Here is a 128,241-nt window from a genome sequence, read left to right on the forward strand (position 1 = left end):
AAGGAGCCAAAATCCTCGACGCTTTTACCTGCCCACTTCGTCAAGCTGGGCAAACACCCACCGGGAGGCAGAGGCGGCGCGGAGCACCGCACCGCACCGCACCGCACCGCACCGCACCGCACCGCACCGCCCGCCTGCCTCCTCAGGGCGCGGACAGCCGGGGCGGCGCGGGGGCGGGGCGGGCGGCGCGGGGGCGGGGCCGGCGGCGGGCTGGCGGGGCGGTGCAACTAGCGCGCGGCCGAGCGCGTCACCCTCCCCACGCGCAATCCCCGCGAGCCGGCTGCGCCGCCGCTCGCCCCTCCCCCCCCGAGGCACCGCCCCCGAGGCACCGCCCCCGAGGCACCTGCCACGCGCACGCGCAGCCCCTCGTGACACCTGCCCGGCGGGCGGCTCCCGGCGCCGGTGGGGGGGGCGGGGTGCGGGGGGGAAACGGCTGCGCTCCGGGCCCCGCCCCTAGCGCTGCCCGGCCGGGCCGCGCCCCTGCCCCGCCTCCCGCCAGCCCAGATCGGCCCGGCCCGGCCCGGCTCAGCTCCGCCCGGCCTAGCGGCAGCCCGGCGGCTGCTACCGAACCATGGCGAGCGCGGCGCCCGCGCAGCCCCGCCAGCCGGAGGCGGGCGGGGAGCGTGGCAGCGGGCGGGAGCGGCCGGAGGCCCGCGAGGAGAAGGGCGCGGCGGCGGCCGGGGACACGGAGCCGGCGGAGGTGTCAGGCGGGGACGGGGCGGCCGCGGCGCTGCTGGGGGAGACGGGGCTGGCGGTGGGCTGCTGCATCGCGGCGGCGCTGAGCTGGGAGCGGCCTCTGCACAGCCTGGGCGGCTTCGTCTGCGCCAACCTGCTCTTCTGGTGAGCGAGCCTGGCCGGGGTGGGGGCCGGGGTCGGGACCGCCCCCCGGGAGAGGAAAGCCCCTGCCCGGGCCGCCGCCGCCCCGCCTGGCGACGGGCGCGTTCTGCCCCCGCCCTGCGGTTCGCTCATGCCCCGGGAGGCGCGTTTGCCCTGCACCCCCCGGCCCGGCCCGGTCCCTGGCCGCCCTGTGGGGGGAGCCGCCCCTGCCCTCCCGCGGGGAAGGCTGTGCTGTTCCCTCCACCTGCGCCATCGCTTCCCCTGCCGCGATAGCCGCTGCGGGGCAGGGTACGGCCCTTGCGTTGTGTGCGGCAGCTCCCTCGGCTTCTGTCACCCTCTGTGTCAGCTCGCAGCCCCCCCCCCCCATTTCCCCTGTTTCATACAGCGAGGAGGCGCCTCAGACCACAGCTGCGGCGCGCCCCGCCGGGAAGTTGCGCGCCCTGCGGCTGAGGTGAGCGGGGTGGCCGCCTTCCCGGGAGCTCGGGGGCTGCCTTCCCTGCGGAGTTGGGAAACCTCGTGGAACGCGGCCGGGAGCCCGCCGTTGGCGCGGTGGCTGCCCCGGCCCGTTCCCTCAGAGTTCATTCCGGGTGTGCGTGCTTTTCCGAATTGGTGGCCTAGTTAGTGGCGGCTTTGTGGCGTGGGGACGGCGGGGATGTTACTGCAGTGCACCAGTTCTCGCTTTTGACTAAGCTTTTTCTAGTCCGTTACAGTTTTGTTGTATAAACCCCAGAAATTAACGCAGGGATTTGTTCATTGTAACGACCCTTCCGTTTATTTCTGTAGAAGAAAACTTGACTTGCTACGTGAAACTTTTCCAGGACTTTCCCCTGATCTTAGGTTTTGGCGATGCCTACGTTTTTGGTTTTCTAAAATGTTGCTGTATGCCTGCTTGCTCATGTAGAGAGATGTATGAATTAGGGCTCTGTCTAATAATACCGTTGAGACTCTTAAGACTGAACTGTGTTTCTTTTCATGTGGCTGGAACGGCCTCCTTTCATCTTAAGTGAATGAGAGGTAAACAAGCAAAGAGGTGGATTAATTGGAAACTCCACTTAGTTCTCTGTAACCCTAACAGTATGATGTTTAAACATGGGGTCGAAGTCATGGAAAGAGAACTTTCTGAAGCTTTGCATTGCACAAGAGAGCCTCTCTGCAGATATTTTCAAAATCATTTTATCCTCTTTAATCTCAGGAGCAGCGTGTGTGATGCCTAATTGAGGTTGACTTTTATTAGCGGTCTTGCTCTTAGGTACCCATGGTAAATCCTTTCACTGAAAAAGTTACATGGTTTTGCTCTCATTTTCTGCATGCTTCAGGGAACAACTGTTCCTTCAGTGATTTGGAAGAGTCATAATGCTTTACGTTTCTTTGTGGCATGGCTCTGATAAAATTTTCAGGGACAGTGTCTAACAGAATACTTTTCTGTGTCTCAAGGAATTGTACCTGCTGGGCAACTCATTTGCTATTCTTTTGTCCCACTTTGATCATAAGCAAGGTATATAGCGCGTGCATTATGTAATGCATGTAGCAAATCTCCATTGGTAGTCTTACTGGCAACTTATGTGACCAGTATTTTATCAAAATACTATTTTATTAAAGTTTATAGTTCACTCTGCTTTCTTACTGTCAAGATGAGCCAGAATGGCAAAAGTCAGGGCAAGGACTGCTTTTGCTTTGGTGGTATTGTACTTCAGCAGGAAGCTTGCTGTCCTAGTGCCAGGGAGGTCTGAGAGGTGGAGACAAACTAGGAAATACCTAGGAGCAGGTGTGATGGCCAGTAAACTTCTGTGGTTTGAGACTGAAGACATCAGGAAAGACCTTGTTAGCAAACCTGTGAAATCTGGCACTTTGAAAATTAAACAATCATTTAAATCTGGTTTCACATTTACCTGCTTTGGCCTTGGCATCGTGTTTGCAGCACAGTGCATTTGCTGCTTCGCCTTCTTGTTTGAAATCCATTTGCTGGTCAGCCTGGTTTGTGATGACTCAGCCAGTTGCTACTGCTTCAGAACTGGGAATGAGAGTGCACCCTTCTGCCTGTGAAGTCTCTCCTAACGGGGCTTTGTGCTGGCTGGAGCCTAGGTTGACAAAACGTTTCCCAGTTACTGTTTCATGTGCCTCATCTTTATTCCTTGTGCCTACAAGTATCTCCCCGTGCAGAGGTAGCTTAACTCCCAGTGTGTAGGGCCTTAATCTCAGTATTTCTCAAACTTGAGAAGTCTGTATTGCTGGATGGGAGACTTCGCTAACTATAATAGCATTGGTGGAAGGAGGAGGAAGGGGAGGTGAAGTTTAATTTTAGTTTTCTAAATGTTGGGAGAATAGTGATGTTCCTTCCTCCCATCCCGTTAATTTGGTGGGACTGTGTTTTCGTCACAGTTTAGTTCGTGTATGTATGCCATTTACAACACTTGATGTGTAAACTGTTGCAGTAGGAGCTGCTGAGGAGCAACTGTTGCTCTGATGTCACGGTAGCTGTTGGGTTTTGATTTTGGTGTTTTTTATATTCTATTTTAACCTCTTCCCCATTAAAAATCTTTTAACCGCAGTACTGTATGTAAATGCATTTTTAATGTTTGCTACTGAAATAATGTTCTTACAGGTACAGGAAATTTACTAATTTGATTTCGTTCTGTTTTCCTTTGGTTTTTTGAATATTCTGAACAAGTCATTGTGAACTCTTTAACAAGACTTACAGCAACTAGTTCTTGATCGTGACTTCAGAACCTTCCTAAACTACACAGTACTGTACCATTTTTCAGTTTCCATGGATTTCTCACATGAAGGCAGTACTAAAGTTCAGACTCTGCAAAAGCTGATGTGATATGCTTTATTTTAATATTTTTAATAAATGTATCGAATATTAATTATAATATAAATTAGATTTTTATATGTACTGGTACATTTAGTGAACTAATTTTTTTAAAAAAAATATCTCAAAAATGGGTGAAATGAGACTGGCAGTTAAAGTAAAAAGAAATCTGGTTATTGAAAAAGCATTTGTCACTTATCACTTCCATTATTTATTCACAGTGAACAGCTTTAAGCCTCCTGCCCCAAATGACCTCAGCTGAAACTCTTTGAAATTAACAAGGGGTAAATATATATAATTTAGCACCTAATCATCTGAAATACTATACAGATTCTACTTTTCTGCTGCAGATAGTTTACAAATGGAAGTCAAAGTAACACCTGAGGAAAATAAGACTTCTTCCCCCACCCGTCTTTTACTTGCATAGTACTGAAAGAGTGAGTGATTTGCCCAAAAGCAGAGAAACTCTGCTGGTTTCAGAAGTTTAGTCCAGGTATTCTAAGTGTTAGGCTGCTGACTGGTAACTTTCAGTTGTTTTGGCTTTCAGTTGTCTTGGGTTTAATCTTAGACAGCTATTAACGGTCAAGCCTAGATTTTATCTAGTATTCTAGCCTAGTTATTATTTGGGAGGAGGGGTAGAGGGGATAGTGGTAGCTTTTAATTTTTGTTCTCCCAATCTGTTATTTTAATTATTTCTATGAAGTCAGGGGGACATGTTAAATTGTAGTGATTCTGCATGTGCTGTTGTATGTCTTTTGTAGTTTGCAGGTATTTGTTTTAAATATGTATTTTATATTTGCAGATACATATTTCAAACACAATACGTTAATGTCTGCAGGATCATCCTTAGATGCACCAGCTGCATCCAGTTGCCCAAGTGACTTGATTTCTATAGGGTTTCTTGTGAAGAGAGGCAGTAAAAAGACTAAGATGTAGTGGATCTTTTCTCTGTTTCTGTCTCCTTGTGGAACAAATTTATTGTGTTAACCTGTTGGCTGTTCTTATTGCTAGCCCAAATTCAGATTTTTCTTTGAGGATTTTTATATGCTTTCTCATATACAAATTTGTATGTTACTGCAGGTCTGCTGTTAACAGTGTTATGTGATGTCACTACTGGATGAACAAATTAACTGACCAACTGGGTAAAATACAAGTATGATTCCTTGATTCAGACAAGTACACTGGCAAGTTTTACCATTAAAAATAGTGTCTTTTGTCACCTTCCATATGCAGACTTTTTTGTTTGGTCTCAAACCTCATTAATATTTTTGTTATATGAGAGAATTAATTGAGCAGGAGAGGAAACAAGATTTCTTATATCTGAACTGGTCATGTGCATTGCATCAGATGAAGACTGTGGTAAGATGTTTATTCCAGATATAAAATCTAATTTCTATTTTAATATTGGTAACAAAAACACATTCAGAGTTTAGAGGTTTACTGCGCTTTAACTATCCAGTTTGCTTTAAGATTTGTTATTGAAGTGTTTCTTAATTGAAATCTTTGCTTGGCAATGATACTGCAATCTCTCCGCGGCCAGCATTACTTTTCATTAGTTTAGTCTTTTGATGTCAGAAAATAATACCGGTTTAAGCGTTTCTCTCAGGTATTTGCACACAAACTGTAAAGGATGCCACGACTACATCTTGATGGATTGCTTGCCTATAAAGCGATGTTCATGCACATTTAGGCATGCAGTGGCCACGCGTTGTATAGCTGTTGTAATTCTATGTATGTGTTGGTACAGCGATGTCATTATGTTCCATTTCAAGTATTTACAAAAGGGGAATATAAATTCCTGTCTGCTGTCCACATTGACTGTGGGTACCACCAGAAATGTAGTCCTTGGAGAACTGCTTGGTCAAACAGGACATCTTGGTGAACTTAGCATTCTGAACCTTAGGCAGTCCACTGCTTACAAAAATACTTTTTTCTTGGTCTTGTCTGTATTAGGTAGTCGTCTTATGCTAGTGATGTTAGTTCTAGAAGGCTAGTGTGGTGATCAGTGTCTTTAAGTACTGCCGGCGGGTTGTGGGGTTGGTGGTTGTTTTCCTCCAGCATTGTGTGTGGTCCCTTCTTTAAGGATGACTCAGTCCTTGTACAAAGATCATGTGGCTTTTATCCATCCAAACCACTTATTACCAGCATGCCACCAGATGTCATTCATAAGAAATTCAGAGACTCTGTATAGATTGTATTGGCTACCTAAATTCAGTTTTTAATTTCACTTGGACAACTTTGGATGTTTGATGAGTCCAGTTACTGGAATTGCAAGTTGCAATATATGAATGGTTTGCTCCCTATTGCTGTAATTCAGGTACACGGTACTCAGTACACAGGGATTCCGCACACACACCACCACCCCACCACCACCACCACCACCCATCGCCCCAGACATTTTCTTTCTGAAAACCCCATTCAAATCTGAGAGCATACCAAGCAGAATTAATGCAAAAAGAACTGGTTCTGCCCAAATTTAAATCCTTAGGAAGAAAATACTTGCTTCAAAATATTTTCTTTCATTTAGATTATAACGTGGGAAATTCATCAGTGGTGGTGGACAGTAGGGAGACTGGCAAAATAGTTCAAGTGAGAAATGGAATAAAAGAAATCTGTGAAATCAAAACATAAAGAAAAATGCATGAAAATTAAGTGAGTTGGAGTAAGAAGGGGTATTGACGTTTTGAGGCCAGTTTGTAGTATGTTGGCCTTCAGATCACCATCTTAAATTTGTAGTATCTCCCAAGTCACGAGATCACATCTATATGTTTCTGTGTTTCTATGACAGAATGTTTTTCTTCTACATCCACAGATGCTAAATGTGGTCTTGAATTGGGGGAATTTCAGTCTTCATCTATGTTTGTTATAGGAAATCTTAGAGCTACCTTTTTAGTTGCTTTGGGATTACTTTCCCAAAATCCAAGGTATCGGGATAACACACAAGTGAATAGTTTAATACAGATTGTAATCCTGCCTCAAACCCTAGTAAGAGTTTGTATCTTTTATCTCTTAAATAAGCGTAGTAGAATGGGTTATGTTTTGATGTATTTCTTTAGTAATTATAATACAGTATTAAAAAAGAGAAGAAAATATTCTGGCATAGGCAGTTTTGAAATTCATTGCACATCCACATGAACGGGTTTCTTACATGCTTACTGGTTTATGTTTCTTCTAGTCTGATGGTCTTAATTTACTTAATTTGCTGCCTTTTATCAATGTTTTGTAACATTGGTATTGTGATTATTTTATTATACCCAGCTACAGTACCGTAGGTTGCTGTTTGTTCTGCAAGCTTAAAAAAATGTTTGCGGTTTGGTGGGGTTTTTTCCTTAGAAGTTGATATTCCAAAATATGCTTTCTCAAGTGAAGCTAAAATTCCGATGGCAACACAAGGTGTGATATAATTTTAGGGTCTGCCTGTTTTTACTCAGGCAGTTTTAAGCTTATATTCACTTTTTCAATAGAAATTATTAAAACTTCTGAAGGCTTTGGAGGTAGAAAAGGGGAACAGAAAGTTAAATTAATTTAATTTAGTTAGGAAAAAAAATTAAAGCCATTATCTCAGCAGCTTTTAGTGACAGTTTGTGTGGTTTTGTCTGAGAGATCGCTTTACAGGAATAAAAATTGACATTGTTTAAGAGCCAGAGAGTGTTACATAAAAACCTGGACAGTTTACAGCATTTTTCAACCAGTAAGATGAAAACAGGATCAATCAGAAAAGAAATCAAATGGGATAATTGAGGAACTGAGGGGAAGTGAGCATTACTGAACAATTAAGGGCCAAATCCAGGATGAGGACTTTGGGAAAGATGGAAATCCTGAACAAAGGAGAATAGCTGAATTGCAGAGTGGCTTGGGTTTATTCTGCCTTGCTAAAACTTAAAAAATCTGTGTCTAAAGCAGTTGTCTTGAGAGAAATGATGATTTCTTCGTGTATTAACTCAAAATAATGAGACCTTTCAAGTAGTAAGTAGAATTTTGAGAACAATGGAAGTTCTAGAGGGATATGCTATGCTCCAATGGTAGATGTTACAGGACTAATGAGAGCATTAAAGAAAAGGAGATTTAGGGCAGCATGGTAGAGGTGAATTGTTTAACATCAAACTGCTGCTACTGTATGAGAAAATGGGATTAAGCGTTCCTCTGTACTTTGCCAAAGTACAGGTTAATTAAGGTCATCTGGGCATGTTTCTGCAAAAATAATGAAAGCCAGGTTGTTTGATTACGTGTTTAATTCAAAATAATTTTAGCTTCCATGGGACTATCATCCCCCATTTTCACTGACATAACAGTAGCATTTGATGTTGTGGTGCACTCAGAAGGTATGTAGTTGAGGTCGTTTAAACTTCCTCCTTCTCAATTTTTTATTTTATATGCCTATCTGAATGCAGTAGGTTGCAGTAAATCTGATCCACAAGCCACTAATGTTGAAACATGATTCAGATTGCTGCATTCCTCAAGAATTTTCCTTGCAAACGGTAAGATAATTTTGTAATGAGACATTTTATTACTGACTTGATACTATTTCCCCGACCACCAATATACTCCCAAATATTCTATTTTATAAGCAAATTTGTCTTTGGTGATTAAATGCGAAGCATTTTAAAGATTTTTCTGGTATTGTTGCTTAGAGAATTGTACAATTTTCATTTTTATTTAGATTTTTAAATAAGTTTATGTTGTCGTTTCTTGTAGTTGGGGTAGAGAGAATGTGAAATTTAAATTCCTATCTTATGTGTTACTAATTTTAGTTAGAGTTGTCCAGTAGTGTTTGACCTGCAACCTGTGCACAGACCTCTGAGAGAACTACCACTTCTACAGATAGCTGTCAGTAATAGTAGTTTAAATTTATGGGAGTCTGTTTCTTATGACAAGAGATTTATTTATTATTCCAAAATCCTTGTAAGTCCTAGAAGGTTTTCTAAAGAATAGCTGTCCAGGTTTGATTTGATCTGTGCTTTCTGGCTGAACAAATACGATCCTAATCTTTTGAATAAAACCGGACAAATAAGCTTCTTAAATAAAAGGTTGTTGATTTGTCTCAACAAAGAAAGAATTAAAGAAAATGCTGTGAGTTTTAGAATAATAATCACACCTCTTCTGTTTGGTTTTTTTTTTTTATGTTCTTAATGGTAGGGGTTTTAGTCTTCTGGGCACTATCTAAGGGAAAAATCATTGCTAGTTGGCATATAAAGTAATGAATCAACTACTTTCCAGTTCTTTATTCTGTTCTGGTTGAAATATTTTATTAAAAATCTTGGCTATCTAACTTCTTGGGTGGCATTGTTACTTAGAAAAAAAATTAAGTGAAAAGGATGTTTCTTCCTAATCTCTACACAAGCTTACACTTTTCTCCACTAAATGATTTAAAATGTTTTTTAATGCATGTATTTTAAGAAGCATTCTATTACAGTATTTCACATGTTTTCAGCTAAATAGATATACAGCTATTTGAGTTCAAGCTGCTGGGCACCCAAAGTGGTGGTGTGCACATTTTAAATCTGGGTTAACAGGTGTGGAGTATATGTTTTTGAAATTACTTTATTCAACAAATTATGGTTTTTGTAGGGGTGAGGAGTTTTTTTATACAGAATTTATAAAGTCTTTGTTCGTTCTAAAATTTTTGACAGCACATATGCAAACGGTTTTTGTTATGTGTAATATGCTTCCCTCTGCAACAGGCATCTGCTGTACCACAGGTTTTGTGTATCTTTCAGACATACAGATTGCCAGTTAAATACCATATAAACATAATAAGATTCTACCAAATTCTGTTCTGTAAATAGATTCTCCCAAAAAAGCACGTGTAACTTGTTTTGCATTAAGTCAGTATATACACTTTTTGTGCAGGGATGGGGAAAGGATTTTTACATCGTAAATCTTGAACAGGTATCTAAATGTCTTGGCTCAGACCAAGATGTACTAAAGGAACAGGAAAAAGACTAGATTATTGAGTTTTGGATTTCAAATGTGTTGAATACTTGGGCATCTAGATTTTAATCTTTATAGATACTGCATTTTGATATTTACAGAAGCTTAATATGAAAATCCTTTACATCTAAGCAATTCCCACAAAAGTTGTAACTTCACACATTCAGTAGATGTGAAGAGCAGGTTTTGCAAACCTGCTTTGGGATTTTTTTTTTAATTAGAAGAGCCAAAGTGTTAAATTACGTTTAAATAAATGTAGTTGAATTTAATATATATTACAGCCTCTTGATTCACAAAAGGGCAAATAAAATGATTGAGCCAGCGACCAGTAAAAGCACAAGCTTTCTGGTACTGCCTTTGCAGTGTATTTCAGCATTCTTCAGGAAGTGCATTTCATGCTGTATTTAGAAGAAAACTAACCCTCCTCCCCTTCCCCAGACCTCTTGCTTGAGGTAGGCATCAGGATTTGTTGCAACCAGACTGGTGCTGATGATCATTCCAGCAGTAAGCATGGAAAAATGCTGTACATTCAGCTCCAAGCAGGAAACAGTTATGACCACATCTTTTCCCTGCCTGCGTGCCATAGCTGGGGACATCTGGCTGAAACAGTGTTGGGCAGTCCTCTGTAAGAGCAGGAGCTTTAAAATTAGCAGATAAAACCCCAAGAATATCCATTGTCAGCAGTTGAGCATTCTCAAAATGCACTGGAAATGCTTGATCTGTACAGGTGAGAGCCATTCTCTATCTGATTTATGTCATAGCCCATGCTTGCTTACCTGTGTCTTATGGAAGAAGACTGGTTCTATGGAAAACTATGTCTGGAAAGTGTTAGTGCATTTTCACCTTAACATTTAATGAGGAAATGAGTATATACCAAGCTGTGCTATTTAGAGCTCCACAAAAATGCTTTGCAGGGTTTGGGCTCTGGTTTTAATATGTAAATACATGTTTGTTGAGCACTGAACTGAAGTTTGCAAGACAGTCATGCAGCCAATGAATGTGTCAATAGCTGACAGTGAAGCAAAGCTGCATGTACACATATGTGTTATTCACAGCTTTCATGTATTTGTGTGCTTATCTCTGGAATTAATCTAAGGATGTATGGTTGTTAAAAGTGTACCTACTAAAGCTTTCCAGAAATAGCTAGCTCTGGTTGCGATAATCTAAATTGTTGTAATTCTTGATGAAATAGTTTCTAAATGTTTGTGTTTACAAAATACAAGTCATTCATAATTTTAAAATTTGTTGTAAAAAATACCTTCACCCCTGAAATGAAGCTTGTATTGTCAAATTTATTTAACTTTTAAAGCAATTTAGTAGGTCCATGCCTTCCCTGTATCTCACAAGTACAATTAAAAATAGCTTTTGTCACACCCTATGAGTTCAGTACATTTACAGACTGCAGTATTGTATGACAATGTTTACTTCTGAAATTTTTGGCTTGTGCCATTGGAATGAATCTGTACGATCAGGTTTGTGCCATTAATTGTCCCAGGAGCTGTGTGCTGGTAGGTGGCTAGTTCTTGATTTAATAGCTCCAATGGATGATTTGTTGTTAGTTAACATATCTTGCCAGTATTGACATACAACCAACTGTCCCAGTTTTAACTGGGATAGAGTTAATTTTCTCCCTAGTAGCTGGTACAGTGCTGTGTTTTGGATTTAGTGTGAGAATAATGTTGATAGCAACGATTAAACATCAGTGTGTTAAGTAGTGTTTGCCCCAAATCAAGGACTTGTGTGTTTTCCATGCTCTGCCAGTGAGGAGGGGCACAAGAAGCTGGGAGGGAGCAGAGCCAGGACAGCTGAGCCAAACACGCCAAAGGGATATTCCATACCATAGAATGTCACACTCTCAGTACATAAACTGGGGGGAGTTGGCGGGGAGGGGCCAATCACTGCTGGGGGACTGGCTGGGCATCGGTGAGCGGGTGGTGAGCAACTATATTGTGCATCATTTATTTGTCTTGGATTTTACTCCTCTCTTTTTTGTTACATCCCTTTTCATTATAATTATTATTATTATTATTATATTTTACTTTATTTCAATTATGAAACTGTTCCTAGCTCACAGGTTTTACCTCTTCCCATCCCACTGGGGGGCGGGAGGGGAGGGCAGAGTGAGCAAGCAGCTTTGTGGTACTTAACTGCTGGCTGGCGTTAAACCATGACACCATCCCATACTATAAAAAGCTGGAGAAAAGTCAAGAACAAGGTACCTTAGGGTACTTTTCTATCTTTAGGTGATGCAATATTAGATAATATTACCTCCAGGAGCAAGTAAAGGAGCTCTCTTAACCAGACTAAGCCTAATCATTAGTCTTAATGTGTTGCTGTTTTATGTACAGTCTTGCTTTTGCCATTGGGATTTCTGTTGCATTTATTCTCCTATCTCTTTTTTTCTATCTGATCTTCACAAAGCTTGTGAAAAGGATATTCTTTTTTTTATTTCTAGTCAGAGCAGAATTCTTGAACTTAAACATTACATTTTAGCAAAATATGGAACTTGCCAAAATACTGAAAAGTTTACATTTGAATTTAGCAAATTCTGTATAGACAGTAGAGGTTAATGACAACGCATATTTATTTATGTGATACTAAAAATAAAGAAGCATGACTTGCTAAGAAAAGTTGTATTATGGGATTTAAGAAAATGATTTTGTTTCTGTAATTGTTGGTAGGTAGGAGAAAATGAAGGTGACTGAAATGCTAAAGAGCAGGTAGGGTAGCTCTCAGTGGAGTTTCAGAATGGTGTACCTTCCCCCCTACCAAATCTCACATTCGTATGTAGTATTGTATATGTGAATTATTTTTAAATTGCAACAGAAAGAGTTTACCGTTACATCGTTGAAGAATTTTGACCTGTTTGGAAGTTGGCAAGTTTTGACTCTTAATTGTGCAGTTTAAAATAATTGCAGTTCAGCTGCAGTACAAGTACGCCAAGAAATACAGACTGTTATGCCTTAAAATTCTAAGCTCAGCATCTTACCAAAAAGGATTTGCCAGCCACTTTTAATAAACTAAAACAGTCACAGAATGAAAATATCATTCGGATTGGTAGGGGCCTCAGGAGGTCTCTAGTCCAACCTCTAGCTCAAAAAGGATCAGTAATTCAGAACAGATTGCTCAGGGTTGTGTTTTGATAGCCTTCAAGAATGGAAATTCCACGAACTCTGTGGCCAACACCTGCTTAATTATCCTAACAGTCAATACTTGATCTCTCTCCTATTTCGTTTTATAATCGTGGTTTCTCAGTTCTCCCCGGTGGAGTTCAGTAGCAGGCTTGGCTCCATCAAGCTTACGTTCTTGCTACACAGAAGAAGGTAGAAGGACAACAGGAGGTCAGATAGTTTGAACTGTTCCAGTTAGGCCCAGTTAGACCAAATTGCTCAGCTTGTTGGACCATCAGTGTTTTTGAGATTATTCTCCACAGTGGTCTGCCATCTGCTTACTGCCTCCAGTAGCACTTTCACTTGACTGCTCTATGTGTTAACCAGAGGACATCTTTCACAGGTGAGGCCACTGTTGCCATCAGCCCAGGGGAGAGGCACTTCTTGTAGCCCCAAAGCCAGATGGATGTATCCTGCCTCTGGAGCTTGTCTTGAGTGAAGGCCTCTTGCATGCTGGGGATACCTATTTCAGCCAATGCCTGGGACCAAGACCTGTGGGCACCTCATGACCCATTTTTGTGCAGTCCCACGCTGTCTACAGGAGAGTTTCTTAACCCTTGTCATGCAAGCTGCCCTATTAACTGCTGAACTAATTATGTAAAATGCATAATTCTATACATTGTTTTAACCTTTGCTTTCTGAAAAAAAAAGAAATATCTTGAATTGCCACAGAATTTTATGGAGGGAAAGATCTTGTTTATGTTACTGGTAATTGTTTTTAGAAGAAATTAAACAATTTGAACTTCAGTCTGTTTTGTTTATTGCTTAAAAAGAGAGCATAGAAGTTTGTTGAGTAAGTAGAGCTATGGATTCTTCTACTAAACAGGAATATTTTTGTGAAGTATATGGTGATGTTGTAGAGGCTTTCAGTTTTGTCAGATATATGTGTGTGTGTTAGAAATACTTAAGTAAACTGTTCTTAAGAAAGAAGGGGGGGGGAACCCTTAACTTCTAATAATAAGAAAAAGTACCACTGAAACTTTTTGTTAGGCTGGTTGGTACACATCATGTTGATAATTCTTGTTAAAGTTTTGAATCCTGACAGTGCTAGCATAGTAAGTTGATTTTCAGATCCCTGCAATGTTGGGCTAACCTTTTGATAAGCTTATGGTAGACATGTGCCAAAAAAACTGCAAGGGGACCTTATCAGCTTTTGACCAGTAAGGGCTTCAAGGACATAAGTATCTCTGACATATGGCTCACAATCAGTTTTTCTAATCTGTATTATTGGAGCACCTGAGGGCTGACACACGCTGGCTGTAAATGAATTCATAGGAGACCATCTTTCTTGCAAACAGTACAGTGTGAATAAACAGTACTGAAGCAGGTGAGGAAGAAGTGTGACAACTAAAAATGTTAAAGCATGGCAAGTCCAGTCAGAACAATTCAAAGTTTTCCCAGTAAGTGAAGAGCCCGTGTTTGGTGTCTACATTAGCTGCTTCAGGTAGATTACAGGTTTTTTTTCCCCAAAAGTTATGAAGCAGAAAGACTGCAGTATCAAGAAGGTAGAATGACATGACTTGGAAGCATCTTTCAGAGAGGATGCTACCTTGTTAATCCTTGTGTGTTAATCCTCATCTGCATTAGTACAATTGTTTTTAACAGCAGGTGACAGCTGTGATTGCAGTGAAACTGGGTGTATGGTTTAGTTGTGAGCATAAAGTAGGTCAAACGTGTTCTGTATAATCTCTGAAAGACAGACTAAACCTGCTTAGTAAACATCTGGTCTCACCTTCAAGAACTAATAAAATGTGTGAATTTATGTGAATGCACACATACATAAAATTCAGTATTGATGCATTTCTTTGAAACCATTGAGGACTGGCCAATGGTAATCGCTAAATTGGGGCTTACCGTTTGGTTCTATAAAATATTAATGCACAAGCACCCCAAAGAACATACAGAATAGGCATGGTGTTAAGCCCAGATAACTTAAAAGGTCTGTATTTGTTAGAAACTTTTGATGCCTAGAAGTTTTATGAAGAATCCTTTGATTTTTCTGTAGGGTCACATCTCTGCCCCCACCCCCCATTATCAGTAAGTTAAAATAAGTAGGCTAAAGAAAGTCTTCAGTGCAGTTGAGCTTAATCCTTGAACAGAATCAAGAATTTTTTTATGCTGAAGAATATTACCAAGAAAAACAGTGGGGCAGCATGATGGATTAAAGCTGTTAACAGTTTTGATTTAATGAGCTGTGCTTGGGTAGCTTTGAAAGAACTTAGCTTGTAATCATTTTTCTCTACACATTATTATGATTTTTCCTGAGCTGACTTAAGTAATAGTCAGCTGTATTTGATTTCATGCTTTTTTAATAAAATAGTCTTAAAATTTAAACTCTGCACAGATGTAGAAAACCTTCATATTCAGAAAAAACTTTCGGAGTGACCTTATCTGTTCGTATTGGAAATAATATCCTGGTCTGCCTAGGGTAATTAGGTGTTATGAGTTTGTTAAATGTGAAAATCAGCGGCACAGACACTTTCTTTGATGCAGTATTGTTTTTTGAGGATTGCAAGGAATACCGGAGCAGTTTTCTAAAACTGTGGTTTATCCTGAGCTTGTTAGAAACACCTGGAAGTCAGTTTTCTTAAAAAACAAACAAACTATGTGTGCTCAAAGGATGCCTCTTGGCTTCTTCCAGTGGCTGTGATTGCTACTGCTTTTCACTTCCCTTCCCCCTCTTTCTTGCAGAAAAACTCTGCAGCAGCAACTAGTTGGGTGGCCAGTTACCATTTTCAAATCCAGGAGGTTTCCTGGAAACCTCCCAGCTTTGTAGGATTTTCTTTCTGTTGGTATTCTCATTTGATCCACTACCTAGGACACTGGTTTCTTACTGGTTTTTCCTATCCTCAGCTTCTTTTTTTAAGTTAATTTTGCTTTTGCCTTGAAAAAAATGCTAATTTGCTCATTATCTGTATTGAGATATCTGGTTTAAAGTGCTTGAAACAAGCTGTTAAAATACCTAAGCTTTTTCTAAATTTAATTTGAATTATAATTCTTTTATCCTTCACATCCTTTTTTGTGAGTTGACACTTGTCAATGAAACAGAAGAGCTAATCTCCAAACGCACCTGGATAGCGAAGTCAGCAGTGCATGAGATTATAAATCATACATTCTGATTCTAGATCTGTTTAACTTGACTAGACATGTTCTAAAAATGTATGTAATGAAAAAAATTTGCAAAAGCACATTACAAAGGCAAGTTTGAGTATTACGCCATGAATGACGCAGTTTTACCTAGTCTTTGCATTTGAAAGAATGGTCTGTATAAAAGTCTTTTGTGAACATAGACCTTATAGGAAACAGAAGCAAATGTTTAACCTTTATTTTAATGTGCTGTGCCAAGACAATTTATGTTAATAAAACCATAATTAATTTTAAAAGTAATATTTCCTATACAATAATTAAAATATTTTTTCTAGATATTTTTTCTGTACTTCCTTTCAAAAGCATGGACAAAAATCTACTACAAACTCAATGTATGTTTAACAGTTGCATCTTTAAATTATACTGTCACGCTTGGAGCTCTCAGTGATTTATCCCTGTAGAGGGGTTGTGGGGAGAAACTAAATTCATTTAACATAATATCAGTCTATTTTTTCCTCTTTATTTTCAGTACTAGTAGCAGCTGTCAATTTACATATGCTTCCAATAAGTTTAAAAGCACTCAATGCTTATTTATTCTTGACATTGTAGGTTTGTTGCACTGACCCCTTGGAGAGTGTATCATCTGACTTCTGTCATAATACTTGGAGTGCTAATTCTTCAGATAATAAAGGATTTGGTATTCTCAAGGATAAAAGGTAAGGCAGTATATTGATAGAGTTCCTTGCTTAAATACCTGCAGTTCAGAGCATGTTAGTTCATTACTAAATCTGCTTTGATATTACAATTATTGTAAAAGTATTAGCTAATTTCAGAGAGAAATAATATATCTGTGATGATCTATTATAATTTTCAATTAAGTTTTTCTGTATTTTGTAGGCAGGGCATTGGGAGACTTGTTTTAGCATGAGTGGAATTGTTATTAGTGAACAATCATTCTTGTTTCTTAACTGCTAGGTCTGAAAACACATCATTTTCTAAAATACCAAGTTTTACTAAACATTCATATTTCTTCTAACATTACTCTAATCACATCATTGTTGGAAAGTTTGGGAGACCCAATATAAATTGACCAACTTTCTAAACAGATTGAGAAATGACCTATCTTGGCACAGTTGAAGTAAGAAGTGAGTGCTATGTTTTTCTACTTTATGTAGTGTTTAGTTTCCAGTGTGTATAAAGTCTTACGTGAATACAACAAAATTTGAAAGGGATTTTGAGTCTGTTGGCTGTGCTGGTGTTGTTTTTTTTTAAAATTCCTGTCCTGTACTTAATTACCATCTTGAAAATTCTTTGACAAAATGCTCATCATCAGTCTAATTTTCCTTGTCAAGATTTCTTTTAAAGTGTTTATTTTGTCTTTTTTTTGATGTTGAGTCCCCATGCAAAGTGTTTCAAAAATCACCTGGAATGTGCTAAGCAGGAAATAGGTGTCAGAGAAGCATGGCATCCCTCTGTGACGTGCTACCACATCATTTCTGACTGCCAAAGCCTATTCTCTGCTGAGTTACGGCAGTTATTTGTAACCTTTTCTGAAGCATGGTTTATCATCATTGCCTTCTCTGGAGTCTTCGTTACCATTCTGTTTCCTGCCTGAGCATTACAAGCTCAGAGGCCAATTTACAAAGCCTAGCAGAATTTAATTTTTAAGCTCTGTTATATACATCACCACAAATGTTGAATGCTTCACTAGTTGGAAGGTGGTAAATTCTCTCTTGGCTGCAATTACTAATATATTTGTATTTGACTGAATCCAAGATGTACCAATATTGATGAAGCTAAGAGAGTAAGAATACCATCTTGCCTTCACTTGTGTTTCACTCCCATTTCTGTGTTACTATTTAACCCTACATTGTAGAGATGAAACTAGAAGACCCGTGTTTCCCAGTATACAAAATTATTATTTTACTACATTTAACTTTTTTTTGTTTTACTGTTCCCTTTGATGGCATTGTATGCAGAGTTCAAGAACAATCAGGTTCTTCAAGTAATACTGTAAAAATCTTGTGATAGTGACTTGAAATCAATGAAATGCCCTTGAAAAAGGAGAAGAAAATTCTTCCCAGTTTAAGACTTCTGTGTAGCTACTAGACACTTCCAACCAGCCACTAGATGGCAAGACTATTACATATTCCTAAGGAATGTAGAAAGTGGTTGTCAGTTACTAGACGTAAAGCATAAATTATGTTGGTTGTCTTCTCCTTCCATGTGAAAATATAGATAATATATAAATAAGATACTGATTTTTTTCCATTTACATTTTTAATTGATATGTTAAGTTTACAGAAAACAATTAAAGAACTGTTACTCTAAATTAATGTATCCTTCCTATTTTAACTGAGAATTCCTTAGTCATTTTGCCCAAATCTGAACATTCCTTATGAATTAAAAAAAAAATAAAATTGTTTGTTTTAGTGCATTGTGTTTCATCTTGCATTCCAACAATTGCAGGTGCGCAGCTTTGGAGGACCATTACTGACAAGTAGGTACATTATTTTTAATATATTTGTTATTTCTATCTTCTTTTTTATAGTTTGTCTTGTATTTAACAATAGTCTATTTTCCCTCTAATTAAAATAGAACTGAATTATTTTGATCTTGGCATCCTTTCGAAGTTTATTACTGCTTGTTCATCGGTTTTAATTTTTAATAATTTTGTAAGAAGTGTATTTTTTTCTGATTTGAAACGTATCAAAATGCCACTGTAAGAAAAAGCATTTCTGAAAGTATTATTGCGCTTTGTATTTTCTGGGAAGTAGTTTTTTCTTTGAAGTTGGTTATTAGGGAAAAATATTGTGTTGGTTGAGGTCACTTTCTTTTAAAACATCATTATACCAGTGCTTTGTAGAAGTAGATAAGCTTGCTGGGGTTTCCCTTTATTTCTGTAGTAGTCAATACAAGTCACTGATCATTATAGTTTCAAAGAAATATTAGTTGATATCCATAGAAATAGAAATCAATCAATAATTGTGAAGTCTGTTGACCTGCCATTGAGCTGCCTTAGTCCACAGGTAAATGTTTATGTTATGTCATTAGTATAGAGTATATAATTGATTTAATTGTTTTTAGTATAAACAGTGTCTCTGAATGGTTTACAGACAATCCATTTTCAGAATAAATTTGTATATTTAAGGTAAAAGTTTGTATATTTCAGGTATTATTCTTCTAAACAGACCACCAGGAATTGTTGTGTGTCTGATGTCATTTGAAAGCATATCCATTAGTACACAATTGTATTGCACCCTGGTACTGAAGCAACAGTAATATAAAGGTTGAGAAGGGAAGATGCAGGGTTTTGTTTTCTGCCTAGAGATAGATACCAGTATCGTGGCAGTTACAGACAGTAGATGTGCAGTCATTCCTAAACTTTAGAGGTATGAAATATCTTCAGGCTTTCTTAAAAACCTGAAGTGGAATTATGTGCAACTGATGACATGTTAGCTCATAAACTGAGCAGCATAAAATGGTTCTTCTACCAGAGCTAGTGCTACTTAGTGTGTCTGTGTAGTCTGGCAGCGCTTCAGAGATTTTAACGGAGATGCCATTGCTGTGGCACAATAGGTCAGTGTAATTTGTGTCTCATTCTTTCCTCCTGTTCTTTATGAGAGGAATTTACATAAAACTTACTACCTTTGGGGGGTTTGACATCTGAATTTACCTGTCTGTTTACATTTGAGAAGAGAAAGACAAAAAATATTAAATCAAATTGCTTGTGGAATGGAAGGAAACGGGTTTTTAACTGCTTTTTGTTTCCATGAAAAATAATTCTGCAGTCTGAGACAATTTTTTTTGTCTTGCTCTCCAGTTCATCAGGTCCCCAAAACAGAACAGTTGATTTTCGGGAAAAGACTTAAATCAGTACTCTAAATATCTGGGGTTCAGGTTTTCAGATGTCCCAGGGTCTTGGACCTGACTCTGTTCTGTGGGAAGGCAGTACAGAGAGTAGAAAAGAAAATCTGATAAGCTTAACCATAGCCTATGCCATTGGGTATTATAATACAAGCACAGTTTGTCTCTGTGTGAAATGATTTGCAATGGTAAGAACACAAGGTCAATCTGCAGGTCCATCTAGCCTGGTATCTGCTCTCTGAAAGTGCCTATAGCCAAGAGAAATACGGCCTCAGGAAGTGTGTAAAAGCAAGACAAGCTTGCAAGATCCTTCTCCTGGTGTATTTTCCCAGCCCCCAGCGACTTCCAGTTGAAGGATTTGGAAGTACCAGAAGTGGTGTCTCCCCTCCCTGCCCCAAGCTGTTCTAGGTGGACCTTACATGAATGTGTCTCATTGCTTTTGTTCTCAAAGACACTTGCTATTTGTAACATCCCGTAGCACAGATATCCACAGCTGAACTATGTGTTTTGCGAACACAGCCTTGTGTTTGTTTACTGCTGTATAATAGTTTCTTTATCCCTTTCTACCTTTTTTTCTGTGTTGGAGAAACAGTGAGCAATCACTCTCCGTTCTCCAGGAAGCTGTGACTTTATAAACCTCTACCCTGTCCTGTTCAGTTCATGATGAACTTTGTGCCTAAAAACAGAAGTTCTCTGTAGCTTTGATCTCTTCATTGTGCTTTGCTGCACTTTCCTTCCATTTTTCTTGTCCCTTTTGTTGGCAGGGGCAGGAGGCGGGCAGAAACAGAAATAGCGTTAAGCATTCACGGAGACCGTTGGACTGTACATTGGCATGGGACTGCACGTTGTCATAAGAATGCCCTCTCATCAAGATAAATCCTAATGCTTGATGGCTTTTTTAACCTCTGCTGAGCTCTGGATTGTTGTTTTCATGGATATATGAACATCTCAAGATTATGTTCCTGAGGAGTAAAAGTCAGCTTTAAGCCTATGTGACTTTAAGATTATTTTTTTTTGTCTTTGAATCTCTCCACATTTCATCAGCCTTTTTGCAAGCAAATCACTTGATACTTGGTTAAAGTTCTGCAGTTCCTTGCAGTTGGTCTCCATCTTTACCAGAATAATTCCTCTCATATCCCATGACTTTGCAGTCTCTGTAAGACCATTTGAGGAGAGATTATTTTGAAAGCCACATCTGAAATTCAGGTGAAATTTTCTGGATATCGATGTTCACCTACAAGTTGGTTGATTTTCTGAAAGCACAGAAGGTTTGTGATGTGCTGTCCTTTATAGGATACCATAGGATAGACATGCAGGTCCTTTATGAGATTTCCTGGCAGTTTGCACAGACCAGAGATGAGTCTTTACGGGTTTGCAGTTCTCTGGCTCTTGCATACCTTGTCTAAAAATAGGTGTTGCTTTAGACATTTCACAGTTCTCTGGTATTAAGGCAGCTTTGACAGGTTATTTAAGATAAATGGAATTTCAACTGTTGAAGCCTAGCTTTCATTTAGAACTTTTATAATTTCACATAAAGACTTTGCATTTGTTTGCACTGTGGCTATGTTTGGGTTTTTTCTTTTTTTCTGAATGCTAACATTAAGGTGCCTGTTGATTGTGGTGCTTTTCATTTTACTTGAGATTGGATATGAAGAACTGTTTGCATGTTATTTTATATAAGCAAGCTGTGTCAAACATCTCCATACTGTCTGTCTACAAAAACCAATACCCAGGAGAGAATCACACACTCTTAAATAACATAGGGAGAAAAAGTTTAGTAGGTCTGTGGTACTTTGAATGAGAGGCAATGCCTTTTCCCAAATATTAGATGTGTTTGTAGTCTTTACAGCCTTACATTTAACTGCCTTACAGTCCGCCCAGAATGGCCCTGTGCAGGCTGGAAAGGTTTCCTGGTCTGTGCCAACTTTGAAATTACTTGGGTTATTTGGAAAAGTGCAAGTTTGCATGTGCCAGAACTATTGCCGATAGCTATTTTAGTGGTTTAACTGCATAAATAACCAATTCTAGAGCCTTACAGCATTGCCACACCCAGTTTAGTGTATCAAAATATAGTCAGAAAGTAACAAATTACCTGAACAGACTAATTTCCAGCCTTACCTTTGTGTTACTTAATTCTGGTTTTGAAAATCAACACCAGTTAGTATCACACTATGATCTTTCATAAATGGTAGCACAGCTTTATGATTTTTAATAGTGAAATGGTATGAATTGTACTGTTATTTTTGCAAGAAAAGCTGGTGGTAGCTGAAGGGTGGATGACTGATTATTGCTGTTCTGACACCTGCATTTTTTCCAACGTTCACTTCTATTTTACATCCATTCTGCTGCACGTGTGCTCCAAGCATCAGAGATCAAGTCCTTCAATAAAGACACTGTTAAGTTGTTGCACTTGCTTTTAGTCCTCCTTTATCTTTGTTGAGTGCTGCTGACTAGCTAAAGCAAGCATAGCCTCACTTCTTTTTCATTGCCCTAACTCGAATGCAGAATGCTAGTTGTCTCCCATGTAAAATGTGCCCATGTTAGAAGACCCGTGCTTTTATTTCTAATGGAGTCATTTAGTACTATTTTAAGTTAAAAATTTTTGAACTGAAACAAGGTCTCAGCCTAAGCCTTTCTCAGTGAAGCTGACTCTTGTAACACGCTTTTCTGAACCTGCTTCTTTTTCTGAGGAGCTCTTCTACTGATATCTTACCTTTTTTAAAAATGGATAACAACTGTTAAAGCAGCAGTCAAGATGGTAACTTGTCAAATTACTCTTTTTCTTTATAAAGATTTTTTTTTTCTTCCTGTCCTAGCAAGATTGAAACCTGATGCTTCTCTGGTCACTACTAGTAGTATTAGAATATGGACAGTATTGTGGCACACCTTCATTTCTTGAGTGGTCAAACTTAAGGAGGTCAAATTAATATTAATTCAAAATTATGCTTTTTATAACAAACCTTAAAAAAAAACCCAAATCAGCTTCAGCCTGCAAGGAGGCTAAGCAACAGTCCTTTAAAATGGCCATCAGAGAGACACTAAAGAGAATAAGCCAGAAAGAAAGGAGTTAATGGCTGTGAAAACTGGCAGCTGTGCATAGCTAGTTTTCAGGCCCCACAGTGCTTTATCATTGTCTTAAATTAAAGCTACTGACTTCTAGAAGAGGCTTGCCTGACCAAAGGTTGTGTTAAGCGCCGTACTGCACTAGTAGCCGCGCCAGCCACACAGACTGCAGTAGATGTGTAGTGCTGACTACGTTATTATACATTGAATGTCTTGGTTATAATTCTTTAGGCCATGAAAGTAAGTCCTGAAAGAGTTCTCCTGGCCCTGTATTTTGAAAGAATGACTCTTCCTTCTAGAGGGGATTTTCCTCCCCAGTAGACTTCCACGTCTTCTTCTGGTCCCAAGAGAAGGGAAAAATAATGTAGCACCACACCCTGAACAGCGTGTCTTACCACTGCTGCCTGTACAATCAGACCAATCAAAACTTGGACTTCTGTAAGAATAAACAAAGAAAGGACCATCACAAGAAAAAGGACACTTCTTGGCTGCAGCTTTTAACTGGCAGCTGTCTTTGCTGAAGAAATTCAGGACTTGATGCTGAAAACCATGGGTTAATATTGAAGCTCTCTTGAAGCTCAGTAGTTAGCTAACTGGGATATTTCTAAGGTAACAGCCTTCACTGACAGGTTACAAAGAGGTGTACAGAGGTTATTGTTCAAGCCCAGGATGTTCCTGTTTCTCACGCGCACACACACACACACACACACTTCCTCCAGTCCCTCCTGAAGGGACTTCTTTTATGAGAGTTAACTGTGGTGCTACTTCTGGACTCCCAGAGCCATCAAAGTTGCTGCCCACTTTCAGGGGAGTGTTACTGCTTGGGTGCTAAAGCCCTGTTGTGACAGATCTGCTTCAGATTCGGGTCATAACTTCCCAAGACCTGAATTCATCTTTCAACCTACACAAATTCCCTTGCATCAGCCCAGCTCATAGACATTTGCATGCATTGCAACGGTCAGTGCAGTATGAAGAAGGGTAGTATTCTGTACTAGCCCCATTCAGAGCTTGACAGACTTCACACAATGTGTGGTTATTGTTTTTTATCCAAGAAGAAGAAAAAAATCTTAATCTAATCGTGACTGCATAATACACTTGTGCAAAATTATTCCGAATATGTCACTGACAGCAATGAAAAAAACCTTTTCATGTTATCACTAAAGATAAATGAGACAATTCCTCCTTTCATCTAATTATCATGCTTCATTTATTAGGTCTGAGGCTTTACATGCCTTTGATTTGCATATACTTTGCCTGCTGGGTTTGCTTAAGGCAATCTGCAAGTGATTTGCCTGAAGATTTCTGATGGAGTCTGCCTAGTCTTATGTCATAGTCAGTGGAGAAAGAGTTGAAATACTTTGTGATACACACAGCATGATTCATCTCGTCCTAAATGCATGTCTGTGGGCTGGTCAGGTATGTTGTACCTTAATGGTGACGACTTGTTTCCCTTGAATATATACCAAAAGCCTAGGGTGGTGAGATGAGTAAGAGCATTTAAAATCCTGTGTCATTATTCCCTGTTGGTCTGAAGTCCTGTCTGTCTTAAAGATGCCATTGACTAGTGCTCACAGTTACAATAAGAAGCTGACTCTTGCAGCAATATGCTGGGATACCATTCCACAGCGGTAACAACTGCAGGGCTCAACAAACAAACATGGGGACTAGATTTACCTCTGTCTCTTTGCTATGCAAGCAGTTTCTCTGAAATACGTTTCTGGCACAGTGTGATTGTGTATTCAGATCACTCATCAGACCTTAAGGATATGCCGCTTAATCGTACGTCAAAAAAAAAATAATTCTTTCTGTCCTTCAAGGTGTTGCAAGGAGATCTCATTGCAGATGAGTGGATTAGGAAATAAGAGGTCTTTTTCCATTAGGAAACCTAAACAGAATCAGGGTTGCAATGGAAGTATTCCTGTTTTGTTTCCTTGATTGTTGCATCAATCTTTCCTTGATGATCCATTTCCTTGATGTTGCAAATAGGAACAAAGGTAATGTAAGACAAGGCCAGTTGTGTTGGCCAGTCAGAACTGAAACATGGGACTGCTGGTGTCAGTTCCCATTGTGCAGTCTCTTGGTCATCCAGACGAGATCCATTTTTCACATGGCTGTACACAACTGCATGCAATTTGGTAACAGACTGAAGAAAAACTTTTCCTGTGGACCTACAGGAAGGCAGAGGGCAGAATATAGTATAATGGATAAATAGATAAAAATAGGTTTCACAGTGCAAATATTTCCTCCTTCAGTTGTTTAGATATAATCTGAAGGCACGTATTGTACTCAAAGGCTTCCACTCATATTTTGTAGTGTTTGCTGTTCAGTTCATTTCAGCTCATATATTCATAGGAGCTTGTGCTGGAATGTATATGTGGCTGAGTAACATACCTCAAATAATTCTGCTTAAAAATACGATTCTCCCAAATATTCTTAATAGAAAAAAGTGATTGCAGTCCTGCAGAAAGTGAATGCATACTCGTGGAACTGTAATCTTATCAAATAGAAAGAGAATTTTATTTGCGGTTTAAACCTATATTTTGTGTATTCCATAGCCACTGTACTGTTCAAATATCAATTACTGTAATTATCATTCGTTTAATATAATGCATTGTCACAACTCAGCTAGCAATATGCGTGGTGGTTTTTTTATCTTCAGATCACAAAGGCACATTATAGAGAAGTGTGCAAATCTGTTGTGGGTTGCAGAAAGAATTGTCTACATTGCAAAAACTTCTTGACGCTTGCATATTTATTTTTGAGTTTTTTATATCACGTGACTTTATTCCTGCTTTCTAAGTAGTTATTTCCAAATTACTACCTCACTTTTCAGTTAACGTGTTCTTCAGGGTTTATTTTTATATTCGATAAATGATAAAATCAGCATTCTGGTAAAATGTTGTGTGTTCATTTTCTTACAGGAACAAAAAATAATATTTCAGTAGAAAGGATGTAACTTTGGCAAAGGTGTCACACAAAGTCTGAAGACCATTTGATATGTTTTCTTACACACTTATCCTTTGGTTTTGGTTGGGTTTTTTCCCATTTTGTGTTCATGCATTTGGCTTGTCAAATACAGCATGTTCTCGATGAGTTTGGCTGGTGGATTGTTCCATGCCATTTAACAGTTTGAGCTCCAATTTGAACCCTGATTCTGTCCTCTACAGTGTCCTCCACCCCTCCCAGGGTATTGCCACTCACTCATCTGAAGGATTAGTGCGGATACTGAATGAAAATGCTGAAGGCGTATCAATCTCATGTAACAAAACACTTCTAATACCTGCCCTTTGGTATGGCTTTTCAGTTAAAGGTGAAGTTATTTTATGGGGATTGCATATAAGCCATACTTCTGCACTTTGCTTTTAAGTGTCATATAGGAAATCTGAAGCATTGCAACAGTTGAGATGTATGCTTCCATCTTTTCTTTAGGATGGGCTCTGTACTTTATTTAAAAGAAATATGCCACCTTTTTTACTTTTTTAGATACTGAATCATCCTTGTTGACTGCTTTAATGGCTTCTCAGCTATGTTACTAACCTGGTCACTATCTCTCCCAGGTATCCAAGTGAGAGTAGTTGATCTGAAATTACTTAGATAACCCTGTTTTTTCTAGTTTCAACTTCATAAATCATTGAGAAATGTATTAATCTTTTCATTTGTCCCACAGTTCTTTCCTGTCCTCTAATCCGCTGGCTAGTTGTTGTTCAAAGTTATCAAGAATTATTTAAACTTTTTATTCTATTTAGAGAGCTCTGAAAGATTTAAATGTTTTTGTGCTTTGGTTTTGCAACACTGAGATTCTATGGAGTCATTCAGAAGACTACCATTTTTTTACCTCTAGGAAATCCTTTTTCTTCTGTTCTTCTGGTAACAAAAGGGTGTTATTGATACAACTATTTAATTAAAATTTCAAGGTATGGAAGAACTCCTCACGTAGTCTGAATTGACAGTTGTTTTTTGGTCTTACTAATCTCTCACAGGCAGGAGATTTCAGTAGTCATTTCTAAGCATGTTGTTTGAAAGCGGGTATTTTTTGTTTGTTTCTTTTGGGGTTTTTTTTAGTGTTCTGTTTTTATCTTCTCAGGGATAAAAAGATACTATTCCTTGAATAAGTCAGAAGGAATAATTTCACGGAACAACTTCAGGAGGTTTCATGTGGAGACTTCTAAGAATGCTTATACCTAGCATTATTGTTGGACTCAATGATATTAAAGGCCGTTCCAACCTAAGTGATTCTATGATTTTGCCAGTTTACCGCTATGTTGGAAAAAAGGTCATCTGGGCACCTGCACAGTGAGATGTGTTAAATAAACTAGGTTTGAAATACTTTTATTTGAATGAAGTCACTGCATGCATCCATGATTAAATGTGTGAAATAAATACCTGACATAAATGCAGTCTTTGCAAACTGCAGGTTGTGCTGCATCCTGTGCAAAAGTGACTGAGTAATTAATTTCCTTTGTTGCTCATTGGTAAAAATTAACTGTTACACTCAGTTGAAAAATGCTAGCTCCATAATAATGGGAAGATGGACAATACAGCCTTTGTTTGTCATAGTTTTAATGAAAATATAAGTCAGTCTTTCTTCAGCAATTTTCAACATATATTAAAGCCAGCTCTATTCTGTGTTTCATTTCTTGAAGTACAGAGCTGCAGTCACCATACACTTATTCATGAGAGTTTTGCTTCTGGATCCCCTGTATCAAAAATGCCATTCTGTTAAAGGTGTCTGTGAGCGCAGCCAGGTGGATTTGTACGTTGTGAACAGCCTAAGAACTGCTAATTCGGAGCTGACCCAGTTCTGATAGCTCTTGTGTCATGCTTGCTGGCATGTCACGTAATACCTATATTACCATTGCTGGGGAAAAAAATGCAACCCTCCCCACTACTGCCTACCATAATCTAGGCTGTCTCACATCTTTTTTTATTGCTATGTTTATTGTAATGATAAAATGTTTCTTTCATCACAGTATTAACTAAACATTAAGTAGAAGACACTTAGAATAGCAGGCGTTCGGTTCTTTGGTTTTTTTTAGTTCAACATGTTTCCAGCACTAAGAAAACAAAACAACAAGTGGACATTCATGGGAGTTGAAAGGAAAGTAATAAAGAGAATACACACAATTCGGTCCAGGAGGTGACGAGAGAAACAAACCAGAGATTTAGAAAGAGAATATTGCCAAAATGGTTAGCGTTACTGTGGAGCTCTCCCTTTCTCAACTTTGCACTATCTCAATAACAAGCGCTTAGATCTCTTCCGTCTTGGACAAGAGCAAGTATGGCAGGTGCTGCATTTCAGGTCGCTGATTTGTGCAGTGTAGTTGCGTGCTGTTTGCTAAGTTTTTCCAGCTTTCAACAAGGGAGTTTGGAGGTGTCATTAACTATTTAATATTTTCATGTTATCGATACAGCAGTATTGGCACCAGTATTTTTCAGCAGCAGAGAGAAACCTTTAAACATGTAATTACAGGGAAAACAAAATACACTCTTTTGTGTTGAGCGGTGGGGCGCATTTCGGACGCGGTGCTAGTTAACGGTTGGATTTAAAGATCTTAAAAGTCTTTTCCAGCCTAAAGGGTTCTGTGATTTTATGACGTACAATGAAATGTGCAAGCTTCTCTTAAAGTATTCATTTATCCCGTATTTGTGGGTTGCTTTCTTAAGCCTGTGAATATCTCTGTAGAAAAACTGTATCTGAAAAACTGCAGAGGAGCTGTGCTGGTACCATCTATCTCGGATCACTTTTTCTGTCTGCCTTTAGGGACCCCTGTTGAGGCAAGCAATTAATCTTTGCTTGCTGTGGGGTGCAAGGACCCCAACAGAGAGTATCAAATGAGTTAAAACGGACGATATTTGGGTACCTCCCGAACCTTAAGAAAATGTTGTTCTCTGACCATTTTTGAGCAGATCAGCTTTCTCATGCTAACCATAGCATCTGTTACTCTTTCCCTATTTATTTTTCAAAGCTGCTTGGAAATTGTCAGCTACTGGCAGGCACACTTACATATTACTGTCAGTTCTGAGTATTACTGCACTTCTCAGTATAAAGACCTTGATTTTTTTTCTTCCTTTGACTTGCTTATATTTACAAAGTCTTTGTTATAAATAGCATGCTTCAGAGTCAGGTTATAGAAGGTACACTCTGGCTGCTGGCCTAAATAGTGTAAGAAAACCTGTCCAAGGATGTGATTGACAGGTATTTCCTCAATAAGAAAGTGAAACTTGAAATAAAGTATATGTGGAGGAAAGTGATCAGACCCCTCATATCCTAGATGAAGATTCTTCCAGTTGAAGGATCAAAAGGTTTGGACATGCTCTTATAAAATGTCAGCCAAAAAGTAACGTTCGTTCTTAGACAGGTGTACTTCAACTCACATGTTGAACTTTAAGCTCAGATTGTGAACTGCCTTTTGAAGGGTAGCAAAAGCCTTCCTACCCAGCTCAGCCAGGGAAAGGGGAAGATTTGGATGCAGTTGCATCATTTTGAACAGATGAGCTCTCACTCCCTGCCACTGTCAGCCTGCACCCTAAATTTTTATTCTTAAGCCGTCAAGACTTTTGAACAAGTACTTAGTATTCTGGGATTTTCTAATTTGTGCTGGGAATCATGTCAGATGTCTCACAGTTTGTAGTTGTGCCTTTGCAGAAGTAGCTGCATATCAGTACACTAGAAGTAACACTACATTACTGGTTAGAGTGTGATCTTTAATTACTTATTTTCAAGTGGAGGTACTGTATTCCAAGGCTTTGCAGACAGCACAGAGTGGAAAAAGTCAGATTCTTCTAAAGAATATGCTTTTCTTAGGGCAACTTGGAGTTAGGAAGACTATCTTTTAGCTAAAAGATTTCACAGAGTTTAGTCAGGCAGTGTTTACTAATGTCTGGACAGGTAGACCTTAGCTGCACACTGTTCTATCCCAGAATTGGTTAACAAGCAGTAGTACCTTTTTTAGAGTATCAAGGTACCATGCCCTGTTAAAGAGAACAGAAAAATTACATACAGTCGAAACATCCATTTTGTAACATTTTGTAGTGTTAGACCATACAACAATTTTAACTACTGCCTAGTCCAAAACAGCCTGATAGTCAGAGAGCTGTTGGGTATGTGCCTGCGTCAGAGGTTTGTTCTGCTTGCAAATGTAATGTTCATATTTTCCACCTTTTGTAAATACTTTAAAATGTTCATTATATAATTAGGTGGGTTGCATCGAATTATTAGTAATACTTAAACCAGCAGAATATTGTTGCAACGAATACCAGACAGATCATGAGTAGAGGAAGAGTGCATTTGTGATGTGTGGAGCTTTGAACGGAATGACAGACCTTAAATTGCTCATCAGAAGATAAGTTTGAAAAACTGACCTTTTTAAAAGGTAGAGAGTAAATAGAAAGATTAATGTTAAAATGGTCATGTGTCTTATTCCCTATGTTTATTCCATTGCACATGTAACATTTTTACCATCAGTATATTTATTCTATTCTTACCGCTTTCCATTTTAACAGTTGAACAACTGTGAGAGATAGCTTACAATCCTGAAGTCATTTGACTTGTCATCTTAAAGTGTATTTATAAACTATAGCATTCAGGGAGCCCCCAGTGTTACTTTAAATAGAGAGACTGCTTTTAGGATTAAGAAAAAAAAATGGACTGTTTAATCTTGGCATTGGTTTTCTTAAACACAAGTGAAATCATATTTGATAAAAAAACTTCATAAAAACAGGTAACAGACTTCACCATGTTCTGTTTTTTCATATTATCACTCAAGACTGCACGAAATCTTACGGCTTATGCCAAACTCAAAAATGTGAAAAAGATGTGTTTCTCCTGCAAGTACAAACAGCTTTTTTCCCCCTTTTAATATTCGTATATATTAACTGTTTCTCTAGGCAGAAATGCTGCTTTTGTTATTTTAGTATTTTGAGAAGAACAGGGTTTGTTCCACACAAAATGTTACTAAATCAAATACCCAAACGTACCATAGGTATATTTATTAGAGGAGTTTATTACTCAGTTGCTGTGATGACTTGTCACAGTTGTTGCCAGTCGTGGATTTTTATGTTTTTTCTTGCCACGTAATTTAACATCAATCTGGTTATGAGAATATTTATACATGATATACAGAAATGGTTCTGGGCCGAGCTGTCCCTAAGCATTGATTTCAGCATCATGAGAGCAGCTTTCAGATAATTCTATAGATAATGCAAAGGTTTTAGAACCTGAAACCCAAGTCACTGAATCAGTGACTGTTTTCTGTGCTTAGAAGGCTTGCTTTTCTGTACATTATATGTGGTTTGAGAAACTGAATTATTTAAATAATACTTTTTACTATTTTGTATCTCAACAACCAGAACAAAGATTGAAAATTCTATAGCACTACACAGTTTTCTATAAATATGCCCTTGATATGAAGCAAGAACATAGAAATTACATTTTCAGTTTTGTAAAAATGCTGGTTTTGACAAGAAGAAAATACATACAGGTCTCCTAACAGCCTGCTGATTTAATTCCTGTCAAGTTAACAATTTATAAAACATATTGGAAATTTGAAGGTAATAAGAAGGAAAAAGAAGCAATTTCAGTTAATTTGAGAACTTTATAAAAGAAGCAAGAAACATTTATGATTAATGAAACAAGGTATTAAGAAACATACACTAGTTATTGCCATGGTAAGAAAAGGATGTCATTGCTTGGAATCTTTAGAATGGTGATAGTCAGGAAAAAGATCAGTGTAAGTAGAGTTGAGTTTGTGTAGTAGTCAGGTTTTGATCTTTAGTTGCATCTGGTTTGCCAAATGCAAGCATTAGATTACAAAACGCATGACGGAAGTTATTTACAGCAGGGGGGCATAAGAACCTATAGTCGTCCTTTTTTTTTTTTTTTTTTTTTTTTTTTAAATGTTGCAGATGCCTAGGTTGTTGTAACACGTGAGGGTGTGTTTCCAAGCACAACATCTGATTAGTCACTAATTTAGTAAGGAATGTCCTGGCACACAGTTTTGTTGAAGCATGTGAGACTACCAGCAGAATAACATACTATGTTCTTTTAGGTGTTTCGACATACAGTTGGGTAAAACAGCTTAGCTGTTTTGAAACAAACATTATGATATTCCTTCCCTGAGTCTCCTTTTTTTCATCTTCTTTTTTCCAAGAAGAGATGTTGCATGTTTATGCAATGTATATATTGAAATATGTTTCGTGCATTATTTTTTTTGTTTTGTTACTATTCCAAGATGGTTTAGAGTCTAAATGACACTCAAAATCAGCTCTATAAAACTACATGTCTTTTATTTTTTACACTGTGGAAAATAGAAAGTAGCATATGCTCATTTTTTTTCATGTTCTGCAAGTTTCCCCACTCCTTGAATACAGATGATCAGACATATTCAGGAGACCAGTTCAATAAAAATTTTCGGAGACAAATGTTTACTGTAGCACAAAACCACAGAAGTTCTTTCAAGTCCACCTGAATGTTACGGTCACAGCACCATATGGCACATACTTCCTTTTCCTAGCTTGGATTTGATATAAGGAGAATGATACTCTCAGAAGTTCAGCCTTTTTTTACCAAGTGCTTGGGTTGGTAGTACAACTAACAATCATTGACATGGCTGTGGCTATTGACATTACTGTAGGTCTGTTCATAGTGAGGTAACGCTTAAGGGAATTGCACGATGAATATAAAAATATCCAATATGAAAGTAGTAGAAATACTCTTTTTAATACTTTGAAAAGTAAAATATTAACATTCTTTAAAAATTAAAAATTTTAGACAAGAAGACTGACAAAATGCTGAGCTGAGATTGATGTAGTCCACTTGAATTTCCAAAAGGCATTAGCTAAAAGCAAACAAGTAACTCTGGAAAATGATAGAAGATCGCCCCATGATTAAAAAAAATAATCAGATGCATTATAGGGGACAGCAGTGAGAGTACATGGCTAGCCTTCATGTTAAAGTTTGGAGAATAGAGTCCTGCAGCTGTGTGTTCTGGAACAATTCTGATAAATGTACTCAATAAGTGAATTAGAAAAGGCAGTGAATGGTAGGATGGCCAAGCCTGCTGGAGGTACCAAATTATTCAAGGAAATTAAAACAAGGACAGACGTGAAGAATTTTAGAAGATACAGGATTTTTTCCACAGTAAAATAGTGTATTAAATTTGGTGTAGGTAACCGTAGAGTTATGCAGGAATACCAGTCCTAAATTCACATATAAAATGAGTGTCCGAAGGTGACTGTAACCACTCATGGATAAGATTTAGTCTCACAAAACCAGCGCTGATTAACAGACTAAATGTACCGTTAAGTTTCAGTAAAAAGACATACAGGGCAAAAGTAACCACAGCCACATGCCGGTCTGATTTTATGTCTACATCCTTGAATACTGTGTTTGGTTCTGATCAGCTACCTCCCAGAATGAGATACAGGAGAAAAAAAGTCCAGAGTAGTGCAATAAGGTAGACCAAATACACAGAAGTATTTCTGTATAAAGAGCAAGTAAATGAGACAGGACTTTTCAAAAGAGAAAAGGATTAATTAAAGGGAAATTTAATAGAGGTCTTTAAGATACCATAAGGAACGTGCCTTCTCTCATGCTGTTGGAATGAGAAGGCATCAAAAATAGCAGATAGCAGGCTGGAGAAAAGTTAAAAATATGCAATTAAGCTTTAGAAATCCTTGACACAGGACTGTTGTGAAAGTTAGAACTATATGTGGGTTGAAAATATAAATTGCAGGACAATTATTTGAAAAAAATTAATTGAAGGCTTTTAAATAAAAAATCGCCACCTCTGGCTTGGAAAGTCCCCGAGTTGCAGATAGTTGGAGGCTGTATTGTATTTTATGGAGGTATCATTACATGTTTTCCTGTGTTCTTAATCTGTTGCTCAGGTATCCCTAAGTATTCAATTTTGGCAACTGTTGAAGACCAGGCTAGATGGACTTTTGCTGACCTAGCATAGCTGTTCTTGTTAAAAGTCTTAAAAGCATTAACTGTTTATTCAGTTAAGTTACATAGTAAGACTGAAATAAATGCATCTATTTATTTCTGCGTTTGTATATGCTGTTAATAATTTGTATATAAATTATACAGGCAGCTAGACCCAGAAAGGCATGTCAGATAGCTGTTGCCCAATTTTAGGCTGAGTGTCTGCTGCTACCACCACATTCCATGGGATTTGCAACGTCAGTGTGTACCTTAAGAACTTGCTTTTATGCATTTAGGCATGCATGAGATAAGAGTAACAAAATCAAATCAGATCAGTAATATCTAAGGTTTGCACATCTGATCTTTAGAAAAATACTGTTCCTAACTTTTTTAAGAACTCTTAGCCAAATGCATGTATATATGTTTTCTTGGAACACAAACTGAAACAAACACATGTGAGATTGGTGTCTTGTGTGTTGATAGCAAAGACTCCAAAAGTGTCTGAACAATTACTGTATGAAGTTCTCATGTCAGGGCTGTACAGGAACAAAACTTTCCATTGTCAGTTCACCGTAAGCAGGCAGTTTTCCTAGGATGCGTAGCTTGGCAACTTCCATCTTAACTTGTTAGCTGAATAAGATATTTGGTATTATAATCAGAGTCTCAAATGTGGGAATTCAGCTGAAAACTCCTTAATCTGATGATAAATAGAAATATAAAAAGTTTCTGAAAAGGATGTATAAACAGATTTTTTTTTAAGGTTTTAAAATAACTTTGCTCAAAACCCTTGTAGATGTACCTTGAAGAATACTTATTTCATCAACCAGTAATCAAACAACAGGCATACTGAAGAGGCTTTTTTTTGTTAAAGAATAACATTAGCATACAGAAATCAGTTTTCTGGGGCTTTCTTTGTTAATCACTGAAATGAGGTGGACAGAAATACAAGATACCTGAAAAGTAGTTGAAAGAGGATGTAAATTGCTTTGAATATTTTCTAAATAAAGTTGAGGGGGGGGGGTGTTGGGTTGGTTTTTTTTATATTTTGTTTGTTTTGTTTTTTTAAGAAGAAAGACTCACCTCACTGAACTGAAGTGAGCCCGAGTAGAGTGTTATTTTTTTTCACCGTTCTGCTTCCCTCCTCTATTAGGAACATCCAGGGAGTTGGACTCGATGATCCTTACGGGTCATTTCTGACTTGAGATATTCTACGATCTGTGTATCAGCAAAGAAGGTTTTTCAAAGCAAAGAACGCTTTCTGATAGGTATCTCAGCTATCAAGATTCTGAAGGAAGCAGTAAAAGCTGTGATAAGATATGCAATTCACAGATTTACATAGATAAAATTAATGTATGAATAAGTAACTTCTAACTTGAAAACTTAATTTTTCAGTCTTCTGGCAGCAAAAGGTACTATTGAAATGTGCTTCCTACAGCTTAAACAGAAAGTTTCTTCAGAAATCTAGATGTCTGTAAAAATGAGGGAGAAGGAAGTTTTAATGGTGATAGGAGCTGCTGCTGTGCATGTGTTCTAAACCACCTTATGAAATGGATTGAATTTAAATCAAAATTAATAATAAAGGAAAACTTACATCTTTTATACTGTGAGACAAAAGTCTAGATAACTGAAGTTAATTTGGCTTCCCACTAGTACTGTCAGCCTCTCAGCAAAATGTCATGCGTATTATCATCTTCTCGAGGCAGGGCAAAGGTTATCGGGTGCTCAGCACTTCTGGCTGAGTGTTCTGGCAGCACTCACATATCTGCATGTGCCCTTGATGACAAATGGGTTAAGCTGCAGGTCTTCATTGGTCAGCATTCCTGGTCTGAACCTTTCCTGACTTGTATTAGCTCGAGAGCCATTTAACTCTTGAATTTTTTTGGGGGTAGGTGTGATCATGGGAGCGGGTTGAGTTCTCTTTTGCAGTTTTGACTGCCCCCTTGCCTTCTCTGTGGAGCTGTGTGGTGTTTCATTGGCCTCCATAGCTTGAAATTTGCAGTTATTTCACAGAGGGCTGGATGTTAAAAGAGCAGAATGGTTCTGGTTTGGCAGGTGTTTACTTTGGAGAAACTCCAGTAAGAAATTAAGCACACCAGTCACTCCAGGATAGTGGGGTTTGTTTTCATCAGTGTGTCTCAGAATTAACCATCCTATCTAGTCTGTCGTTATGTATGAGTTGTCATCGTGTAAAGAACACCATTGCTTTGTATAATGTTATTCTTGGTTTTATTTGTCATTATTACCTATCTTACCCTTCTACATTGTTGCTTGTAATATTATGTAGGACTGTTTTCTTTAAGTTTTAATATTAGCATTTAACAAGGTTATATGTCTGCTTTCTTTTCAGCTGGTAGAACTATAATGTGAGATCAAATGATATATGAACTCTGGTGAGAGGTCCCTAAATTTTCTTTAATTTTTTTTTTTAAACAAGCTGGTTTAGCAGCATACACAAATGTGTGCCTCTAAATTGCATGCACGCTGACATTTCTTCCCTGATTTGTTTTAATTTCTAAATACTTTAAACTTTGCTTGTATAAATTTACATTTCAGTGTTTTCATTATAATGTGTCAGAGTTGCTAATGTGCTGTTACATATGTTGGAGTTGGAAAGTACTGACAGGTAGCATACAAATTTCCAGTTGCTCTATCAGGTAAAAATACAGCCTTTAAGCTGAATCGTGTTAGTGATGATTCAATATTTTTTAATGTCACAGTTACACAGTTTTATAAACTACTACAGTGAGTCTGAATAAAGACAATTCTTACGAAAAAGCTCTTTTTAAAAGGAGAGAATAGGATTGTAATGTTATCATCAGGCATACGAAACACTAGAGAATTTGTCTCTTGTCATACAGTAAACCAACAAATAGATAATAAGTTGATGTTAGTAAGCTGATAAGTTGACAGTATAATTTAGTAATCCATCTCACTTTCATTATATTGGCATTGAAAAAGGCTGTGGCCCTGAAGGAATCATGACTAATCATATTTAATGTGAATATGTTTGGCTAGCAGTTCTGAATATTAATCAAAAACTTTGGCTTTTTGAGTTGGAACATAAGAATAGGGTTCATGTCAAAGAAAATTGTTAATAATACGTAACTGTGTGCGTGCTTCCAGTATAATGTATTTGAAGTCCTGCAGTTACTCATCCTTTAGCTTTTAAGGTCTAATTCCGGACTAGGACCTGGACTTTGATCTAGTTACAGCTTGCAGTTGCACTAGCCATTGTCTGGTGAGACTTTCTTACGTTGCACTGAAAAATAAATTAAATAATTAGGCAGAAAACTGGATGATACCCTCTTCTTCATAGGTTGATAGCAGCCTCAAAATATAATGGTGAGTTGTCTTAGCAAACTGTGAGCATACCAGCAAAATCTTTTAGACATAGGCATTGTCAGTATGTGGCTCTGAGTGTCCTAATTACCTTAGAGATTCTATATAGCCGAGTGACTTCTTATGTTCCTAATTTAATTGCATATAGAATTGTCTTCTAAATATTCTCATTTTCTTGGTAGCTTGCTGGCAGTCTGTTTTTCTTGCATTGTTTTGTGCCGTGTCTAATACTTACATTAGAAAACAAACTTCTCAGGTTTGTCCTTTAACTCTTTATATCAGCACTTTTGAAAAATATTTTCAAGTCTTCATGCATTCTTAACTATTTTTAATCTTTTGACCAGTTTGTTCAATGCAGGCTAATTTCAGTGTATAGATATCTTGCTATTTGGTCTGCCTTCCGCATAGTTCATCTCTTTTCAGTGGGGGAAGAAACAGATTCTGATTTCTACAAACTGAAAGAGACAGGTGGAGTGGCATTTCTAAGTCTTGAGTAGGATGTGTGCCTGGTAAAATAAAATTGCATTTTAATGTGACTTTACTGAATTACAGGTTATTATTATTATAGATGAACTAGTACATAAGCACCTTTGTAGGTCTTATGGTAATGAGGAAACGTGGTACAGCAAACAAAATAATTTCATGAAACAGTATGTAAAGAGTTTCTTGAAAAATCTGGGAAAACACAGTTATCTTTATAAATTGATCAGATCATTGCTAGGTGATGTATTATGTGGGGGTGGAGGGGTGTCCCCGGTCTGTTTCTTTTATAGCTGTTTAACGAGATCCCATGGCCAAAAAGATCCAGAGCAGTTTTAATTTTCACCTTAGTGGTAAGATTCTACAGCCATGTCTCCAGCTCTTCTCTGTTTGTTACACAAATCCAGCACGATCTATCATATTTGTGCCAGAGGAAGATTCGCTGTCTTCATGTGACTAAAATGTAGTCATTTGCTTTTTAAACTGCAGTTGAAGTGGCTCTTACTTCCTTTATCTCTTCTTTCTGCTTTTGTTCAAAAACATGGCAATACTGTCATGCACTGTAGCATATTATTATGTGTGCTTTACGATGTAACACTAAAACCCACAGTGACAATATATTGTTGCTGATAGAAATCAGATTCTTGTGTCTGTTAATAGTCAGTTTGCTTTCATACTTAATTTTTTATGATTCTTTAAAAATATGTGTTTGTGCTATGTTCTGCCTAGTAAATATTTCTTCATGCGATATCTTGTTTGACTTTTTGAATGTTGCATTACTTTTTTAATGTCAAAACTGAATGATGAGTGGTTTGGTTTTTTCTGAATATGCAGCTCATGATTTAAAAAATGTTTTAACAATTAGTTATTTCATGCAGGTACAAAGAACAATGCAGGATTCCTTGAAGACAGCTTTTTTTCTGAGTGCTTATTTTGTTTGTTTTAATTGGCCTTCAACTGTTGAAAGTTTTTTGGTTTTGTTTTTTTTTCCCATTCCTAGTCCTAGGTACAGATAAATACAAAACTATGTTTTGTGTGTAATAGTTGTCTTAAGTCGTCTTTAGCACACTACTTACCAGGTTGAGGTTATACCTGCTATAATACTCCAGCAAAAACTGAGCATGTTCAGCAGCTGTATCTTGATTTTTTCCATTTACGCTGGTATGAAAGGTTTACTGTCTTCTAAAACAAGCCTCCTGTATATATCTTCCATTGTATGAAGAGTTCACAAAGTTAAGTAAATATAATAAGCATTTCCAATTTTAAATCAGTTTACATAGGATTGGGACAGGTGTCATTCAGCACATTTGGATGTTGAAAATACAGGGAAATTGAGTCTGCACTTCAAATTGATGAATTAGATAAAACATACACTTCCATCTATATGTTCCGGTAAACACATGAAGGTACACAGGCCTGCACACACAGAAATGTGACCAGTATATTCAGTTTTTTATGTTGAAAAAGAGGGAAAAATATTCCATTTTGGGGGATTTCATGAAGTTACTAACATGATTTTTATTCACAGCAGAAACATGCATTGCAAATTAGTTTTAATCCTAAACATGATTTTAAAAATTATAATATTTTTTTTTTTGCTATGAGTCAGTTTTGCTATGAGGGTTTTTAGGATGTCTTTAAATGTACATACAGTGTTCATTATTATTAGAAGTGAGACTCATTCATAGCTGAATAATTAGAACAGGGTAGTATGTTGAAAGCACTGTCTTACTCTCCTTTTAAAGATGAGAGACATACAAGGTGGCAGTGATTGTGACTGGCTCTGGAGCTCGCTGACCAGCCAAAGCGTGCTGCGGGCTGAGTAATTAAAATCTTTGAAAGCTTGCAGACTGGGTGGGGTACACCATCTACCAGGTAACACCAGATAATTTCCCTTGCCCTCCACATGGACAGCACTCTGCCTTTCACCTACCTGCTAAAGCTTCTTAGATATCTGCGTGTATAAAACAGTGCATCTGACGCTATTTCCAGTCCTCGCAGTTACTCAGTAAAGCTGCTTCCTTGTCTCTGGCAAGAACATAGCTTTTATTTTCCTTCTTTTGTTGATGACCGCCTCTGAAGTCTTTGGTGCCTGTCTGTAAAAGGAAAATTTCACATAGATGTCTATACTGTTTGAAGGGAAGGCCATTTACTTAATAATTATGATACATGCCGAGTACAGATTTAGACTGAACAAGAGCAAAACAGGTAAGATTCCATGATCAGGCAGTGTGTCAGGCTGGCATCTGATCTGTGTGCCAGCACATCATCTGGGGTATTTTAATACCTGACGGTAAAGAGAGCCATTACTTCCAGTTATCCAGGAAGTTTTGAGAAAGGTCTAGAACAGGTCTGTTTAGTTGAAGAACCAGGGTAATGGAGATGAACAGAAGAAGGATTGATTCTGAAAGTTATCCAAATAAAATAGAGGACCATGTACTTTGGAAAGCTGTGTGTAAAAAATGTGGTAATCGGGGCCAACAGAGCATGAGGAACAATTGACAAAAAGGGTCAAAATCTGTAAGTCAGTAGCATGTCCTCGCCAGGAGTAATGGTGCACATTGCTGGTCTCTCCCATCTTAAATCAGTTATAATAAATGTAGGAAAAGTTTGGAAAAGAACGGGGAAGATCTTTGAGGGCATGCAACAATTTACATGCATGAAAAAAGTAAGCTGAATGAGCTGACCAAGAGCAGAACATGATCAATTTTATATTTTCCTTTTGATTACAAAATCAAGTGCTTTCATATTCCTTCCAGAAGTAATGGGGCTGGGGGAAGAACCCAGTGTAAGGTGGAAGGGGTTGTCTTTTCTGTTGAGGAACCCACGGAGGGAAAATCTCAGAAAATGCTGGGTGTGAGAAGTGAGAGAGACATAGCAAGGCTGGAAGGTAGCAACTCAAGCAAAGAGGTTGCTGAGAGGAACAGGGATTAGTCGTGTGAGTTGGGGCCTCAGAGGTGGCAAGAAGGAGCTTCAAAGGGACCAAGAGCACCGGCCAAAGTCCCCTGCAATTCAGAAAGTTGTAGCGTTAGCTGCAACTAAGCAAGGAAGTAAGAACCTCCCTGAAAAATAACATGGGCGGGGAAAGAGCTTTTCTTTCCTCAGTTCTGTCATTTCTAGTCACTCAGAGTTTACCATGTCGAAAAAAGTTTTAAACTGTTTTTTAGTAATTCTAGTTTCCAGCTAAACTCTTTTCTAGGTTGCTCCACCTTTAGGTTCTGCAGTCACATCAAAAATAATGTGATAATGGTCTGCAAAAATTATAAATAGCTGTGAAAAGCTAATGAGAGTTAATTGTCATCTACCTGTCCCAGCATAAGACTACTTGGGAATCAGTTGAAGAGACTAGATCAGAGCAAAAAAAATGGGGTGGGCTTCGGTTGGGTCTTTTGGTTTTAAACAGTATGTAGTTAAGCTGCAGAAGTCCTGGCCAGAAGGTGTTACAGATGCTATCACAGGATGTGGAAGTCCACTCAGAGCTAAAAATATAGACATCACTGCTGATTCAGGAAACTCCTGAGGCACAAGTTGGAGTCTGGAAGGCTATTTGGAGGAGGCAGCAATGCATTTTTCCCTAGGCGCTGTGCCTTTGGACACAGTAGGAGATGCCAGAAGCCCTTTGGCCTGCTTCAGTACAGTAGTTCTGCTCACCTGCTGGTCTTCCACCCAAGTGTACTTGGAGAGGTCATTCCATCTCATGTGGCTGTGAAATAGTCTGGAGCCCAGTCTGCTGGAAACCTCCAGATGAGCCATTGCAAGCTCCAAGTCCCTTGGGTGGGGAAGGATTCAGAATGATCAGAAAATTGAGTTTAATTTTCTATATAGTGTTCTTCCTGACACTTGGCAAAATACTTCAGTGTGATTGTGGTTCAGCTAATTACACGCTGGTGTTCTGAAGTTGGTTTGCAAAAATCACGAGCAGTGGAATCAGTAGAAAACTAGCCTTTGAGTACTGAAGTGTTTTATAAATGCTTTACTTCGCAGTTACCAGGTCCTTGACATTTCACTTAGGTACTCATTTAGTAGACACTTATGAACCTAATCTTTCCAGGACTTACTTATCAACAAGTAAACAAGGTGATATCATCCTCCTTATCTCAGTGAGGGCTAGGGAGGAGTTCTAAGGAATTGTAGAAGTAAACAGTGAACAATTTTTCATGTTGTAGTGGTGAGCACTGTGTACAGTGTGCAAGAGAAATGAACAGCCCAAAGTCATACTTGAAGATTTTTTTGTTGTAAACAAACAAAAGCAACTGAAGTTGCACAAGGGCTTTAGTTTTGCTTCTTAATTTTTGATGCTACATTTAAACTTTCAATGCTTTTCTGTATTTTGAGATTTCAGTTCTTTTGATTCTTTTCCTAATTAGAGGAATTCAGAGTTTTAATCTGGAAATGAAGTTGTCACACAAAATGATTTCATTAATTAAGATTTTTTTATTTTAGCAGCTCTGTTGTTTCAGGGTAAGGAAACTCAGCTCTATTTATAACAGCAGTAGAAAAAGAAAGAAAAAAGAATGATATTGGAATATGCAGGTATGGGTAACCATGGAACATCTTTGTTGAGTAGAGCAGGACATTTATTAATACATACTTACATATTGCCTTGCATAATTTAGACATAGGACCTTACTCCCATTTTTCTTCTTCCTCCTTTCTTTTAAAATGCCAGTACGATTGAACTGCTTCAGGAAGCACATGGCTTGTGAAAGATTTAGGAATGATATGAATGCAGAAGATTGGATGAGATTAAGAAAAGAAAAAAGGAATTAACTAAAATGTTGGGATAAGAGTTAAGGAAGTTGTCATTCACAGATAGGCAGTATTCCTGTTTTGTTTTGTTTTTCATCATTTCCTGAGGTCATTTTATTAATTCAGAGACATAGTAAATATAAACCATGCAATTTGAAGTAATAGTTCTATGATTCCATGGTTTGGGGAAATTTTGCAATCTCTGTCTAGATTTTAATAGTTTTGAAATATTTTATATTAAAATAAGAAGAAAGGATAGAATCCTTTGTACTTTTGAAAGTTAAGCAGCTTTGCAACGAATGATGCATTACCCGCAATACACCAAATACAGCTTACCAAATCAAAGGTATGGTGTGCTTGTTTTTTAGTCTGGCATACCTTTTCTTCCAGCTTTGCTTATTTTTTTATTTATTTGTTTGTAAGATGTGGCATCCACAGGAGAATTCCTACTGTCTCATGCAGGAGAGGCAGGTCTAAATCTTGCTGAGTTCCTTCCTAGAAGAAAAGTTTTGTGTGTGAAGATCTCTGCATATAATAGTTACTTGAAAATACATTGAGAACAATAGGTCAAGCTGTTTAATGCAAGAAGCAAGGCATGTGAAAGAGCAGTGCTGAGCAATGTGCTGAACAATGTACTTGTGTGATCCTTGGAGTGTTCAACTGCGCAACAAAGCTTCCTCAGCACAGATAAGGTTGCAGGGGTGTTGAAAATTAAGAGACATAGTTGGTGTAACTGGGGTGACAGAATCCCTGTCGTGCGCACAGCAAAAAGCCATAGGAGGTAAGTAAAATTGTCAGTTCACCTTCGGTTGTTCACCGAGGCATTTGAAGTATTTCGGCAGCAAATTTCCTCCTGTTGACACACTTTCATTTTGAGGACTGTTCCAGTGCGATTTACTGCTATCCCTGTGATAGCTAAGACTGCTTGTGGCAGACGAGGTTGGAATCAGAACTTAAACACAATGCAATTAATCTTTATTGAAAACTCATCTTCTTATTCCCTATTTTAAAATGATCACTGAGCTAGTGGGATTTTTTTTCATTTGTGAATCTAGTCAACGGAGAATAACTTTGCTGCTTCTGATAGCTTGTTACTGATACTTTGTGGGGAGTAAAAAAAAGAAGGATATTTTTACAGTTGGAGTAAGATTTTTGCTATTATATTTTTAAGCATGTTACTTTAAAGTTTGTCATTTAGCTTCCTATCATTTTGGTTGCTGCTCACTTACACCTGGGAAAAATGGAAGACGTTGAGGAAGCTTTCCAGTGAAAGCAGAAAAATAAAATGTACTAACTGGGAGGTGATTCTCCCTCACATGATGAGAAGAAAAAAAAAAAAAAACAAAACTGTTTTGCTCTTGGCTGTGCTTGCTACTAAACACCCTGTCATAGTGTGTGAGGTGAGTCACGACTTGTTTATTTATAGCCTTGGCCAATCAAAGCTGAATGCTCTGAACTTCATTCAAGACCAGCAGGCACTTAGGATGTCTTGTAAACATTTGCTCTCTGAGCAAGGAGCACTCTTCTCAGCAGCAAACAGGACAGGTGCCTGGGTTGTCACCTCTAAAACACAAAACAGACTAGAAGATCATTGCCTGGATTATCTAGATTGGTGTAGAGAGAGCGAGCTAATTCCTTTTTACATCTGCAATGCCAGACAGTGAGGATCTGGGACAAGATGAAAGGTACTGTACGTTGATTCTGACGGCCTTCTTGTGCAGCGCAGTATGGACCCAGGCTATGTGTAATTAATCTGTGTCCACTCCTGAGTTCTCAGCCTATCAGTTTTATCTGCGTTGTAACAGATCATCTAATTCTTGAGGGGTTTGCCTCTAACGCTAACCGAAGACTACTTCGGAGAGTAGTATTAGATCTTAATGTCTGCATGGAGGTTAAGTTTGTTCAGCTCTTATGTATTTCTTAAACTAAAGGTGAAGGGAAGAAAATACCGGGTGGTTTCTACCTAGTCACTTTTCCCAACCATGGGACTACTTACAAGCCTCAAATGTCAGACACAAATAGTTTTGTTGGAGCCACATTACTGACAGAACCATAACTCATTACTATGAAATAGGGCACTGTGTCCCTTTGAGGTATGCCGTCTTTCTGAAGTTTTAACTTTTATCTTAATTATCTTGTAAAACCAATAGTCAGGACAAGAAGGAAGTAGTTGGATCTAAAAAAACAATTTAACAAAGACTATTTTCTCAAATATGATCTAGCACCTGCCTATGAAACAAATGCATTAATTAAATTAAGCTAAACAGATTTTAAAATAGATACTGAAAAGGTGGATGTTGCTAATATTTGGCTATGACAGTTTATAATCTAGGTTTCTTAAAGTCCACATAGTCTTCCATAGTTGCTGCTTGATGCTAATCAAAATGTTGGCTCTAAAATCGTGTTAATGAAATATTTTATATTGCAAAAAAAAAACCCCACCTGCCATGTATTTGGAAATAGAATTTTTCTTTTTAGAAGTTAATTAACAAAATGCCAAATTATAGAGGCAAGTTTAAGAACTTACAAGAATCGGAAGTGAGCATTTCATTATGGCTTCAGATCCACTTTCTTCTAGTTAGATTAAATTTGAACATTTATGTGGATGTTTTTCCAATATGTATGTCAATGTGTTGCTGTAAGATAGATGACACACACAAGACGTTTCTGGTTCTCTGTTGTAGGTCAGCATGTTCAGGCATGGTCACCTAACTGGGTGAGTGTGGGTGAATGGATCCATCCCCAGTGGCATAATTGGGTCTCTGCAGGGGTGGGTCACCTATACATTTCTGTTTGCAGAGATCTAAGTTGTGCCCTATATATAACATAGATTACAAGTAAGTATAGTAGGCAGCATTTTTTTTCTTTACTTTTAAGGAAACGTTAACTCATTACTGATAGCCACCAAAGTGTTAATTGCCATTCATTAAAAAATGTGTAGCTGAATCTCCAGTTTGTTAAACTATATAATTTTTAATACAGGAAAACATTAATACACATGACACATTAAAAAAAGAGGTCTCAGATCAGAGTTACCTTTTTTTTTTCTTTTGAATCAATTTTATAAAGGATATGCATCATGTCCTTCCTTGAAAATGTGTTGGGGGGGCTTTTTGGCATTTTGTTTTGTTTCGGTTTTTGAGGGGTTGGTTTTTGGGGTTTTTTTTTTTCAAACTAAGATGTCAAGATGAGAGAAAATCTTACCAGCTGAGAAGAAAAATAATTTTGACTTTTTCCCCCCCCCCCCCCCCCCCAAAAATTTCAATGGCGGGGAGGGAAGCTGCAGCGTTTACCAGTATGTAAAAGGATGCAACTGGTATGCAAAACATAAAAGCTTTGTAATACCTAATTTACTTTGTTCACTATTCTTTCTCTATGAAGGCTTGTACTAAGTTTTGGCAGTTAAATAGAAGCAATAGTAGGCCTAACCCTCTTAAGACTTTGGTTTTTTATGAATTAAAGTTGGTTTTTTTGTTGTGTTGTTTTAGTTGGTTTTAGGCAAAAAGGATGAACATTTCTAAAGCAGTAACCTGAAAATGCATAACAGGGCCTACTCTTCCCATTTGTAATTTCTGAAACTACCATTAAATTAATTGACCCTGATCGTAATTGCTCATCCTTTAGTGTCTTTGCTGTTGAGCAAAAAGTTTTGAGAAAATAGAAAGGTTCTGATTTTTTCTGAAATTAATTTTCTTCTTTGTCACGGTCATAACAAGTAGGATATAACTGGAGAACGTTCCAGCAGAAGTGCTAATGCGATTCGGTGGAGGTCGTGGTCCAAGTTAAACAAGAGGGAAATAGAAGGAGGAGCTGTGGGAGCTATACTGGAGCAATACGGGAACTGGACTGGAGCAATTCATTTTGGAGTCATAAAAGAAGAGATATTTATGTAAATGCACAGATAATGTGGTAATTTTGAGGGCATGCTGAATCCAAGCTATTGCTTTATATATTTGAAAAAGGAGGGTGGTGGTATTTTTGTAGAAGCTGTAGAATGAACTTTGTTCACTGCTCAGTTTCGGCACACTGCACTCCTCCTAGCTCCTTCTCAGATGCAAACGAATACTTCTTACATCCTCTCCTCTCTCAAGTTCATGTCCTACTTCATAAAATATGTAACATTGCATCACAAGTGGATTTCATGAATAATATGACGTCATAGTTAAAGATGTGGCATTGGCCAATCGTCTGTTAGTCACACTGTGAATTTAAATGTATAATAAGCAAAGGAGCATATGCACAAATACTTCTTAGGCTATCAAAAAAGCTAGGAGTCAGATAGATCAGGTACACGCTCACATCTTCTGTTTTATGATACTGGGTGGTGGCAGATCAAGAACAGTGAGGAAAGATGTGGTCAAAGGTAAAGGATTGAAAACAATTTAGCATAAGGACAGTACTTCCCCCAGTAATTCTTTATCATCTAGTCTCCTATGGTTTTGGTGTAAGATGGTATAATTTACTTTTTTTAAAAAAAAATTTAAAGATTGGCAACTCAAGAAGAATGGAATGGTGGTCAAGAATGTGTAGAAGGCACTGTGAATAATTGGTCCTGAAGTGGTGGAAGGACATGGCTGTAGTTGCTTCAAAGAGATACTGATGTATAACTTCCTCTATGAGAATAATGTCTGTGTTGTTCTAATCGCTGTCACATGCCTATCATTGAAAAGGGTGGCACACTAAACTGTTAGCCAGGAACCTTTTATGACTTGACTAAAAATGGGAGAGAAAGCTGTGTGATTCTGAACTGGTTGATTTTTAACTACCATCTCACAGTGCAATAGCTTTCTCAGTGTGTGCTTAGCTTAGAAAAATGGAGATCCAGTTTAAAGTCAAATCTGCGTGTTACTTATTCAAAGCATGTTGATTTGTAATTATATAAGAATATTTGTTTCTTCTGCTGGTATTAGTTAATAAAGCAGAAAGTATTTGATTTCCTTTTATGATTGAATCCAGTGCACAAATGTAGGCCTCAAGTGGTTAGCTCGTGCCAGGAATTCTCACTAGTGCACGAATGCATTGAGGTTAAATGGTCACCTGCTTATACAAAATACATAAAAACACATTGAAGAGAGTGAGAACAAAGTTCTGCACAGCAAAGAGTTAAAGCTGCCTTGGTATACTACACAAAAAGTCGTGTTTATGTTTTTGCAGGTTAAAAGTATTTTTTGTTTGGCACTATAAAATCCAGTTTTCCTTTTTTGTGCAGCTGCTCTGCAACTCGAGGAATGCTCAGCTCATCTTACCTAGCTGTTTGACTTTGAGAGGCCTTGAACTAGGAGTATCCCAGCTGAAGAATGTGGAGGCTGAAGGAGAAAGATGAATTGATTTTGTAAAAAAGGGTTAAAAGAGTTGTCTTTGCAGGAGGAAAATAAAAGAATCACTTCCAACAGCTGGGCAGAGCTGCTTAAAGTTCTGCAAACAGAACTTTATGGTGCTGTTGACAGAAACAAGACTTCCTCACTTTTCTGAACAAAAATAGTGCAATAAAAATGTCTTTCTTACATCACCAGTTTCTATCACAAATAGGAAGCTGACCTGGAAAATCGCAGCCCTTGTACTGTCTTGGTTAAAAGGTTAACAGCACATAGTAGTAGCATTATCATCTTTGCTAAACAGAAAGCAAGTCTGTAATAGTATTTATGTGACACTGAAGCACTCAGTTCTCATGCAAAGGGACGTTTAAAAAAAACTGTGCTTATTGGCTAAGTCATGACTTTGAATTAATAGTACTTGATTATTGGAGCACACTTTGTGTTTTGAATGACCTCGAACTGGAATAGCTGGTGTTTCTCTCAGGAGAGCTGGGCAAGAGTAGTAGAGGTCAAAGGAGGGGTTTGCTGTGAAAGCTGACCTGTCAGTTTGCTTAGAAGAATCTGTCTAGAGGAGCTGGACAATTAAATGCCCCATATTAAGTTGGAGTATATTTTGTTTATTTTAGCAGGACATGCATCAAAAGGTGACAACATCTAGTACAGTCTGCTACATTGAGGGGCATCTGTACTGGGATCACATTCAAAAAAGTTGGAGTTAACCAGTTTGTATCTGATCAGCTAAAGAAAGACAGACAATACAGCTTTTTATTAAGACTTTAAAAGACAACTGGTGTTACACTTGAATAGAAGAAATGAACACATCCCCTCCAAAATAAAATCCTGGTGGTAATGGCTCCTTTTTTTCTTCTTTTTTTTTTCCCCCCATCCCTAAAGCAACCTGTAGGACAAGATGAGTTCCCCTATCTCGTTGCAGAACACTTGGGTATATTTTAAAAATAATAGAATTGCTTTCACTGTCTGAAAAGTTTGTTCTCGACTAGTAATATAAGGAAAAAACCCCTTTGTTTAAGGGATTGATATTGTTGAGTAGCACGCCAGTGGTAAAATGTTCTCATGTCAGCTGAAGAGAAGAAAATACCGCTATGATTTTGGTTTAACACGCTATGCAAGAAGCATATGGAGTCAGGGATGAAGCGTTGCTTATATTATGTTTTGTTGAAAGTCACATATCCTGGCCAGTCTGCTGTGCAGTGCATTCAGAAAAAACACATCCAGCCTCATCAAATGCTGATGATTTAAACATATTTCTTGTGCAGTAATACTTACTGAAAAATATTTTTGGTCAAGAAATAAAAAGGGCATGCATGTTACTGAAAGCTGTGAAATAAGATTTTTTTTCAGCTTGTTATTGCACATTTTTCCCTGGAAAAAAAACCCCAGTAAATTGGACTGATTCACTGTTAATAAAAAGAACAAAATTCAAGTGTCAGATGAAGACAGATGAGGTCAGAAAGAAAACATTTTGAAAGCTTGAGAAGCGGTGTTGCATGGTATTAACAAAATTAATTTAGTTCTCAGAAATCATGTATTTGAATTACAGGAGAGATGAGAATTAAAGGGGAATGTTGTTAGTTACTCTTTAAGGTTGATACCGACGTTCTCCAGCTTCTCTTTTAAAACCAAGATCTAACTTTGTGTATCTTGGAGATTCCAAGTGTGCCCAAGCCTTATTGTTGAAGAGATGTCAAATGTGGTCAGTTGAAGGATGTTTGCCACAGTGTTAAGATGTTGGTGAAAGTGTAAACCTGTGTAGGTCTGTAGATGAGCAATGGGAAACAAAATGCATATGGATATCTACAAGCTGGAGAGATTTCTATTACAAAAGGTGTGTAGAGTTTGTGGCAAAAAGGATGTAGATGAAGATGCTCCCTGAAGTTTGACAGTGGAGTGTATCAGTGGATGCTTCCTGTGTTCCTCGTTCTTTCAGTGGTACAGCATCCTTTCATGGAACTCTTGGAAGGAAGCAGGATTTTACCTGGTGCCCCAGTGATGCATTTAAATTGCAAGTCTTACTGACTTGCTCATAGCCACATGAGTCAAATGTAATTATTTTAGTATAGCTGATGATTGCATAGGATCCCAAACTGGCACAGTATAAAGCACAGTTCTACATAATAACCTTTTAAATTAGCTACGTAGGTCATAAAGATGCTATGCTATGAGTGCAGTGGTGCTTGCTATTATGTCCCTTCCACATAGCGCACTTAACAGTCACAGATTTGTTACTTGTAATTCAATAAGGCTAATCAATATTGCATTGTTTTCTACCACACAGTTCAATAGTAGATTTCAGAGGGTTTGGCATTGATACTTTTAATACACTTAACTGTAAAATGTGCTTTCTACAGTACTTCATATTTTGGGGAGAGAGAGGGGGATGGTTATTTTCATTTGGACACCTGAAATATAAATGTAAAAAAAACATTTAAAATGTTTTCCACAAACTTTTATCTAAATGCGAATTTATTTTCTTTGTACCTGAATAATTTAGAAGAGAAATTTAAAAATATATTTTGGCATAGGTCTTTAGATATAAAATTTTTGTTTCAAAGAAGGGTAACTGCATCATTATAATCACTCCCTTCTGCACTGTGGTGTTTGCTTTCCTCATAGCAGAGACCTGTGAAAGCTCTGAAAAGGTAGACCTGCTTGACTGCGTTTTGCTAATAGTTTACACATTTCATTTGGTCACGTTTCATACTTACCTCCTGGTTGCCTATGGGGTTTGTCCTTAGATCTCCACATCCCTTACAGCCGCATCATTCTATAAGCTCTAGATTGTACTTAAAAAGACTATAAAATAGCCAAATTACTTGTATTTTGGTTTACATATCTTTGGGAATATAACTTTCAGCTCTTCCACCTTGACTAATACATTGTAAGTTACCCTTAAAATTACAGTCTGCACAGGTTTCAAGTATGTGTGGTTACAGTTGGGAAATCAAGACAGTTTAGAAGCTCTGTAATTACTGACTCCTTGTTGATGTTTATGTAGGTGCAATCCTTCAGATCCACCACATCATGGTGTACTTTGTCACTGCTAGTTCTGAGTAGCATATCTATGTGAAGATACATATGAAACTGTGTACACATAATGAAAAAAAAATCCAGCACATCACGAAGAGATCTTTAAACTAGTAACATGAGAGCTACTGACCTTTCTGAGAGAAATGTGACGGGGCTTTGCTTGAACAGATGTCTAGATACGAAATGAGAGCATGATACCATCAGTCATTTTTAGAGAATGTAATGCCACTGACTCTCCTGGCCAGAGTTGGTGACTGTGATGAGTTGAAGCATCTGGGGCAGGAGGGTGTTTTGTTTGGTTTTTTTCTGCAGCTACTAGGTAACAGTTTATGTATTTGCCCAGTTTTAGAAATGATGCAGTAGGCAGTCAGAAGGATATGAGTAATTAATTTTCTCTCTGAACACCTTCAATCTTATTGACAGTCATTTTAGAATAGAAGTGTCGTACTTAATATCAAACTCACGATAAGTGATGGGAGCATAAAACTGGATTCTTTCTAAATCATGCACAAAAGCCTTTGAAGCTGTTCAGAGGCAGTTGGCTGCTTATTATCCCCAAAGGACACCTGGACAGGAGCCCCAAAAGCTGTTTCTGCAGGAAGTATAGGGTTCACATTTAGGTCATTTATTAAGGTATTGTAACTCCACTAATACTGTGCTGAAGTAGGTTTTTTATGTTCTTAGTTGACTGATGTCATAGTCATGCACTCCACATTCATCATCTACCTCACATATATTCTTTTTTCCCCGTTTTTTCTTTAAATGTGATTATTGAAGAATGAATTTGTATGGAGTATGCATTTTTATGTGTCTGTCAGCTTTTGATCTCATGCAGGTCTAATGTTTATTTCTTTTTCTACAAGGGCATGACATAACCTTCCCATCTTTGTGTACATACAACCACATGTTATATCTCCTTTCTTTCTCGACCCCCCTTCATCAGGTTCCAACCATCTGGCCTCTGGGTAGTGCTGCTGTTCAGGTGGGCTCTGGGGACAAGGGACAGGAGGGACAGGCGTTACCAGGGCTGGTAGTTCTTGGTAGGTGTGAACAAGAAGAGGCAGCATGTGCATCTGATTTTCGTGCTGAAGATCCGCAAGCTGACTTTCTTGCACCTCTAGTTGCCCAAGTTCAGAACAAGGATTTGAAATAGTCCCTGGTATTCCTTGTAAAATAGAAAAGTGTGGCTATAGCAGAACTGACAAAGGTGTTACGATTTTCTGGTGGCCTACAAGAAACTGCCAAGCGTTCTTTTGTGGACCAAGCTTAATAGCGGGTTTGTAATGTTCTGGAACAAACTTCACCTGAGCCATCCACTCGCCTTGCTTGGCTGCTTCTCTGTCAGCACACCACATGTGGACCACGGGACCAATGCATGTAGCAACACATTTTATCTGCACTGCAGCTCATACCTTCAACATCTTTTCAGCTTGGCAAAAGAAAGCATTATTAACAGCGAAGAGAAGCAGCTCCAGAGAACTTTCCCTGCAAATGTGCCATTTTTCTGCGTAATTTGCCTGCGTCTTTTGAATTGCTGTTACTTACCCCAGCGCGCCTTGCTGCATCTCCTCTTTAGATTGTCTTTGTATTGGTTAGTGTGTATGGAAGTAGTTTGCATTATTGTAGTTTATGCTTTCACACACACCCATCCTTTTTTTGCTGTTAACTTAAAGTTAGTAAGCCAACTATCTACAATTGTCCTATGTATTTCAAAAGCTCTGTTTCGATAGTAGGTATCAGGCCTATCCATTTTCTCTCTTTGTGCTTCCACAAAGTTCTGCTTTGTCAACAATTTTAAGTAAAGGATAGGAGCAAAGTCTCTAAAAGGGTTTTGTAATGCGGAATGCTGTCATAATAGTTTTCAGCACTAGAATAAACAGGCAACTCAATTGTTACTAATGCTGCAGAATGGTTTACAAAAGCTGGAAGTGATGTTTCTGTAAGGAGAGTAGCCTATCCATAAAATTGCATTTCTCATAAGGCAAAACCCTTGTATACTACTTTTCTGAAGCTGCTAATTATCAGAAAGGATGCAAATTGGAATTACTAGTGTGGATGGGAGGCGGACAAAAATTCTGTGTAACGTTGCTAATCCCTCCCAGCGGGTTCCTGCTGGGTTCTCCATGAGTTATTTAATGGTTTTATTTACATTCTCTGCTGGAGGCAAATACCAGCACGCAGTGCCATGCGTGCCTGGAAAATACGTCACATTTTCTCTGTCTTAGGAAAGTCACCTAGTTCAAGACAGGAGACTCTCATTCTATAAATTTCAGGTACACTATTTTAAATTACGGTTTTTATTCTCAGAGGCAGGGGGGGGAACACCTCACCCCGAATATTTTGTAATGTAAGAGGAAATCACACTACTGCAACACTATAAATAGTATAATAAAGTCAGGTATAGGGCGACAGCTTGGGTTTTGAACTTGAATCAGTTGTCACTGCTGCTGAAATACGAGTTTTTCCTTCAGTCATGTTCAGCGCTTCGCTGTGCAGGTGACAGACTGACTATGGATGCCCCACGAGCGCCATTGATGTCCCGTATGAAATGGCGCCAAGCCGTGCTCCGGTACCGGTGTTGCTGTGGCGCCATCTCGTGGTGAGGTTGCTGTACCGTCGTTAAAAACAGGCATAAAGATGACGTTTCTCTGTTTGTGTTTAACTAGACATTTTTCACCAAAATTATTCCTGACCTGCTATTAAAAATGAAGCTGTGGAGGCTGTCTCTGAAAATGGGGAGAAGGTTATTTAACCTCCATTACATTAGGAAAGCTCAGGTTTAATGGAAAAGAAGTTATGTACCATTCCCAGGTAGAATAAAAATGGGTGTCATGTATGCGGGAGAAGACTTACTCCTGGCTTAGATAAAAGTATGTAAAAATTCGCAAAGTTAAATGTGGGAATCAGTCGGACCAAAGTGTATAAAATTCAACATAAGCCCAAAATCTTCTTATCCTGTGTGTTCAGGAGAAATGAGAACAAGATTATATAATTGTAAGAAAAAGTGGCTTTAGACCTTGCTGAATTGAATGTCAGACATGTTGTCTGGGGTTTCACTGAAACGTTAATTAAAGATTTTAAGGCAAACTTAAGTTTGGTGTTCTTCTTGCTGAGACATTGGATTTTAAATTCAAAGTCGCTTTCTCCTTTTATCATAGTTTGTAAAATACAAGTAATCTTTGGGGTTATACAACTGAAAATATAGAGGGGTTTTTTTCAGTTGGAAGATAAAGTGGAATAGACATTTATATATATATTTACCATTTGCCTAGTTTTGTTATTAATCTCTGACCAGAAATCTGAGCTAATACTGTAATCCCAAACTTTTCATTGGATGTTATAATGCAGTAGACAGTGTGGACTACATTATTTTACTTCCTATCCTGATTCATTGATCAAAGCTTCTGCCTAATTTAGGCCACTTGAACCTTTTAATAGCCATCCCTTTAGTGCTATATTAGTATATTTTGCATACTGCCATGTGAGAGACCACTTTCCTTCCAGTGCAGTATGAGCATATAGTTCCAGCCCTGCAAAAGGAAGCAAGTCAGAAGTTTATCTTTTTAGGAAAAATCAATATATCTCTTGTAGTGCAGTGCAATTATACGTGTAACTTTTAAGTACATAATTTCCAGAATTCAAATCCATTTTTCCTTCAGCCGTTTTCTCCCTTGGGCTGTGTAAGTAAACCAGTTGCTTTTACTAGAAAGAACTGCGTTGCAGTTCTTGGTGCAAGTGGGGTGTGAACTCATGCCCATATAAAAACATTACTGTAAACTTTTGCTTTGTAGGCTGAAGAAGTAAAAATAACATGAGGGAGCAAAATTTTTTTTAAGCACTTTGGAAAAACAGAACGGCCACTTTTAATCTATGGGTTCCTGCAAGTTTATAACTAATTCTAAAGAAGCTGCAAAATATTTATGAGGAAAAATAAGCCTATTTTGGTAGGTTAAACTTGCTGTATAGGGATCTACATCTGTTTTGAAAAATGTTAGGTGTAAAGCAAATTAGAAAGCAGTACTGTAATTTTAAGTATGCACCATTACATCTGTCACGGAACAGAACTCCAAAGTAACACCTGAGCTGGCAGTCTCAGTAGCCTCAGGGCGTCAAGGCTGTTGTACATGTGCATCAGTATTGCCAGTGGCTCACAAAAATACAAACATGTTCAAAAAATTTACAACCTACATGGCTTTCCATATATCAAGAAATGAGAGGCATTAACAAGTTCGTATCCTAAGACATAATGGTGCCTTACAGTAAGAACGACTCAAAGTGAATACAGTACAGTGCAGCAAAGGTAGGTTATGTGTTGTGTCCTCGGTAGAGAAGGTAGACAAGAGCTACCTACTAACCAGCTTTCAACTGAGGAAAGTCCAAATGCTCATCACGGCGTGTAATTTTTACAGTATGTGCCAACAGAAATGACTAAGCAATCTGTTGAGCATCTATCAATGTTGAAGCTTTTAATCACTGCAGGTATCATTACAAGTGGTGATAGGAAGTATTTTTTTAAAGTCATATATTCACTACAAAAAAATTTTTATCTCTCATTATTCCTAATAGTAAAGCAAAATTTTAAATGTTACTTTTGAAAACCCAAGTTCATACAGGGTAAGGTTTGAATAGCAAATATCTCATCAGTCACTTTCTGACACTTGCTAAAATGTAAGTTGTCCCAGGGAGCTATCGGAGGGCATTTGCATTCTGAATAACAAGAACAACTGTGAACAGGGCCTTGTGCTGTTTTAGTAGCTAAACAGTAGAGTAATTACTTGGAAGAAGAAGCTGGCAGTTTGATCTGACAGTCTATGTTATGGCCTTATTGCTGCACACAAACTTTTTTCATAACGTGGTTTTTTATTTATCCTGTAATGTGATCCACCTGTGAAAAAATGTTTACTGTTAATGCAGTGATGCATTAAAAATCTAATGGATTATGTATCCAGGTAAAGTGGCTGTGGGCTTATTTATGGTTTACTTGCATTCACTGTGATCAAAGCTGTGTGTGTACTGAGCAGTGAATTATGCAAAAGATAACTTTGTAAAATTGGTGCAGATTTCCTTTGGATTCTCAGGGTTTGCATGGTGGTACATCCATACTTGGTACCCACTTCACTTGACATCGACTGGCCTGTGTATGTTTTTCCTTTCATTTGTTGTTTCCTAAAGCATCTTTGTTGTAGATGTTTTTGTCTGCTCCAAAAAGGTATATATACCATGTCATCATTTCAGCTGGATATTGCCTATAAACTGATCAGCCTGAAATTAGATAGATAAGCTTTCTCCTGTTTTGCAGCAAATTGTTCTAAAGTTTCTAATTTGTGTTAGAAGGACTGAACACTAATAAGCCAAAAAAGCTAAGCTTTAGAAACAGTCCTTTCAGTATAATAGAGAAATAAAAAAATCAGTAAGGAAATGAATGTAAGCATCAAAACCTTAAGAGCTATTTTTTTTTCTAAGTTGGATATCAGTCTCTTACGGACCATGGCAGTCTGGCAAACAAGACAAAAAATAGATAAGAAAAAGCACAAAGATTGTATGCTTGAAATTAAACGTATTAATATGCAGGCCAACCTGTGGCAATGAAAATTACTGTGCTGTGTTGTTTTTAAGAAAAAAGAATTATTAAAAAACAAGTTTGGGGTTCAGTTGCTTAATTTAGATGACAGCTGTGCCTTGAACTCAGTGTTTTCATATGGCTGGAATGAACAAGCAGTAATTTATTTCGTAATTGCTTGTATGGACTGAGAATTGCTACTGCCAAGATAATATTTATTTTTTAAAAAATATTTTGTAAGTATAAAATATGTGGAAACAAGCACAGGTTTCTTTAGCATAGCAGCAGACATTGGATCACTGAAGACTATAGCTTTACAACATGTTTTTTCAACCAGTTTCAACTTTTGTATGAGCTATAACCAAAGTTGTTGTGTATTTGTGTTTGTTTTACTCAGCTGGAAAGTCATCAGTTCCAGGCAAGACTACAGACCCAGAATAAATCAGTGCATTTCAGAAACACTGATGAATTTATTTGTATTTCTTCAAGAAATGTCCCACTTCAAGGAACAAAACCCTGGCAAGGTAAGCACTCCCAAGTAAGATTTACAGTTCAATACTGTTTTATAAAAAGGCAAGGTAAGTTAAAAAAAAACAACACAACACCCAAAGCAAGCAAAACCATGAAAAATAAAATACACGTGATAATACATTCAGTCGTGAGTTTCTGCCACTGTTTGCTGTGGAGAACACAGGTAGCTTGTCAGTGAGCAAAGCTCATGGTACAGTTTATAGCAATACAGTCCCTCCCATTACAGCTGCTGGAACCTCACCAGTCACTCCATGGAAAGGAAATTCAAAACATCACAATTTAATAAAAGCTTGAAAAAGCAGAAAAAGTATACAGTTCCTGAACGTATATATGGAGGGTTTTTTTCAAATAATTGTAGTATTCAAATAATTGTAGTATTCAAATAATTGTAGTAGGAATAGTTGCACAAGTATTGCATGATAGAAGATAATTTCTTACGTTACTGTGATAATTTTTCTTCTATACAGACATAGTTGGTGGGTTTGGGTTTCTTTACTGGGAAGACTGAGCTGGAGAACCCAGTTCGTGAAGAGGCAGGCAAGAGTAAGGTTTCTTCCTTCCAAATAGGAGGAATATCATTACGTAGTTTCTAGTGAAAAGCAAAGCAGCTTTCTTTTCCAAAGAAAAATATAAATAATTTAGAAGTATCTCATGACAACAGAAGATTTCATTTTTATATTTGTATTGTTAAATACAATTTAGAAGGAGATTAGGAAGCTTTTTCTCCTCTTTTAATTTTCAGTTAACTTTGCCGCAAGATCTTTCCTGAAAACAGGCTTTTCAGAATTAGCAAATAGGATATAGTACCACACTCAAATATTAGTTTAGACTGAAAATATGGACAAGTAACAGGATGAAATACATTTCAAAGATTAATAAAGTATACAAAAAGAAGTTATATGGTCAGGATAATAAACTGATATTTTTTAAAAGTAGGTATATATTGAGGTAAGGAAATGTGGTTTTAGTATACACAGTCCCATAATTTTGTCATGTGGTAACATGACTTAGTAACTGCATGTTAAGATACATATAACACTGACTTTAAAAAGATAATTTTGACCGTGTGCTTTCCTTCTTTTTTCTGACCTCATTTTGGAAGCCATGCCATTATTTTATTGCTATAATTGCAAGCAAATTGGGCACTGATGCTGTGTGCAAAATTTCTTTGAATTAACCATTTTATTGCAATTTAACAAAACCCAAATGGTTTCCTTCTGTAAACTTTCTCAACAGATCAGTTCTGTACTCAGCATTGTACAGTTGTGAAAGATGCGCTCTGTCTCAGTCACAGCAGAGGCCAAATCTCTTTTGATACTGAAAATTCAGCTCAGTCTTGTCATTAACAGGAATGCTAGAGTACCAACAAGCATCAAGAGAATGCTTGCAGCGTATAAGAGAAAATGGTTTCACAAAGCAACACAACAGAGGAGAGAACTGTACTTACAGGAAGGATTTTTTGCTTTGTAAGCATGCAGCAAGTATGCATTGTAATATTTCAATGAGTGATTTGATTTTTTTTCCCTGAATATCAGCTGTTTAGCCTTCTTTGTGTAGTGAAGTAATTACTAGAAATTTTAGCAATAATTGTGAGCTTATTAAAACTTCACAGCAAATCAATAAAAATAGCATATTTCTGTAGAAGAAGGGGTACGTTTTAATTAGCCAGAGGACTGTGTGATGCTTATTTGCACCAGAAGTGTTAAAGTTACTTCCTAATTAAAAAAAAAACACAACAAAAAGCAAAAGCACCTTAAATTTTCCACTGCATTCTAGGTTTCAATTAGCGTGCAGCATTTTTCTTTTGCAAAATGATCTAAACATTTAAACAGTGGAAGTGTTAATGGACAATTTTAATGTTTTTGCCAGTTCTGCCTACTAGTCTGCAGCGTATGTACATTTTTCACTGTCTTGGGAAGTTACATTCCTGGAGTTGTCCTCTCCTATGTCCTGCGTAAGTACAGTCTCTGTTTCAGCCACAATTTATGTATGTGGTTTGTTCATTATTTGGTCTCTGTATAGGGAGCATTTCCTTACTTATTCGTATATATTTACACACCCTCAACAAGTTTGCAGATGACACCAAGCTGAGTGGTGCAGTTGGCAGGCCTGAGAGATGGGGTGCCATCCAGAGGTGCCTGTGAGCCCATGGGAACCTCATGAAGTTCAACAAGGCCACGTGCAAGGTCCTGCACCTGCGTCGGGGCAGCCCCCGGTATCATACAGGCTGGGGGTGAAGGGATTAAGAGCAGCCCTGCTGAGAAGGATGTGGGGGTGCTGGTGGATGAAAAGCTCAACGTGGCCCGACAATGTGGGCTCACAGCCCAGAAAGCCAACCATATCCTGGGCTGCATCTAAAGAAGCGTGGCCAGCAGGTCGAGGGAGGTGATTGTCCTCTTCTGCTCCACTCTTGTGAGAGCCCAACTGCAGTACTGCATCCAGCTGTGGAGAAACACGGACCTATTGGAGAGGGTCCAGAGGAGGGCTGCAGAAATATCAGAGGGATGGAACATCTCCCTTCTGATGAGAGGCTGAGAGAGCTGGGGTGGTTCAAACTTTGGAGAAGAGAAGGCTCTGGGGAGACCTTATTGTGGCCTTTCATTACTCAATGGAGGCTTATAAGAAAGATGAGGACAAACTTTTTTAGCAGAGTCTGTTTTGGTGGGACAAGAGGTTATGGTTTTAAATTAAAAAAGGGTAGATTCAGAGTAGATATAAGGAAGAAATTTTTTACAGTAAGGGTCGTGGAACAGGTAGCCCAGAGAAGTGGTAGATACCTGCACCCCCACCACCAGTCACCCCACAAACATTCAAGGTCAGGTGGGACATATATACATGTGTGTATATATATATATATATATACCCATATATATGTTCTGACAAGTGCCTTTTCTCATATGGAAGTCAGCTTACAAGCGTTTAAGTGTGGTGATTCTGACACACTGCGGCCATTGTCAAGCTAATGATAACTGTTAAGCTGATCATAAATTGTGCCTTACTGGAAGTAAAAAAGGTGTCAGTTGGTAAGAATACAATGGTATTTTCTGTAACAAGTAGGAATGGCTCCTAGAAACTGGATTTGACATTAACAGTTTGTGTGACATGGGTATTTCACAGTGCATTTTTAATGTAAAACTAATTGTATTTCGTAAAATTAGTAGGTACCTTATGTAAATGCATTGTTTAAACTTTACTGAGTAACTTCTTATAAAGCAGTATTTCAATACAATTTTTCTCTCTTGTCTTCATTTTTATCACAGTATTGTGTGCCTTTTTATGTCCCTTCCTTAAGTGCAATGAGTTTGGACAGAAATTGTGCAACAAAATTAAGACTGTTCTGATGAAACTAGATTTTGGAATAGTGGAATATATCAACCAGAAGAAGAGAGAGAGGTCTGGTGAGTAGTGAACTATAGTCCCAAATAATATATTTCTGTGTGCAGAGAAAATTGCAGACCAGTTGGTTTGTCCTGTGAAGCCAACTGTAAAGGTATTTCATGCTTTGAACCTGGCTACCATTCTTAGTTTTATAAGGAGTGATAATGTATGTCAGATGTCTGGGTATGGTTTCCGTCATGGAAGGCAACAAGGCAAGGCTGATGGTTCTCTTCATACTTGATTAGATGTACTGCTTGTAGGTTTTCAGAAAAAAACCTGCTCGCTTTCAGTATGCAATGCTTATCTCTGTTTAGATGTGGCAGACTTACCCAGGAGAGACACTTGCCCAATAATACAAAATAAGGACATAACAGAATTTTCAGTAGGACACTGAACTCTGTTCAGGTATCTGAATCTGCCTTGTTTTCATTCCCAACAGCAGCAAGAATTTTTCTTCCCCAAATACTCAGTAAGCATTTAAGAATTGCGGTAGGATCGTTGCTACAAATTAAAGTTTTTAGTTAGAAAGCGGAAAAATCGGTTTAAAACAAAATTTCACCTATCTCACCTGAAATCTTTATAACATTGAAAACTTTTAGATTTTAAGTAATAAAGCTATTTCAAGAAAAATATTAATAAGAACAATGTTATTTTTAGTTTGCTTTTTGTGTGTGCTACAGTTTTGTTAATTAAACCTTGGTAGTATAGTCACATTACTTGCAGGTAGCCTACCCTTTTTAGTTAGTGTTACAGCAGTAGATTTTGTATCTGCTTTAAAACATGCATTTCTTGTAGCTGTTCATCAAACAATGTGCTGTTCCTAGACACAATCAGAGGAACCATCTGCCTTTTCCCCTGCTCTTACATACAATGCAGCAGTTGTTGGAAATACGGAATCATGCACTGAAAATTGTCTTTCATGTATTATTCTACCTTGTTCTACTTTTAAGTGAAACTGGCAGAGAGAGACATCAGACTATTGTTTCGTAAATGTCATAAGCCAGCACTGGGGAAATGGTTGAAGTTAGATTTGTTTTGTCCTGCCCCTCACCCTCCAGTTTAATTTAACCCAGACAAGTTCCCTACCTTGCTTCACCACTTGTGTTCACCACATGGGTTCACAAACCTTTGTACTGACACAAGAGAGGAAATAGCAGTTTGGATAAATAGGTCACCAAGAATAATATGACTGTGTTTTTCAGCTTAGATTGGTTGAAAACATTAACGAAGCTATTCTGAGATGGAGAGGGGAGACAAAATTTGTGTGTCTCTTTGTAAGGAGCAACCTTCTACTAGACTTCACAGGATGCTTTGTATGCATATTTGCATATAAATATGAATGCAGCGTGGCTGGGTGCAAAGAAGAAGGGTTTTGTGAATGAAGATTACATGAATTATCCAGAAAATTGCATGTTCTCATGGCAAAGTAATGTGCTGGGATAACTACACTGCTCTAACGTTATGTTACAACTGTGCGTTGTACCAACAGTGCAGTTTAAAAGATAGATAGATATTGCCAGGGTAGAAACATTATGGTGATCGACAGAGACTTCTAAGGAAGTACAATACAGGTAAACAAATCTGTTGGAATGTATTTCAGAGCAACGTTATCTGTCCCGCTTTGGCTGCTGCACAATATATTTTGCTAAATAGCCTCTCAATCAGCCTTGTTTCCCTCACCTTAGTAGCACATTACGTAAATGATGCACTGCGCCAACAGGTGAAAGTTTACTGTACTCCGCAAACTGTGACAGAGAACACACATTGAACCTGGAAGTCCATTGTCATGAGTAGGATAAAAAATATGTTTTTTTTCTTTCAGAAACAGCAAAAACAAAACCCACAGAAGATGACAGTGAATTAGACATATCAGCTCTGTGTCCTAAGGTGACTTTTTTTCAGTCAGCCCTGTCTTGCTTTTAAAATCTATATGGATAATGGAGAATATCTAGACTACTGTCTCTGTTCTTCTGTGGAAGACTTTAACCTGCTCAGGAGGCATTGTTCCTGAACTAAGCAGTATGCTTTAAAAGTGATTCATAGTCTCCATCTTTAGGCTTATACTGATTATCTTACTGCATTTGTGACTTCTGGCCTTAAGGTAATGGTTTCTTTGGCCTATTGAACTAAGAACGTGTTTATTTTGTATTGGCTGTAGAATGATTAAGCTAGAATTCAGCAGCAAAGGTGGCTGGTTTTATTTGCAACAGTGAAATTGCAGTTCATTTTTATCAATTTAAAACATAAAAGGGAAACGTTCATAGAAAACCTACATAATCTGTCAGATACTTCTGTAACCGCTTCTCTGATCATTTTCAGTAATAGTGTAAGTCAGCACATTATCTAGAAATATCTTTCTAGATATGTATGAGAACACTAATATCTCCTTTCTCTCTTAATAATCCAAATAACTGTATGGTAAAGGATTTTCCATTATAATCAGAACACTGGTAGATACAAAAAAAAGTTCAGATTTACAGGAATTCTTATGCAGTATTTGATCAATAGTGTATAGAGTCTGACTTATAGTGGTTGCTTTGAAGGTGTTTTGTATTCTGAAAAAAATATATATATCTCATGGGATAAAAATTAGCTGTCATAATTGAATGTTGTTGGATAAATTTGGAAAGGATAATGATTTTTGTTTAGCTAATTGTTGACTGTCGTATAGATAATGGACTGTTTTTTTAATTCAAGTTTATGCATTTCTTTACATTTAAATGTATATTGTATTTGCAGGCTCATTCTGCTTTCATTACAGTAGGATGTTACTTCCAGAATGAATAACTGGAATTCTCTGTGTTCCTTAGTGTAATACAGCTTTAAGTTATTACAGAGAGGGATGCTTCACTCCTAAGTATTGTATACTCCTATTCTCTTCATGTTTCTACAATTAAAGCTTAAATAGGAGGTGATTTATATTGCTATGACGTGCGAGAGGCTTCTTTTTCAGTATCTAAGCACTGGCTTCCTGTAGCATGACTATTTTGAGTATAAGAATGCCATGTATGGGACTTTTTTTTTTATGTGTAGGTTAGTGCTGCAGTTGTTGCCAAAGAGCTGTCAGTGTCTGACACAGATGTATCAGAAGTATCTTGGACCGATAATGGGACCTTTAACTTATCCGAGGGGTATTCTCCACAGACAGACACATCTGATGGTATGTAATGGCTTCATCTGTTTCACCGATGAATTGCAGTCATGTAAGTTACCTGAAAATCATCGGAGAATTTGAGGACAGAAGTTTTCTGGGTTGGTTGGTTTGGGTTTTTTTTCACCTACAATGAATATAAATTAATTCCAGAGTTTTATATAATTTTGGATACGTCTTGTGTAAGAACTGTCCTCACCTTAAAAGCCATGAAGTGGATCAGCAAGTGTCTAAATAAGTAAGTAGTGGTGGGTAAAACCAACACGTTCAGTAAGTGCTAGATTTAGTGCTCTCTTCTGCCAAACCTTTTAAGCAAATAAATCATTTAAGTTAGTATCAATGCTTTTGTGGGTAAGCTATACAAATAAAAGCTGAGGAAGAAAAAGTGAATACTTTGAATTGCCGAAGGGCCAGTTAAAGAAAGTATTATTAGGTTTTATTACCAGAACGCTAATGAAGACAGCCAGCAATAAGCCTAAATTAGATGTGAAGACTAAGATAGGAAAAGATTCTCAAGCATTCGTCTTGGTATTGACCAGATCTTCAAGTTCTTACTTTTTACGCACCAAGCTTTCAGTTAGCGCTTCGCCTGAATAAAGATTAAGGGCAAGAGTAGTTTGGTGTAATTTTACCTGTGGATTCGTGGCTCTGCTCATCCTGCATTTCTCCTCTTCTAGGAAAAGTTCACTATAAATTACAAGCAGGGTGATACTACGTAATGACATTATACAGGCTAAATTAATAATTTAAATTATTTTGTTACTATTTCAAGTTGTAAATAGATGGCATTGTATGATCACAGAATCGTAAATTGGAATAAATCAATGTCCATCTCATCTAACCTCCTATTCAAAGCAGGTTCAAGTTTATCAAGTTGCTTAGGGCTCTGACCATTTGAATTTTGAGCATCTCCAGTGGCAGAGATTCAGGAACCTCCCTGGACAGCCTTTTACAGTATTTGCTCACCTTCATGCTGAAACAGTTTTTTTCTTACAGTGAGTCAAAATTTCCCATGTTCCAGCTTCTGTCAATTTACTCTTACCGTTCCACTGTGCACCTTTAAGAGTCAGGCCCCATCTTCTCTATACCGTCCCGTTAGGTAGTTAGACAGCTATGTGATTCCCCGCCCCCCCCCCCCCCCTTTGCCACCTTCTCTTAAGGCCCAACAAAGCCCGTTCTCTCAGCATCTCCTCTAATGTCCTGTTCTCCAGCCCTCTAATAATTGTGCTGGCCCTCCAGGAGACTCACTCCAGTCTTTCATTTTCTGTCGTGCACTGGAGAGGTCAAAACTGGAGAAAGTACTCCAAATGTAGGTGTAGGATGGAGGGTGGAAAATCCCTTCCATTGACTTTGCTACTTTGATTTCACTATTATAGCTCAGTATCTGGCTGTCCTTTCTTGCTGCAAGGGCATACCACTGACGTGCTGTCCATGGGTCTTTTCTTGAAAGCTGCTGTCTCATTGCCCCCAGCCTGTACTGCTGCACAGATTATTCCATCCCAGATGCAGGACTTCACACTTGCTTTTGTTGAATTTCATGATTTTCCTTTTCAGCCTTTTCATTTTTCCAGCCTGTTGAGGTCCTTCTGAGGGCACCCAGCCCTCCAGAATATGAAATACACCTGGCCCACAGCAGTTCCTTTCTGCCTGTGAACTTGCTGAGAGCGCACTCCATCCTGTCATCCAAGTCATTAATAAAAAACATTGAACAGTGTTGGTTTCGGTACCTTTGAGAGGTCACTAATAAATGGCCTTCAGTTGGACCTTGTATCGCTGATCACAGCCCTGTGACCCTGTCAGTCCAGCCAATATCCCACCCATCTTACAGTTCACTTACCCACTTCACTCACCAGTTTGGCTGTAAGGATAATGTGGGAAACTGCGTTAAAGGCCTTGCTAAGTGAAAAATAAACAACATCCACTCTTCTGTCCTATGGAGCATTTCAGCAAATGGGACAGACACACAAGTGCAAGACCAGATGGGATGCATCCAGTGATTGGCTCATCTCCTGTCAAAGCTCTGTGCATTTGAGACACCACTCTGCATACAGCACAACCCTTCCTCCTCACCTTCCCAGCCTGTTTATCCTAAAGAAAATGGAGAAAATGATGTTTGAGACATTTTTAGGATTCATTTCCTTAGCCCTTATGAATACTTCTATTGCTTGTTTTCATAGAAAGTAAGTTCAAACCGATTATTTTTTACCTTCTCATTCCACTATTAGATCATAGTATTCCCTTATGCTCATTAGGCCTCTTCCACAGGCCATGTACTGTACAGTATGTTTTACACATTTCTAGTAACAAATATCATGCCATTAATGCAGCCGTTATAATATTTTATTAGTTTACATTCTGCTTTTTGGCCTCTTAAAAACATGAAACAATTCCAGATCATCTGTAGAGTTTTCATTTTCTGTTTCCTATTTAATACAAGCATTGGCCAAGAAAGGAAAAATTCAGAAATAAAGTCTTTACAGAGGTTTTGTATTTTTGATTAAACAGGTAAATATTCTTTTTGTTATTCTAAAAGTATATTAAAAGCTTGCAATACTTTTGTACATGCTTACATATTTCTAAATTATATGTATTGTGAAAAAAAAAGAGTTTAGAGACCTCGTGTCCCATTATAAATTCTAGGACTTTCTGTGGTTGCTGTATTTAGAACTAGCTGTGCTAAAGGTTTGCGTGGGTTGTTTCATATACAGCTAGATACTATTTTTAAAAGGTATTTTCCTCAAATAGTGAGTTAGGTGAATACCGGCTGATTTATGGTATTTGATTTACGACCTCAAAACCATTTTATTTTAGATGTCACACAAACTGCTCTGCATTGAGATTTCAGAAAACTGCCAGTCTATAGATTAGTAAATGTATTTAAACACTTACTGACTGCATTTTTATATTTGTCTGCTTTTTGGGGGGAAGCCTTTCATGTTTGCTAACATTGTTACCTTCTGTTAATCCTGTAATAGATTTTGACCGACCTAGTGATCATGAAGAAGCTTTCGCTAGAGATCTTTCAGAATTTCCTTCTTTAGAAAATGGTGCCGGAACAAATGATGATGATGACTCAAGCATCGGTATGCCCATCCAGCAAAAACGAAGAAAAGAACAAACGTACTTCAAGGTGGATCATGCTTCCAGACAGAGTAAAGAGAGACCATCCACTGCAGGGCTCTCCCTGCCTTTGACCAGTGACCAAACCTTTAATTTAATGAGTGGAATTGCTGGGGATGTCATCGCAGCTGCAGTATCTGCTGCCATCAAAGACCAGTTGCAGTCGGCACAGCAAGCTCCCTCACATGCAGTGCCCAGTTTGAGCGAGGAGACAGACACAGAAGAAGCTGATGATTTTGAACTGCTTGACCAGTCTGAGCTTGAGCAGATTGAGAAAGAATTGGGACTTTCACAAGGCCAAGAAGCAGAATCCCAGGAAAAGAAAAAGTCTTCAGGCTTCCTTTCAAATCTGCTTGGAAGTCATTAACCTGGAAATTGCAGATGGTAACATAGAAGAAATTAAACACATACACAAAAAAAAATCAAATGCAAAAAAAAAAAAAAAAAAAAAAAAAAAAAGGAAAATTCTGAGCTGTAAGCTTTAACTATTCCTTTAGATGTATTGTAATAATTTCCCTTATGCAGAGTGAATTAACTGGATAAATATCAGCTGATACTGATAGTTCAGTGTTTCTGGTAGTTATACCTCAGTGTAATAGCATGGAAATGAATTATCTATTCACTGTTTGGTTGCAGGTGAGTGTTGGAGATGAGTTGTTCCAAGAGTTGAGGGAGAGGGGTTTTTTTATCTTTTTGCCAACCATGCATTTTGGGGTCCTGAGCCAAATTTTTAACATTGGCAGTTTATTTATTCTTGGTTGCCAACCGTGTGATAAAATTAATGATTCACACGGCGAGGGTAAATTGCCACAGGATTGCAATGAGATTAACTAAATCTCACCTCCTTCAGTCATGCTGAAAAGCGTGAATCCATGAGTTAGCATTACGTATAGCACATCTACTAAATATGAAACACATTAACCAACACAACTCTAGTTTAAGTATGTGTGCAACACTATCAAAGAATTTGATTTCATACTTAAAACCTTTGAATTATTTTGGATATGGCGATGCATTTCCAAGGTTTGTGCTGTTTTAGGCTTGTAGAGTTGTAAAGTGGCATGCTATTTGACTGACCACCTGCTGTGTTCCTTGATAGAGTCTGGTCCTTGGCAGTATTGCCCATGTGAAGTCAGCCAACACCTTTTTATTTTTACAAGTTGATATATCATCTAACCCAAGCAACCTTTTTGGGAGCAGGTGTGGATAGTAATTGTTTGGAATAGAGGTTAGAGAGTTAAAAAAAACCCAAACCCCACTTTTTTTAGATACCACTTCATTAATTCAAGATTCTGTGGGGTTTGGGTTTTTTTTCCCCAGGACAGCTGCCATCACTTGCAACAAAAGTTGTGTTGCAAGCTGAATATTTTAAGATACTTAAAAGTATTTGGTGAGGTCATTTGCTGTAGAAGACACTCACAGTCTTCTTCTTGGCATGTAATTTAGAACAAACAAACAAGAACTTGTTTAAATTGTTTGCCAGTTTAAACTCCAGACATGCTGAGTGAGTGGCATGGGATCTTAAGCAGGTAACTGATTTAACTTTTTCTAGGGCTTTTTTGTTCACCTGTGACAAAATTGAATTATAATATCAAGAGGTAGTAATCAAAGACATAGGAAGAAGTAAAGCTAGTTTTTTTAATGTGATGTAAACCATTAGCAAAGTTGAGGGACCATGTCAGCTGCTACTACTACTAAAGTCATTTTCCATTTACTGGCATTTGAAGAGGTGAATACTGTCATCTAGGACCCTCAGAAAGTACAGCAACAGAGTATAAAAATCTTCCACTAACATATATGTGTAGGTAAGCCTGTGTTCAAAATTAATTCCATTTTTTTTTTCCTTTTGAGGTGAAAAAATAGGCAGATGGCCAAAAAGAGTATAGTAAAAAAGAAAGATGCTGAGAATTTTTGACACTACCTTTATCGTTGCTTGTGCTTTTGTGTCAGTAATGCATATTGACCGTGTTTGCTGTCCTTTTCCTGTAAAAAACGTGAGCCTGTGCCTTCATTATCAAATCCATTATGAAGTAAGCGGGTGCTGGATATAGCACCCACAAGATGCAGTTTTTGAAATACATTTTAACATTAAAAGCAAGTTTCTGGAAATGATTAAAAAACGTGGCCACATCACTTCCACAGCATTGGTCACTAAGTTCCCATTTTAGCTTCCCACAGCCTGTCCTTCTCATTTGGGAAAAAAACCAAACCAAGACAGAACAAAAACACAAAACCAAACCAAAAATAAAAGAAGCTTTTGCTGGAAAATCAGTAAGTTTAAAGGCCATTTAAATTTCTCAGATGAGTTAAAAGCCTCATTTCCTTGCTGCATGTTTAGGACAATCTATACACTTAGAAGAGTACAACTTCCAATTTGTTGATGAAACTGTAAGGCACACAAACAACTGTGTGCTTCCTTGTTCCTTGTACAGGAGTACTGGTGCCGGGAAGGGAAGCAGGCTGCGGGACAGGGAGAGGTGGGAGGGAGGGAGGGAGGGAGCAGTCCTTCACAGGCTTTTCTGGAGCGGATTGACAGGACAGACTAGCTGGCTGTCAATCGTGGCTTATAACAGCATGCACTTTATTGTTGTTTTATGAAGTACGTAATGCAGGGGCACTCGTCTAGAATAATAGATTAGATCAAGAAGGAAAAGCAGTTGGAGGAGTTTCTTGGACTTTTTGTAAATGATCCATTTTCTGGTTTCAAAATAGAAAACTAGATCCAGTTTTTCTCCAGTAAGAGTTTCTTTGGTTTTTTGTTTGTTTGTTTTTTCCCCAGAAAGAAAAACAAAGCAAAACTTGAACATGCAATTTGTTCAAGTTTAGGGGCATAATTGCTTATTTGAGTGTCGTTAGAATTTTTTTTTTCTGTTCTTGTGGTAGTTGATTCTATTCAAGCCCCTAAGTACTGTTTAATGGAAAGAGGTAATTCTGTAATATTCAATATTCTTCCGCAGGTAGTGGAAAGATGCTTAATTTTCTGCAGGATATTACCTCTTCCTCCCAAACAACTGCATGAAAGAATCACTTTGCTTGGACATGATACATTCCACTGCCAGCATTTTGACAGCAAAACACAAAGAAAACGTTTCTCTCCTTTGTGCAACCCTTCCATGTTGCCTTCAGTTGGAAATCCCTCAGGAAAACCTTCATTTTGTTGTATTCTAGCAGCAGCCACAAAATAGCAGTTACTTAAAAATTCCTGTCACAGTGGCCCACAGCATCTTTCCTATCGAGCACTGTCGTCACCTTCCCATCTTCCAAAACTGAATACACGGGTAGGAGGAAAGGCAAGCTATGTATGAGGTAGGATGTAGCTTGGAAATGTGCATTTGTTCCGTGGAAAGCCTGCTTGCCTTCAATTTCCAGTCAAAGGGCAGTACGGGCAGTGCAGAGGGCATAGATCAGCGTGGGGACGTGTGAGCAAGTGCCGTGGGGTAACACAGCGTGATCTTGCCGTGGGATCAGTACTGCCTGCACTACCTGGCATGCTCTTGCCTGCCAGTACATTGAGGATGCTGTGTATTTTCGCAGTAGCGTGGTTGAAGCGCTCACCCTCCCTCGCTTTGCAGTGGCCGCGTCATATATCCGTGCTGGAAGAAAACGATGTGTCAGGACAGGGTCTGTGGGATGCTGTTCAGTCCTTTGTGCTCGGCAAATTTCCCCTGGCGTTAGTGCAGGCGGAGCGATTGCCGCTGGATCCGTGGCCTTTAGGTGTGTCACATCCAGCGGAAAAGCAGCAACATGGGGCTTTTGCGCGTGGGTCCCACACACCTGCTTGCCACTCCTCAGCTTGTTTGGGGGGGGGGGGGGGAGAAAGTCTATGCAGAGGAGGGGAAGTCTTTTAATCCAAAGTAATAGGATCTGAAGAAATACTAGTTTTACTTGGTTTTTGTTCGTTTTGCACTTTTCCCGGACCGTTTAAGCCTTCTGAACAAATTTCCCGTAGTCTCTGTGTCTGTTCACTGCACGAGCAGCGTAACGGTCTGTGAGCAACACCAACCTGGGTAACCAGAAACTGGAAAATTACAAAATGTCTTTATTTAAAAGTATTTTGCAGCACTTTACCTAGCGTGATTACTATTTTGTAAACATGGAATTATTATATTGATTGTTTGTAAAACCATTTAATAAATGCGTGTTAGTTTTTATCTTTCATCATAGCTAATGCTTCGTTTGTTCCCAAAATAGGGGAAAATACCCATCCACCCCCCAAAAATAAAGCAGAAACCACAAACAAACAAACAAACAAACAAAAAAGCCCTCGAAGGGAGCTCCACTGCTCTCCTCCTGCAGGGGCCGGGCTCCGCTCCTGCCCGCAGCCCCCCACGCTGCGTTACCCCTGCACAGACACGGGGCGGTGGTGACCCCTAAGGCTTAACCTTAAGACTTAAATTTTAAGACTCAACCCAAGGACTTATCCCTAAGACTTAACACTGAGACTTAAACCTAAGACTTAACCTTAAGATTTAACCCTAAGACTTATCCCCAAGACTTATCTCTAAGAATTAACCCTCTTATTTATTAAGAGTTAACCCTTAATTATAAGGGGGTAAGTACTGCATCTTTCATGTTGAGATACCTAAAGGTATTACTGAGCTTTGGAAATTACTGACAGTCACTGAGTTTCATTTAAAGCTCACTTTTAGTAATCCAGTCAGCACCTGTTTGAAGTGTTATTCTATTTTACCTTACTGGGAGTGGGATCAATGGTTCTCATTTTCTTTTGAAGAGTGTTCAGAAAATAGGACTGACAGCACTTAAAAAATTTGGAATACATTTGGCACCTGATTATTTTTGAACATATCCTCTAAAGAATTTTTTTCCTGAAATTCAGTAAATACTTGTTTGGAAATAAAAGCCAAATTTAATTAAGAAGGAATTAATAATACTGTTGGACACTATTGAATGATGACACCGGACAACAGTATCATGGGACTAGTCTGGGAATAGTATAATGTATTTGCCCCGCTTACATAACTGGATTCACATGAGATCCCCCCAATAACGTGGTATGGGATTACAGCGCTGGGGGCCGGGGCGCTGCCCCCGCGGGCCCGCCGGCGGAGCGAGCAGGCGGCGCTGCGCAGCCTCCGCGTCGCTAGGGGGCGGGCGCGGCGGCGGCGGGGCAGCCCCGCCCTTCCTGCCTGGCGCCCTTCCCGCCTGGCGCCGTGCGGGACTTCCTGCTGGCGGCGGCGGCGCGGGAGGCCTGGCCCCGCGGGCGGCAGGTGGGCGGCACGGCGGCGGCGGCGGTCCTGCGGAGGGCGGTGGGCGGCACGGCACGGCCCGGCTCCGCGGGGGTGGCGGGGAGGGCGCGGCCCGGCCGGTCGGTCGCGGTCCCTCATGGCGGAGCCTCTCTGTCAGGCCTGGCTGGCCACGTCTCAGCGGCCCGAAGGTTCGCGGCTTCCGCCCGCGCCCCTTCTGGGATTTAATCTATTATTATTGCTTTCTCCCCTCGGGTTTAAGTTGTGCGGTGGCTTCTGGTGTCGGCAGGGTAAGCGCCTGCCTGTCAGCCAGGCCCCTCCGTCTTGTGTCAGCATTGCGGACACCGCCTCGGCCCGAGTTCAGGTGGAAGCAGCCGAGGCCGTGACGGGCCCTGGGCGGGGGGGCGGCTCTGCGCGGGCGCGGCTGTGCCCGGGCTGGGGGCTTGCGAGCGCCTCGGGTTTGGTTTTCCAGAGCCCCACGCAGGGGAAGGGTCAGTGCTTTGGTTTGGTCGGTTAAAACTGGGAGTGAAAATGCACGTGGGCAGTGGGAAGGGCTGGTTGCAGCTGCTTTTTGCACTTTTTCTGCTTTTTGTACTTTATGCAGCTTGAATTGTGAATGTTGCTTCTTCACTTCGTGGTCATATATGAAGGGTGATGGTTTTGGATGCTCTCATTGGCGTACCTCTTCTTCTGATCTGTTTTTTTGGTTGTTGTTTTGTTGTTGGTTTTTGTTTTGGTTTTTTTTTAATCAACCTGAGGGTAGTCTAGCGCGTAGCTGCTGTCTACCTGTAATAGACCAGATCAAACTGTTCAGTCTTCGAGGTTTCTGCAAGGGGGTTGTGATTAATAGCAAACGTGATTCTGCGTCATTTGGTTTGTGGCAGTAAAATACTTGCTTGGGGGCTAGGAAAGGGATAGGCAGCTCTGCAGGTGGGAGGGAAATGCTTCAGAGCGCAATCGAGATCCATCAGTGAGCAGAGAATACATTGTCCTCTCAGACAAAAAGCATCTGTTATACTGAATGGATGCTTATGGTGTTTCAAATAAAATAGTGTGGTTTTTATTTTCTGTTAACATATCTTCTGTCCCTGTAGGATTACAGATAGCGCAAACAGAGAATGAGGAGTCCAGTTCTTCCAGGGAACAAGCATTTCATAAAATACCTTTCAGTTCTCTGTGTATTTGTGTCTTTCACAACTGCTCCTCCTTGTTGGTAGGTTCTGGGAGGAGCTGTTGTTCCTCCACCTGCTTTCAGACCCCCTCCTCCTGATGTCTTATTTCTCTTTTTTTTTTTTTTTCCAGATTAAACTATAGGTTTTCTAAATTGGTTAAAACATGGGGGTGGCTTTAGTGCTCTCCAGTTAGAACATGCTTTTTTTGCTCTTAGCTTTTGAAGCGTTCAAGAGATTCCATCAGCTTTGCTTAGAAAGGTTAACTTTCATTAAGCACTGAAAAGAAAGGAAATGAGTGGCTTTGGAAAGGGCGACATCAGTTACAGGTCACTGCCATCTAGTAGTCCTGTGACAGCCCCGATAACGCAGCTCAACTACACGGTGGAGCATAGAGGAAGACCAGTAGTAGCAGTGGCTTCAAGCACGAGATCTAGGCATGACTGACTGTGTCTCCAGATTCACAGTACTTTGGGGTAAAGTGTTGTTGACAGTACTTGTGCTGCTCCAGATAGCTGAGGGGGTTTTATTTTTTAAATGCGGTAACCTTTTTTTTTTTCTATTTGATAAGGCTGTGGAAAGTGGAAAACAGGCATGAAAGCAGGATTTCCCTTCCTGCCCTTTTTTTGTAGCAATCACTAATCTCCTCAGAAGCCTATAGTTGGCAGAACACGCATTTGACAAGAACCTTTAGTGTCTGATCTTCAGTAAAAATTGCAGAGCTTTTGAAGTACTGCTGCTAGGGCTGGGAATACTCATTCTGTCTGAACCCTGGCAAGCACAGTGGGTGCTGGGTCCAGAGCTGGGATGCTCAGATCTCCTGTGGTACGAGTTATCTCTGATAACCCTATCAAAGTCTTTTATATTTTCTTTTACTCCTTCTAGTACATAATACCAGCATTGGCAAACAGCAGTTTACTAAATTTAATTCTGTGCAAGAGCTGTCTTGTCTCAGTGCTGCTTTACATGGGTGCTGTCAGGATGTTGTGTCTGGGGATTTTTTTTTGTGGCTGTTACTTACCTTTGTTAGCATAACGGTTATTTTTTTGCTCACTTTCCAGTAATGGCAACCTACACTTGTATTACTTGCCGTGTGGCTTTCAAGGATGCTGACATTCAGCGTGCCCATTACAAAACTGACTGGCATAGATACAACCTGAAGCGTAAGGTTGCTGACATGCCTCCTGTCACTGCTGAGAATTTTGAAGAGAGAGTCCTAGCACAGAGAGCAGTAGCAGAGGAGCAGAACAAAATCACTGCCACTTACTGCACAGTTTGCAGCAAGAGATTCTCTAACTTCAATGCCTATGAGAATCACTTAAAGTCCAAGAAGCACCTGGAGCTGGAGAAGAAAGCTGTTGAAGCTGTCAGCAAGAAAGTAAAAATATTAAATGAAAAGAACCTGGAAAAGGGGCTGGCCCCAGAGGGTGTAAACAAAGATGAAATGAACACAGCTATTCAGCAAGCCATCAGAGCTCAGCCGTCTTCGTCTCCAAAGAAGACACCTTTACCTCCTAGTAATACAAGTAGCTCTCTGGTTTCTACAGAAAGCGCCAGCTTATCGCAGAGTAGAGAACGATCGGAAAAACCTCCACGGCTACAGTGGTTTGAGCAGCAAGCAAAGAAGCTGGCCAAACAACAAGCAGAGGAAGAAGAGGATGTGGAAGAAGGTAAGGCGGTAACCATACTGACAAGAGATGGCTTGGGGTAAGCTACGTCGTTGCTGGTTTTGTGTTAAAGTCTCCTCCTATTTCTGTAGTAGTACAGCATTTTCTATCACAAAAGGTCTTCCTGTTGGTTAAATTTTCAGCTTAACAAAGGAGTTAAGGTTGGCGGTTGGCCCATGCTTGCAGCCAAGGACTCTGTTAGTGTCTGAACTGCCAGCTGGAGAAGATACTAATGTGTGTGAAGGTTCAGTGTTACTAATACGAACACTATTTCCAACGTAAAATTCCAGAAGTTTCCTTTAACAAAGTCTAACATAAAAGGTTACCCTAAAACTACTTCTGCAAAATAGATGAACTGAAATCCACTCATGATCTTTTGCTGTTGTCCCATCAGTCACTTATCTGTTGAAGTGTTGATTTTTCTTTAATCTGTCCTTCAAGACCAGAGGAGAAAGTTTGCTCCTTAGCCTGACACTGTGTGACATAGCTTCTCAGGCTGTCAGCATCTGTATCAGGGGTCCTCAAACTACAGTCTGTGGACCAGATACAGCCCCCCAGGGTCCTCAGTCCGGCCTCTGGTATTTACAGACCCCCCCCGCCAGGGGTTGGGGGGGGAACCAAGCAGCTGCAGATGACTGCCTGCCACTTCATCCACGTGCCGGCCCCCTGGTTAAAAAGTTTGAGGACGCCTGATCTATATCAAAATTGGTTTAAGAGTTGCCACTTGTACTACCTGTTTGTGCTGCTTCATCCTCACCACTTGTGTGGATACAGCTCCTTGTTGGAGGTGAGCCTGCAAAATGGACAACTGAAAAGATCAGAGCTTCAGAATTCCTGTAAAAAGGTTATTTTTAACATGGATGCTTTCAGTGCTGTAGTTTACAGTGCAGCCCCAAATGCATCTATGGGAGCAGTTGAATGGGGTGATTAAACTGCAGCAAGGGGACAGGTGTGAATGAAGTGGGACGATACCATGCCAGCTTCATTACTGAAACCGTTGTGTCACATTGCTACATCTGTTACAGCAGTTTTGTGCTGGTGAAATTTCATTTGCAATTCAGGGACTCTGTTCTACAGGAGAAGAAACTTATATCTCTCAACGTGCATCTCTGCATCTAAAGAAGGAGCTAGCATGCACTGTTTTGTATTCATGTGTTAGTCATAAATTGTAATGCTGAAATCTCAGTAGGTTTCTGAGTGTTGATTTTCCTTTTAAGTGTTTGTTCAGGAATGTTGCCTGTTAATTCAGTGTCAGGCTTTTGAAATTGTTAAACTACATCCTATAGCAGAGATCTCTAATTAGCCACCTACAACACTGGAGAGCATTGTGTTCCCTGTTCTCAAACACTGTGCGTGCGCATGGCAGTTGGAAGGGGACCAGTACGAACAGAGTACTGGGAAATGCTCACTGCACTGGATCTGAACTCCTTAAAGATTTCTAGACCCCTCTAGCAGTATAATCAGATTGCTGGTTCATCTATCCATTAATGAGCTCTGCAGTAATCTTGCAAATGTGTAAAATAATTAGTATATCTTGGTATTACTAACATATAATGTAACATAGTGTATCTGTGACGGCTGGTTTTGTTTTTCTCTGTTGTTGACAATGTATGTGTAAACAGGAGTGTTTTCCCTCACTGCTGAGTCTCTGCTGGAAATCAGTATTTTCATGATTCTGACAGAGTTGTATTGTTTTTAATGAGCCATACTTGTGTTCTTGTGCTGTGGTGAATTAAATTTAAGGCTTCAAAACAGCAATAAAGTTTCAATAGCTGAGAAAATGGAGAGAGGGTGGGAAATAGTGGAACTGTGCACTTTTTATGAGCAGACAAGCTTTGCTGTGCAAATGTCTTTTACTGGAAATGGTGTATTCTTACACCTGGAAGTGACCGTGTGGCACTTCGCTGTAAGAATAGAAAATGCAATATTGTCTATAGCTTTTTCTAACTTAATCGGGACTTATTTTGCTTGGGAGAAGTAATCATACAAATAAATATTTTTTTAAACTTCCTTTAAAAGACTGGGAAGACATGGATTCTGATGAAGACATCGGCTCTGAAGAGATGGAAAGTGTAGGAGAAGAGGAGGAGCAGGCAGAAGCTGAAAGCACTCCTGCTGTTGGGGCCATCCCAGTCACGGACTGCTTGTTCTGTCCCCACCACTCAAGATCTCTCACGAAAAATGTGGCCCATATGACGAAAGCTCACAGTTTCTTCATTCCAGACATAGAGTACCTTGTGGATCTGAGAGGACTAATCCAGTACCTGGGTATGCCTGTGAATGTTCTCTGATTTTTGGTCAGGATAATTATATACTGTTATTGCTTATTTTCACTTGGATATGACTTTAAATGTTTTGGGTTTGGGTTTTTTTTGTGTAAAATCTGAGTGCTGTCTAGTTCCTTATTTTGATCATGAACAGGACCACAGGCTTTCAGGGGAGAGTGGGAGAAAACCCCATTGATCAAACATGTGGTCATGTACCCTGTAGGTCTCATGTAATTTTCTAACATTGAGAAGGTCGTTCAGCTAATATGAAATTTAGGACAACACTGTTGCTGATGTGTGCATATGGACTGTGTACCCTACTAACGAGTCACAAGTATTTGCCTTACTGGTTTATAATACTTATAAGAGAGCTAAAAGCTGAAAAAAAAATACCTTCTTGGATGTCTACAAATAATGATGCAAACAAAATAACTTTGGAGTAATAGATAAAAACCTGTATTGTTCATATGAAATGTGTTATTGAGAGTACATAATGATCCATATCTTGTCATAAGAAATCTTTGAATGCACAGACTTGTCCCTGGTGGAGCCGTATGGTCAAGGCATAGGAACAGCAGGGCTTTTCTGGAAATGCAAGGCTCGAGGCTCTTCCTCTGTCTCTCTGCGAGCTAGGAGGCCCACATTAGAGGAATGTTCATTATTGACTAGAGAGGCTCTGTTCAGACCAGTAAAAGTGTCAATGTTTTCCGCAGGAGAGAAAGTTGGTGTTGGGAAAATCTGCATCTGGTGCAACGAGAAAGGGAAATCCTTCTACTCTACAGAAGCAGTGCAGGCTCACATGAATGATAAAAGCCACTGCAAACTCTTCACAGATGGAGATGCTGCCTTGGAATTTGCAGACTTCTATGATTTTAGGTGAGAATGCTTTTCTTTGAGTGGAGCACAGATGGGGACAGACAAAAGGACAGTTGAATATTGCATCAGAAACTATTACTCATTCTTAAAAGTTAGCCCGTTTCTGGTTCTGATGCTTATTTTGCATAGCTGGTTGACCACTTTTCTAGGTAAAAATAAACACGATTGGTTCTCCTCTCCTGTGACCACTAATACCAGTGCTACATAAAAATATGTTTTGAATTGTTTTGTATGTTTGCTGTTACTGAGTGTAGATTCCAGTGCACCAGAAGAGACCATGAAAGGGTATTTCTGTCTTTTCCATTACCTTTTAGATGGATTGTGGGCTTAATACCTACTGTGGATTTTTAATTTTTTTAAGTAGCTGGAGTTAAACAGGACTGCTGTGATTCAGAGGCCTCTGGTTGAGCTTCCTGTAACTTATCCTAAGATGAGTTCAGTTTGGTCAGAAATACCTCCTATTATGGTGACAGGTGGATTTAGCGGAGCTTCTCTGAGCGCTCATTCAGCAGCTGTGCAGAGCTGCTGGGCTGCACAGTGGTGGCTTTTCACCAGAAGTCGCTGTTACATGTGCAGCAGGAGAGCCGTGCTGAGTTATAGGACAGGGGGAGGAAGAGTGGCCCTTGTCTTGGGTATCTGTTCAGGGCAGGGTGCTACTGGGAAGAACTCCCAAACTAAAGTAGATGACACGTGACAATGTTTGTGGCTTGCTGTAGCTGTGCATAGCAGTTTTTCTGTGTAATGGGTCTGGATAGCTGTAGCTGCTCGCCATGTATAAACCATGTACTGCTACTCTTCCACAGGAGCAGTTACCCTGATCACAAGGATGGGGAAGATATGGAGGTGTCTGGAGAGCGCCCAGCAGAGAGAGAGTTGGATTATGATGATGACACTATGGAGCTGATCCTTCCATCAGGTAGGCGTAGGATTTGTGTTATGATGTCTCTGTTTCTCACAGCTGCAGCCATTACCTGCAGCGTAGGTCATCACTGTAAGGGGTTTCCTATGGCAAGGGAGAAGGTCATTTTGCATCTAAGGGTCTTTGGGGTCTTGGCCTCGCCTTCCATTATTCTCACTCACAGGTAGTTCCACTTCTTCAGCATGAATGTATTTGTGGACTGAGGCAGGGGGTGCCTTTGCCCACTTCACCTCTTCATTAACGTGACTCTCATGGTATACTCCAAGAGTTTCCATGCTTCATAGTGCAACTTGGAGAGGCTATAACTTAGGTGATCTAGTGTAGGTTTTTTTGCAGAGAGGCAGCCGGAAACTAATTTAGTAAACTAGTTCAGTAAAACTAAATTATTTAAACAATGTACTCTTGCAGTGTGTAGCATTTGACACTCTTGCTTGGATTTTTATTTCCGTGTTGTTTTGGGGTTTTTTTGTATATTTGTTTCTTTTAGTGGTTTTTGTGTGAGTGGACCTCAGCCCTTTCATTCTGAAAAGTGCTGCCAACTATACAGTTACAGAAGATTTCCTGAATGTCAGCAAGTTACTTCCCTGGTCACTTGAAACAGCACTGCCTCTACTCATTCTCCTAATGAAAACTTTCTGTTCTGATAACTGCCTGTTTGTTATCTAAGCTAAGGCCCTCTTGAACAACAGCACTCTTTGGGTTTTTTTCCTTCAAGGTAGAGTGCAGTACAGCAGCTCTTAAAGTATTTAAATCAAGGTCCTAGTAGTCCTAAAAGTTTTTAGCTTCTGAGCCTTCTAAAAGCATTTCTTAGCATAGGGATTTTCCACAGTTTTCACGGTGTGCTTGAATACTACATTTCAGAAGTTGCTTCATTATGCATAGTAAGATGTCCCCTCCTCTCAACAGGTGCAAGGGTGGGTCATCGTTCTTTGATGAGATACTACAAGCAACGGTTTGGTCTGTCAAGAACGGTGGCTGTTGCGAAAAATAAGAAAGCAGTGGGTCGGGTGTTGCAGCAGTACAGAGCTTTGGGCTGGACAAGTCAGACAGGTGAGTGACTGTGGCTTTTTTGCAGAGGAGGTTCTAGGATGTCGTTACTGTACAATTAAAATAGGTCAATTTTGTTTCACATTTGTGGGGTTTTATGCAGTTGTTCGTCTTCCACTCGGTCCCCTTTCATTCCTGACATCCAAGCAAAATAAGTGACAGGAAGTTGTGTCTAAAATCCATCGCAGCTTTGTGCAAGCCTTTCAGTTCATCAGCATGTGCGTTTGTGATATTTGGTGACTTCCTAAGATTTGTTGGTTTCTGCCTGTCAAAACCGCTACTCTTGCTATTTATTAAGGCAACATAAACCATTCTTTGACAGTTAGAATACTTTTCAAGTTGGAAAGCAGTGACGTGATCTATATCCACTTTTGAAATAAAAGAATCATACATTGGAATGCAAAATAACCGTTTCCCTTAATCAGAGTCATGGGTATTCGTAGGGGGAACTGGCATTTCCCAAGAGAAAAGTGTAAAGAATTAGAGCAGTATGGGAAGGAAAACGTATAGCTAACTGCTGATGTAAATGGACAGGTTAGCTGGTTTGTATGTAAGTAGTAAGTAAGCTTACAGACACTTACCCCCTTTCTCTTCCTCCTCTCTTTCTGAAGGGGCAGTCTTTGCTCAGCAGCGTGATATGCAGTACCTGCAGAGGATGAAGTCAAAGTGGATGCTCAAGACAGGAATGCGTAACAACGCTACAAAGCAGATGCATTTCCGGGCGCAAGTCAGATTCTGAGTTCCCAAGAGAGCTGCATGCAGCTGGTTTTGGGAGGGGGGATTTAATAGTTTCTGGGCCAAGGATTCTGTTGTTAAAATGGACTTGGTACATATCAAATGGGGACACGTATGCTGGTGTGCTCTCCTCCCTACCAGAAGAGCAGGGAACTTGTCTCTTCCAGTGAAACGATGGTTGATCTAACTTAAAAAATAAAATAACTTAAAGGGAATACGTGGCAAAGTAGCTATGGCTATGAATAAAGAAGCACACATAGTCTTGCTGCCCATCTTTGTGCAGTCCATTCCTGTGGGGCAGCTGACATTGTCATTTATCTAAATACCTTCAGTTTTCACTTCTGCAAAATGGTTGATGCCAAAAGAAGATCCTAGATCTAAGAGCCTGAGATGGGGTGTATTGAAGGCTTTCACTGGTGAGGCCAGACACAAATTAGCTGGTTGTTTTGGGCTTCTGGCTGGTACTATTGAGGTGAAAATTCAGGAGCAGAGATTCTGGGAAAAGTTAAGTGACAGCTGTTTGAAGCAATGCACTGATGGAAGATGTAACTCCAGGATTAATACTGTCTTCAGAAGTTGACTGCACTTGTTTAATGCTCCAGCTCAGGGCTGGATTAATAATTTACAGTGCAGTTGTTCTATGCTGAATGTAATGAATTTTCATAATCTAAAACAGGGGTCCTCAAACTACGGCCTGCGCGCCGGATACGGCCCCCCAGGGTCCTCAGTCCGCCCCCCGGTATTTACAGAACCCCCCCGCCCCGCCGGGGGTTGGGGTGGGAACCAAGCAGCCGCAGATGACTGCCTGCCACTGCATCCACACGCCGGCCCCCTGGTTAAAAGTTTGAGGACCCCTGATCTAAAATCTGCTCAAAATTACTGTAACATTTAGATGAATGCCAATCAAAATTTCGGATGATCTGTTAAAGACTTCCTAATTAAAACTCTGAAGTTACTGTTGATGACAGCTTTTGTTGTTCCCATCGAGTACTGGCATTTGGTATGATCTTGCTGAAGGACAGTGACCCGAGACATGGATTGGCTGGAATGGAGGCACAGTCTCTCGCTTCAGCAGGTCAACTGTTACAGGCAGGTGTAGAGAAAAGCTGCTTGTTAGAGGGCTGAGGCACCAGCACTCGTGTTGGTCCTGCTGTTACAGATGTTAAAAGCTTCTGTGACCTTACATGAAGGTGAGAAGAACTGGTGAGGTGGGCACTTACATGCAAAGGTGTGGGCTAGCTCACGAGGCCCCGAGCTGGTGGTGTGCTGGATGCCGTGGGTGTATGCCACAGGAAAATTACTGTTTGTTTGCTCCATTCATTGCGAAGGCAGCTGCAGCTGGTTAGTCATGTCACACTCCTGTGTTTTAAGATGACTCTGGATTCCCTGGTAGCGGCTTTTACTGGCATGATTTTAACGTAAGTGTTCTTCCTCTCCTGTGGTGTGTGTGTGCGTATCACTGGGAGTGGTAGGGGGAGACTTTGTCAATTAACACTGTAATTCTCTACTAAAGTTTCCTGAAGAAGTAGTTCATAAAAAGTATTACTGTTGGCATATCAGCACTTCTGAAAGAGTATTTGTGGGACTCCTAGGAAATTTGTCATTTCACAATGGAGGTGCGTGCTTGTATTACTCTTCTGTGGATTTGTCTGTGGTGTTTTGCTTTCTGGGTTTGGTGGGGTTTGGTTTTTTTTTTTTAGTAAGTTCTGCTGCCTTGTTAGTTTTTTAGTGTTTCTGCTTGTACTGAGAAGACAGAACTTGATCAGTAACGCAGGCTTATAGATATGAGACAGTTTTTTCTAAGTCAAGTCACTCATACATTAAAAACGGTTTGAAAAAAGGCTATGTTCACATCCAAAATCCTAAACTACAGTTAGGATGATAAAGGCATACATCCTTTTTCCGGGCAAGGCAGTATTACTGCCGCAGTGTATCCATAGCTGCATCTAGCTCACATTTCAATTTATTCTAGGAGATTTGTTCTGGGTTAGTGTGCTTTACTTTTAAAGTTAGAAGTAAGGCTTCTCTTCTCAGCTGTGTGACTCAAGCCGTGTGAATCTTAAGATATCATACCCTTTATTACACTCATAACCAGGCCCAGCTTGCAACTGTGATACAGATTTCTAGCACTGAGGGTATATCCTACTTGTATTTGTCAAGCCTCAGCATGTGGCCCTTGGGAGCTGCTCATGGTAATCTCTGACTTTTTCTTTGAAGTTAGATTACTACCAAAGGATCGTATACTTATGAACGTACATTGTCTTTACACACAGAGCAAAATGAAATGCCACAAAATGTAGAAATAGATGCGTTAGGCTTCAGGTTAAGACTCTTGTAAAGAAGTCTTCTCAACTGACTGAATACCAGTGTAAGTCAACAGTGAGCATCAGAGCAGCATTCAGTCTGGAGCTTTTGGAAAACACTCATGGAATATCCAAAATCTACGTGAAGGACAGGACAGTTGTCCTGGACGAGTCTTGGGCATAACCTAGTACAGTTGGTCTCAGAGGTAGCTTTTAAAGGAGTCTTTGCAGTAAAGGCAGAAATACGAGGAGGTAATTGATCCAATGACAAATGATTTGGGGTCCATAAGGTTCAGGCTGGGGGTGCATGGAGTGTGCTGTTCTCCTCAACATGAAAGGGCAACCAAAAGAAACTCCAGTAGTTAAGTCCATGCAGACTTGCTCAAAGAAGCCTGCTGCTTATGAAAAGATGGGGATTGCCTGAATTTCCTGAACAGTCTAGTTCAGAAGGAAATGCAAGTAAGCAAAAGTGAAGATTTGTAGTCATATGGCAAGTCTCAGAGGGAAGCGGAGGAGACAGTTTGTTACAGTATTCACCTATGTTTCTGTCCTAGTATTTTAGAAGTTTTTTACTCTAAGCTGAAAATGAGTGCCTTGGAAAACCAGCAGAGGGCACAGAAAAGCTTTTCCAGTATTGTGCTTACTATGGAAATAAATAAAATCTAATAAGAGTACATTCATGCGGAACACCGGTAGGGTGAGAAGGCAAAGCTCGCCACTAACAAGTTACGATTAGCTGTAGACTTCTGCGAGATTAATTGCTGTTAATATCTTTATGTAGGCCCAGGGAGAGCATTGCTAGCAAAGGGTGGCTAGAACAAGTATGTAGATACTCTGCAGTGTTTAACAGTGCTGCAGGCTGCACAGCTTGTAGGTAACTCCAGCGATGTCCAACCACGTGAGAGTATTTTTATTAAACGTGCTCCACAGTGTCACAGTTTAGTCTCTTACCTGCCTAGCCTAAATCCTGAAGATTGTATGAAGGATAGCTGAGAGCAGCTTTTTTGCTTCCTGAAGGAATTCTTAAGTGATGATGGTTCCCACCAAGGAGCTATGTTTCCAGCTATGACCTCACCTGGCGCTTGTGCTCGCCTGCTCTGACCTTGCTTTTTCTGGCTTTTGCTATCAGAATGAGAAGAAACTAAAGTCTAGAGGCAACCAAGTAGACTGAGACAATCCCTGGATACAGTGGATACTCTGGGGCAAGAATTCCCTGGTATGATTGCAGTTCGGTGGGTGTGTTGCTCCCAGAGGAGATGATCCCTTCTGAAGCTGGTGCATCCATACTAGGAAAGGCTAGGAAGAGGTATGGAGAAGGTATCCCATTTTGGACAAACGGGTTGTGTCTGCCTGTCCATCCAGTAATAGCTGAACGTTGAAATGGTCCTTGTGCTGCTTCAGGCATTGCAGAATGAATCGGCAGAATGAAAGATCTGGCGAACCTGATAGAGTACATCTGCCTGTCTCCTTTTGGAAGTAGTTCTTCTGTTTTGTACACTTAAGTTGCCTAAAAGCAGCCCGGGTGGTACTAGAGGGAAAAACATGTACCCATTATCTGGAAGGGAAAGAGAGAGAAGCATATGGGATGCAGAGTGGCAGAGACACTAGAGTCAGGTATGTAAAACATCCTAACAGCTTACAACACTGCAGCTGCAGGTCACCAAATGAAGATCTATTTAAAGTGAACACCCTTTAAGAGTGCATTATCGATCCCTCATCAGTTCCCACAAGGGTAGAGGCCTGATACGTGAAGGAGTTGGACCATCGCCCAGCTGACATCTGATGCTTGAGGAGCACCCGAGTCAGATTCTTTGCTACAGCGTCAAAGAGTTATTTTTGATCTATTAAAACTGAGACATCCTGTGCTAATGGGCTTTGTCTGCTCTGGGGTTCGGTCATCTTCCTCCACTCTATCTGCATAAAGCTGTGGTGGGAAACTGCACTTCAGAGACCCAAGTGGGTTTATACTATTATTACCTGTAATAGCTGAGAGGTTAGAGATAAGCCTTAGGGCGCATCTGACTGAACACTAAAATACATGTCTTAAAGGCTTTGAATCTTAGTAGTGAATTGCTTTAGTCCAGCTGACTACCATACTGAGGCTGGAGAACAGCAGTCACCACATTGGCATCAAATCCTGAATGCTCAGCAGTCAGCAGAGCCTGGATAATTAAGGTGACCAACTGATGGCACTTCGTGTGGGACAGCATGCTTCAGGAGTCTGACCCAGAGGAAATTTCTGTTGTCTCTCTCGCTACATCCCGAACTACCCTGCGTAAGATGCAGAAGCCCTTCAGGAGCAACAGAAGCAGTAACAGGAGACCTGTTGCCCGCTTTTAGTTAAAGATTTCTGTACATGTGTAGGGTACCAGACTAAAAGCAGAGTAATAAATGCCAGCTGAGCCAGGAAGGGAGTCAGAATTGCTCTCGTCTAAAAGTAGTCAGCACTTCCCAGTGTGAAGTTATATGACTTCCCAAAAGCAAAAAGGGAACCTTAAAACACGTTTTTAAACAACGACATTACCAAACAAACATTTATGTCTTTGTACAGTTCCTCTTACGCAAAAAGAGTTGTCTAACATTGAGACATATTTTCTACCATTCATTACGCTTGATGTGTTGGGAGTCTTATATGCATCCCTCTTTACTAGATTTGTTTTTTCAACTTTTTTATCTTTGCTGAGAATTTAAAGTGGTAAATTTCATAACCGTGGGTATGGAAGTAAGAGGTTTGTTCCTCCTGCATCATGTGTTAATAGCGAAGGTGAACATATACCAGGACTCTGCATATCAGATGACCTCGTATCTTAACATCCCTTTCTTGAAGGATCTTCAGGAAACAGGTCTGGGTAGGAATTACTGACAATCAGTAACCTGAATAACAGAGTTAGTGGGGAAAAAAACAGTAACATTTGCTGGTTAAAGAGAGGAAAAAAGATAATTTTTACATTTCTTATAAGCTCTAGAGGCCATGAAGGATAACCTCATGTTTTAACAAAATGAAGTTTGTAGCAAGATACGTTTTTTTCCATGCCTGGAAGATTCAGCTAGAAATTTACAAAATTAAATGGCTCAGTAAATAGTCACTAGACCAATAGAAGCTGCATATCGATAGAAAATGTGTAAAACGGGTACCTCAGGTGTGTAAGAAGAGGATAGGCTAGCACGTAGCTCTGAGGACATTTTCCAGCAAGCCGGGAAGGAAAAAGGAGTCTTGCTGAGCATACACTGGCACATGGCTGCAGTGCTCCACAGGGGATTTCAGCCTCTGCAGCACCTCATGTCAGGCTCTGCAACACGCACAGGTGCAGCCCCAAATACCAGCTGAAGCCCGTTACGGCGTGTCGTTGCCTCACTTTCCTCCGTTACTTCTGGTTCTTTTTAAGCTAGAAGAGCAGGCATGCTTGTAAACCTCAAGGCCAATTTGCCTTCTATCATTTCACCTCAACCAAATCCTACCATGCAAAAGCAATTTCACATTTCCCATCCTTGCCAATGCCTGTTAATGATTTGGCAAGGTTTATTGAGTCATCTATAGATATGTTGGCTTGGGTAGCTTTCCACCCTTAAACGTCCGCTCTTTACAGACATGAAAGCAAGCTGGCGTTCCTGGGCAAGCTCTGCTTTTGGTCACGTACAATTCTGCTATGCTAACCACCACGAACACCTTAACAAGCAGGGCAGCTATGTGTTTGCTTACACTATATGCACTGAAAATTTGATAAAGTTTTCACTGAAGTGCTCCAAAATCTAGGTATTTTCTGACGTACTTCATGGGTGCAGCCATACATAGCTTACTTAATGCCTTGCAATCATGGCATTTCAATAAATCCTGCCATTCACGTCACCGTATTTTAACTAAACCATACTAATGAAGCACCTGCTTTCAAAATACAGCAGATGAAGAATTTTGTCAGGTTTTTTGTTTGTTTCTTTTTCCCACAAATTACCTTAAACTGGCCATAGACCAATAATAAACCTGGACTGTTATTTTTATTCAAATGATATGTGGTAAGTTGTTCCCATATCCAAGTGCCTGGTAAATGGTGTTACCTTTCTTCATCTTTAATATAGGACATTTGCAGGCTGGACCTGCTTTCCTGCCAGGAGAAGGTTCATCGTCCCTCAGAGAAGGGAAAAGTGACCTGTAAGGTGCAGAGCTCTGTCCGTCATCCTCCAGTGCTTTAGAGATTGGCCAGCCGGTGTTGGTAGAAGCCCCGTAGTTCGTTGCACAACCTATTTTTATTTGCTTGTCTGCTGAGGTCAGCCGTGCCTGTCATAGCTGCATGAGAGCGAGCATGTTATGCTCAAGTTTTCCTTGACTCTTCCAACACCTAAGTCACCATAGTTCTTCCTGCAACCTAGTTCCTGACAGAAAACCAACATTTTATAGGAGAGTAGTAGTACCATCATGGCTTAGTCCAATAGCCATTTACAGAGCATGAAGAGGATTAGGTGGCTCTGCTGTGGCCGCACGATCCTCTAGCAGGGAGCTACCAAGAACTAATCAACAGGACCTAATGCAACATCTCACCTTGCCCTGGGGTCTGGGCTCCAGCTGTAATCTGAAGCAGAGAGTCCTTTCTGGGGCGCAGGTGCTTTTCAGGTAACTCACCACACCTGATTTGAACGTTTAAGTGCTTGCAGGATGGTGCCTATTTCTTAATTAATAGGCCAGCTGGTCAGATACGTGGTTACTAGGCAGTTAAATATAGAAATCAGCCAGATGCCTTTGAAGTTTTATTTTAAATGACTCGGTCCTTTGGCCCCATGAATCATCCATCTTTTTCTGTACTGTGGCATAGCTCCAATAAGCCATCCCAGTACAGCCATTAAGAATAGCTGAGGTACTTTGGGTGGGATTACAGCCAAAGTTGTACGTGCATGCCTGAGTTACTCAGGCTTGTGTGTACAGGAAATTTGTGCCAGAAACTGCTGTCAGCCCACCTCAAATCTTTTATCATACCCCAACGGTAAGATCACAAGGTCACCAAGAATTGAATAGTTTGGAAATCCACCTGTTCTTACCAATGGTCAGATCCCCTTGCACCGTGCCCTTGTTTTGCTGCTGCTCGTATCGTCCTGTTTCTCGGGCATCTCAGACTGGCTAGTCAGCTCCCAGAGCTCAGCAGAGTAGCCCCACATTATTCTTTGCTCCTTGACACCAGCCTTGTTAGGAGATTGATCTCCAAGTGAACTAAAAGAAGCCCCTTGACAACCCTAGCAAACAACCAAAGGAAATCTAATAGCAAAATAACTTGTTACGTGTTTTTCTTCCTGCAGTTTGTGTCAGCAGGAGCAGATCACAGCTCACGTTCTCGCATGCTCGCTTAAGCGAGGCATTCCAGCATGCAGGCTCTTGAACTTCCAAGCCCGTTTATATGCCTGCCTGTGACAGCTGCAGCTATTAACAGCAAATCATTCAAACAGAGAGAATCAATAAATCCTCTGTTATTCTGTATAATATTTTACTGGCTCATTGATTGTGAGAAAATAATCCCATTTTGACTGGCTAGGTTGTTTGATGTCCAGTGGCAAGTGCAAGACATCGCCTTGCCAAGGCCTGAAGGTCATACAAGTGCATTAAATCATGTGTCAGGAGCTTCTGGCTTGACTGTGCCCCACCTGCCTGCTTGGTCAGTAGCTTTTATGACTGGTTTTCCCATAGGTCTTTTAAACCTCAACACAAAAAATTATCAGAAGAAGCAGAAAAGGCAATGGCTGCCATGATATACTTGATCAGATCCTGCTCTTCGATTTGTTTAAAAGCAACATTGCAAGAGCAGTTTACGGGCTTTCCTCCCTCATTAGCGTGCCGTTCTTGCTAAGACCTTGCACCTTTAATAAATACTTGCTCCTCAGGGTTTTTTTGTGTACCAGTTACATCTGGAATGCTTCTGAGGTCTACATGACCAAGACATTCATTCTTCTTGGCTACTATCTCAAAGGGAATCTCTTGAGAATATTCTCAGGAATACACACATATTTATCTTCCCGGTTTAAATTCATTAGTTGCCTAACAGCACCTTTCAAGGTTATCAGAGCAAAAAATGAAATCTGCAGCACAGCTTAAAGGGTTTGGAGGAAAAGAAAAAAGTAGTATGATAAGGGGTGGAGATTCTGTGCAGTCCAAGACCCTTGCATACTGAATGTGCAGCCTGCAAGAAAGGAGTCTCAGTGGATCTTTAGAGGATAATATTTAGAGACTAGTTGCTTAATGTTCTAAAAGTCCATTGAAGAAACAGGTGAGCTATTCCTAGAAACTAACAAATGCTTCAGAAAAATATGAACTTCAGCCACTTCAACATTTTCCAGCTATGCAATTGGTGACAGGCTCTGCTGTAGATGTAATTTGATTTAGTTCCTTTTTAACTTCTTTGCTTCTCTTATTTCTTGGTCATCACGTATATGGGGCTTTTTTTTTTCTCTGTAATGACCGATAATTAACTATTTTATGGAGCCATTGAAGACTAAACTGGAATTCTTCATTAGTGCAGCAGCCTCAATTTATGAATGAGTGTCCAGCAGGTTTCAAAAGACTGTCTTCCTCCTTGGCCAAGGTGATGATATTGCAAAAAGCGTCAGCACCCTTGCATGTCTGTTCATCTTCCTATTTGACGTGCCCTATCTGGACTACAGTGACAGATCAAGGTTACAGCAAGAAAGAGGTAAATGTATCCAGATAGAAGGAAAAATAGATCTTGCAGTAGAGACCAAGGTCTTTTCTACAGGGGGTCTCTTCTGGGAGGGCCACACAACACTGAGTATGTTCTCCCAAAAGCTTAGCTCTTTGGAGGGGCTCCAACTCCAGCTGATCTTTGAGATTGGTGTAACATAATCTGTATTATTTACAAACAGGATTGTAGTTACTCAGTACCTTTGGTTAGCACGGGACATACCATCACCTGATTGCTTCCCTCTTCCTGCTGTCTGTTGTTTGCTTGAGTCTTGTATTTTGAGACTAAACCACAGAGAAACGCTGCTGATTCAGTCATAGGATCAGTCCCTTGGGCAGCAGTCTTTTCAGTTTACTTCCAACAGTGTCTCCTATCCATTCATTCATGGAAGATGCTAATCTTTGCAAGGACCCATTACATTCAGAAGGGCTTCAAAAGGGGCAAACCATCACTTGGTTTTTCTGTAGTTGACTTCGGTGCCTCACTTGGAGACAGAACTTGCTTTCTTACATCCGAAAATTTGTTACAGTTTTGACCAGAGGTGTAAAACTTTATAGACAGCACACCAGCCTCACAGAAAATTCTGTCCACATCCAAGAGCAAACACACAAATTACCCTGAAGTCAAATACAGTCCACAATAGCAACAAGAATGCACGGCAGACTATTACTTTTTGTGATACAGCGGTCTGTAGTACCGCTATTAAAAAGCAAAAACATTTCTGTAGTAGGGGTAAGTTGTCTCTAGAAGTCAACCACCACAAAATGAACTGCATCCAGCTGACTGAAAGTGGCTCAGTCCAGATTATCAGGAGTGTAAGAGTTTCTGTGCTGTACCTTGACAGCTTTCACCGAAATCCAGCTTCCATCACAGCCCTTTACACTTCAGAACGTCTGTGTGTGAAGGAAAATACTTTCTCCTGCAGCCCTGGGGAAAGCCTGATGCACGCTGCAGAGCTAAGGGGCTCGCACTGGGAATCCCACCTCTGCTTCCAACCCAGGCGTGTGCATTGCACACACAGTGGGAGAATCCAGTGGAGGCTGCTGCCTAGTGCTGGGTCTCCTGGGTCTCAGCTTTTTGCGCTGAAAGAAGAAAGTAAAAGATCTGACTTTCCTGAACCTGTGCTTTAAACCAACACAGAGTCATGAGCAGATGTTTTGATAACAGCAATTTTTCCCCGAGAGCCCTGAGGTAAGCAGGTAAAAAGAGGGAACGGGGCAAAACATGCAAGGAAAGACTCACAGCTGGAAAAAAAACCCCAAGTCTGTGCACTGTGGTAAAGACGACCTCATCTTTATTCATCCAAGGTGATTGCATTTCTGCCTAGCAGAGAGACATGGCCGGGACGTCAGGCCAGCCGCGCTGCCCGTTCCAGCTAACGTGTCGATGTTACTCTGGACACCGGAGTGTTCGACTGCCCGACCAAACTATTTGCCACCATATCAGAAAACTGATCTTCAGTCAGTAGTACCAAGGTGGGTGTTTCAATAAAAACGGACACCAGGCACGATGCAAGTCTGGCAAGCGATGCCGGCAAGACTCTTGAGGACAGAGTTTCCCCTCTGCTCTCTGCTTTCACTGGGCTCTTTGCCCTGGAACTACATCCAGCTTGCCCTCATGTGGGGGATGAACTGGGCAGATGGCACGCGGGGGCAAGTGGATGAAGAATTTCACATTTGTTAGAAGCAGCCTTGCTGTGTTTTCCTGAGCTGGTACTTTGCGCAAGCTGAATGCTTCTAATGTTAGCTCAAGCACCACATGGGTGGGAAGCGTTGAGGCTTCCTTCAGGGAGCTGGAGGAACGTGCTTCAGGCGGCTCACGTGCTCCCTCCGGCACCAGCTCCGTGGACCCTGCACCAGCTCCGTGGACCCTGCGCAGCCATGCTGCTGCGCGCTGCACTGCTGCCTCCCCCGCTCTCCTCCCGGTTTTCCGCATAGGGGCTCCGTCTGCCCCCCTCCAACTTCTGCTCCTACAGCCTGTCCACAACCACGTTTAGGCTCTAGCTGAGTGTCAAGCCCCAGGATCTTCAGCCAAAAGCAAAGGGTTAGCCTTTGCATTCTAAGCAGAGCTGTGTGAAAAGTTGGAGAAATAACAAACTGGACCTGATGGTCCAAATCCAGTAGTCATAAACCCTGTGTAATCTTAAAGGAAATGCTGTCCTCCCTGTGCAGCGTGCCTTCCCCAGCCTCCCCGCTGAACTGTGACGGCTTTTAGATTTGTTGCCAACTCACAAATGCCCTTTTTTCCTTTTTATCTCCTTTCAGTACTGTCATCTTGTATGATTAATTGGGAGTCAATAGCGTCACTGTTTGAGATCTAGACAACTCAGTAACATAGCATATGCTAATTCACCTGGGCTTGCTTTGTATTTGGCTTCAAAATGCAGAAGCCCAGCTCATCAGCAGAGCTTTATTAACAATATCCATGAGCTGAAGTTTTTATCTCACTTGGAGCCACATTTTCTAAGTAATAATGAACTTTAAAATGCTCATATTGAGAAGATAGCCCTGCAAATTAAAACCTTTTTTTGCATATTACTAGCGTGGTTAAACAAGTTTAAAGCAGTTAATGACTGAATGGAGGAAGAGCAGCGTGCAGAACAAGAGCGATGCTGATCCAGCCGATCAGCATGAATTATTTGTGAATGGGAATTGTGCTAAATACCTTATCACAGTAGGTGCAGTGTTGTGGACTGAGTGCCTGGGTGTTCCCTTTTGCCAGTGCCATTTCATATGTACTGTGCTTGCGGTCCTTCACGGCATCCTCCGTTATCTGGGCAGGTAAGCAGACTCTGTACTCAGCAGTAGAGCTTTGTCCACGACCTTAACTTTTCCTCTGCATCGCTTCTAGAGGTGTAAGACAGTATGGGGACTTTTGGGAAGAGGAAAGCAAGAAGTACTGGAGAAACGGCTCCATCCAACCTACGGCCTGTTTATCCTTAGGATCTACAGGAAATCTCCTCACCACCACTGAAAAGTCTCCTCTTCTGAGATCTGAGCTGAAGTCAAGAACAAAAGCCCAAGACATTTTGCAGCATTTTACCAGCATTTTGCTTACTGGTGTCTGCTTTTGGCAAGAAAACATCCCTGGGGGAGTGACAGATAACGCAGAACAGCAAGAGACACGATCATTGATCAACAAGCCTAAAATTAATATATTTATCAGAAGAATTGGCCTCACATACTGAATTACATGTGATGTATATTTATGTGGAAAGTCTGTTCTTTACAAGCCCACAGGCTTAATATGCAACTGGAGGAGTGCCAAGGCAAGGGAGAAGAATATTAATTTTTTTACTACAGTCTACTTTGAAGTGCATTGGTACTGTAGCTTGAATGATGACTCCGGTCTTCAGGTTTTTATCATTTTCCTTTTTAATGGGAAGAACTCCATGCTCTCATTTTAATGGACTAATCTGTCCTGTTGAACTTTATATTCTTTAAAATACATAACTGCAGCACTAGAAGAGGTTCAATCCTTTCAGAAGAGAGACTACAAAAGATTGCCCTCATGTTTCTTACATTACTGTAGAGACTAATAAAAGTTGACATTGCAGGGACCAGTGATGCACTTGGTGCAGTTCCCTGTCTTGGTGGTGTTTGGTTCTAGGTGTGCACTGGGAATAGCAGCTCTGTGCTGCCTTCTCCACATTCCAAATCCCACCCACCTTTTTTTTTTTTTTTTTTTTTTTTTTTTTTTTTAAATTGGGAGAAAAGGGAAATATGGCAGAAAAGTTGCAGGAACCCTTTAAAATATTTTCATACATAGTTAGTTTAACTTTTTTCTTTTTACATGGCACTGAAAACAGCCGTGAAGAACAGAGGAGGCCCCAGTGTCACAGAAGTAGGTTTTCGTAGCAATCATGAGTCTTATCTCAATTACCCCTATCTGGAATACCAAATCCTCCCCTATAGCAACAGGAGGCAAATCCAACCCTCATCTCCTTCCTCCAGTGCATATGAGTTGCATTTTTAAGCTTCTCTGCAAAGAAAGGAGGGAGAGCTTCTAGTAACTGTCCCTCTCTCCCTGCTGCCCCAAAGGTGTTTTCTTACTACAGTCTACATTAAAGTGCATTGGTACCACAGCTTGAATGATGAGTCCAAATTTCAGGTTTTGATTGTTTTGCTTTTTAGTGGGAAGAACTCCATGCTCTTGTCTTAATGCACTTATCTGTCCTGTTGAACTTTATATTCTTTAAAATATATAACTGCAGCACTGGACTTGCAGGTTACCCAACTAATGGGCTCAGCTGATGTGGGGTGAATGATGTACGTTGTCTACCTGGATTTCTCCCAGGGCTTTTGATAGGGTTTCCCACAGCCTCCTCCTAGAGAAACGGATACGTTACTGCCTAGAGAAGCAGTCCGTGCGGTGCACCAGGACATGGTTGTAAATCGCTCCTTTTCAGACTGGCAACCTGTCAGAAGTGGGGTCCCCCAGGGACTGATATTGGGCCCAACACTGTTTAGTATCTTTGTAAGTGATCTGGATGATGGGATCAAGTGTACCCTGATGAAGTTTGCCCCACAAACTGAGTGGGGAAGTGGACGCTTCGGAAGGGAGAGCCACCCTGCTCTCCAACCAGACCTGGACAGGCTGGAAGAGTGGGCTAACAAGACCCTTACAAAGTTCATCGAAGACGAATGTAAGGTCTTGTACCTGGGAAAACGTAACGCAGGAGTGCAGCACAGGCTGGGATCTACCTGGCTGGGGAGCAGCTCTGTGGAAAGGAACTTGGGAGTCCTGGTGGACAAGCAGCTCCGTGTGAGTGAACAGTGCTCTGCTGCAGCCAGGAAAACCAACAGGATGCTGGGTTGCATCAACAGGGGCATCCCCAGCAGAGACAAAGAAATCATCCCACTCTACTCAGCGCTTGTCAGGCCACACCTGGAGTACTGTGTCCGGTTTTGGTCCCCACTATGCAAAAAAGGTGTGGACAGGCTGGAGAGGGTCCAGAGAAGGGTCATACAGATGATCGAAGGACTGGGAAGCCTGCCACATGAGGAAAGGCTGAATGAACTGGGTTTGTTCAGCCCTGAGAAAAGAATGCTTAGGGCAGATCTTGTCACCATGTTCCAGTATTTAAAGGGTGGCTACAGGGGAAATGGAGACTCCCTTTTTACAAGGAGTCACCTGGAAGAGACAAGGGGTAATGGGTACCAGTTATTTCTGGGGAGATTCTAATGGGGCGCAAGAGGAAAATTTTTCACAATGAGAGTAATCAGCCACTGAACTGATTTCCCCCGGGTAGTGGTGGATTCCCCAACATTGGAGAGTTTTAAGATTCAGCTGGACAGGGTGCTGGGCCATCTTGTCTAGACTGTACTTTTGCCAGAAAAGGTTGGACCAGATGCTCCTTGAGGTCCCTTCCAACCTGCTATTCTATGATTCTGTGAAGATACTGATGCTTTCCTGGAGCTGAAGCAGTCCTTGAATCTTCAGCTTTAAGGAGCAGTTAAAGAGGAGACCCCACACTTTTCCATCCCTACCCCCATACCCCTCCAAAGCTCTAACAGCTGACTACATTGGTTTTGCCAGCTTTCCTCCTCAGTCCTCAAGTTTATAACTGGAAATGACAGTCATCTCTACGGCAAGGCCAGACTCCACCAGGTGTTGAAGGAGAGAACAGAATTAATGGAAAACCTATTAAAAGTCTCAGGACTTTAAACAGTGGTAGCACTGCTCCACGGGTACAGAAAAAGCCTGAGGAAGAGTTTGTGTAAGTAGCATGCAACCTCTGTGTATGTGTATGGATATATGTATATGTAGGAGGATAATCTTTGGTTCTCTTTTCTTACTAGGCCTCCTACTCACGTTCTTACCCTACTCCGAAATGAGTAGCTCATACAGGCTCCTCATCTGCCTCTGAACTCACATAACTGCTCTGCTGCTGCAGTTGTACTTAAGAGCATTTCTTTTTCTGTAACAGTTGCACAGTTCTCCTTCACATCAGTTCTTCCTCTACATCTATTTGGTAGCTGCAGAGCGGGCAGATGAAATCATGGGGGTACCCTTTGGATTGAGTGGGGCGGTAAGTTTGGCTTCTTCCAAGCCTACACAACATACCAAGTTGCACATTGTTGTTATTCATGTTGTCAGTAACCATAAAGATGGGAAGATGGTGGTCAAATGCCTGTATCAAGGAAAAAATAAAGATGCTAAAATCTAAGTAGCTTACTACAAATAATTTTTGGTTTCCCTTTTGGTGTTTCCAGTTCAGGCTGAAAGTGAACTGTTTGGCTAATGCTGACCTTGCCGGACTGTCACTAGCCTCCCTTCCCTAGTGTTCTGCATGCCTTGAGCATCACTAGGCTCCAGTCATCTTTGGCTTCAGTTTCTGAAGTGTAATTTCTTAATACACTTTTATTGTCAACTTTTCAAGAAAGTGGGTTCTCCTGAACCTGCTTACCACAGACTTCCCTTCCCCCAGCCCAGTAGTTTTGGCTGTATCCTATGAGTACTTTCAATTCACATCTCCAAAGATGTAAGACCATGAAAATAGATCTATTTTTTTAAGTTTTCTAAGGACAACTGCTTGTGCAAATCTACAGTTTTCTTACACTCCTCCAGACCTGTGTTGCTCTGTTGTGTCCTGTTCTAGACTCCTGCTCACTAAGGCAAGGACAGTCTTTCAGTTCGCACCTTGTAATGCAGGTCAGAGACCTGTAAGTCTGGTTCCTTCTTCCCTTTCTCAGTACCTTACGTCAGTGTCCAATGCTTGTCTTAGAAGCAGCTGATTAATGATCATCTTATAGGCAGGTGGCTCAGGTGTTACATCCTCCCTTGTCTGACTGGTGAAGTTAAGTTTGACTTTTCTCAGGCTTGTTCATGGGGCAATTGTTTTCATCCACTGCTGTTTTTCTTTGACTCAAGCCTCCAACCTGGCCATACTTGATGAAGTTGGTGGTAAGGCTGGAGAGTGACAAACACAGTGCATGTTCACCTCTGCTGAGCTTCCCTTCAGTTGCCCCGCTCTTCAGAGCAGCAAGTCACAATGGGTTTGTTGGTATAAAGAGATATTTTGGTTTGTTCAGATCTGTCTTACCTGGACAAGGGCTTTTGTGTCATTATTTTTCAATTTCCCAGCTCTCTGGGAAGATGAGAACATCTGTATTGGGTCAGATCAAAAGCGTCATTAGTCTACTGTCCTATTTCCAGCAGCAGCCATAGTGTGGTGGAAGGTCTGTTCAGACCAGTGGCCCATCCAGCCCAATACACTCTCCAGCAATGGCAATAGGAGACACTATTTAGCAAGAGTCTGTGAGCCTGGCCATTTCCAGTGACCCATTCTCCTCATATTTCCTCAGCAGTCATACTTCTTTAATAGCAGTGTGATGCTTCATTGCTGCTGATTGCCTTTAGCATCTCTTCATGGTCCATAAGTTTGCCTTTGAACCTACTGATGCAGTGTGCCTCCAACAGCTGCCTGTGGTAAGCTTCAGAGATTGCCCTTGAATAACCTCCCCCATCTCCCAGTTGAAGCCCCAGCCTCTGTTAGTGTCTTCTTACAGAGGCAGGTGCTTATTCCCTTGATTTTCGCTAAACCTTCTCCAGCTCTGTATGCCCTTTCTTGAGGTGCAGTGAACAGGACTGTACTCAGTGCTGAAGGTGGCTGTGGTTGTGCAAAGTCTTTATTAGGGCCAAAAGTCTTGTTCCTTCATAATGATTCCCCACATCTTGTTGGCTAAATGCGCAGCAGCCAACAAAAGCCAGTTTCAGAGAACCGTCAGTGGTGACTCCAAGATCCCCGAATTACGACTGCAGGTTCCAAGTTCAGCATCCCGTAGATGAGTATTAGATTATTTCCCCCCTAGATGTGTAATGTATTTATCTACCCTGAAGCCCATCTGTCCCCACTCCCAACACACAATTTTTTGAAAATCCAAGTTATGAGGCCAACTGGATCTCCTTTATCCACATGCTTATTCATACACCCCCCCCTGCCCCCAGAGGTTCAGTGGGCTGGAGCAGAGGTTTTCTGTTACAGAAACCATGCTAGCTCTTTCCCAGCTGGTTGTGTTCATCCCATGCTCTGAGATCCTATTTTCTGAAAGAGTCCCTCTTACCTGGGGTGGGAGGGAGGCTGATGAGTCTGCGGATCCCTGAACCATCTCTGGGCTGTATGTGTAGATGAGACCTACCCTGGCAGACCACATGCATGCTGGTGCAGCGCTGCAGAATTACTGGCCAACATATGGGGTATGTTGCACAGCCACATTCCCACTGGACTCCCAGGTGAACTTCAGCTAGTCCTGGTGACTTGTTAACATTAACCTACTCATTCCATCTAATGCTTACTGTTGGTTTACCTTATATCAAGCCAGCTTCTCTGACCTATCTGCTACACAGAGTGGGTAGGGAAGGTGCCTCCCCACCATCTTCATCATCAAAAGGAAAAGGAGAGAATTAACTGAGCTTCTCTGCCGTGGCTTTTTCATTCCTGAATGTCCTTTCTACACCTCAGTCATCCAACCGTCTCACAACTGCTAGTGCTTCCTGCCTATGAGTATTTACATAACTTTTTTGCTGTCAGCATAAGCATCCATTCCAAGGTGCTCAAGTTCTTTTTGGGCCCTCTTAATTCCTGTTTACATTTGACCTGACTTGTGTTGTGGCCATTCTTGTTCTCATTTGAGCATTTCCATTTTTAAGTATTGCCTTCCCCCTCCCCCCAATGAAGGGGGGACTGACTTTTCTAGATTAACCTGCCTGACTTTTCTATTGAGGTTTTTTTTTTTCCTATTCCCTATTTTATTCTGTTTTCTACTTGCGTCCAAGGTCTTCACTGTTCTCTTTTTCACTTATGCTATACCATTTACTTGGGTTTCTGATATAAGATCTTTGAACAGTCTCCAGGCTCCTGAAAGGCTTTTGAATTGGTCTTTATATGTTTGATCAGCTCCCTTATTTCTACATAACTTTCTTATTTGCAATTGAATAGCTATGGCTTGAGTCTATTTGGCTTGTCCTTTCCCACTGTAGTGTTAAACCTACTACCATTATGGGTACTATTACAGAGCAGCCCTTTAGCTAGCATGTCATGATCTAGCTCCCACACCCCTTGGGGAGTCTAGGAAAAAGTTCTTAAAATGCTTCCTGAACTACTTATTCTGTATCTCATTCTGGTGATGCATTTATTCACTCTGTGTAAAGGTAGCTTGAGAATTCTACAGTCACCAGTCATAAATTCTCAGGTTTTCTGATCTGTGATAGTATTTCCTAAATGCTGTCATCAGCATGATCATGGTGTTGGCTCCACCACAGTATTTCAACCCACAAGCATTCTACAATGAGTCTCTTTCCTATGATATGTTTCTTCTATTACGGTTCATATAGTCCTTCACGTACAGTGTCACTCCCGCACCCCTATGTCCCTCCCTGTCATTCCTGTAAAGTGGGTAGTGTGGCAGAGCTGCCATTGATTATCTTCCCCCCACTGCATCCCCAAGGTGCTGGTTTGATCAGGATTGCCATTTGATGCCAAGTGTTCTGGCTCCCTTGTGCCATTTTTAGACTTCTGGTGTTGGTGTAAATGCACCTGCAAGTACTGCCCTTGCTCTGTCACTCGGTATTGGCTTTGTAGGCGGTTTGATTTTTTCTGTTCATTGTGACTGTGCTATTTATTTCCCTTCTGGTCTTTTCAGAGGCCAAATGAGTTTGAACCACATTCCTTCTGAGGAATGTGCCAGCTGTAAAAAGAAAATTTTCCATTCCCATCAGCTCTCTCAGCCATGGTTCCTTGCATCAGCAAACTGGAATTGTTTCCGTTAAGGTATAGCCTATCCATCCTTTACAGCTTACTCCTGTCTCCTGGTCTTAGCAGGCATAAATCCCTCCTTTCTACCCTAAGACTCCTCCACACACTAGCACTCAGTACCTCCACCTGCCCCCAGGGTCTCTCCCAGGAAACTAGAAGCATTCAGAAAAAGTCAGGAGAGGGGTCTCGGACTTCAGTCCCATTCTTATCCTTATCCTACAGCTTCCGTCCTGTTTGGTACCAGCATACCTACAGGCTCATTCTTGCACCCTTAAGTACCTCCCTAGGTATCAAGCTTCACCACCCTGGTGCCTAGCAAGCAACTTGCCATGCTGTCCCCTCAGCCGCCACAAACCCAGCTGTTTGTTTCCAGTGACAAACCTGCTACCGCCACCACCTTCTTCCTGTTCTTGAAGGACCCCTTTCCCAATGGATTGTATTTGGTGCAAGAGGACACTAGTATGAGCTGGAAGGCAAATCTCATCAAAGACAGTAGATCATTCCTTCCATCAGGATGCCTGTCTTCCTGGGGAAATTGCTAAAAAGCCTGACCAGACCAAAGGTGCACAGGGGACTGGTGAGAGAGCATCTGTATCCGTGCTGTGATTGACAAGCGACCGGTAGAAACCACCCACGGTCAACAGAGTTGACTCTTCAAATAATGGTTTCTGTAGGGGCTTTTCTGTTCAGATGGATACATAATGATGGTTGTCTCCAGTGTTCCGTGTTCCTAAAGCACACTGAGCAGCATGTGTGGGCTACCCCAGAGGTGGCTGCATGTCACTGACATAGTACATACAAAGTGCCCTTTGACGGTCTTTTACTAAATGCTCTTCCTGTGGCCACTGTTCTTGACATACTGCCATTGCAGAGCAGTCTTTCAGGATTATGTTTTTTAATGCAACTATAGATTTTATGGAAGATATCCTGGCAAATAAAACAACAAAGCCGTTGTAACAGATGACTGGGAGTAGGAAAACAGCCCAGAAAGCTTTTCTGCATGAGTAGTGCTGCTTGAGAACGTTTACAGATGCTTCAGAGGATGGGCCCGTCATTGACAGTGTGGCCACTTTAGCGAGGTACTAAATTTTTGTCAGTTTCGCAGGTAGGTTTCAGATGTCTTGGGCTGAGCTTGTTACTTAATGGAGAAATTAGCACAGATATATTTGCAGTCTTCACGAGAGGCTACTCTCCACCCATCATCATCAAGGGAGCAAGTTCCTTTGGCCTGACAGCCAGGACAGACTCTTCCAGCTACATGTGAAAGTACACATTTACATTCACGAATGCCAATTACAACAGGTCAGAAATGTAACCCCCGACAACAGACAGGAACACTTTTTAATCAGTATTAACTTTTCTACTTTTCCTTTACCATGCCTCCCATGCACGCTTTTTTTCCCTCCTGCATGCCAACTTTTCCAGCGGCTTCTGGGGTGCTGTGCCACCAGCACACAGAATTTAAGTAGCTCTTCCTATTCTGCTAATTCCAGTTGACTGCAGATACATGTAACAACAGCGCTCGTGCTATTTCATTACCAGAGGATGCTGTAATGTATTTTCTGAAAGAACACTTGTTTTCTGCTTTGAGCTCATCTGGCTGAAGACGGACCTTGAGCTTTTAAGTATTTTTATTTATCATTGTTCTGCCCTTTCCATCCTACAGCAATTTCTTTCCTTCCAGGAGCCACATTGTGGATAAAGTGCCACAAGATTAAGTCTAATAATAGTTCAGTTTCCAGAAGGTGGAAACAGTTCAGTTTCCAGCAGAGGGTGGATATGCAGCTCTGGTGGAAACAATTAGTCACAGGAGAAATACGCATGTGTTCATCTGCAAGATACCTTTTTTTAGTTAAGCAACATCAACACAGATGCAAGGGAGCAAATACCTGTGGAGAAAGAAAATATCTGGCTTGAAATTTACCCTTACAAGTATAAATACCAAATCTATCGGATGTTTGGACAACAGGTTATATTACTCCCTTACCACTAACATGTGTTAAGATGGTAGAAAACCCTTTTTACCTGATCTGCTAGGAAACACGAGCGAGAGAAGGATCAGAAACAAAGAAAAGCATCATCTTAAATTTTCAGAGGATTCTTTAAAACCTTGGCACCATGTTAGGCAGCATGTGGTGTATATTACAGATAGCTCAGTTGCACCTCACAAACATCTTAAAGGTTTGATTTTTCCACATACCATTTTGCAACAGCTGGCATGTTTGGGTTTTTTTTTTTCTTTTTTTTTCTTCCTTACTAATACACAGTTCTTGAGTGGGTTGGCTGCGTACTCACATCTTTCTAAGTAGTTAAGCACCAAATTCTGCTTTTTTTCCCCATTTTGAAGAGCTAGACATGAGACAGTGGAGAACTGAGCTGAGAGAATTCATTTCTGCATCTGATGGGGAGCTGGGTTATGGTGAAATCTGGGGTGGTCCTGTGCAGAGATGATCATCAATGATATTATAAAAAAACCCAAACAAACCCAAAAACAAAAACAAAAACCCACAAAAAAATGAAATTATGTCTCTCCTTGTGAAAGGAAAGAGAACCCTAGAGCCATGGACACAAAAGTCACTTGGGATTTCAGGATGCTGAGAATCAGGCATTTCCATTCTACCCATGCCCATCAATAAGAAGGGTGTCCCTGGAGCTGAACAGGAGGACAGTGGGAAAGCAGATGGGTTGCTAGCAGAATTCCAGACAAATTCCAGTGAAATCATGTAATCTACAGACATTATTTCTATTTGAAAGAATCAGGAAATCTGATGAAAATGTGTTTGTTTCTGAGCAGACCTAGCTGGACGGGTTTATGGTCTAGCAGCTCTTAACAGTCTTCCCTCCCTGCAAATACCTTTCATCTATCAACATATCTCCTCCTTTTATTAATTTGTCAATAATATTGTTCTTGTTTTAGCTCTGTGGGCACTGCACAAATGAGGGAAATCAGACTTAATATCAGGCACTTTCCCAGCCTTAGCTGAGATGAAGTCTTACAGGGGAAAAGTGAAGATGGTAAGTTACCTTCAATGGGACGTGCAAGCTGGGCACCATTCTTGAATGCAATTCCACTGCAGGCAGAGAAATTGTAAAAATGGCACTCCAGATCCTGAGGAAGTAGATTAATCGATCTGAAATACTAGGGAATGAAACTGATGCTTGAAGACAATGGGATAGGGAGAGGGGTCCCTGCTTCAACAGCCAAGCTAGGTTCATTTTGACAGGTGCCAGTCTGGTGAGTGGTAGACACAATCATAAGTATATATTTAAAGAAGAATTTTAAAAGGTCGATAAACATCACAGTAGCGTAAGCTTCCTGGTTACTTAGAAACACAGCTCGGTGATTCAGAACCATTTCTTAAACGTATCTTTGATTGATATAGTCCCTGCAATGCAGGTAATAGAAGGCTGATTCAATCTATCTGACACAGACTATCAGGTCTGTACTTCCCCCTGTTCCTCCCCATCTCCTTCATTTCCTTCTCTGAATCAATGTATTTGTGAGACATGGACTGGGTTCCAGCCAGGGATATCTGAAAATGCAGTCTCATATTGCCCAAATCTATAAAGAGGAAACTATTCAGACAACCGATGCACCTTAAGGGCAGAACATTAAATTGATCCTTTGGCAAGGAGCACCGCGTGTAACTTTACACAGCAATTCCCATAAATGCTAATAAGGTTATCAGCCAAAGCACAGATCATCTAGAGCTGGGTGCAAGCGCTTGCGCTGCCTGTATGCTCCCACTGCCTCCCCCCAGTCTGTGCCTTAAGAAGAGCTCATGGCAGTGCATCATCATGTATATTTGAGGTGGCTGCATTACTGAAGCATGGCAAATCATCCAGTGGAAAAAGCAGTATCAGATAATCAAAAGGCAACGGCTCAGATCTGCTGCCACCCTAAGCAAATGGAAGGGAAGTAGCTGTTGCTTCCTACACCTCCCTTTATTTTTTTCTAGATGTTGGAAGACCTGAGGGTAAGTGGTGTGGGGTCTTTTTGGAGCAGCCTGAGTCTCGATTGCCTTCCAGCATTTTCTCAGCTGAACAACTGTCCCACTTGCCACCGCTGGAACACTGTGTGTTCCAGCTCCCCCCTTCTCAGTCCCTAGATGCTTTCCAATCGATTTGCATTTCCGGATCAGCACTGAAGGGTGTAATATGTGCAGCTGTGTTTACACATATAATTGCATATATAGCCACATACACAGCACAGTTCTGAGTTACAGTCTGAACTGCAGTCCTAACTAGGCCGTTCCCTGAGCTGCCTGCATAATTCTGCAGAAAGCTACTGTTCCCAAAGCCACTTTGCTTGGAATTTAAATTTAATATAAACAAACTTTGAAAAGAGCATTTTCTATATATTTTTAAAGAGAGTCTTAAAAAATGAGCATATATTATTAGGAGCTTTTCCTAGAAACCCTTCTGGCTGCTGCTATACATGCTTTCATGGAATAAGAGTTTTCCTCTCTGGTTGAGAAACATAAACATGACTCTTCAGGTTTTTCAGCGTATTATTGATGACCCCATATTCTAATGCACGTTTTTACCTCTTGGCCTCTCTTTGAAGACTGGCTACCTATTGAGCCACACAGTAGCCTAAAGAAAGTCACTCTGATGAAACATTCTTCATGATCAGTATGAATAAACTGTTCATTTTTACTTTGGATGCAGGGTACATTTTTGCATATGCCCAGCTATTTTTTCACTTGCTTTTAAGTACCTTACTCAGTCACAACGGCACACAATGTCATTGTCCGTACCAACCTCCGCAGCTATTGCAAGGGTCCTCTGATTTTTTAAGTTGCTGTATGGTCCCATCTGATACAATAAACATTTCACCATTTATTTGTGAATGCCCCACTCAGAAAAATAGCTGAACCCAAAGTTTCAAAGCTAAAAATAGCCAGGCGTGTTGTCAGGGCCAAAAATAAAAATTTGAAGGCATGACATGTTATTAGAGGCTTGTTTCCACTCTTCTGATGGTTATTTGAGCTTATTTAAGAAAATCTTTTGGAAGATGGCCTTCCACAACAGGCGAGACCCACACTGACAGCAGGAACATGTTTGCATGGTTTCCAGTGCTGAAATGCAGGGCATCCTTTTGTGAGTGCTTGCCAGGTAGAAGACTTGCACGTTTTGCCATCAGATACCACCTTTTCTTTTCTAATAGTAGCTTTACGAAACTTGCCCGCCAAACTTGCCATATTAAATAGTAGCTTTCTTTTTAGATTTCTGTGCAAGTAAATATTAATGGACTGGGCTAATTTAATGGATTAAAAGACACATTCTAAGGGCTGTCAAATCCATTTTGTGCCCATGTCAGAGTACGACAAGTTGTTGATCATAATTTTGCCAACTTGTACCCATAAAAGATCAAACTAAGCTTTAAGGTAATAATACAATTGATAGAAAATTGCCAAACTTATGTATGAATTGTGGTGGGAAATATTATGCTCCAAGATGTAAATTTTGCAAATTACAAGGTTTTTTAATATTTTAATAAAAAAAAGAGGAATAAAAAGAAGTGGGTGCATGCCGCATGTGGCAGATCTACCATTGCATTATGCCAAGGAAAACCTCCATTTTTGCTTTCTTTAACGTTTTCCAAAGTGAAGGTCTGATGTGAAGTTCACAGAAACCAGTAACAGACTTCCCCATGACTTCAGAATTATGCCTATTATATCCTTATTCTTTAAGTTACCCTGATATCCTCTTCATTAAGAAAAATACTTTTCTAATATTTTAATAACTGTATGGCATGCCACAGAAAGTCCAAAAAACAATGTTAACTGTTTCTCTCAGCAGTTACATCTAAGATGGTACATGATGGCGTAGCTCCAGTGAAGTTGCTAAAATTCAGTGTCTTTTTGACTTTGGGGGGCTTCGAATATGTTCTGAAGCATTCACAAGGCCTCACTTGAAAAGGGAGCTAAACAGATTTCCTCAGTTCATGTACATCTCTCCAGGGATGCATAAGCTACAAGAGATGTAGATATATGGGTCAAATTCAGTGTTGCATCTGAAGTTTCCATGATCAGGATATCTATCTGGCAGATTAAGAAACCTTACAATACAGCCTTCCACTTATGAGTAGACTGGTGATAGCTGCATTTTCAAATTCCTGCTTGCATCTGAAATTAGGAATAACATTGCTCTGAAATGCCCTCAGAGGGCTACCAGATTTCCCCATACGTACAGCATGAAGGATGAGGATGCCTTTCTTATTCAAACTGATTCATCTTTTCTTAACACAAGACTCTGAAGGAGTTAAAATCTCAGTATAGTAAAGACTGAGGTCTTGCCAACCTTTCCTTTTTTTTTTTTTCTTTTTTTTTTTTTTTTTCTGTAAGGTGCCAGACGTAAAAATAAAGGAGATGTATCAGCATACTTCCTTACAGGCTGAGCTTCCTGATTAAGAATAAATGCAGGATATAGAGTATATTTCATGCTGAAATGCATTCCCGCTAGAATTTCACGAATACAATTAGCCATTAGCAACATCTCTACACACAGAGAGGACTCAGATCAGGAAATAATAGAAACAACCACATACTGCTAAAATGTGGAGAGGGAGAAAACCGCAAAACAAGAGCCAACTGTTGAGTTAGTATTGTCCTGATGTTGCTCCATTTCTGTCTCTAGTCAGGCTGAGGAGAGTGAATGAGTGATTGTGTTGTAAAATGCCTGGCAGGAGCTACAATGCAGCAATTTTGTGCTTGTTATTCTGTGCAGCAGTGATGGGTAATCCTGCAATGCTGCATTTTACCAGTTTAGCCCGGTATATCTATACGTCTCTGCTTTTTAGGAGTACCTCAAACATTCATGAATTATAATGATTTCAGTGACAGGAAATCCTTCTTTGGTTTTGGTTTTTTTTTTTCTTCTTTAATGTCTAAGTGCTACAAAATACTTGTGAAAAGCCTGAGCACTCAAATGTGAAGCTTAATCTGAAAATTCCCTATGTTTGATGCTGCTTGGGGCCATCTCAGCATACAAGAACATTTTCTGGTTTGGTTTGTTGTTTGTTTTATTTTTGCGTGGCTTCTTTCCCTTACAACATTTTCCTTGCTGGGCACAGGAAAGACTTCTACTGGATTGGCAAGTGCAGCATTTGCACGCGTGCCTGGTTCTGAGCTTCTTTCAGCTGTTGCCTGCAGTATGTTTACTCTCTTTGCAGAATCTTTACATCTGTGGTGTGCAGAGAACCTGGCTGCTGCCAGGTTTAAGATGTAGGTTTAGGCCATCGAGCGTGCTTCAGCTTTCTTCAGTGTTTCTGGTTAGCCTGGGGTTACCTGAGTCTGGTGCTTTGAGGAAAGTCTTCTCTATGTACTTTCTGCTTTCTATTGAGTGAATTGCAGTGCACTTTAATGTGTAATGCAACTAAATATTTTCTTTTCCAACAGTACTTCCAGGTATTTCTGACGTCCTGGTGAGGAGCTAGGTTCTATGATGTTAAGGCTAAAATGAACAGAAACACACTGGGCTTGTGTCTCTGGTGGCTGGACTTGCAAGGTGGCATCATAGCTTGGGCTGAGTACTGTGTAAGGAAAGATGTGCAGATTGGTGCTGAGAAGCTGATGTGAAGCACCCACTCTACTTATTTCACATTCAAAGGGATAGACTTCCTGATGTGCCAATAAAGACCATTCTTCACAGATCTACAAGCCCCCCTCCCTAAACTACAAAGAAACATCTCCCCACATACCTATGATTTTTATCTTTAATTGGGAATTAATTTTATGTCCATGTTTTACTGCCACAGCTGGTTCTTATGGCTAAGGAATTTCTTCTTCTCCCACTGAGTCTAATTCCCTCAAAACTGAAACAAATCACATAATTCTCTCCATGATTGTGCTGCGATGATGTTGTCATATTTATTTTAATCTTCTCTTGAACAAGCCGTATTAAATAGTGAATTTTGTAAGGTTATTTAATTTAGACTTAATTGGCAATCTGAAGCCTACCAACATCTTTTTACCATTCATGGTAATGACTTTAAGGTGTACGCTGCCTGAATGCTGGGTCTGGTAGATCAGGAACAGGGTACAGCTCTAGGAAAAGGAGGAAGCCTAAGAAGGAAAGTAAAACCTCTAGGTAGTGCCCACTTGAGATCCAGCCATGTTCCTATGGTAAAGCAAGGCTGGGAAGTTCATTGCCCAGCAATAAATTGCAGTGTTCAGTTCAAAAGAAATGTCTGGTGGACAGATCAGCTGAACAGACATTGTCAAGGTTTGGGAGAATTTGTGGCTTGTATGGAGAAGGGAAAAGAAGCACGTTGCTGAGCAGGACCTTAAGGTAACCAGATGTTTTCGATGTGTCTTTTCTTTCTATTTTCCTTGGTGAGTGGGAAGACCCCAAACCTTACCTCTGTTTTCATAACCTAGTTATGCTCAGGAGAGACTACTTATGCCAGCTGAGCTAGGAAAGCTATGTACAGGCTACTGGCGCCATGCCAATATGCACAAGAATAAAAAGTCAAACAGGATACAAATTCCTTTTTGGAAAACCTCTGTTTCTGAACTGTGCTTGAGCCCTTTTTTTGCCAGAATTGCCCCTTACTCGCTTTTCTGACTCCTCACCAAAGCTGAATGCTCTTCTTCCCATGCCAGTTCCTACTTGGAATACAAGCCTTTGACCATTGGGCTTTCATTCTGATGCTTTCTCCACAAAAGTAAATGTAGAGCTCAAGGACACTGTGCAAAGCAATAAAGCAATCATGCTTGCATCTTGAACAGGCACATCTTGTTTAAATGTTCAAGACATTGTATAAACATGCAAGGCAGAGAAATTGCCTTCCCTCCCACCCCGCACTGAGATCAATGCATACCAGACTGGATAAAGATACTGTTTTTCTAAAGTTTAGGATTAAAACTGAAAATTACTTCAATGACTTAGTTGTCCTGGACTTGGACTACCAGATCCCTCCTTGGTTAATTTAATTGACCCCAACATAAGTTCTCTTTGAGGATTTCTGAACTATTATATAATGTAGTACATATACATACCTAGAAGGAAAGAAAGAGAGAAGGTTAAAATGTCTGATTTAAGCTGGCCTAAAGGAAGGCCATTGTGCTACCTATAGATTGATACAATGCTTATATATTTTTTTTTTAAATGTTTTACTATATGACCCCAAGGCTCAGATTCTTATCGACAGACTCTATCAACTTCCTTCAGCAAGCAGCTTTTGCTTTAGTTTACTCAAAATCTGAAAACAGCATCGAGGGTTAGAGCAATCTGAAATTCATCATCTACAGCTCCTCAAGTGTGAATTTAATATGAGAGTAAAGCTGACAGTATTATTGCTGCCAGGGTGCATGGCTCTGAAACGATTCAGCAGGGCCAGAATGAATTAGGTTTCTATCTGAAAAGGACGCCTATTGACAAAAATGTTTCAGCCCATTTCCCAAGGGAAAATCAAAACCATTCTTTTCCAGGATTCACATACAGAGCTTTGGAAAGCATTTATTTGTACAAACAAAACCAGACATAATGCTTCCTCTCTGTGCTGCACTCATCATCTCAATATTCTAATAGATTTAACAAGAGGCACTAGTAAAAACCATGGTTTGAGCTGAGAAAAATATTTATAATGAATAACATACAAACCAGATTAATTTGGTCTCATTCCCCTTAAAGCAATAGTTTCCCTGTGGTGGTGTTTCATCTTATTTTGTAAGCAGTCCCATTGCTAACAACGGAAAAGCCACCTTTCGGGATGGCTATGAGTGACCACTCCATCACAGTCACATTCAGATAGAGCTGCTCATCAAACTGCTTCCTTCTTCTTCCTATTGCTATTGGAGTAGTTGCCTTCAAGTACTTGAGATTTTATTATCTGAACTATGGGATCAGTTATAATTCATGTGAAATTGTTTCTTGGCAGGATAATACCACATCTGGGGATGTGGGCAAACTGATTTTGATAACTGTGCTTTTCCCTTTGGATGAAGAAAAGTTGGAAGAAAAGCTGAGGAAGCTACATATGCTTTTATTTCCTCAGTAACTTGTGGCAATTAAGAGCCAGGTAGCAGAGTAGTTACAGAACTTCAGCAAATACTGCTTTCTTTTCTGGAACACATAGCCCCTCTCCAAGGCATTGTTCTGAGAAAAACATTAAGCATCTATCCGTATGGCTGGGCTTAGCAGAAGTATTTGTGTTACTCTTAGACTGAAATAAGTAGGGTGACATATATCAAATACATAGCAATAATTATATCGTTTACTAATTTTCACCATAGCTACAGTTATTCTTGTGATCTTACACATACTGAAATTTCCGAGATTTAGCAGAGGTCCTAATATTGTCTTTTAAGCTTTTAGAAGCTACTCTTGTGTGTCTCAGGGAACACATTTACATAGTTACATAAACATGTTCCTGTCCATATTTTTGTAACTAAGAGCCTTTTTATGCATTTTAAAGAAAATGAATGAAAAAAAGAGTATAGTAAAAAAGGACAAAAATTCTTTCTCTATTGAGGGAACACGGTGAGGATCTACTGAGCTGCAATATGGGGAAGGATAACTACGGATCAAAGCAGCTGAAAAATCGCATGTAAACCCAGGATCACAGTTTCAAGGACTCCGATATCTTTTGTCCTCTTTTATCTTCTCTGGATTAGCTGAGGAGCACTCAGGAGGCACACTCTTGGAGTGTACCCTCCGCGAGTCTGCTGATGACAAACCGGGAGGAGTGGCTGACACGCCAGAGGGTCGGGCTGCTGGCCAGAGGGACCTGGACAGGTTGGAGAAATGAGCTGACAGGAGCCTCATGAGGTTCAACAAGGAGGAGTACAAAGTCCTGCTCCTGGGGAAGAGCAGCCCTGTGCACCAGTATATGCTGGGGGACACCAAGCTGAAGAGCAGTTTTCCAGAAAAGGGCCTGGGGGTGCTGGTGGGCTCCAGGTTGAACACCAGCCAGCAATGTGCCCTTGCCACAGAAGCAGCTAACGGTATCCTGGGCTGCACTGGGCAAAGCATCGCCAGCAGGTCAAGGGAGGTGATCCTCCCTCTCCGCTTATCACTGAGGAGGTGACACCTGAAATACTGTCTCCAGGTCTGGGCTCCTCAGCACAAGAGGTACATAGGCGTAGCGGAGAGAATCTAATGAAGGGCCACGCATATGGTGAAGGGACTAGGCCATCTTCCTATGAGGAAAAGCTGAGAGAGCTGGGACTGTTCAGCCTGGAAAAGAGAAGGCTCAGGGGGCATTTTATTGATGCATATAAGTAAATGAAGGGAGGGTGCAAAGAGGAGGAGGGAGCCAGACTCTTTCTTCCATGGTGCCCAGGGACAGGACTGGAGGCAGTGGGCACATACTGAAATACAGGAGGTTCCCTCTGAACATCAGGAAACACTTTTTCACTGTGAGGGTGACCAAGCACTGGCCCAGGTTTCCCAGAGAGGTTTCGGAATCTCTCTCCTTGGAGATACTCGACACAGTCCTGGGGAACCAGCTGTAGGTGGCCCTGCTTGAGCAGGGGGTGTTGGACCAAATGTCCTCCAGAGGTTCCTGGAATCTCAGCCATTCTGTGATTCTGTGAGGACCACCGGCCAGACTGGCCTAGTTAGGATGCCAAAATGTCCCCTTGGTTACCATCTCATTGGAGCAGGAGACTTCTGCTTGAGGTCCCATGAATGGAGGCAGAATGGGAGGGGGGAGATCTAGGACTGCATGAATGCCTGTGTGTTCAAGACACTAAGTGATCTGGCTCTTGGAGTGAGAATGAGAAGAGTAGGAACATGGCAGAGGTCACAATGACTGCCAGCAGCTGCAAAGAGCAGATAAAATGAGCTGGGTAGAGCCTGTGGACAAGGCCTATTGCTAAACTATATTCTCATAAGCAGGTGGTTCAGTAAGGTCAGACACCACTTCTCTACACCTTCCCAAGCAGCACTATCTTAATGCTTGAGTGATGTCCTTGGGCTCACTGCCTTTATACTTGCCAGTTCTTCACTGTGCTGATTATGGGACCATAATCAAGGGAACAGCAAGTGCAAGAGGAAGAAAAGACCTGTGGGTCACGCTATAGAAGCTGTACTTGAAGGAGAAGGTGTCAGCGGCTTGTAGAGTTTGAAAACATGTTGAAGGAGATACAAGTTTTTCTTTTGAATTAAAAAAACCAGTGTTGCACAGGCAGACCCTTCACGCTGATCTGCAAACATATTTAAGAACAGATTTCAAAGGGTCAGTGATATAGGGGTTTCATAAAGAAGGTTCTGCAAACATGTAAGAAGACCTGTCTCAGCGTGATGATTAAGAGGAGTAAAATGAGAGGAGAAAAATAAATTGCAATTTTTTTTTTTCAGGAATATGACAAGAAATTTTGCCCCAGACTTTCACCGCTTTGCACCTTTTTCTGCTCAGATTAAGCTTAGATGTCTGGTAAAATGATTTGATTTTAATTTCCATACTTATTTCCAGTATGGCTACAATTCGGAGAAAACTTCCCTGGTGAAAGAGGTAGGAGTGCAGAGTGCAGACCAAGCTTACCTTAGTCCTTGCTGCCTATGTGAAGCACTGTCAGGTCAGAATGGTAGCTTTTGTATCCAATGCTTTTGATATAAATGTACCAAATGAGGAGAACTCATCTTTGAACTTTGACACACTAAGATCTATATTTCAATTATGATATAATTTAACAGTACAACGTTCTTCTGGCATTAATAAATGTCGTGTCTTTGGTGTAACATGATATGATATTGCTAGTCAGAACATAAAGGTTCTGCAAGTCTTGCTCTAATTGGCAGAACAGAATACATGCCAGGTTTTGCAGCCCAAGAATTTTGGGAAAGAGGTGAAGGGAATTGGAGAGGGCCTATGAACCGCCTTTGGCAATTATAAGATTAAATGAAGACACATGTCTTAGTTCTATATAGATTTTATCAGTGTACAGGATAGCCCAGCAGACTGCATTTTCCACATTTTCACCAATTTTACACATCTTCTTGCGATTAACACATGTTTCAAAGTCTGGAATAAAAAATCATTGATACTTTATGTCATCTGGCATTCATCCATCATTTCTCACTGAATTATTTCATGTTGTCTGGGAAGAGCATTTGACAACAGCAGTCTTCAAAGGGTTAGTACTGCAGGAGCTGTGTAAAGCAGATTCTGCAAACTCTTACATGGATAGCCCTGGTTTAGTCAGATGATGTTTAACATGGAAAGCTGATCCAAAATATTTAAAGTAATGAAATGTGTTTTTAATGATTTCAGGCCGCTAGGCTGTAATATATGATGACTGCAGTTGCATACTTAATAACCTTTTTTTTTTCCTATTTTTAATAATGTCAGCATTTTCCAATGCTTTCCAAATAAAGCTTGGATAATTCTGAATGAAATGTGGAAATACTGTTCGAATGTCCCCTTGTTGGAAAAACAATTCGAAAAATGAGATTTTTTTTGTTTCAACCTTTTCTAAAGGTTGAGTCTGATGATCCTCTGAGGTCCATTCCACCCTGGGCTGTTCTATGATTCTGTGCTGTGAAACTCGGTGGTGTAACGCCTGAGTTCGGTGTCTGTCTGCAGCGCTCCAAGCAGCCGTGTTACACCTGTGCAGGAAATGCACTTCTACCTGTAAGGAACCTTTCCACAAAACTAAAGCGTCTAAGGGTGTGGGAGCAATGAAAGCTGTAATTTTTCTAAATGTCGGTCACGTTTAGATTTCCACTGTGCATTAGGTTTAGACAAATTCTATCTTGATACCAAATCTTGATTTTTTTAATTTATTTTTTTTTGCAACAAGCTTAGGTTTCTTACCAGTTGTAGTGGTCCAGGTTCTGATATTCCTATGCCTGTTCAGTCACATTTTTTCTGTCAGTATTACCAAACAAAAACATGAAAAAGAAAACAAGGAGTTGCTCATTGAAATAGTGGCAAAATTTGGTTTCTTAAAATGAAATTAAGATTATTTATGTATTATTGAATGCTGTTACAATTGTTGTAACACTGTATTCTTACAAGCAGAAAGGAATTTCTGGAATGTAAAAGTTTGATATTATGATGGTGGTTTTTTAGTACTTTAGCTAAAAGCTATGGCAAATATAAACAGGACCAGTCCTACATCTGCCACATGTAGTCATAATTCAAAGTTTATGAAAGTACACTGATTGGTATCAGCCTCTGGCAGACCATTACTGATGTGAATGGCTGCCTCACATAGATTGGCACAGGAGCGAAACTCTGGGCTAAGGCTTGGCCCGAAGTTCATTGTACAGCTCTGCCGAAATTACTTCCAAGAAATGATAATATGCAGCAGCGTAGTCACTATTTTGTACACCAGATTAGTATTGCAAAACTATTTCCAGATTACAAATACAGAAGTATTTGTGCTCATCATTGATTAGGTTTAATCTAGATGTACAATGAAGAGACATAGGGTAGATGCAAAGAGGAATATTAACACTCTCATAGGGGCAGCAAACCTGTTTGTGGCAAGCCAAAACTATGGATATGTCAACACTGCAAGATACCTGCTCTTGCTGCTGATGGAAGGCTTCTAACCAGCTAGAACACATCGTCATATGTGGCAAACAGTGGTTATATCGCTCACAAAGCCTGGTGCCGACAATGTAGGCTGGATATAAAAGATGAACTTCTTGGAGTAGCCTGATTCAGTATCAGGATGAGCCCTTCTCCTCCTGCACATCTGGTTTCCTTTGCAAAGACCCAGGAGTGCAGGCGGGAAGGCAGGTGCAGCACCCAGCAGCAAACACCTGGGTTTGAACAAGCACCTTGGTTTGAACAAGCACCTCGATCTGAACAAGCACTAGAGCAAGATTGTGAGACACGCTGCGGAGCGCATTTGCCTCCTTAGGCACAGAAACCACCACTGTGTCTCTCAGTGGTCATGTCTGGGGTTCCTGGGGGCAGGACTCGGTGCCTCGTCACTGTAACAGCAAGGCTGTTCTGGAAAATAATATGTAATGCGTTATTAGACATTGTCTTTAGACAAATCCAACAGCAGGTTTATTTTCATACTACTTGATAATTTACTTTTGTACCAGTTTACAGGAACAGAAACAGCCATAAGGGGTCAGCCTAAAGGTCCATCTAGCCCAGTGGCCTCTCTGCTAATCATCAAATGTGGATGCTTTGCAAAGGGTGTAAGAACTGGACAAGCTTATTATACTTCTTAGTATTACTTGCAGCCTCTAACCATTTGAGAATCAGGGACTCCTAAAGCCAAATGTGGCTTCTGTGTATTTAGTTATCCTCAAGGTATTTCTCTTCCATGAAATAGATTTATCCTCACTTAAACCAGTGTAAAAGCTTTAGCATCTGCAAAATCCTGTAGGAAGGAGCTGCACAGCCAGCGTAAATACCTGGTGTGAAGAACCGCTGCCTTTTGTTTGCTCTGGACTTCTTACCCGCTGTTTTCACCTGATAATCCCTAATTCCTGCCTCGGAAAAGACAATGAACAACTGATCCTCCTTGCCACTCATGACTCCATTAGCTGCTCTAGTGAATAGTGAACTATCTGTGCTGTAGATAGGGAGACACTTCAATTTGTGAGACACAGGAGTAAGAAATGCAAAGAATGAGGCTGAAAAATTAGGGACATTTTTAGCTGATACTATGACATTTGCTACCAGGTGTGCACTAATGTTTCTTGAAAGGCTGAACAAACACAACACAAAGGAAGTTCTCTCCTCGCCTGTCTGGGGTAAGTAGCAGTAACTCCAGTACCTCTGCCTGAGGTAAGTCACACCTCTATTACTGTGTACAATAAGGTTTAAATGACTTCAGTGAAAGTTTCAGGCAGCAGGTTTAAAAATAAACACAAAGGAATACATTTTCACACATGGTTAAACTGTGGATTTCAGTAATTCTGCATGGTGTCAGGTCAAAGTACAAGCAGGCTGACAAAAGCCTTGGAAAATCCATGAATGCATTAGAAACTATCAGCTCTAGATGTAACCTCCAGCCTGAGAAATCCTTAAACAGGCCTTAAACAGCTAAAAAAATTGGGAAACTGCAACAGAGGCATATACAGAGTTATGCATTAGTCCATATTTGCCTTGTTTCTTATGGTTAGAGTCAGAGCACTAAGACAAGTGAGCCTTTAAGAGGGTCTGAGATGTATTTGCCCCAGTCCCTAAGTACCAAAACAGCCAGTTAAAGTTGATGCTAAGGAGGTTACGATACTCAGCTTACCTGTGTTTTTTTCAACATACTTTTTTTCTAGTTTGTTATTGAAAAGCTCTGCTAATGAGAATATCACCATCTTGAGAGGTATTTAGCATCTTATTCTTACCCTTACCAGGAAGGATTTCCAAGGAATTAATTTGCAGTATCTTACTGCAGAATATCACTTGCATTTCACTGGATCCTCATGGAACCCATGCAATAGAAACTTCCACATTGACTGTGCCCCTCCGTAGCCTCTCTGTCTCTGAGAATGGATTTTCCAATGTGGGTTGTATCTGTTCTTTTCTAGACTCATGTACATCATGTTTTCTAATTTACCGAGGAGAATGTCATGAACAACAGCATCAAAAGCCTTTCTGAAATCAAGAAATATGATAGCAATTGCTTTTCCTTTGTCTGCAGCGTCTGTTACCCATCATAGAAGGAAAGTGGATTATTCTGATATAATCTCTTCTCACAAAAAAAGTGACATTGTTTTTTACTCTCTCCTTGTTATCCTCCAAGAAGTCTGTCTAGTTACTTGTTTCAGTAATTCTGTTTCCAGAAACAGAAGCTTTGCTGACTGGCCATATTTTCTTCCTTTCTTTTTAAAGCTCACAACATATTTACTCTTCCCATTATCTGAAATGCCACCCATTCTCCATGAATTCTCAAAGATTATTTTTCACAATGCTGAAATTTTATCAGCCAGTTCAGTATGTGTCCTGGGATGCAAAGATGCTGTACTTGCCTTGACACTGACCACTCAGCTAGCAATGCTCATCAGCAGTAGTAAGTCAACCAGCTGTCTGATGATGGTGCAGGTCCCTTGGAGCTACAGTGAGGTTCATTTACTCCCAGACTGGGGCACATCAATTTGTGCCATTGAGAGAACAGGCTTTTCAAACTCTGCTGGGAAGATGACAGGACATTCACGACTTTTGACCGAGCCCTAGAATGGGACTGAGAATATAACGCTGGGACTCTGTAGGGGCAGGTTCATCAGTTCTCATATATCAGAGAATGCCACCAAGATGATGAAGAAATGAGGCACATACACGCTTGGATAGACTGTGATGTTTTCCGTCCCACCTTGTTGCACCAGGGTGTAAGTATTGTGACTATTTTGTGGGATAACAGCTATGAAATAAAACATTGTGTTGTGTTCCTATTTTCTGCTATCACTGATTTCAAAATCTTATTGTAGCACTGTAAGACACACGGAAAATTTAATTATTCTCTTAGTAGCTGCACAGTGACAGTAGAGTGCACATTTTGAAGGTTAAAGATGGTGGTGTTTCCAAAGTACCTGGGTTGTAAATGTTACAAACACCATTTTTGTGTGTGTGGCCATCTGTGCTCTGTGCAACATCTGTAAAGTTATAAGTGACTCTTTCCATATGGTGAAAGTTCTGAAAACTGACAGACTAATTTGTACGACCAGAAAGTACTCATATAAATAATATTACATTAGGATCTGGGGGGCAAGGGAAATTTGTAATGCCATATGTGTTCATTTCTCTGCCAGGTACAATGATTTTAATGAATAATGCACTGCAATTGTATGTGCTTTGCCCAGAAAAATGATACTTTTGATATCTTATTCTCTCTGCTGCATTTCTGAATGTCTCAGACAATCAGAATGCTAATCTCTACTTGGATAAAATATCTTATTATATAAGACTCCATGTTTGCTTGCTTTGTTACATAGCATGCTACAAAACCATACCTTGTAGAGTATTGCTCTTTCCCAACAGTTCCCAAAGAGGGTAATGCCAATTTAATAATTTTGGGGGAGTTTTGGTATAATTGTTAGTGGAAGGCAATCATAGTTTTGTGTGCCTTGAATAATTTCTGGAAGGAAAGGAAAAGAACAAGGCAGACAAATCATCTGCTGCAAACAGTAATGAGTTATGCTTTTTAAATAACAAAGCACAATCTGTGAAATATACCAAAAACAGAAGACAAGGAAAATCAGTGGTGCGGTGCCCTTCTGATTTTCATTTCATACTTGTTTCTCTTGCTATGGAGTGAAAACTGTGCAGTGGGTAAGGTCTAAGTCTGCCTACCAGCTCTGCTGGAGTTGTCTCCAGCCTCTGACCAGACTACACAGGCAGCAGCTGAGGCAGGGGTGTAGGGAAGCAGTGAGCTGCAAAGTTTGTTAGTCTCTGCTAGACACTTGCAGAGAGGTTTGTAGTAACAAGGCTTTCATGCTTTTATAGGGATCATCATCAAAGCTGACATCCAGAATTCTGGGACTTCTGAGTGTCAGGACTCATTTAGGACCATTGTCAGTGGGTGTGAAGAATATCCCACATGAATAACCAACATAGCTCCCATTCTTCACATTCTTATCTCATTCGTTCTTATTCAGTGTGATTCTGTGCCACCTTTCCAACAGTCTTATTTTTTAATCTCAGTAACAGTTTCTGGATGCACCACTGCGTAGAATAGTTGGAATTGTGGATTGCAAAATATCTGTATAAACAAAGAAATGGTGGCAATCCTTCCTCAGAAGACATCAAAACATACAAATACACAAACCAAATATACTGTAACTCTTTTAGCTAAATTAAATTCAAAACCAAAAGCAAAACCACCTTACAGGATAACTCTAAGGCATAGAAGTTTTATTTTGAATTTTCCAGTCAGTTTCTTGTACTTTCCTACATCCGTTTCTCATGTATGAAATGCAAATGCAAGAGACATTAGTAGCTTTATCATCTGTGTTAGTGTGGCCATGATGTACAGGTTATACAACAAAGACTCAGTTTGTTTGTATAATAACAAATGGTGAAGACACAAGCAAGAGACTGTGTGAAATGTTTTAACTGAGCCAGACGGGCATGTTAGATGTAGGAGATATAGGAGGAAAATTCTTTTGTTCCATAATGTTCTCACTATAAGCCCCCTCCTGATAGCTAAGCAGTTATATATAGACATTTGGCTGTTTGGTTTGACAGGGAAGGAAATGCAGACTGACTGTGCTGTACTCTACAAGTGCTGAGTATAGCATAATTTTGGACACCATCAGTGTCCCTGTTAAAAATTCTAAAGTATTGTTGAAGTCAAAGTGGGATTTGTGATTTATTTTCCATTGAAAGGACAGATGAAGAAGTCTTCACAAAGTCTATTTTGACAGTGAGTGTAAAAGCGTCTAAAGTAAAGACTGTCAAGATGGCTGAGACCACCTGTAACTCATTGGTTTGAATAACTTTCTCTCCAGCTGGACACCTTCAGAAATTCCTCAGCTGGAAAGAATTATTTGACCAACATGCTGTTTCCAGACCTGATTTGGTTTTCAATGTAGGTGCAAATGCAATAAAGTCAAGTAGAGTGAAATGAACTGGCACTTGAGATTAATGTCAACATCTGTGTGCAAATACTCACTGTCGTTGGATAGCACTATTAGCTGTATCTAGTTTATTTAGACAGCAATATTTAGTACTGCAGATTTTTCTACATTGCAGCTGCAGGCTATTAACCTAGAACATGACCTCTTTTAGTTATTAGTTAAGGCAGTAATAGTAGTGATACAGATTACAATGCAGTTCCCTTGAGAAAAAGCACAGTAATTAAACTCTGTGTCACTGTAATTTTTCATGTCCTATAATGAAGCCGGTGTATTAATGAAAAATAAATAAATAAATAGAGGGAAATAATGTGGAAAGACTTAGCTAAAGGAATCTCATTTTTTGGGTTGACTTTTCTCCCAAGTATCAAAGATGAGATTAGAGTTGGTTGAGAGCAATAAGAAGAGCAAATGCATATTAGAATGGCTTGGGAAAGCGAATCTAGTGCTTTGGGGCACAAGCAGATCACCCATATGACTAGCATTTGAACAGGTTTTTTTACCCAGATAGGCTTGACCCAGTGTGGAAATAAGCCATGTGAACTTTCTTTGAAAGATAATTAAAGACCATTGCCAGGGGCAGGATGTTTCAACATTTGGACTCTTGATCTTTTCTGGCTTGTTGAAATCTATGTTCCTATGAATATTTGAAGTTACGACAGGCTTCTGCTCATGTACTTGCCCTGGAATCCCCTAAAGATTTTTATGCTGCAGTTTCATGCTTATTCAGAATGCAATAAATTTGATAAAAAGTCAATAATGGCACGCAATTGTATAAGAATTTATGCACAATGTTTTTTGTTTGATATCGAAGTTACTAGTGAATGTATACAGGCATGAGAAGATAAAGTACATAAATAGACAGAAAGATCAATTAATTGTACCACTGAACTTTGTTCCCAGGATCTAGAGCTCTGAAGTGCTAAGTAAGGTTAGCTGGTAACTTCTTGTATCTGTATCAGCTGTTCTAACTGACAATCATTGCAAATTGGGTATATATCCCAAGGGAACATTTTTTATTAAGGATGCTAAAACTCATTTTCCCTGTGATTCAAGTGAATATGACCCAGACATAAAAATCACTGCGTATTACAATTTACTCTGGACCAAATAATCCAACTCGCTCTGCTCTTTGAATGATTCATTGCAATATTATCAAGAGAAACTTGGGAATGCTTATTACAAATAAACAAGGAAAGACCAATTTCAAAAGAGCCGACGCTGTCAGGAGAAGCCTCTATGAGATGAAAATAGATACAGGGCTGAAATTTAAGGTAACATATTCAAATATCTTTCTTCAGATTTTAATTAAACACCCAGGATTATCTTTCAAGTAGTGTTATGCTTCCAGCTCTTGGCTAAAAAGAGACAGAAAGCTCTGGAGCATCCAGAATTTGAAAAGCCCACAGCCAGCCATGTAAGCTTTATAAAGGCTGTCCTATTTCACCTGAAGACAGACATGGACATCCCTGCATATTCATGCATATGAATACAATAAGGGATAGCAATTAGATTCTAGTATGCACAGCTTAAGGGTGCTTCCCTTCCTCTCTTGAGTGCATAAGGTTCTTCAGTTAAATAAATGCCATGTGTCCATCCTTATTGTAAATGATGAAAAAAACCCCTTTTAGTTAATCCTAAGGCATCCTACAGATTGATTGCTTTGCAAGTATCCCTTATCTATTACAGCAGGTAAAAAAAAAAAAAAAAAAGCGCAATATATGGAATAATACTTGCATACTTTGTCATGCCTCCATAAATATATAACACAGCTAGAGCAGCCTATATCTGCCTTTCAAACTAGTGAGAAAGGGTACCGATTTCTTTTGTGTATAGTTGGCCAAAAGCCACTTTCTTTCCTGCAATGGGAAAGTTGGAAGAATAACACTTTCTGGTTAATTCTGCACCTTTCTCATCACAACGTGATTTGCTACTTCCCAAACATTTTGGATGGCTCCCTGGCTCCCTTGGAATAGCTGCCCTGCAGGGTCCTTCTACCCTTGGAAACGCAGCTCTTAAAGATGTTGTGCTGCTATTTGTGGCTTCCTACCACAGCTGCACATCAAATATACAAAGCAGAAGCCAGGCAGGCACGCTTTGGCAGCAGAAATGAAATTATAATATGAGGACTGGAAGAGAAGTGACTTGGGTTTTATTGTTCTGATAAGAAATTAGTAATCAAATGTACAGAAGAAGGCAATTGCTTGCTGTTTCAAGCAATTGTTCCAGAAAGAAGTGTTTGTTACCAGGAGAACAAGGATCAAGCTCGCTAACTGTATATTCATGATTAGAAATAGGCTTAATCTAGGGATGTTTTTATCCAGGATCTCTTCATCCAGTTTAGCATTGCGCACGTATCTCTTTCTCCACCATTGCCACCCCAAATGACAGACAGAAAGGGAACTGTGCCGAAACAGGAGTGGGAGCGGTAATACCTTAGTTCTCAAGAAGTCTAGAGAAATAGCGAGAGGTTAAGATGCGCTCAAGTGCAGTCTGACCAATCTGACTTTGCCCACCTCCTGTTTCTCTAGCGGTGGTTGATTCAGGTTTTAATTAGTTGCATGCACGTAGGTATTTGGTGCCATTTTGAATGCCCTTAGGTATCCTTCTTGATCTCCAGACCTCCAGATGCTTCGCCAGAAGGGCATGGGTTTCTTATAGGTCCTACAGCGTATCTGCATGCTCCATGTGAATGTCTCAGAGGAATGCAATGATAGCTTGCATCCAAAGGACACAGATTTCAGATTAGTACACTCAAAGTTTTCACTGAAGTATCTGCCGCTGGATCTGAAACCACTCCTGTCCCGGTGCCTCCACAATGTCTGGTATCACTCAGGCATGTTTCATTTTGCAGCTTTAGCAGTCAGGGAATGTACAGAATAGTTGCAGGACTAACCTCCAGTTTATCCTTTCCCTGCAGCTGTGCTTCAAAAGGGTCACATACGTAGCTAACACATCTCTGTGTTCATCTCTGCAGCTTTTATTCAGTGTAGTGTTCAGGTTCAGGCTGGACAATGCACAGTTCACCAGGGAGGGGCAGTTAACGAACCACCGGTTCTGCAGCTCTTTAGCATTTTTTGTCCAGTTTCTCTTTGCAGTAACCTCAGTAACCTTGCACACCCCGAGTGTGAAGCTGTATCTGCTTGTCCCTAGCATGCCTTCCTGCAGTGAAAGCAAAAATCGTGCAGTGAAGGAAGCAGGTATCCAATGGATTTGTGCTCTACCCTTTGTGTACTTGGTGTGTTGTGAGTACATGCATGAAATAAGTTCAATGAAAGACAGTAACTCTTGCCACACGGCAGCTCTAGCTGTTACTGCAGCATAGGCGTGTCCACAGTTCCCTTTTCTGTCCTTGCCCTGTCCTACCTTGCTTGCAAAGTATCCCTTGCAAAGTGCCATAAATAAAGAATCCTTCCTAAACGCTATCCTTCACTTCTCTGCGTAAACATCTACTCGACGGTCACCTCCAGGACTGATCACCAATGCACAGGAAATCCTGCATTTCCTTTGCTATAGATTTCAAGCCACAGACCTTGATTAAACACTCATGAGCTTCCACCAACACCAATCATTTCCTTTTCCTTTCCCGCAGCAGATGACATGCTCCTGCATTACCTCACATTTTCTGCAAGTGTCTTCAGAGGAAGAAACGGAGCCAAAAAGCTAAAAACAGACTTAGCTAACATCTTATTTCGATAAGGTAGTCAAGGATGGGTGGGATCAGTGAGAAGAGAGTATTTACTGTTTCCCCTTAGAGAAGCATAAAAGATGTCACTTCTTTTGGTTTATGTAACTGTCATTCTGAAACAAGATTATTTAACTGGCAAATGCAGCAGATTTTGTAAGAACTAGAATACCCTCTTCAGTGATGTAACACTTTCCTAATCTAATCCAGCATGGCCTGTGGTGGCTATTGTATATTTTGTTACAAATTCATCAAAAGAATCACCATTTTGGCTATTGATACATAATGGGCGATCTCATGAGATAGTATTTTCTTTTTCTTTTTTCTTTTTGAGAGGGCTGGTGGGTAGCAGGATGAAGAGAACAAAACTATTTCACAGAAAAGCACAGCCAAGCTGCAATCTTGAAATTATAAATTCTATCTCTAGCTCTTCCAACAACTCACCTCATTGTTTTGGAACCCCTTAAGGAAGCAAAGTTTCATATCTGCAGGAGCTGGATCTCCTTTTTAGCAGATAACGTCCACAGGTCACTTCTGGTAGAGCTGCAAAACACGCAGTCCAACCGGAGGTAAACCTGGAAGTCTGCATTTTTGCCAGTGTCTCAGAAAGCACTAGATTAGGTAATTCACACTGACTCATCATAGCTGTGACATCTTCTATGGCTTAGACCACACAGAAGTTTACAACTGCTGCCACATCAAGATCTGGTCTTTAGTTCAAATACAGGGGTTCGTATTTTTATTTCCAGAATGAGATTGAGCCCTTGGAGACAAAACAGTCAAGAACAGCCTATGGTGTGAGAAACAACCAGACCAATGCTTCCTCTGCCAGGAATGAACATCTCAAATCTTTTTAAGTTGTTAGACATACACTGGAGGCATACAGAATAGGCTAAAAGCCAACGGGTAAATATTTGGGAAGCTGTTAGATTATTTTTGGTGTCTCAACACTACTTTTAAAGGTTTGAGGTTCCCTATATCGCATATTACAGTCATTCTGATGCTTAAAGACAATGAAATTGAAGAAAAATGCCTGTTAAAAAAAAAAAAAAGGTTTATTTTTCTTTTCTTTGTAAACAGATAAAAAGGGATCTGTTCAGCTGATACTAAAATAAATTCACTTTGGCCTTGCATGGTAGTTTTTGTTCATATAACTTGTAATGGAAAAGCTAATTGACATCCTGTCATTTCTGTTTCAATAAACCAAACTCAGTGATGCTGCCCTCTAGAATCCATGACAGCTGATCTATTTCCAAAATAAACCAAGGAACTAAAATTATTTGCAAACAAAGATTACCTCATTCTGGAATGAGGTATGCTAAGCCTTTTTTTCCCCCTCAACAACTGGTACAAGGAAAAATGTTAAGAAAAAATACTTCCAAACAGTTAAAGATCAAAAGGGAGACTATATTTCACAGTAAGCTATATTTCACGGTGGAGAAAAATTAATCATAGGTAGTTTCAAATGTTTTAAAAATAAATTAGCAGGTCTGAAGAAAGACAGCATATTGGCAAATAAGATGGGAATTCAGTAAGTAAAACATAGTGATTATGAATGGTATAATATTCCAAGAAGGAAAACTATATTAAAATAAAAATTTTAAACTTTTCTATGATCACCCACATAAGCATCTGAAAGCACATTAAAATAATTAGTGGATGCATGTTTTCAGAAGCCTCCTGTAAAAGGACAAGGATGCCATTCACCATTTCTTGGACAATACAGAAGAAAAGGCAAAATACAAAAGAAAATACAGAGAACGGCCAGGGCACTGCAGACTCCTGTGCCAGGGGTGCCAGGGGCTCGTGCGTGGGTGATGGCAGGGCCGGGTGGCCAGGGCAGCTGGGGGAGCCCAGCCCCGGGCACTGGGCGCCTCTCTGCGGGTGGGGATGAGACCAGATGGGACATGGTCCCGTGGCTGCGCCCAAGTTTATGTGGCCATGGCCAGGCATGTCCTATGATATGGTGGGAGATGTAGCTCAGGCAGGGCCCAAGTGGCAGAGGCTCAGCTTAAAACAGCTCCCAGGGTCAGGGGTTGGCCCAGGCTGTGGCTCCCCTGCCGTGCCCAGTCACAGAAGGAAGGAAGGGGACAGCCTGTGGCTGCCCCGTCCCTGAGCTAGTCCTGAGACCTGGGAGCCAACTGCCTGGGAGGGGGGATGCGCTCACGGCCCCACGGAGATGGGAAATCCCTGTGAAGGTTGGAGCAAGAAACATCTGTAGCTGCTAGAGACTAGACACTTTTGCAATGTAGAGATGTATCAGTTTCGAGCAATATTGGGTTGGATGGGAACCTAGGTATGCATTTCCAAAAAAGAAAGAGAGCAATATGAAAATAAAGATTTTCATTAGACAAGAGGTTTCTGTCCGCATGAGATTTTAATTGGTTGACATAACTGTAAAAACTTCGACCGCAGGATGCATGTGTGTTCATAACAAAAATCAGGCACATTCAGTGAACCAGCAAATAATACACAGTCACTAGCATGGCTATTAACCATCTGTGCAGGTCTTTTAGTGTAATAAAGTTGAGCATGGAAATTTGACAGATGGGGATATTACTCAGAAGCAATTTTTATGTTGCATTAAACATGTAAAATGCATTTCCAGTTAATGTGAGGCATTTGTTTACAGCTGAAATGTCTTATTTTTGTTTACATGGGATCTCCACTAACCTGAGTTTTATTCTGAAAGGGACATATACATGCTATTCAGTAAATAGAATAATAATGTGTCTGTATTATCATTCAAGTGGATTTTGCTTTCTACTATCTCAGGGTTTTTTTGTTTTGAATGTAATACACTGGAAATTACTCCCTTTACTCCTTTATTAATATTTTAAAACTATATCATTTTGTTTTCTTCAGAGATACAGGAAGCCGCAAAATGGAACAAACCCATCACTGAACTGTTACTGTATTTATGGTACAGACCAATGCATTACAGAAACTTTTTGAGAAAAAAGAAGAGCAGGGATTAGTTTCTAAATGTGCAGTAACACAGTGCTTCCATTCTTATAACATCCCCTGAGTATTACCCTTTATTCCTGTGCAACCAACACCTCTGTGTACACAAAACTGTACTTACAGTGTTTATCTTGATAGATAATAATTTAAAAATAACAAAAAACCCTGTTCTGTCCATTCCCTGAACATTTCCCCACCATTCAAACACCTTCCTCTGTTTTTTCTTTCTGGATATTCTATCTACATCTGATTGTCCTCAGGTAAAAAAATGGGCTTGACTTCTCGTTGGTTTATTCAGAGGAAAAAATTGCACGGTGCCGAGCTGGTGGAGTGGGAAAAAGACTGTACGTGGAGCAGAACTGAGAGTAAAATAGGTGAGAGACAACTTCCATTCTCTCAGGGGTTGTACTTCTCCTGCCTTTTCCATTGCCTGCTGAAAATGCAATTAATTTCACTGTCCCACAGTCTTATCACCTTGGTGTTATTTTTATCTGTATCACTATTCCTTTTATTTGCCTTGTTACAATGCCTAGGTACCTCAGCCAAGATCAAGACTGTACAAATACGGCCTGAATCTGCCAGTAAAATATTGCAAATTCTAATGGAAAAGGCAGGAATAAGAACAGAGAAAGTGAACATTATTGTTTCAGTTTTACGTAGAAAACAAGACAGAGAGACTAAGGGAGATGTGCCTGCATCTAGAAGTCTGGTGCCAGTTTGAATGCCCCACGGTTCCCAAAAGAGACAGCAGAGGTGATGGCCACAGTCCTCCGGAGGCTGCTGGACACCCAGCTGGCGGTAGGACTAGCTGCTGTGTCTGGGGGACTGGATGCCTGCATTCCACCGGAGGTCACTTGCTCAAGGTTGTTCAAAGAGCGCATGGCAAAGCTGTGCTTGAACATAAATCCCATGAGCTCCACTTCACTGTCCCCATCACAAATTAATTCCTCTTTTCAGCTTCTTTTTTTTCTTTCTCCCAACCACCTACACTACTGCTGTTACGAAGCAGAATATCCTTTCCTGCTTTAAATTTTTCTTCTTTCTGTTTCGATCTTTGCTGTTGGCTCCTGCCCCCCTCTCTCGCTCAGCAGAAGGCTGAACGCCGCTTGGGTTGGATGCTGTGTTATATAACACTTACCACCCCCCCCTGCTCATTTGCTGGCATCTCCTCCCACCCCCAGCATGCCAAACAATGCTAATGTACGCTGAAACATGGGGATCGATAGCCTTTGCAATTTTATTTTAGCTAGTGTGCCAGTAAGCTGTTGGTAGACATGTAAACAGGTGATGTATTAAAAACCTCATGTCTATGACATACCCACTTGCAATCAGCTCTCCAAACTAATTACATATGTGTGAAAGAAAAATTCTTATAATTATACTAGATCTGTTAACCCTTTGAAGAGTCATGTTATACATTTATTTGGGGCGGATTAAGTAGAAAAGATTGACCTTAATTCTTAACACTATTATTCTCTATCGCCACATTGTTCTTTCTTTTCCTGTCATTAAGAAGTCATTCCATTTCTGTGTTGACATTTTTATCTTCTCTTTTTATCCTTTCCAAAAGCCATGTTATTTATTGATTTTTTGCTGACAAACAAAAGGATGAGAAAGAAAAATGGCATAATCCCCAGCAAACAGCAAATGGCAAGGGCACGCTGTATTCCTCTGATGCAGATGAGTAACCTTTTAGCATTCATTTCTCACTTCACTACTTTAGTTCCACTGTCTTTTCCTTCTGGTTCTGCTTTAGTTCTTTCCTAACCAGTATTTTGGACTCATCTGTTTGTTCTGACATGTCCTGTTTTGTTTTGTTTTTTGTTTTTTTTTTCATGATTGCCCCTTCTTTCCTTAGAATTAGTTTATTTGATTAATTCTGTCTCCAGTTCTGGTTTTTTTCTCTGGCAACCTCTTCACATATTACTTTGCTATGAAAAAATTATATATAGAAGAATTTCTTACCTTCACAGCATCCTGAAGTAATGTCACTGTCAGTGTGACAATTTTTGTCTTACATTACCAAATCTGGATGAATCCATGCTACTTACCTACTTCACAAACACCTTGTGAACAAAAGTAGTTTCAGGGTTGGAGCATCTTGTCCTAATGCCAAGCTTAATGGCCAGCACTGGCTTAGCTATTGCAGAGCTGTCAGAACAAAGGTTTTCGTGAGAATGGGAACTAGTGGATGATAAGAAAAGGTAGAATCGTAGAATCATAGGATGGTTTAAGTTGGAAGGGGACTTGAAGATCATGCAGTTCAAACCCCCCCTGCCATGGGCAGGGGCACCTTCCCCTAGACCAGGTTGCTCAAAATCCAACCTGGCCTGAACAGTTCCAGGGATGGGGCATCCACAGCTTCTCTGGGCAACCTGTTCCGGTGCCTCACCACCCTCACAGTAATTTCTTCCTCATATCTAATCTAAAACTGCTCTCTTTCAGTTGATAACACTACCTCTTAATCCACTATGGGAAGACAACCTCTGAATATGCGCTTTTTTAGAGCAATGCTGTAAACACAAGTGTTGTTTTGTCCTTAATGTATCTATCACTTGGCCTCCATAACACATGCAGACTGTAGGAGGACCGAAAGGGCTTGAACTGCACCTTGCCCCAGCTAGCGTGAACATCACTCTCCTGCAACATGGGGCTGCTGCTCCTGTGCAGATAGCATACCGCCTGAGCTGGCCTCCAGCCAGGCCGAGGGGCTGGACCAGGCCTTTGGTGCATGCTCAGCAAGCCTCTCCAGAGAGCTGGACAGCCACAGGGCCACAGGCCGACGAGTGCCGTTTTGGTTCTCTGTGCTTCGTCATTCTTCTGATAACATGCCCACACCAAGGAAGCCACTGCTATCAAAAGGTGGCTGGTGCGGGAGGTGGCTGAGCCATCCTGGTACACCCTCATCCTGAGGCCAGCTATGAAGCAGCCAGTGAAGAAGATGGGTGATTTCATCATACTTGGAATCTAAATGTGGCTGTGGAAGAGCATATGGCTTCACAATTGTGTTTTGAGGTTTTATTTCTTTCTCTTTCCCAGTGCAGACAGTTGCTGTCATTTTCACGAGATGAAATGTGCACTGGTGTTATATTTGATGCTGAAATTCACAAATTCACACATA

General features: G+C 40.2%; 2 protein-coding genes across 3 annotated transcripts; both read left to right on the forward strand.

The window, feature by feature from the left end:
- Positions 1-394: 394 nt before the first annotated feature.
- RETREG1 (reticulophagy regulator 1) lies at positions 395-70,518 on the forward strand. 2 transcript variants are annotated; one of them, XM_055800313.1, is made up of 9 exons: positions 395-840; positions 16,447-16,553; positions 18,271-18,337; positions 56,580-56,706; positions 58,583-58,667; positions 59,974-60,111; positions 61,914-61,978; positions 63,125-63,251; positions 66,218-70,518. In XM_055800313.1, the coding sequence occupies exons 1-9, from the start codon at positions 572-574 to the stop codon at positions 66,727-66,729; spliced, it is 1,497 nt and encodes a 498-aa protein (XP_055656288.1). In that variant the 5' UTR covers positions 395-571; the 3' UTR covers positions 66,730-70,518. The 2 variants fall into 2 exon arrangements, with proteins under 2 accessions (XP_055656288.1, XP_055656289.1); XM_055800314.1 differs by having other exon boundaries at positions 397-840; positions 18,307-18,337.
- Positions 70,519-71,503: 985 nt separating this feature from the next.
- ZNF622 (zinc finger protein 622) lies at positions 71,504-81,208 on the forward strand. The gene is made up of 7 exons (XM_055800382.1): positions 71,504-71,590; positions 73,797-74,405; positions 76,422-76,670; positions 77,383-77,545; positions 78,349-78,461; positions 79,371-79,514; positions 80,123-81,208. Exons 2-7 carry the CDS (start codon positions 73,799-73,801, stop codon positions 80,248-80,250), a joined length of 1,404 nt encoding a protein of 467 aa, XP_055656357.1. The 5' UTR covers positions 71,504-71,590; positions 73,797-73,798; the 3' UTR covers positions 80,251-81,208.
- The last annotated feature ends 47,033 nt before the right edge of the window (positions 81,209-128,241 follow it).

Source organism: Falco peregrinus, chromosome 3 (assembly GCF_023634155.1).
Source record: "Falco peregrinus isolate bFalPer1 chromosome 3, bFalPer1.pri, whole genome shotgun sequence".
Lineage (NCBI taxonomy): Eukaryota > Metazoa > Chordata > Aves > Falconiformes > Falconidae > Falco > Falco peregrinus.

Coding starts and splice junctions, on each gene's coding strand:
- RETREG1 (XM_055800313.1), top strand. CDS start 572: ATGGCGAGCGCGGCGCCCGCGCAGCCCCGCCAGCCGGAGGCGGGCGGG. Junction 841..16,446: donor TGCGCCAACCTGCTCTTCTG/GTGAGCGAGCCT, acceptor TTGACATTGTAG/GTTTGTTGCACTGACCCCTT. Junction 18,338..56,579: donor TGGAGGACCATTACTGACAA/GTAGGTACATTA, acceptor TGTTTTACTCAG/CTGGAAAGTCATCAGTTCCA.
- ZNF622 (XM_055800382.1), top strand. CDS start 73,799: ATGGCAACCTACACTTGTATTACTTGCCGTGTGGCTTTCAAGGATGCT. Junction 76,671..77,382: donor AGGACTAATCCAGTACCTGG/GTATGCCTGTGA, acceptor TGTTTTCCGCAG/GAGAGAAAGTTGGTGTTGGG. Junction 77,546..78,348: donor GCAGACTTCTATGATTTTAG/GTGAGAATGCTT, acceptor ACTCTTCCACAG/GAGCAGTTACCCTGATCACA.